Below are 144,179 nucleotides of genomic sequence, written 5' to 3' on the forward strand. Positions count from 1 at the left end.
TTTGATACTTCCATCATTGCTAGGGAGCTTCTTGTCCCTCCCTGATGGTTGATGTAAGCTACAGTCGTGATGTTGTCCGACTGAAACCTGATGAACCCCCGAGTTATTAACTGGGGCCAAGCCAGAAGGGCATTGAGAACTGCTCTCAATTCCAGAATGTTTATTGGAAGGAGACTCTCCTCCTGATTCCATAGTCCCTGAGCCTTCAGAGAATTCCAGACAGCGCCCCAACCTAGTAGGCTGGCGTCTGTTGTTACAATTGTCCAGTCTGGCCTGCTGAATGGCATTCCCCTGGACAGGTGTGGCCGATGAAGCCACCATAGAAGAGAATTTCTGGTCTCTTGATTCAGATTCAGAGTAGGGGACAAATCTGAGTAATCCCCATTCCACTGACTTAGCATGCATAGTTGCAGCGGTCTGAGGTGTAGGCGTGCAAAAGGTACTATGTCCATTGCCGCTACCATTAAGCCGATCACCTCCATGCATTGAGCTACTGACGGGTGTTGAATGGAATGAAGGACGCGGCATGCATTTTGAAGTTTTGTTAACCTGTCTTCTGTCAGGTAAATCTTCATTTCTACAGAATCTATAAGAGTCCCCAAGAATGGAACTCTTGTGAGAGGAAAGAGAGAACTCTTCTTTTCGTTCACTTTCCATCCATGCGACCTTAGAAATGCCAGAACTAACTCTGTATGAGACTTGGCAGTTTGAAAGCTTGAAGCTTGTATTAGAATGTCGTCTAGGTACGGAGCTACCGAAATCCCTCGCGGTCTTAGTACCGCTAGAAGGGCACCCAGAACCTTTGTGAAGATTCTTGGAGCCGTAGCCAATCCGAATGGAAGAGCTACAAACTGGTAGTGCCTGTCTAAGAAGGCAAACCTTAGATACCGGTGATGATCTTTGTGGATCGGTATGTGAAGGTAAGCATCCTTTAAATCCACTGTGGTCATGTACTGACCCTCTTGGATCATGGGTAAAATAGTCCGAATAGTTTCCATTTTGAACGATGGAACTCTTAGGAATTTGTTTAGAGTCTTTAAATCTAAGATTGGCCTGAAAGTTCCCTCTTTTTTGGGAACCACAAACAGGTTTGAGTAGAACCCTTGTCCTTGTTCCGACCACGGAACCGGATGGATCACTCCCATTGTTAACAGATCTTGTACGCAGCGTAGAAACGCTTCTTTCTTTATCTGGTTTGTTGACAACCTTGACAGATGAAATCTCCCTCTTGGGGGAGATAATTTGAAGTCTAGAAGGTATCCCTGAGATATGATCTCTAGTGCCCAGGGATCCTGAACATCTCTTGCCCAGGCCTGGGCGAAGAGAGAGAGTCTGCCCCCTACTAGATCCGGTCCCGGATCGGGGGCTCTCGGTTCATGCTGTCTTTGGGGCAGCAGCAGGTTTCCTGGCCTGCTTGCTTTTGTTCCAGGACTGGTTAGGCTTCCAGCCTTGCCTGTAACGAGCAACAGCTCCTTCCTGTTTTGGTGCAGTGGAGGTTGATGCTGCTCCTGTTTTGAAATTCCGAAAGGGACGAAAATTAGACTGTCTAGCCTTAGCTTTGGCCTTGTCTTGAGGTAGGGCGTGGCCCTTACCTCCCGTAATGTCAGCGATAATTTCTTTCAAACCGGGCCCGAATAAGGACTGCCCCTTGAAAGGTATATTAAGTAATTTGGACTTAGAAGTAACATCAGCTGACCAGGATTTTAGCCACAGTGCCCTGCGTGCCTGTATGGCGAATCCTGAGTTCTTAGCCGTAAGTTTGGTTAAATGTACTACGGCCTCCGAAATGAAAGAATTAGCTAGTTTAAGGACTCTAAGCCTGTCCGTAATGTCGTCTAGCGTAGAGGAACTAAGGTTCTCTTCAAGCGACTCAATCCAAAATGCTGCCGCAGCCGTAATCGGCGCGATACATGCAAGGGGTTGTAATATAAAACCTTGTTGAACAAACATTTTCTTAAGGTAACCCTCTAATTTTTTATCCATTGGATCTGAGAAAGCACAGCTATCCTCCACCGGGATAGTGGTACGCTTAGCTAAAGTAGAAACTGCTCCCTCCACCTTGGGGACCGTTTGCCATAAGTCCCGAGTGGTGGCGTCTATTGGAAACATCTTTCTAAATATTGGAGGGGGTGAGAACGGCACACCGGGTCTATCCCACTCCTTAGTAACAATTTCAGTTAGTCTCTTAGGTATAGGAAAAACGTCAGTACTCGCCGGTACCGCAAAGTATTTATCCAACCTACACAGTTTCTCTGGTATTGCAACAGTGTTACAATCGTTGAGAGCTGCTAAGACCTCCCCTAGTAGTACACGGAGGTTCTCCAATTTAAATTTAAAATTTGAAATATCTGAGTCCAATCTGTTTGGATCAGAACCGTCACCCACAGAATGAAGCTCTCCGTCCTCATGCTCTGCGAGCTGTGACGCAGTATCAGACATGGCCCTAGCATTGTCAGCGCACTCTGTTCTCACCCCAGAGTGATCACGCTTGCCTCTTAGTTCAGGTAATTTAGACAAAACTTCAGTCATAACAGTAGCCATATCTTGTAATGTTATCTGTAATGGCCGCCCAGATGTACTAGGCGCCAAAATATCACGCACCTCCCGGGCGGGAGATGCAGGTACTGTCGCGTGAGGCGAGTTAGTCGGCATAACTCTCCCCTCGCTGTTTGGTGAAATTTGTTCACATTGTACAGATTGACTTTTATTTAAAGTAGCATCAATACAGTTAGTACATAAATTTCTATTGGGCTCCACCTTGGCATTGGAACAAATGACACAGATATCTTCCTCTGAGTCAGACATGTTTAACACACTAGCAAAAAACTTACAACTTGGTTATAATCTTTTTTAGCAAAAAACGTACTGTGCCTCAAAGAGGTACTAACGATTAAATGACAGTTGAAATAATGAACTGAAAAACAGTTATTGCATCAAATTTTAAAACAACACAACTTTTAGCAAAGGTTTGTTCCCATTAGTAAAAAACAACACTAATTAAATTTGTACATAAGAAAACAAAACAACGTTTTTTATACACAGTCACTATAAGAATTCTCACAGCTCTGCTGAGAGAATTTACCTCCCTTCAAAGAAGTTTGAAGACCCCTGAGATCTGTCAGAAATGAACCGGATCATGCAGGACATATAAAAGTAGCTGACTGGAATTTTTTGATGCGTAGCAAAGAGCGCCAAAAACGGCCCCTCCCTCTCCCACACAGCAGTGAAGAGAAACGAAACTGTCACAATTAAAGCAAAAAACTGCCAAGTGGAAAATAATGCCCAAACATTTATTCACACAGTACCTCAGCAATGTAAACGATTCTACATTCCAGCAAAAACGTTTAACATGAGAATAGTTATTAAAAGGATTAGTGACCTTAACACAGTAGTTCCGGTGAAATACCATCCCCAGAATACTGAAGTGTATACATACATGTCATTTTAACGGTATGGCAGGCTTTTCTCATCAATTCCATTCAGAAAATAAAAACTGCCACATACCTCAATGCAGATTCATCTGCCCGCTGTCCCCTGATCTGAAGCCTTTACCTCCCTCAGATGGTCGAGAACAGCAATATGATCTTAACGACTCCGGTTAAAATCATAGTAAAAAATCTCTGTCAGATTCTTCCTCAAACTCTGCCAGAGAAGTAATAACACGCTCCGGTGCTATTTTAAAATAACAAACTTTTGATTGAAGTCATAAAAACTAAGTATAATCACCATAGTCCTCTCACACATCCTATCTAGTCGTTGGGTGCAAGAGAATGACTGGGACTGACGTAGAGGGGAGGAGCTATATGCAGCTCTGCTGGGTGAATCCTCTTGCATTTCCTGTTGGGGAGGAGTTATATCCCAGAAGTAATGATGACCCGTGGACTGATCACACATAACAGAAGAAAAAACTTTTCTTTTTGCCTCAGTGCTAACTAACCCGAAAGTGCAATAGGCCAACTGGGTTAAAGCCAAAGGTGCATTAAGAAAACTTCAAATAAATACCTATGTTATTCACTTAGGAAAAAAAAGTTCTTTTTATTTTTAAAAACATATTTCTATAATGTGTATATTTTTTGTAAAAGAGGAATTACATTTGCTTTAAAAAATGTGCTTAATACTCTTGGGATTCTTTTTTCAAGCAGCAGCAATGCACTACTGGGAGATCGGGGCATATATGTGCAGCTGATGTTGATATGTAAATATGCTTTGAGACAAAGAATACAGGAGTAAAAAGTAAATTTGATAAATAGTACATTTACAAGGGTCTTAAAATTACTTTATATGTTTCATCTCACATATGGTGTGTCTCTTGTATGAACAACATAAAACAACAATGAACAACACTAAAACATAAAAACAACACTAAAACAAATAAATATTTGTACCTGAAGAATTCTCATTATTCTTGGTAGCAAGAGTCTACGAAATCCTAATCTTACATATGGGAATACATCCCCTGGCCACCAGGAGAAGGCAGACACCACAAAGAGAGCATTCAACTATCCCTCCTACATACCCTTCCAGTAATTCAAAACCGAAGACAGGGAAAAGAAAGCAAGATAAAAAAGGGGTAAAGAGGTGCAAACTAGAACTGCCGCCACCAAACAAAAATAAGGGGAGGTTTGTGAACTCTCACTACTAAGAAAAATAATTTATCAGGAAAGAATAAATTTAATTTTCTTTCAAATGGTAGTGAGAGTCAACAAAATTCTATTCTTACACATATGGGAATCTATACCCAAGCTGTGGAGTCCACAAAGAATTTAGGGTGGGATTAATAGGTAAGGCAGTCACCTAGTTACTAGGCACCCCCGCCTGAGAACCTAGAATCTATCTCCCAAATGATGCCTCAGCCAAGGCAAAAACTGGTACAATTTTGGGAAAGTATGTAGAGAAGACCAGGTAGCAGACTTGCAGATCTGTTCAACTGAAGCCTCATACTTAAAAGCCCAAGACGATGACACTGAACGGGTGGAATGAGCCTTAATATGAGCAGGAAGCTGTTGACCTGCCTCCGTGTAAGCCATACATATAAGGCTTCTCAACCAAGAACATCAATGGCCTTTTGACACTTGTCAGAAAAAAAGCAAAAACAGGTATGACGACTAGCGAAAATCCTTTATAGCATGAAGGTGGAACTTTAATGCCCAAACTACATCCAGGTTGTGTAATAACCTCTCCTTAGAAGAACCAGGATTAGGACAAAAAGACAGTACAATATTTCCCGATTTATATTATTTGTTGACACCACCTTAAAGGGACATAATACTCATATGCTAAATCACTTGAAACTGATGCAGTGTAACTGTAAAAAGCTGACAGGAAAATATCACCTGAGCATCTCTATGTAAAAAAGGAAGATATTTTACCTCACAATTTCCTCAGCTCAGCAGAGTAAGTTCTATGTAAAAAGTTATACTCAGCTGTTCCCAGCTGCAGGTAAAAAAAATAATAAAAAAAAATGAAGAAATGAACAGCAGCCAATCAGCATCAGCAGTGCTGAGGTCATGAACTCTTACTGTGATCTCATGAGATTTGACTTTACTCTCATGAGATTTCATAGTAAGCTTCCTTTACCTGATTGGTGAAATAATATGAGAGTTCACAAGGCTCATCCTTTCAGCAGTCCCAGGACAGACATACTAATATGCTGCATAGAAATCCTTTACAATGGGAGGTGGCTACTGAGGAACTTTTGAGGTAAAATATCTTTCTTTTTTACATAGAGATGTTCAGGAGATATTTTCTAGTCAGCTTTTTACAGCTATGCTGCATCACTTTCAAGTGTTTAAACATTTGGGTATTATGGCCCTTTAAGTAGGAAAACCCAATTTAGTCAATACAACAGGCTTATCCTAATAATACCTTCCACTATAGTAACCTGATATCAAGAGAATGCATAGGCTGAAAAGGAGCATGCTGTAAAACTCTGAGAACAAAAATAAGACTCCAAGGAGGAGCATTAGGTTTGGAAGCTGGTCTGATTCTAACCAGGGCTGGAACAAAAAAAATGATCAGGCAAACGTGACAACTTCCTATGTAACAAAACCGAAAGACGATATCTGGCCCTTAATAGAACTAGCCGAAATACACCTTTCAAGTCCTTCTTGTAAAAACTGAATAATAAGTGGAATTTTCACTCTGTGCCAGGAAAAGCCACGTTCAGCACACCAAGATAAAAACATACTGGGTTTTTTTTACGCACCTGTATCAATCACAGAAAAACCTCTCTGAGACAAAATAATTCATTCTATCTCCATGAAGTCTTAAGAGAATCTAGATTTTGGTAAAAGAAAGGACAATGAGCAAGAAGGTCCAGACTCTGAGGAGGACACCATGGAGGAGCAGACGAGAATCTTATGAGATCTGCGTACCAAGTCCTGCGTGGCCATGCAGGGGCTATTGGTATCGCTGACACCCTTTTCTGTTTAAACTGTGCTATCACACATGGAAGGAGCACAATCAGAGGGAACAAACCAGTTAATAAGCCCAAGGTACTGCTAATGTGTCTATCAACTCCGCCTGAGGATCCCTTAATCCGTAACTTGGAAGTTTGAAATTGAGAAGTGACACCATGAGGTCTAGGGTCCAGGGACCCTCACCGAAGTGCGATCTCGTTGAAGACCTCCTGATTGAGAGACCGCTCTCTGGATTGAAGTGTTTGTTGGCTTAGATAATCCGCCTTCCAGTTCTCCTCTCCTAGGACGTGAATAGCTGATATCAGATATGGATGACGTTCCGCTTGGTCTAATATGCGTGTCACTTCCTGCATCGCTAATGACCTGTGAGTTCCCCCTTGATGTCGTGGCCAGACCGAAAAGTAGGGTCGTGAATTGGTAATATTTGTCCAGAAAAGGAAATCTGAGGTACTGATAATGAAGGCTATCATGTACCCCTGAGAAACAATGTCCTGAACTCAAGGGTCCTGAACAGACTGTGGCCAAACCCTGTGAAACTGGTTTAACCTGGCCCCTACCGGAGTTGACTCCAGATCGGGGAGCCTACCCTTTATGCGGTCTTCAGGTCCAGGTACTTCTCGTAATCTCAGGCTTATTTGAGCACTCTTTCCTCCCTTGACTGTTGAAATAATAGAATACGAACCAGTGTAAAACAAGGTTTTACCTTTAATAGCCAACAATATAGTTATCTTGATTTTGAAATCATATCCGCAGCCCATGACTTTAACCAGAAATCCCTTCTGACTAACATGCAAATCTGATATTTTTGGCATTAATAAGTACAATATTGGATTATTGCATCACAAATTAAAGAATTGGCTGTTTTGAGAGCCTGGTCATAATATCTAATCCAGGGAAGATTCAACTATGATCAACTCCGATAAGGAATCACTTACTGCCGGTTGAAAAGGCAGACAGCCTTGTAAGAACACATTCCTAAGGTATTTCCTGTCCTTTGGTGGTTTGCTAAGGTAGAAATAGTTCCGTCCACCTTAGGCACAGTGTTCCACAATTCTAAATGATTTTCAGGAACAGGAAAAAAAATTAAAATCAGGAGAAGGGGAGAATAGAACTCTAGGTTTCTCCCATTCCTTGGAAATCATATCAGCAACCAAAGAAGGAACGGGAAAAGACCTCAAGTGCGTGATTTAGGTTTAAAAACGTCTAATTTCTGTACCGATTTAGCTTCCATTACTACTAAAGTTCTCAAAAAAAATATTTTAGTAAATACCTAAAGGGACACTAAACCCAATTTTTTTTCTTTCATGATTCAGATGGAACATGCAATTTTAAGCAACTTTCTAATTTACTACTATCATCAATTTTTCTTTGTTCTCTTGCTATCTTTATTTAAAAAGCAGGAATGTGATGTATAGGAGCCGGCCAATTTTTGGTTGAGAACCTGGGTTATGCTTGCTTATTGGTGGGTAAATGTAAGCCTCCAATAAGCAAGCACTATCCATGGTGCTGAACCTAAAAATAGCCTGGCTGCTAAGATTTACATTCCTGCTTTTAAAATAAAGATAGTAAGAGAACAAAGAAAGATTGATAATAGGAGTAAATTAAAAAGTTGCTTAAAATTTAATGCTCTATCTGAATCATGAAAGAACAAAAATTGGGTTCAGTGTCCCTTAAGGTGTTCTATTTTAAACCTAAAGGTTAAGTCCTCAGTATCCTTTGCAGAGTCCTTAGAAGATTCAGAAGATGAAAGTTCACCTTCTGTACTACACAAGGATTCCAAGGGCCCACAAAATGAGACTAAAGTACAGATGCTAGACAAGAACTGCATAATTGTGCTGGAGGACAAACCATGAGTAATTTGCAAAGTATATATTTGTTTGTGTCAATAAGAATGTCAGGGGTGTTCCCCTCGGGGGAAATATCAGTCTGATTCAGTCCCTTGATCCATAATAATCCCCTGGACACACTTAATTTCCCACAGATTAATCATGTTTTATCACTATGAATAAAATATGGCAGGGTACTAATAGAAAAAAGGAGCCCAGAGATACACCAGTAGCTCTGTGACCCACTTATGGAAATTTTTCCCAATGAAAAAAAATAAAAAAATAAGGTGAATGGCCTAACCTTTATAACAAATCCTCTTACTCTGCTAAATGCTTCGTTTGGAGGTACCTCCCCACCACCTGTCTGCGACCGGAGCAATCGTGATGCATAGGCCAAGGCATACCAGGCAGGCACGCCGAAACAATCCTGTGGTGGGGAAATTTTTTTAACACTAAAGCTGCCACAGAACCACTAACAAATACCCCCCCCCCCCCTGTACTGCTGAAGCGCCCTTACAAATAACAGAGTCTAATATGAGGCGCTGCAGTATATTCTGTGACCGGAATTACAGTAGAACTGCTGTAGGTGAAATTTAAAAGGCCAGGGGATCCTAGTGAAAAACACCTTCCGTTGCCCAGAATAAAGTGTGCTTTCACACTCTAATGCCATATGTTCACACACAACCTCGCTGGACCAGGCACTAGCCATACTAGAAGGGGTATTTAAACTAAATGACTGTAGCGTGCACAAACTACATCACCCCCATATTAAGGCAACTATCCTGGATGAGGAATGCTGAATAAAAGTATAAGGACTTACCCATTTGTTGCTTCATGATGTTCTAACAGCAAGAGCACAAGTCCTGCAAAAATTAAATGAAACCAGTGTAACTAACACTTCAGGACTGTATGGGGGTATATCAGTAGTCCACAGGGGTTGGCCTGGGAACTTCCCTGCAACACCCATGACCTGATGAGTCCAATAATCTACTAAGAGGTTTAACATGTAAAATACTCTAACCCTTTTTTGAAGGAAACAATCCATTGCGGGTACTGTAAAATAAAAACCTTGCAGAGCATTTCTAATCTCTGCCTACCTCCCAGACTAGGCAAAGAACTACTGGGAGGGAAGGGGAAGTAGGAGGGATAGTTGAATGCTTTGCTTGGGGTGTCTGCCTCCTCCTGGTGGCCAGGTGATGTATTACTATATGCAAGAATAGGATTTTGTGGACTCTTGTGGTACCATTATAAAAGGAAACTGAATTATTTGTCTCTCCTGTAGCACAAGTTGTTTTTTTCCATATTTATCTCTTATCTCCCAGCAAAATGTTTACTATCGCCTCCCCTCCTGCAGTTGAGCGGCTTTGCAAGATGCGCAGTGGGCACAGGTCGCTCTATGGCCCCATCCAACCATGGCTGCCTGGTTTGCAGTGGAGTGGCCTTGCAAGATTCACTGTGCACACAGGTTTTTCCGTCGCCACCTCCCTGGCCTGCTGCAGATCGGTCTTGCAAAAACATAATTTATGCTTACCTGATAAATTCCTTTCTTCTGTAGTGTGATCAGTCCACGGGTCATCATTACTTCTGGGATATTACTCCTCCCCAACAGGAAGTGCAAGAGGATTCACCCAGCAGAGCTGCATATAGCTCCTCCCCTCTACGTCACTCCCAGTCATTCGACCAAGGACCAACGAGAAAGGAAAAGCCAAGGGTGAAGTGGTGACTGGAGTATAAATTAAAAAAATATTTACCTGCCTTAAAAACAGGGCGGGCCGTGGACTGATCACACTACAGAAGAAAGGAATTTATCAGGTAAGCATAAATTATGTTTTCTTCTGTTAAGTGTGATCAGTCCACGGGTCATCATTACTTCTGGGATACCAATACCAAAGCAAAAGTACACGGATGACGGGAGGGATAGGCAGGCTCTTTATACAGAAGGAACCACTGCCTGAAGAACCTTTCTCCCAAAAATAGCCTCCGATGAAGCAAAAGTGTCAAATTTGTAAAATTTGGAAAAAAATATGAAGCGAAGACCAAGTTGCAGCCTTGCAAATCTGTTCAACAGAGGCCTCATTCTTGAAGGCCCAAGTGGAAGCCACAGCTCTAGTAGAATGAGCTGTAATTCTTTCAGGAGGCTGCTGTCCAGCAGTCTCATAAGCTAAACGAATTATGCTACGAAGCCAAAAAGAAAGAGAGGTAGCGGAAGCTTTTTGACCTCTCCTCTGCCCAGAGTAAATGACAAACAGAGAAGACGTTTGTCGAAATTCCTTAGTTGCCTGTAAGTAAAATTTTAGAGCACGGACTACATCCAGGTTGTGCAGTAGACGTTCCTTCTTTGAAGAAGGATTTGGGCATAAAGAAGGAACAACAATCTCTTGATTGATATGCCTGTTAGTAACTACCTTAGGTAAGAACCCAGGTTTAGTACGCAGGACTACCTTATCCGAATGAAAAATCAAATAAGGAGAATCACAATTTAAGGCTGATAATTCAGAGACTCTTCGAGCCGAGGAAATAGCCATTAAAAATAGAACTTTCCAAGATAACAACTTTATATCAATGGAATGAAGGGGTTCAAACGGAACGCCCTGTAAAACATTAAGAACAAGGTTTAAACTCCATGGTGGAGCAACAGTTTTAAACACAGGCTTAATTCTGGCCAAAGCCTGACAAAAAGCCTGGACGTCAGGAACTTCTGACAGACGTTTGTGTAACAGAATGGACAGAGCTGAGATCTGTCCCTTTAATGAACTAGCAGATAAACCCTTTTCTAAACCTTCTTGTAGAAAAGACAATATCCTAGGAATCCTAACTTTACTCCAAGAGTAACCTTTGGATTCACACCAATATAGGTATTTACGCCATATCTTATGGTAAATCTTTCTGGTAACAGGTTTCCTAGCCTGTATTAAGGTATCAATAACTGACTCAGAAAATCCACGTCTTGATAAAATCAAGCGTTCAATTTCCAAGCAGTCAGCTTCAGAGAAGTTAGATTTTGATGTTTGAAGGGACCCTGTATCAGAAGGTCCTGTTTCAGAGGTAGAGACCAAGGTGGACAGGATGACATGTCCACCAGGTCTGCATACCAAGTCCTGCGTGGCCACGCAGGTGCTATTAGAATCACTGATGCTCTCTCTTGTTTGATTCTGGCAATCAATCGAGGAAGCAACGGGAAGGGTGGAAACACGTAAGCCATCCTGAAGTCCCAAGGTGCTGTCAGAGCATCTATCAGGACTGCTCCTGGATCCCTGGATCTGGACCCGTAACGAGGAAGCTTGGCGTTCTGTCGAGACGCCATGAGATCTATCTCTGGTTTGCCCCAACGTCGAAGTATTTGGGCAAAGACCTCCGGATGAAGTTCCCACTCCCCCGGATGAAAAGTCTGACGACTTAAGAAATCCGCCTCCCAGTTCTCCACTCCCGGGATGTGGATTGCTGACAGGTGGCAAGAGTGAGACTCTGCCCAGCAAATTATCTTTGATACTTCCATCATAGCTAGGGAGCTTCTTGTCCCTCCCTGATGGTTGATGTAAGCTACAGTCGTGATGTTGTCCGACTGAAACCTGATGAACCCCCGAGTTGTCAACTGGGGCCAAGCCAGGAGGGCATTGAGAACTGCTCTCAATTCCAGAATGTTTATTGGCAGGAGACTCTCCTCCTGACTCCATTGTCCCTGAGCCTTCAGAGAATTCCAGACGGCACCCCAACCTAGAAGGCTGGCGTCTGTTGTTACAATTGTCCAGTCTGGTCTGCTGAATGGCATCCCCCTGGACAGATGTGGCCGAGAAAGCCACCATAGAAGAGAATTTCTGGTCTCTTGATCCAGATTCAGAGAAGGGGATAAGTCTGAGTAATCCCCATTCCACTGACTTAGCATGCACAGTTGCAGTGGTCTGAGGTGTAAGCGTGCAAAGGGTACTATGTCCATTGCCGCTACCATTAAGCCGATTACCTCCATGCATTGAGCCACTGACGGGTGTTGAATGGAATGAAGGGTGCGGCAAGCACTTTGAAGTCTTGTTAGCCTGTCCTCTGTCAGGTAAATCTTCATTTCTACAGAATCTATAAGAGTCCCCAGGAAGGGAACTCTTGTGAGTGGAACGAGTGAACTTTTCTTTTCGTTCACCTTCCATCCATGTGACCTTAGAAATGCCAGCACTAACTCTGTATGAGACTTGGCAGTTTGAAAGCTTGAAGCTTGTATCAGAATGTCGTCTAGGTATGGAGCTACCGAGATTCCCCGCAGTCTTAGTACCGCCAGAAGAGCACCCAGAACCTTTGTGAAGATTCTTGGAGCTGTAGCCAATCCGAATGGAAGAGCCACAAACTGGTAATGCCTGTCTAGGAAGGCAAACCTTAGGTACCGATAATGATCTTTGTGAATCGGTATGTGAAGGTAAGCATCTTTTAAATCTACAGTGGTCATGTATTGACCCTCTTGGATCATAGGTAAAATTGTCCGAATAGTCTCCATCTTGAACGATGGAACTCTTAGGAATTTGTTTAGGATCTTTAAGTCCAGGATTGGTCTGAAAGTTCCCTCTTTTTTGGGAACCACAAACAGATTTGAGTAAAACCCCTGTCCCTGTTCCGATCGTGGAACTGGATGGATTACTCCCATTAACAAGAGCTCTTGTACGCAGCGTAGAAACGCCTCTTTCTTTGTCTGGATTGTTGACAATCTTGACAGATGAAATCTCTCTCTTGGAGGAGAGTATTTGAAGTCCAGAAGGTATCCCTGAGATATTATCTCTAGCGCCCAGGGATCCTGAACATCTCTTGCCCAAGCCTGGGCGAAGAGAGAAAGTCTGCCCCCCACTAGATCCGATCCCGGATCGGGGGCCCTCAATTCATGTTGTTTTAGGGGCAGCAGCAGGTTTCCTAGTCTGCTTGCCCTTGTTCCAGGACTGGTTAGGTTTCCAGCCTTGTCTGTAGCGAGCAACAGCTCCTTCCTGTTTTGGTGTAGAGGAAGTTGATGCTGCTCCTGCTTTGAAATTACGAAAGGAACGAAAATTAGACTGTCTAGTCTTGGCTTTGGCTTTGTCCTGAGGCAGGGCATGGCCTTTACCTCCTGTAATGTCAGCGATAATCTCTTTCAACCCGGGCCCGAATAAGGTCTGCCCTTTGAAAGGTATATTAAGCAATTTAGACTTAGAAGTAACATCAGCTGACCAGGATTTTAGCCACAGCGCCCTGCGTGCCTGAATGGCGAATCCAGAATTCTTCGCCGTAAGTTTAGTAAGATGTACTACGGCCTCCGAAATGAATGAATTAGCTAGTTTAAGGACTCTAAGCCTGTCCGTAATGTCGTCCAGAGTAGCTGAACCAATGTTCTCTTCCAGAGACTCAATCCAGAATGCCGCTGCAGCCGTGATCGGCGCAATGCATGCAAGGGGTTGCAATATAAAACCTTGTTGAACAAACATTTTCTTAAGGTAACCCTCTAACTTTTTATCCATTGGATCTGAAAAAGCACAGCTATCCTCCACCGGGATAGTGGTACGCTTAGCTAAGGTAGAAACTGCTCCCTCCACCTTAGGGACCGTTTGCCATAAGTCCCTTGTGGTGGCGTCTATTGGAAACATTTTTCTAAATATCGGAGGGGGTGAGAACGGCACACCGGGTCTATCCCACTCCTTAGTAACAATTTCAGTAAGTCTCTTAGGTATAGGAAAAACCTCAGTACTCGTCGGTACCGCAAAATATTTATCCAACCTACACATTTTCTCTGGTATTGCAACTGTGTTACAATCATTCAGAGCCGCTAACACCTCCCCTAGTAATACACGGAGGTTTTCCAGTTTAAATTTAAAATTTGAAATATCTGAATCCAGTCTGTTTGGATCAGAACCGTCACCCACAGAATGAAGTTCTCCGTCCTCATGTTCTGCCACCTGTGACGCAGTGTCTGACATGGCCCTAATATTATCAGCGCACTCTGTTCTCACCCCAGAGTGATCACGCTTACCTCTTAGTTCTGGTAATTTAGCCAAAACCTCAGTCATAACAGTAGCCATATCCTGTAATGTGATTTGTAATGGCCGCCCAGATGTACTCGGCGCTACAATATCACGCACCTCCCTCTGAGCGGGAGATGTAGGTACTGACACGTGAGGCGAGTTAGTCGGCATAACTCTCCCCTCGTTGTTTGGTGAAATTTGTTCAATTTGTACAGATTGACTTTTATTTAAAGTAGCATCAATACAGTTAGTACATAAATTTCTATTGGGCTCCACTTTGGCATTGCAACAAATGACACAGGTATCATCCTCTGAATCAGACATGTTTAACACACTAGCAAATAAACTTGCAACTTGGAAATACAATTCAATTAGAATAATATTAAAACGTACTGTGCCTTTAAGAAGCACAGAAGATCTATGACAGTTGAAAATTAATAAATTGAAACAGTTATAGCCTCAATCCTTGTAAACAACACAACTTTAGCAAAGGTTTAATCCCATTAGCAAAGATAACAAATTCTGAAAGCAGGAAACAAATTACAGAATAAACGTTTTTTATCTCAGTCAAACTATAATTCTCACAGCTCTGCTGAGAGAAATTACCTCCCTCAAAATAAGTTTTGAAGACCCCTGAGCTCTGTAGAGATGAACCGGATCATGCAGGGAATACAATGAGTTGCTGACTGAAATATTTGATGCATAGTAAAAGCGCCAAAAAACGGCCCCTCCCCCTCACACACAGCAGTGAGGGAGAACAGAAACTGTCAGAAAAACAGATTAAGCAACTGCCAAGTGGAAAAATAGTGCCCAAACATTTATTCACACAGTACCTCAGCAAATGAAAACGATTTTACATTCCAGCAAAAACGTTAAACATAATCTCTAGTTATTAAACAGCTTTATGTATTTCTTACAGTGTAATTCTAGTGAAGTACCATTCCCCAGAATACTGAAGTGTAAAGTATACATACATGACATTATATCGGTATGGCAGGATTTTCTCATCAATTCCATTGTCAGAAAATAAAAACTGCTACATACCTCTATGCAGATTCATCTGCCCGCTGTCCCCTGATCTGAAGTTTACCTCACTCCTCAGATGGCCGAGAACAGCAATATGATCTTAACTACTCCGGCTAAAATCATAGCAAAACTCTGGTAGATTCTTCTTCAAACTCTGCCAGAGAGGTAATAACACACTCCGGTGCTATTTTAAAATAACAAACTTTTGATTGAAGATATAAAACTAAGTATAATCACCATAGTCCTCTCACACATCCTATCTAGTCGTTGGGTGCAAGAGAATGACTGGGAGTGACGTAGAGGGGAGGAGCTATATGCAGCTCTGCTGGGTGAATCCTCTTGCACTTCCTGTTGGGGAGGAGTAATATCCCAGAAGTAATGATGACCCGTGGACTGATCACACTTAACAGAAGAAATAACTACCCCACAAGATTTGCTGCCAAAAGGCATCAGGGATGTGCAATTCCTATAGCCAGACGCCCAGGACATGCAGTTTTGTGTGCCGGACATGTGGTTTCTTATTACATTTAGTCCTGCTGCGGGCAAGCAGACAGCAGCAGGGCTAAAGCTTTTTTTTCTTTCTTTTTCATAGCATGCAGCCATTTCAGCGCGTGTCTCATGTCTCAGCTGTTACTATGGGAGGCTCAGCTTGGTCTCTGCTTTAGTGCGGTCTGCTTCCGTGAGCTCCTGTTAGTTGTTTATCTGTGAGCTGGAGGGGGTACATTTTGAAATATTTGTATGATCTTTCTTACATTTTTTTTTTTTTTACACAGCTGAACTTTGTGTGCTGTTTCACTGAGGTTTTCCAGCGTTTTCGATTATCAAAGTGAAACAGCACACAAAGTTCAGCTGTGTAAAAAAATGTAAGTAAGAAAGATCATACACATATTTATGTATTTCAATAATAAAATCAGCATTCTTAACTTGCTGATCATTCAAACTCAGAAATAGTATGTTGCATTCCACTTTGTGCTCTATGAAATCATTTTATAACAACTGCAAGTCGCTTCCTCCTCACAGTACATATATGATCTGATCGTAGTGGTTGCACTGCTTGCCTTTTAACACCCATGGCTAACAAAGGTCGCTGCAATGTATTTCTGTGCAATACACTACAGCTATTTTGGAAGCCATGGGGTTAACATTTGCTTTGTTTAGAATCTGTGGATGAAGGCTGCTCAGCGCGTGCTGTACTGCTGAGCCTTTTCAGTGCGGGAGGTAGTGTCAGAGTTCCTACAAGCCTGCCGAGGCTTGATTTATACAGCCCTCACTTCAAATAAACAGGAACCGTGGAATCGTGAGGCTCTTATTAAATAGATTTATGCTGAGCTTAGATGATATTGTTACCGTGAGTAGGGTGTTTTTTTTTTTGCTGTTATATCAGTGATTTAACCCTTTAAGGACACAGCTTTCAGTTTGCTCAATTGTTTTATGACGGAAAAATTCCGTCATATGTCCTTAAGAGGTTAAAAAGGCTACAAATGTTTTAAATGAGCATATTGAAAATGTGATGTATGTTTATTGACCAGTGTGTTTGACACGTCTTTTTGTATTACTTATACATTTGTCACATTGAAAGCAGTGGTTTTTAGTCCGGTCTTGCTTTGGAACATTTTTAAAATTCAGTTAAATATTTATTTATATATGTTATCATACCCAAAGATACCAGTTGTAATAGTACACAAATTATTAGGAACATTGCACAGCCATAATTTACATTATTACTTTAAATTACCTAAGCAGATAACACCTTTGGTGAGTATTACTGGTGTATATTAATAAAATAAGCCATAAACTAGAGGTTATTATTGTCCAAGACGATAGAAAGCCTTTTCCCTTTATTTGTAAACAAAACAAAACATTCCTGCAGACATTTGCCATACTTTTAATGACAACTAATGCAGCAAATGATGCAGGCACATAGCAACATGGCAATTTTAAGTAATACAATTATAAAGTTTGCTATGTCCCTGCATTCGTTACACACACACATATATCTAAAAAAATATATTTTTTTTATTTAACCTCGCCTCCTAGCCTATCAAGGTTTGCAAAGCTCTTACTCCTGAATTTAAGAAGTTAAAGGAACAGTCTACTCCAGAATTTTATTGTTTAAAAAGATAGATAATCCCTTTATTACCCATTCCCAAGATTTACATAACCAACACAGTTATATCATCTAGTCTAGTGTAACCAAGCATTTCAATGCATATAAATAGCTTCATGAGGTTGTCTCCGTTAAGTTTAGTTAATTTTTTTTTATAAAGTAAGCTACAATTCTCATTTGGAAATCTGTTCTGTTTAATCTCACTATCTACTTGCATTTGTTGATTGCATGAAAGTATTGTTAGGTCAGTCTCCTTATCAATAAAAACCTTATTTAAATACAGTTTTGATTTAAATTATTTAGCGAATCTGGACAAGCAGATTGTCACGAGGGACAAGTAGATTGGGCTCCCGCTTTAGTCCCTTGGACAAAGTATTTTTTTTTTTTTTTAAATTTCCACACCCATGGGTATATATACCTAGTTGGTGTAATCTAAATACACTTCTGTATTTATCCCTCTCCAGTCTTGTGTTATTAAAACTTATCAAGCTGTACTGAGCCAGGGGGACTGAAAAGCCTTAATGGCATTACTTTAGATTTAATTGTAGGTAATTTAATAGCAGCAGACATCATGAAATCCCACAGACTTCTAATAGTGTTTACTAAAAATGATAGGAAATATTAAACAGGGCGGTACACAAGAAGGCTTCACACTGTCAGTGGTTTCCTGCCATAAATGATAAGTTCTTTACTAGGAGGGTGTTTAATCATAAGACTATTCACATTACGCTCTTCTTTTTATAGAAACTCAAAAGGTACTGTTATATAAAGCGCCATTGTAGTGCAAAAAATACATGTGTTAGAGCATGTAATGCTTGCACTATTCAAAATAGAACTATACTGTTCTGCAAGGTAAATTCCTGCTTGTGAGCATCAAGCACAGCCAGTGATTGGCAGGGTTGTGTAACTGCCGCTTGGCTTATCAGCTGTTTCATGATTGTGACCAGAAGTTCCGTGCAGCCCTTGAGAAGGGCTCTCTCTAGTAGTTTATTGTCCCTTATAAAAGGAACATTGTAGTGCAGAAATAAAATGGACATTGTACACTAGATTTGTCTTTGCATAAATGTTTTGTAGTCCATCAGGTGTGCGAGTAAAAATGTGTAGTTGTGCTGATATTCAGACTCCTAACCAAGCCCCAAAGTGTCCGATATATACATGACATTTACAGACTCCTGCTGGATCCTGTTTATGTTATCTGTCTTTTCATATGCAAGGAAGAGGGGGGTTGTCTGCTCTTATTGTTTTCCCAGCCCCTTTCAGTGGATGTCCCAGAATTACCTCATTAATAGTGCTAAACTGGGAGCTTCTAAGTAAGATTTTAAAAGGTTTTATACTGGATGTTTAGATCAGTATCTGTGCACATTCTTCTTTATAGTAGTGTCTATTACATGCAGTTGTAAGAAATGTATACTGTCCCTTTAAACACTAAATAAAAGTAATAATGGGTGCTACCATTTTGGAGCCTAGGTTTCACTGCAGTTATCTGATGGACAGTTGCCGCACAGATGCAAAAATATCAGCACTGGAAAGCCAGATTTCAACATGGCTACACCTATGACTAGAGGGAGGCAGGGTTTAACCTTAATACTAAGTTTATAAAATGTATTTAGTGTTTAAATGTCCCTTTAAGCATGTTGATTTGTGACATTTATAGCACAGAAAGCATTTTTTACTTACGTAAAGTAAAATGATAACATTTTGAAAGCAGTGGTATTTCTTAAACAAGCCTTAAACATACCTCTTCACAGAAGTCACAGCTTTGTTTGTAATAAACTTGTCTTGTATCTACGATTGTGCATTGCTTGTAATAAATGTGTTTTGCAGCTCCGAATCTGTATTAAAACAAAAAAAAAAATTATTGTAAGCAAGACATATAAGATAAAAGATTCAAAACCAATACCACACACACAAGATTTAATTTAGAAGATAAATTTATGTTATATTTTAAGGTCAGTCATTGCAGTTTCTCAAAAGTCAGTCCTATTTCAAATTTGACAGCAACAAACAGTGTATATACAGTATGTGTGAAACGTCAGAAGAATTGTTTCCAGTGAGTGTGGGTCTTTTTTCTACAAATAAAAAAAGTATATATATTAGGGCTGGGCGATATGGGGGGAACGCAATTTAAAATAAAAAAATTAAAAAAAGCAATTGCGATTTAATCGTGATTTTCTTATAAATTACTATAACACCTTAATTTTTTATTAAAAATGTATTTAACACTACAGAATCTTTACACATACACAGCACAGCAAATCACAATAATAAATCTTTTAACATTAAAGGGACATATTCATGTATATCTGCAAATGTGGTATACATGATACATTGCACTGCATGTGAAATGGGATGCTATATTGGAGAAACAAGCCAAAAACTGCACCTTCGGATGAACTTACACAGACACTCAATCAAAAACCACTGTGAAATAAAATACTGCACCCCTGTTGGTCACCATTTCACCCAACCTGACCACTCCATCCAAAACCTCAAAATCAAAATTCTCAGAGGCAACTTCAAAAACACCATGGAAAGAAAAACCTTTGAAATGAAAATGATAATGCACTTCAACCTGTTTAATTCTGGACTAAATGTGGACTCTGGATTCTTAACACATTATCAAGTTTTTTTGTAATGTACTTTCATTTAGTCAATTACATTGTATATTCCACATTCTTTATACATAGGTACACAGGTAAGCCTATGTCCACACTTTTGTCTTTTTTTAACTTTTGTATTCCCCCTGTATATACAATTTCACATCTTTATAGATATTGATTCAATGTTTATATATAACTTTATGTCAGTATATGCTCTATTTAAAGCTATATATTTCCCGTCTGTTCTCCTACAAAGGACACTGTCTGCCTGTTACCTAAGCCCCCCTCATGATTTTTACGACACCTCCTCCTCTCCCTGCACTTTCTGTCTTCTTAGCTATTCTGTGTTTTAAGATATAATCTGTAAATTCCATTGAATTGGTCAGTATTGCTTTAGACTTGATAAAGGAAGGAACTCTTCCGAAAGCTTGTCAACTTATAAATGTATAGTTAGTCAAATAAAAAAGTATCATTGCTCAATGCAATACTCTTGTTATTTTGATCTCGCTATTTTGATTCTCTCTCTCTCTCTATATATATATATATATATATATATATATATATATATATATATATATATATATATATATATATATATATATATATATATATATATATATATATATATATATATATATATATATATATATATATATATATATATATATATATATATATATATATATATATCTAACTATATAATCTCTTTCCTATGACATGGAGAGTCCGCAACATCATTCTGATTACTAGTGGGATATTCAACGCCTGGCCAGCGGGATGAGGCAAAGAGCACCCCAGCAAAGCTGTTAAGTGTAACTGCCTTAACCCCCAGTCATTCTCTTTGCCTATGTCAATGGAGGATGTGTGAAGTTAGTGTCTGAAGATATTTAATCCTTTTATGGGTACTTTTCGCAGCAAGCAAGGATTGAAGGTCTAACTGTGTCCATGTCAATCTCTTGAGTAAGAGTAGTGGTGGCTTTTAACAGTTAAAAGGCAGCGAGGCAGTCTTTGCTTTACTTTTAACACTTTCCTACCCCTTTGTAGAAAGCCAGAGTTGGTTACTCTGTTCTTTCTTTTCCTATGGTCTATGAAAGGGAGTGAAGTGCCTGCCACACCTAAGGATCAGCATCTATTATGCATTTGGATCTAAAGGTAAGTGCCTTTGCCTTCTAGGTATAGAAGCCAGCAGCACTTAAAATGTTAAACCTCTCTTTCAGATACGTTTTTTTCTGAGACATAATAATCCTTATTTTTTAATAGAGAGGATTCATATGAGGACAATATAATTAGCACAAAACATGAAGGGCACTCAGAATGAGACATGATGGCTAAGGGATGTATGGGGTTAACAATAAAGGATACTCTTTATTAGGTTCCCTAGGTCTTATTATTATATCTTAGGCAGGAGCTTGCAGGACAGAAGTCATTGACTATTGAGGCTGATTTTTTTTTAAGCTTATAACGAGTGAGCCGCTTTTTATCTTCGTGCCCCTTTTTTACTCTAGTAAAAAGTATTGCACAGTTATTTGGTCCAGCTCACGTGACACCCGCACTTCCGGTTTAGCAGAGCGGTTGCGAGATTAATAGCTTTCATTACGGAGGGAGCTCCAGTGTCTACTTGTCTCTGGTGATGTACACAGGACAAGGATCGTTTAGGAGGAGAGAATTTCCTCTTACTAGTGGGATAGCTCTCTTGGCGGTAGGAGCCTCAGACAGACAATCTGAGGTTTTTTTCAGTTAAGCCTTTCTTGCTGTTTTTATTAAAATTTCATTTTAGGAGGCACAATTTTGCGCCTGTTGTTTAACTAAAACTTTAAAATTTAAAGACAAAATTACTCCCTTCTGAGCCTACTGTCTCTAAAGATAATGCTGTGCGTGAAATGCCTCAGCTTTCTCCTCAAACGTCCCATGCCTTAATTGTTTCTCATGATGTGCCTTTTGTGTCCTCTCATCCACCTGGGGGCATTTATTTACCTGGGGATTTTGCCGCTCAGACTTCATCTGCAGTAACTGCGGCTTTGTCAACTTTCTCTTCTTCGGGTAAGCGTAACAGAAAATCTAAACACCTGCTTGATAATAAGGTTTCTGACTCTAGGTCGGCATTAGCCAATCTTTCTCAGATATCCGAGGAGAATACTAGCTTCTGAGATCTCAGACTGACACTTTAGCAGAAAAATCTTCAGAATATGAAGAGGGTAATTTTAGATTTAAAGGACCAGTCAACACAGTAGATTTGCATAATCAACAAATGCAAGATAACAAGACAGTGCAAAAGCACTTAATCTGAACTTCAAATGAGTAGTAGATTTTTTTTCTGACAATTTTAAAAGTTATGTCTTTTCCACTCTCCCCTGTACCATGTGACAGCCATCAGCCAATCACAAATGCATACACGTACCATGTGACAGCCATCAGCCATTCACAAATGCATACACACTTATTCTTGCACATGCTCAGTAGGAGCTGGTGACTCAAAAAGTTTAAATATAAAAAAAGACTGTGCAAATTTAGTTAATCGAAGTAAATTGGAAAGTTGTTTAAAATAGCATGCTTTATCTGAATAATGAAAGTTTAATTTTGATTGAGTGTCCCTTTAAGCTAGAACACCTCCGGTTACTACTGAAGAAGGTTCTAGCTACTTTAGACAACTCTAAACCTTCAGTTGCTGTCAACCCCACAAAGTCTTCTAAACTGGATAGAGTTTATGATTCCCCATCTTCTGAGGAGGTTTTTCCTGTCCCTAGGAAGAGGTCTGAAATGATTGCTCAGGAATGGGATAAGCTAGGGATTCCTTTTTCCACTTGCCCTGTTTTTAAGAAGAGGTTTCCTGTTGCTGACTCTATTCGTGACTCATGGCGCACTGTTTCTAAAGTAGAAGGAGCTATTTCTACTCTTGCTAAGAAAACTACTATTCCTATAGAGGATAGTTGCTCTTTTAAAGGACCCAATGGACAAGAAGCTAGAGGCTTATTTAAAAAAAAGATGTACAACCATCAAGGGTTACAGTGGCAGCCTACATCAAGTATTGCTATGGTTGCGGGAGCAGCATCTAATTAGTGCGATTCATTGTCTGATCTTATTACAGTGGAAACTACAGTAGAGGAGATCCAAAATAGGATCAAAGCTCTCAAATTGGTCAATACCTTTATCTGTGATGCCAATATGCAGATAATTTGTCTGGGAGCTAAGTCTAGCTTCACAGTACTAGCCCTCTGGGCTCTATGGTTAAAATCTTGGTCAGCCGAAGTCTCTTCCAAGGCCAAGCTTTTGGCTTTACCTTACAAGGGAAAAACTTTTTGGACCTGGTCTGGCAGAGATCATTTGAGAGATTATAGGTGGAAAGGGATCCTCTAATGGATCAGAGCCTGTGGTCTAGGGAAGAGTCAACTCTTCCATAAACAGATTGTTGACTTGAGAGCTATCTTCAGCGTGGCCTCAACTGTCGTTGGTCCGGTTTATAAGATTCCAATCGGACAACATCACCTCAGTGGCTTACATCAACCACCAGGGAGGGACTCCGAGTTCCTTAGCCATGAAGGAGGTGACTCGCATTCTGCAGTGGACGGGAGCCCACGATTGTCTTCTATCTGCAATCCACATTCCAGGAGTGGACAACTGGGAAGCACATTTTCTGAGCAGACAGACCTTTCATCCCGGGGAGTGGGCTCTCCATCTGGAAGTGTTCTCCAAGATATCCCTCAAGTGGGGGTTCCAGAGTTGGCTCTGATGGCGTCCCGCCAAAACGCCAAGGTTCCAAAGCATGGTTCAAGGTCAAGAGATCCTCAGGACGTTCTGATAGATGCCCTAGCAGTTCCTTGGAGGTTTTCTCCGGCTTATTGGTTTTCTCCATTTGCTCTACTTCCACGAGTCATTGCTTGTATCAAACAGGAGAGAGCATCAGTGATACTAATAGCTCCTGCATGGCCTCGCAGGATCTGGTCCGTGGATCTAGTAAGGATATCATCTCTAACTCCTTGGAGGTTACCTCAGAGGAAAGACCTTCTACTTCAGGGTCCTTTCCACCATCCAAACCTAGATTCTGTCTAAACTTGTTTTATTCTGAAGCGGTCATTGAAACTATGTTTCAAGCTCGAAAAACGGTTACTTGCAAGATTTACCATAAGATATGGCGTAAATATCTTTATTGGTGTGACAGGGGTTCTCCTGGAGCCGGGTGAGGATTCCCCTTTTCTTCAGGATGGCCAGGATAACGGTTTATCGATCAATACCCTAAAGGGTTAGATTTCTGCATTATCTAACCTTTTGCACAAACGTCTGGCAGACCTACCAGATGTTCAAGCCTTTGTACAGGCCCGGGTTAGAATCAGGCCTGTGTTTAAATCTGTTGCTCCCCGTGGAGCCTTAATTTAGTTCTTAAAGTTTTGCAGCAGGCTCAGTTTGAGCCAATGCATTTTGTTGATATAAAATGGTTATCCTGGAAAGTTTTGTTTCTTGTTGCCATTTTTTCCGCTCGCAGAGTGTCTGAGCTTTCAGCTCTGCAGTGTGATTTCCCGTACCTTTTTTTTTCATGCTAAGGCGGTCCTTCATACTAAATTGAGGTTTCTCCCTAAGGTGGTATCGGATCGAAACAATCAGGAAATTGTTTTTCCTTCTTTTTGTCCTAATCCTTCTTCTCAAAAGGAACATCTTTTGCATAACTTGGATGTTGAGCGGGCTCTAAAATTCTACTTGCAAGCTACTAAAGATTTTCAGCAATCGTCTGCACTGTTTTTTGTTTTCTCTTTAAAACGTAAGGGTCAGAAGGCCACTTCTACTTCTCTGTCTCTCTGGTTAAGAAGTAAGATTCGTTTGGCTTATGAGACTGCTGGACAGCAGCCTCCTGAGAGAATTACGGCTCATTCCACTAGGGCCGTCGCCTCTTCTTGGGCTTTCAAAAATTAAGCTTCTGTGGATCAGATTTGCAAGGCGGCAACATAGTCCTCTCTACATACTTTTTCCAAATTCTACAAATTTGATACTTTTGCCTCGTCCGAGGCTTCTTTTGGGGGAAAGGTTCTTCGAACGGTGGTGCCTTCTGTTTAAGTTCTCCTGCCTTTTTTCTTCCTCCTTGTTCATTCCGTGTCCTCTAGCTTGGGTATTGGTTCCCACTAGTAATTGGAATGATGTCGTGGACTCTCCATGTCATAGGAAAGAAAACAAAATGTATGCTTACCTGATAAATTTATTTATTTCCGGACATGGAGAGTTCATGACCCCACCCTCTTTTTTTAATATAAGTCGGCAGTTTTTTTGAGTTAACCTTAGGCACCTTTTCACCCCTGTGTTTTTCTTCCTTTCCATTTCCTTTGACTGAATGACTGGGGGTTATGGGTAAGGCAGTTACACTTAACAGCTTTCCTGGGGTGCTCTTTGCCTCCTTCTGCTGGCCAGGAGTTGAATATCCCACTAGTAATTGGAATGATGTTGTGGACTCTCCATGTCCGGAAAGAAATTTATTAGGCAAGCATAGATTTTGTTATACAGGTTATATAATATATATAAATTAGTCAGCAATTACTGGACTTACAATGAAGTGAATCATTTATTTCAAAAGCAGTGATGTTTCGGGGTATTAAAACATATACTTATTCTGCTAACCTAGAGCTCTTACCTCCTCTTCTCTGTATGTATGCCTTGATGTGTTGTGGATCTAATCTGATAGAGTGGAGCACAGCTTTATACGTTTAAATATGATATGCAAATAGAAAACGGAAAGTGGAAACAATCTAAGTATTGAGCACGACATACTTATCACAGATTTTCCGTGGTAACGCTATGCAACAACATGGTTAGAAATGGAGTTTGTCATCTCTGTGGTTATTGAGTCCCACTGGTAGTATGTATAAGCAGTATGATATCCCCTTAAGAGTGATGCACAATTTATTTATTTATATATATAAGAAAGCACTCTCTGGTCTTTTTAGTGACTATTTAATAGATCAAGCGTGACGTTTCGGGGACACACTCCCCTTCCTCAGGGAGAGTGTGTCCCTGAAACGTCACGCTTGATCGATTAAATATTCACTAAAAAGACCAGAGAGTGCTTTCTTTTTCCTGAGGAAGGGGAGTGTGTCCCCGAAACGTCACGCTTGATCTATTAAATATTCACTAAAAAGACCAGAGAGTGCTTTTATATATATATATATATATATATATATATATATATATATATATATATATATATAAATATATATAAATCACACATTGTAAAGCACTTATCTGCTATTTTTTGAATGAATTGTTGTATACAATGGTCACCATAACATTTGGCACGTTTTTGCACAGTGGGTGGGGTTTAATGTATAAAAAGTTTGTAATTTTTGGTTCACAATTGTTGGTCTGATGAAGGGGTGAATACCCCGAAACGTCACTGCTTTTGGAATAAAAGATTCACTTCATTGTAAGTCCAGTGAGTGCTGACTAATTTATATATATTGGATTTTTACTTCAGCACCCAGGCCATTATTAAAACTGTTTGTGAGAGTGCACCTAGCCTACGTGTTTATATATATCACCTTCAAATTTGAAATTCAATATTCAGACTAGACATTTAAAACACTCCTGAGCTCAAACAAAACTTTTGTAAATTACAAATACAATTCAGAGCAGGCTTGACTTCTGCAAAACAGTCTGCTCTAAGTACTATCCTAAAGGAGTCATTTAATATACTGTCAGTGTACAAAGAATGAAGCAGTGAAACACTGAGCAGCAGCCTTTCCCATATAACCTTGGCAGTTAGGACTAAGAGCAGTTAACCCTGTGGTTGCCCGAAAAGTCTGCAATACATTGCACAGCAATACACGTGCAATTCTCTCTGGTAGCCAGTGTAATGAGCCTGCTGATTGTGCAGAGAAACAGCAGGTAGAAGAGGAGGAAGAAGTCACCGAAGACTTTCAGATTACACTTCTAGAGGAGACAGAGTTGTAGCTTTCTCTCTGGGTCTCTATGTGCGGACATTGTAGGAACCACAAAAACAGAAATAGCTATGACACAGAGATCCAGGTTCCCTTGTGCCCTGTCACTGCTAAAATCAGCACCTTATCCCCAGGTAGACTGACTATGCGAGGACTAGGAAAACTGCAAAGTGCAGCAATTCATTTACCCACAACTCTCCAGTAAAAGCAGGTCAGGAGATAAAGCCCACATGTGGGACAGTATACCCGAGGTCCCAGTCTTGGCCACCTTGCAACATCCAACCCATTCTGTGTGAAAGTGAAGAGCCATCACTGCAGATGAACAGACTTTTTCCCCCTAGGCCTTAGCACAATCTGTGGCTCATTGATGTCACTTCCCCATGGGTGCTGCTAAAACAGAAATTATAGTGGATGTGGTTTTATTTCTAGTCTTAAGATGACAAAGATAAATTGAGATAAATTGGAGTTGAAATGGAGGAAGTACTAAGCAGATTAAATTTGCATATATTAGGAATATGTTTTGTCTACTACTTAAATCCTGTTTAAAAAGGCAGTTCTAATACTTTTGAATTTTTTGTTCAAAAGGTTAAGCTGAGGCAAAAAAAGTTGAAAAACCTGTAATAAATTGTAGTCATTGCCTTGGCAACAGATAGAGCATCGTTTCTCGGTAAGGGCACAGCTTCAGTCCATTGTGTAAAGAAGTCTGTTACAGTTAATACATAAGTGTTCTGAAGAGAACTCGGAGGGTAAGGTCCTAAAAAAAATAAAAATAAAAAAAAGCAGAAAACATAGTAAGCCATTTTGACACCCAAAGTTCTATCTAAATGTTTGTAATAATCAGGGAAAGAGTAGACCTAAATAAAACACACACCACATCCAGAACAATTTAGCATCATCACACAGGACTAATAATGAATGGCAGGCACAATACATAGGACTACAGTTTTTACGCTGCTAATGTCCCTTGAAATAAGAAGGAATGTGGTCCATAATATAGAAAAAAAATCCAGAAAAAAAAAATATAATAGTAATAATATCTATTTTTTATTATCATCATCATTTGTATAACGTCGCAAAATTCCTCAGCTATACATTTAAACACATTTAAAGGGACAGTCTACACCTTAGTCATCTTAAAGTGAAGGTCAGGTTACTAATAGTGCCCCACAGCATTGCATAGACGTTTCAAAATTAACAAGAGTTTAATTCATGAAATGTTTCATATGTATACATTTTGTAGAATTGTTTCTATTTAACACTGCGACGATATGCGCAGCTCTCCCGCTCGTCATATTGTCAAAATGATTGACAGATGACGATTTGTAAATAATGAATCCTTGTTTCCCCCCTCAGGGCGTTCAGCCCCTTTGTATAAACGTCACGGCCCGGGGGGAAAACAAGGATTGGTTCTTTTACGAATCGTCATCTGTCAATCAATTTGACAAAATGGCGAACAGGAGAGCTGCACTTATTGTTGCAGCGGTAAATAGCTCAAAATTCTTCAATATATATATATATATATATATATATATATATATATATATATATATAAAACATTTAATGAATTAAACTCTTGTTAATTTTGAAACGTCTATGCAATGCCATGGGGCACTATTAGTAAACTGACCTTCACTTTAAAGTCATACCTCAGATTAAGCTGCAAATAGCCCCATGCACCCATATCATGCAGCAGGAAAAAAAAAAGTTATATTATTTCTGGACACTTTTAAATGGCTAAAACAAAGAAAGTGGGCGCTGAAACGCGTTGACGGATCCAATTTCTGTCCAGCGAGAGACACCATGTGCAAGGGAGCGGAGCTCGGTGGCTTTCTCCCAGTGCACAGTAGGATCCCAGAGCTGTTCTTTAGTGGTATATCCACTCGTTCAGGATACTTGAAACTCGAGCTACTGAGTCTTACCATCAGATCCTAATCACCGTTCTGCCTAGCGCATCAATAATTTGGGATTATAAATCTTTCATGCCGTGAACACTGTTCACTGATCATTGTTACAACGTGGGATTGCTCATTCATCTTGACAGGATATTAACTTGGGACCTTCATAACACTTTCACTTTTCTGTAGCAGAGTTCTTATAATAGCAGTTGGGCTTAACATTGCTCTGTTCTCTATATCTTTGTACCCCCTTATGCTGCTCATGAGATATTTCAACTTTTGTATATTGTGTGATTTTTTTAAAGTATATTTTCTATGTCTTTCTAATTTGTTTTAAATATTTAAATAAATACATTTTATCATATATTTTATATATATTCTTTCATCGTTATATATTATACACATTTATGCATATATAAAAGGTACTTTTTTTAGACTAGCCTTTTAGGTTCCCACTTTCTTTGTTTTATCTTATTGTGTTTTGTGAGGTTTTAGGGACCTTACAGATTGTGGTGCAGGAGATATATAAAAGTGTTGTTACTTTTGTATTCAAGTTTTACTTTGAAATAGCTGCATATGGTGTCCAATCAAAAAAGGCTAACAAGTTGGATTCAGACTGTCAATGCTATTCATCAGAGTGCCTAGATGAGACCAGATCCAAGATTTTATGACTAAGGTGTAGACTGCCCCTTTAAATATCCCTCTAAAAAGCTCTTTTAATCCAGCAACTGATATCAGAAAGCTGATAAACTTAAATCTAACGTAAGTGGTCTTCTCTGATTGCTTTTGTAATAACGGATATCTTGTCTAAACATTTTATAACCGAGTTCATGATTCTAAATCATAATTATCTTCCCCTTTTGTTTAGATACCTACAGCTAGGCTTTGCCACTCTTTACTACAACTGCATGTATTCCTAAGTACAATGTCCCTTTAAAGTAAATACAAATTTTAATGAATAAGTGCCTGGTTTTTAAAAAATACTCTTAAAAACAGGGGCACTTTCAATTCAATAAACTTTACATTGAAGCATTTTTTTTGTTTTTTTTTTAAATACTTACCTTTTTCTTTAGGAAAACCAGACCGGCGATCCTCCGCCTGCAATGACGGAACCGGATTCCTCCAATCGTTGCGAGCACCCAAGGCGTCCAGCTCAAGAGGGCATGCAACGATTGTAAAAAACATAATTTATGCTTACCTGATAAATTCCTTTCTTCTGTAGTGTGATCAGTCCACGGGTCATCATTACTTCTGGGATATTACTCCTCCCCAACAGGAAGTGCAAGAGGATTCACCCAGCAGAGCTGCATATAGCTCCTCCCCTCTACGTCACTCCCAGTCATTCGACCAAGGACCAACGAGAAAGGAAAAGCCAAGGGTGAAGTGGTGACTGGAGTATAAATTAAAAAATATTTACCTGCCTTAAAAACAGGGCGGGCCGTGGACTGATCACACTACAGAAGAAAGGAATTTATCAGGTAAGCATAAATTATGTTTTCTTCTAGTAAGTGTGATCAGTCCACGGGTCATCATTACTTCTGGGATACCAATACCAAAGCAAAAGTACACGGATGACGGGAGGGATAGGCAGGCTCTTTATACAGAAGGAACCACTGCCTGAAGAACCTTTCTCCCAAAAATAGCCTCCGATGAAGCAAAAGTGTCAAATTTGTAAAATTTGGAAAAAGTATGAAGCGAAGACCAAGTTGCAGCCTTGCAAATCTGCTCAACAGAGGCCTCATTCTTGAAGGCCCAAGTGGAAGCCACAGCTCTAGTAGAATGAGCTGTAATTCTTTCAGGAGGCTGCTGTCCAGCAGTCTCATAAGCTAAACGAATTATGCTACGAAGCCAAAAAGAAAGAGAGGTAGCAGAAGCTTTTTGACCTCTCCTCTGCCCAGAGTAAACGACAAACAGAGAAGACGTTTGTCGAAATTCCTTAGTTGCCTGTAAGTAAAATTTTAGAGCACGGACTACATCCAGGTTGTGCAGTAGACGTTCCTTCTTCGAAGAAGGATTTGGGCACAAAGAAGGAACAACAATCTCTTGATTGATATTCCTGTTAGTAACTACCTTAGGTAAGAACCCAGGTTTAGTACGCAGAACTACCTTATCCGAATGAAAAATCAAATAAGGAGAATCACAATGTAAGGCTGATAATTCAGAGACTCTTCGAGCCGAGGAAATAGCCATTAAAAATAGAACTTTCCAAGATAACAACTTTATATCAATGGAATGAAGGGGTTCAAACGGAACGCCCTGTAAAACATTAAGAACCAGGTTTAAACTCCATGGTGGAGCAACAGTTTTAAACACAGGCTTAATCCTGGCCAAAGCCTGACAAAAAGCCTGGACGTCAGGAACTTCTGACAGACATTTGTGTAACAGAATGGACAGAGCTGAGATCTGTCCCTTTAATGAACTAGCAGATAAACCCTTTTCTAAACCTTCTTGTAGAAAAGACAATATCCTAGGAATCCTAACCTTACTCCAAGAGTAACCTTTGGATTCACACCAATATAGGTATTTACGCCATATCTTATGGTAAATCTTTCTGGTAACAGGTTTCCTAGCCTGTATTAAGGTATCAATAACCGACTCAGAAAACCCACGTCTTGATAAAATCAAGCGTTCAATTTCCAAGCAGTCAGCTTCAGAGAAGTTAGATTTTGATGTTTGAAGGGACCCTGTATCAGAAGGTCCTGTTTCAGAGGTAGAGACCAAGGTGGACAGGATGACATGTCCACCAGGTCTGCATACCAAGTCCTGCGTGGCCACGCAGGTGCTATTAGAATCACTGATGCTCTCTCTTGTTTGATTCTGGCAATCAATCGAGGAAGCATCGGGAAGGGTGGAAACACGTAAGCCATCCTGAAGTCCCAAGGTGCTGTCAGGGCATCTATCAGGACTGCTCCTGGATCCCTGGATCTGGACCCGTAACGAGGAAGCTTGGCGTTCTGTCGAGACGCCATGAGATCTATCTCTGGTTTGCCCCAACGTCGAAGTATTTGGGCAAAGACCTCCGGATGGAGTTCCCACTCCCCCGGATGAAAAGTCTGACGACTTAAGAAATCCGCCTCCCAGTTCTCCACTCCCGGGATGTGGATTGCTGACAGGTGGCAAGAGTGAGACTCTGCCCAGCGAATTATCTTTGATACTTCCATCATAGCTAGGGAGCTTCTTGTCCCTCCCTGATGGTTGATGTAAGCTACAGTCGTGATGTTGTCCGACTGAAACCTGATGAACCCCCGAGTTGTCAACTGGGGCCAAGCCAGGAGGGCATTGAGAACTGCTCTCAATTCCAGAATGTTTATTGGCAGGAGACTCTCCTCCTGACTCCATTGTCCCTGAGCCTTCAGAGAATTCCAGACGGCACCCCAACCTAGAAGGCTGGCGTCTGTTGTTACAATTGTCCAGTCTGGTCTGCTGAATGGCATCCCCCTGGACAGATGTGGCCGAGAAAGCCACCATAGAAGAGAATTTCTGGTCTCTTGATCCAGATTCAGAGAAGGGGATAAGTCTGAGTAATCCCCATTCCACTGACTTAGCATGCACAGTTGCAGTGGTCTGAGGTGTAAGCGTGCAAAGGGTACTATGTCCATTGCCGCTACCATTAAGCCGATTACCTCCATGCATTGAGCCACTGACGGGTGTTGAATGGAATGAAGGGTGCGGCAAGCACTTTGAAGTCTTGTTAGCCTGTCCTCTGTCAGGTAAATCTTCATTTCTACAGAATCTATAAGAGTCCCCAGGAAGGGAACTCTTGTGAGTGGAACGAGTGAACTTTTCTTTTCGTTCACCTTCCATCCATGTGACCTTAGAAATGCCAGTACTAACTCTGTATGAGACTTGGCAGTTTGAAAGCTTGAAGCTTGTATCAGAATGTCGTCTAGGTATGGAGCTACCGAGATTCCCCACGGTCTTAGTACCGCCAGAAGAGCACCCAGAACCTTTGTGAAGATTCTTGGAGCTGTAGCCAATCCAAATGGAAGAGCCACAAACTGGTAATGCCTGTCTAGGAAGGCAAACCTTAGGTACCGGTAATGATCTTTGTGAATCGGTATGTGAAGGTAAGCATCTTTTAAATCTACAGTGGTCATGTACTGACCCTCTTGGATCATAGGTAAAATTGTCCGAATAGTCTCCATCTTGAACGATGGAACTCTTAGGAATTTGTTTAGGATCTTTAAGTCCAGGATTGGTCTGAAAGTTCCCTCTTTTTTGGGAACCACAAACAGATTTGAGTAAAACCCCTGTCCCTGTTCCGATCGTGGAACTGGATGGATTACTCCCATTAACAAGAGCTCTTGTACGCAGCGTAGAAACGCCTCTTTCTTTGTCTGGATTGTTGACAACCTTGACAGATGAAATCTCTCTCTTGGAGGAGAGTATTTGAAGTCCAGAAGGTATCCCTGAGATATTATCTCTAGCGCCCAGGGATCCTGGACATCTCTTGCCCAAGCCTGGGCGAAGAGAGAAAGTCTGCCCCCCACTAGATCCGATCCCGGATCGGGGGCCCTCAATTCATGCTGTTTTAGGGGCAGCAGCAGGTTTCCTGTCTGCTTGCCCTTGTTCCAGGACTGGTTAGGTTTCCAGCCTTGTCTGTAGCGAGCAACAGCTCCTTCCTGTTTTGGTGCAGAGGAAGTTGATGCTGCTCCTGCTTTGAAATTACGAAAGGAACGAAAATTAGACTGTCTAGCCTTAGCTTTGGCTTTGTCCTGAGGCAGGGCATGGCCTTTACCTCCTGTAATGTCAGCGATAATCTCTTTCAACCCGGGCCCGAATAAGGTCTGCCCTTTGAAAGGTATATTAAGCAATTTAGACTTAGAAGTAACATCAGCTGACCAGGATTTTAGCCACAGCGCCCTGCGTGCCTGAATGGCGAATCCTGAATTCTTCGCCGTAAGTTTAGTAAGATGTACTACGGCCTCCGAAATGAATGAATTAGCTAGTTTAAGGACTCTAAGCCTGTCCGTAATGTCGTCCAGAGTAGCTGAACTAATGTTCTCTTCCAGAGACTCAATCCAGAATGCCGCTGCAGCCGTGATCGGCGCAATGCATGCAAGGGGTTGCAATATAAAACCTTGTTGAACAAACATTTTCTTAAGGTAACCCTCTAATTTTTTATCCATTGGATCTGAAAAAGCACAGCTATCCTCCACCGGGATAGTGGTACGCTTAGCTAAAGTAGAAACTGCTCCCTCCACCTTAGGGACCGTTTGCCATAAGTCCCGTGTGGTGGCGTCTATTGGAAACATTTTTCTAAATATCGGAGGGGGTGAGAACGGCACACCGGGTCTATCCCATTCCTTAGTAACAATTTCAGTAAGTCTCTTAGGTATAGGAAAAACCTCAGTACTCGCCGGTACCGCAAAATATTTATCCAACCTACACATTTTCTCTGGTATTGCAACTGTGTTACAATCATTCAGAGCCGCTAACACCTCCCCTAGTAATACACGGAGGTTTTCCAGTTTAAATTTAAAATTTGAGATATCTGAATCCAGTCTGTTTGGATCAGAACCGTCACCCACAGAATGAAGTTCTCCGTCCTCATGTTCTGCCACCTGTGACGCAGTGTCTGACATGGCCCTAATATTATCAGCGCACTCTGTTCTCACCCCAGAGTGATCACGCTCACCTCTTAGTTCTGGTAATTTAGCCAAAACTTCAGTCATAACAGTAGCCATATCCTGTAATGTGATTTGTAATGGCCGCCCAGATGTACTCGGCGCTACAATATCACGCACCTCCCGAGCGGGAGATGCAGGTACTGACACGTGAGGCGAGTTAGTCGGCATAACTCTCCCCTCGTTGTTTGGTGAAATTTGTTCAATTTGTACAGATTGACTTTTATTTAAAGTAGCATCAATACAGTTAGTACATAAATTTCTATTGGGCTCCACTTTGGCATTGCAACAAATGACACAGGTATCATCCTCTGAATCAGACATGTTTAACACACTAGCAAATAAACTTGCAACTTGGAAATACAATTCAATTAGAATAATATTAAAACGTACTGTGCCTTAAAGAAGCACAGAAGATCTATGACAGTTGAAAATTAATAAATTGAAACAGTTATAGCCTCAATCCTTGTAAACAACACAACTTTAGCAAAGGTTTAATCCCATTAGCAAAGATAACAAATTCTGAAAGCAGGAAACAAATTACAGAATAAACGTTTTTTATCTCAGTCAAACTATAATTCTCACAGCTCTGCTGAGAGAAATTACCTCCCTCAAAATAAGTTTTGAAGACCCCTGAGCTCTGTAGAGATGAACCGGATCATGCAGGGAATACAATGAGTTGCTGACTGAAATATTTGATGCAGTAAAAGCGCCAAAAAAAAAAACGGCCCTTCCCCCTCACACACAGCAGTGAGGGAGAAACAGAAACTATCAGAAAAACAGATTAAGCAACTGCCAAGTGGAAAAATAGTGCCCAAACATTTATTCACTCAGTACCTCAGTAAATGAAAACGATTTTACATTCCAGCAAAAACGTTAAACATAATCTCTAGTTATTAAACAGCTTTATGTATTTCTTACAGTGTAATTCTAGTGAAGTACCATTCCCCAGAATACTGAAGTGTAAAGTATACATACATGACATTATATCGGTATGGCAGGATTTTCTCATCAATTCCATTGTCAGAAAATAAAAACTGCTACATACCTCTATGCAGATTCATCTGCCCGCTGTCCCCTGATCTGAAGTTTACCTCTCCTCAGATGGCCGAGAAACAGCAATATGATCTTAACTACTCCGGCTAAAATCATAACAAAAACTCTGGTAGATTCTTCTTCAAACTCTGCCAGAGAGGTAATAACACACTCCGGTGCTATTTTAAAATAACAAACTTTTGATTGAAGATATAAAACTAAGTATAATCACCATAGTCCTCTCACACATCCTATCTAGTCGTTGGGTGCAAGAGAATGACTGGGAGTGACGTAGAGGGGAGGAGCTATATGCAGCTCTGCTGGGTGAATCCTCTTGCACTTCCTGTTGGGGAGGAGTAATATCCCAGAAGTAATGATGACCCGTGGACTGATCACACTTAACAGAAGAAAGCCGGTTTAGTCATCAATATGCTAAGTACAGCATGAGAAGCGGGTGGAGGAATGCCGGTCTAGTTTTCCTGAAGAAAAACGTATTCTTAAAAAAAACAAAACACTTCAATGTAAATTATAATGAATGAAAGTGTCCCTGTTTTTAATAGTATTTTAAAAAACCGGGCACTTATTCATTCAAATTTACATTCACTTTAAGTCAATTATAAAAACAAAGCTTTTAAAAACACATGGACATTTGTGTGTGGAATAAATCTACTCTATGCCTGTGAAGGTTTGTGGCAATCGGCAACATTAATGCTCTATGAGTTGTGCAGAAATAGAATTCTATTTCAATACATGTTTAAACAGGAAATTCAGGTCAAAATTAAACTTTCATGATTCAGACAGAGCATGTAGTTTTTTTTAAAAGAGTTTACAGTATATGATTGGTTGATAGCCGACGCATAATACAGGGGATGGGAACATAAAAAATAAAATCTACTGCTCATTTTAAAAGAACAGTAAAGTCATAATTAGACATTCATGATTCAGATAGAAAATACAACTTTCCAATTTACTTCTACTATTTAATTGCGTCCTCTTGTTATTTACTGAAAGCTTTATCTAGGTAAGCTTAAGAGCAGCAAAGAACCTAGGTTCTAGCTGCTGATTGGTGGCTGCATATATATACCAATTGTCATTGGCTCACCCATGTGTTCAGTTAGAAACCAGTAGTGCATTGCTTCTCCAACAAATAATACCAAGAGAATGAAGCAAATTTGATAATAGAAGTAAACTGGGAAGTTGTTTAAAATTGTATGTTCTACCTAAACCATGAAAGAAAATTTGTGGTTTTCATGTCCCTTTAAGTTCCAACTGTTATTACTATTTTATTGTGCATTTTATGATTTATTCTACTGTATTTAATGGTCCTTTAACTTCTTTACACATTTATAACATGTTTAATGTTCCCTTTAATGAACCATTATAGTAATTCTTTAGCACAAGTCATTTTAAATGAATGACACAGCTGTGCAACAACCGTTGTCGATTGGGTCTAACAGCAGTTTTCATTCTGGACCAGCAGAGCACTAAGGCTCCTAAATGGCAATTTAACTGTGTGCTTAACTCCTTTGTTGGGGATACACACAGAGGTGCAGGGTTACTAGTTTTAAAATGACGATCTCTAAAGAATTAGAGCATGTCATTTTTCCCCATTATAATAATCCTTTAAATCAAGAGTTATATACAAAGTAGTCAGATTGACAAATTTAATGTATATGGGGACTGCCTCTGATCTCAAAGAAAGTTGATTTATTAACCCTTTCATTGTCACAGGAAACCTCTTAAATGACAGCCTTAACACTCACCATGCAGGGCCATGCTCAAAACCTGCCAAGGATTGTCTGCTTTGATAGGTTTGCATTTTTTTAATTGGCTCCTGTGTAACTCTGCATTTTGGCATATTTCACATATTTTAATCTGCATAGATAAAGAAAAAGAAGAAATTCAAAAAGATGTTCTGTTATACAATTGAAATTCTGTAATACAAAAGTGCTATAAAAACACGAGCTGCAAGATATTTATGGAGCATACGTGTGTGGTTTACAAGAACACTGAAAAACAGTTAAGTACCACTACCTACAAATAAATTGAAAAAATTATATATATATATTACAGTAGTTTGTGCGTTCCTAGACAAAAGAGGTGTTAAACCACTCCACTGTGTTTCTGGCACCAAAAGGGGTAAACTATTATTCAATGAGGGTTAAACAACAAAGGCTTAGCACACTATGTATCTTACTGGCAGAATAATGGTTAAATCACGGCAGAGTTCTCAAGAGAAAATGTTGCAAACCAGGTGGTATTATGAAGTAGTGGGTTGGGGCAGTGCAATATTTTGAAATATAATAACATGGTCTGTTGTATAAATGCCACTTAAATGGACAGTCTAGTCAAAATGAAAAACTCTCCGATATACTTTTATTATGAAATTTGCTTTGCACTCTTGGTATTCTTTGTGGAAAGCTAAGCCTAGGTGGTCTCATATGCTAATTTCTATGCCTTTGAAATGCCTCTTATCTCAGTGCATTTTAACAGGGTTTTTTTTTTACAGTCAGACACTGCTAGTCCATGTGTGCCATATAGATAATTATGATCACTCCTGTGTAGTTATTTATGAGTCAGCACTGATTGGCTAAAATGCAAGTCTGTCAAAAGAACTGAAATAATGGGCAGTCTGCAGATGCTTAGAAACAAGGTAATCACAGAGGTAAAAGGTGTAAAAAAATTATTAATATAACAGTACTGGTGGTGCAAAACTGGGGAATGGGTAATAAAGGAATTATCGATCTTTTTAAACAATAAAAATTCTGGTGTAGACTGTCCCTTTAAGCTATAGATGCAAGGGCATAGCGACTAGGTGGTGGAGACGTCCAAAAAAGAATGCTTCTATGCACTGATTACGTTATAAGTTTTGTGGTGAGAAAAAAAATAACTTATTATTGATTAATTAAAAGCCAGCAGGTATTAATGAGTATCTTGCTGCCAACTCGCAAAAATTAAAAACACTTCTCCTGTGTATAGGAAACAATACGTTTGTATACAACGACACTTGGGAGGATATTTAGATATCAGTAATAACTATGGTGGCTTACTGATCCTTATACATCATAAATGTACACTAGCCTAGGATTAGCTGGTATTATATAGATAAGCATCTATTTTAACCATATATCAGGGATCAGTATAAGTAAGTTCAATTATTTAAAAACGGATAAAAAAAAGTCCTATAATGATAAAGAGTACTTCTATACGACCAGATTCCACAAATTAGAATCATAATTTATTAAGTGAAATCTACTAAGGTCATTAAAAAAAAAAAAAAAAAAAAAAAGAGTATATGTTCAGATTAATAGTTAAATTGTATATAATGGGAAGTAACAGCTTTGCTGCTAGCAGTGATAGGAATGGTATAATGACAAAAGAGTGAGCAAACCATGAAGTATTTTGTGCTTAGACTGTGATATATATATTACATATCAAAACAGGATATTGACAAAGCAGATATTATCACTATGTTCTGCAGAATACCGTGTGACATGAGATTGCTATAACAGATATATATCATACCACTTAGATATTATCTCAGATAGCAGACGTTATTACGTCTATATGTAATATAGCAGCTGGTAACGTCACTACTAGTGTTCAGATCATACCCCTTTACTCAATGTATATTGGACTATATCCTGTGTATGTAACACTGCGTAATCGTGAAAGCAGTATGACAGCTAGTAGTGGTGTCTTTCAAAGAACTATGGCTATATCACCGCTGCTTATATAAACATCAAACTTATTACTTGCCTGCTAGGAATAACTTAACAAGTATGTCAGGTATCATACAAATCTCTGTATTGACTAAACTGTTATGATGGTGTCACAGATATTACTATTCCTTAGGTGTCACCCCACTGCTTAGTGTTTATGATGCCTGTTTGCAAAAGAGAGTAAAACAGTTCTATGTTGCCTGACACAACCAACAGTCATCTCACAACTCTATAGTGCTGACTTTGTTTCTGTCCCTTTAAGCTATCCACAACACACTAATTTCATAATTTAACATAAATTGATAATTATATCAATTTTATTATATTGGCTTAAAGGGAAAGGAAACCCCAACATTTTTGTTCATGATTTGGATAGAACATACAATTTTAATCAACTTAACAATTTACTTCTATTATCAAATTTACTTAATTCTCTTGCTTTCCTTTGCTGAAGGTACAGCACTGCACTACTGGCAGTAAGATGAACTAGTGTAGGATATGTGCGTATTATTTTTTAACAAGGGATACTAAGAGAACGAAGCACATTTGAAAATACAAGTGAATTTAAAAGCGTCTTAAAAGGACCTGCTCTATCTGAATCACGCAAGTTTAATTTTGACTTTCCTATCCCTTAAAGGGATTCTAAACTAGTGTATACATCTACAGCATCATGGTTACCCATCAAGCTATTGCTTTTCCTCCAAAACCTGCAGCCCTCTTTAAAGCTGTTCTCTTATTTACAGAAGCCAATTAGTAAAGCACTGCATCAACTTACTTGGCACCGCCATCTTGGTTGCATCCTTTAACATAAGCTGTGCACTTTCAGCTGCTTTTTGACAGCTGTACTTTACACTTTGAATTAGCTTGCACAATAGAAAGCAGAAGAGTTACAAAATTGCAGTTTGTTAAAGTTTAAAAATGACATATTAAATATAAAAACACACGTATGAATAATAAAGAGAAACACAGATCTGCCACTCTGTATTGCATACACTAAACTGTTAGTGTGTGATATATATTATAAAGAACAATACCACTGATCTGTGAATGTGCACCACTTGTGTCACAAGGTAAAAGCAATGTCAGCGCCCAATGTGAAGATGCAAAACTTCACTAACCAGCACTTGTAAATAGTCAAAATAAGAGAATGGCTTTGAAGAGAGCTGCGGACATAGGAGAAAAAAATAATATTACGGCGAGTAGTAACCCTGCTACTGTAGTAGTACTGAGCAGTTTAATATCCCTTTAAATTTTAGCCAGGTGGTCAGGAAAATCAACTGACTGGTGTGCCCATTAAATAGGCCCGGTGGGAAATACTACACTACATAGTTACTCTGTGAGCAACAGTTGATATAGGGATTTAGAGTTCAGTAAAGTTGCTATTTTTGCACCTGCACTCTGGCTGAGCTTTTTGATGCTTTGGCTGCTGGAATAAAATGTGAAAATGTTATGTGGCATTTGCCAGGTTAATATTTGTGGGGCAGTATTCTATCATTTTTCTTTGTAATATACTGGGAACAATTGTAATTGATTGCTAATCTTAATCTGTGTTCAGAGGATGAGTATGCAGTGTTCAGTATATAAAAGAGGAAGTTAAAAGTATGAGTGACAGTTGCATTCAGTGCACATATTTATACACTACATGAACAGCCACTCAGGGGTTTATGCCTCTATAGAATGTGTAACCATACTCCTTCTCTAGAAGCGCGTATCAGCATACTAGAGGAACTAATTGCAACGCCACATGATATTCATATTCATGAAAGGGAAATTGTTATTACAAAGCACATTCTACAATGAGAGGGGATGTACTAGGAATGCCTATGAAGTGCTTTGGATTTGGATAGTGTTAAATTGTTGGTGGGATAGATCCAGGAGATGGAGTGAGTCTTCAAAATGTATTTAGTGGGTTAGAAAACAAGCCTAAAATACTAACAGTGCCATGCGCTATCCCAGGAAGACAGGAGCTTAGGGAAGTTAATGCATAGCTTAAAAAGTGTACAAATAATTACAAAGAAAATATTACATTGCCCCACCCACCTATTTCATAATGCCACTTGCTGGCAACATTTTCTGTGGAGAACACCAATAGAGATGAGCCGCTTGGTCCTCTAATTGAGCCGAACGCACACATGACCCAGCCGCCAACGTCACCAAACCATTCACGTGATGCTATCTCAGAAAGGAGGCCATATCTTTACACTAAACAGAGTGATGGATGATCAAGCGGCTCACGTGACCCAGCCAGTCACGTGACCATATTTCTTATAGTTACATTCCCCTAGATTACGAGTTTTGTGCGCTATAGGGAATTTAACGACCCCAACAAAAGTTGCGTTATTTAACCCCCTATAGCGCAGCCATTACAAGTTTTGAAAGACCCGGCTTGTGCGGGCGATATGGTTGCGTTGAGCTCCATACCGCACCAAAAACAAGCGCTGTTTTGACGTGCTTGTGCACGCTTTCCCCATAGACATCAATGGGGAGAGCGGGTCAGAAAAAAACCTAACACCTTCGATCGCGGAATAAAAAGCTCTGTAACGCAGCCCCATTGATGTCTATGGGGAAAAGAAAAGTTACATTTAAACCTAACACCCTCACATAAACCCATGTCTAAACACCGCTAATCTGCCGCCCCCAACATCGTCGCCACCTACATAATGTTATTAACCCCTAATCTGCCGCTCCCGATATCGCCACTACCTAAATAAAACTATTAACCCCTAATCTGTCGCTCCCGATGTCGCAGCCACTATACTAAAGTTATTAAACCCTATCTCCTCGCACCCCAACACTATAATAAGTATATTAACCCCTATTCCGCCGCAACTAAATTAAGTTATTAACCCCTAAACTTCTGGCCTCCCACATCACTACCACTAAATAAACCTATTAACCCCTAAACCGCCAGCCCCCACATCGCAACAATCTAAATTAAACTATTAACCCCTAAACCTAACCCTAAATCCTCAGTGTTTTCAAGCGCTGGAAGCAATCGTGATCACTTCCAGATGCTTTCAGGATATTGCAGCGATGCCTCAATATACCCGTTTTTTTTTTTTTATTATGATTATTTTTTTTTTTTTTAAGCACACCGATGCAGAGAGGGCCAATCTGTGGCCCTCTCTGCATCAGCCAGTGATGGTGCCGATTGTTGGTGGGTGGGAGGGATACGAGAGAGGGGGGTGGGCAGCCCATCGCTGGAGCAGTTCCTCTGATCGTGGATCCTATTCCCGTAGTGCGGCAAGGGCGTCAGGAGCACATGCGTGCGCTACTTCGAACACTAAGACAGTACATAAAGGGAGGGTGGGATAAGTGGGTACAAGGATAACCGTACAATGGAGAAACAATACGACACAATTTTACAGACAAATACAGGGGGAATTGAGGGCCCTATTCCTGTGGGAACTTACTATCTACACTAAAGAAAAATGACAGTACCTAAGAAGGCGGCAAATAGGTAGAGGGGGGAGGGTTAGATAGCTGTTGGGGGATCCAGTACTGAAGTGTGTGTGTGTGTGTGTGTGTATAGACTTTCTGCCAGTACTTAAGATGGCGGTGACAATTGTGGGGGAGGGAAGAGAGCTGTTTTAGAGGGGTCAGGGATCGATCAGGGGGTGGGATGTGTCAGTTGGGAGGCTGATCTCTACACTAAAGCTAAAATTAACCCTACAAGCTACCTCATTAACCCCTTCACTGCTGGGCATAATACAAGTGTGGTGCACAGCAGCATTTAGCGGCCTTCTAATTACCAAAAAGCAATGCCAAAGCCATATATGTCTGCTATTTCTGAGCAAAGGGGATCCCAGAGAAGCATTTACAACCATGTATGCCATCATTTAACAAGCTGTTTGTAAACAATTTCAGTAAGAAACCTAAAGTTAGTAAAAAAGCTAACAATTTTTTTGATTTGATCGCATTTGGCGGTGAAATGGTGGCATGAAATATACCAAAATGGGCCTAGATCAATACTTTGGGTTGTCTACTAAAAATATATATATATATATATATATATATATATATATATATATATATATATATATATATATATATATATATATACACACATACTCTGTGACAGAAAGCAAGGCCTGGTTATAAATGGAAGATATTTAAGACCAAGCATTGTACATGCTATTTCTCCTTTCAGTTAAAACCCCAGGGAGAAAGAGTGTGTATTTGATTATCCCAGACAGCTGTGAAGCTGTCCAGCAGCTAATCACAGGTGTGGCTAATTAGAAGTTGTGAGGGTTTAAATAGCAGCCTCACTTAGGCCTTGAGAGAGTGTTACACAGCTACAGAGGCTGGTGTGTGTGTTTGTTACACTGTGTAAAAGACTTTTGTTCCTGTGAACTGTAAAAGGACATTATTTTTACAAAGTACTTGTGGAATGCTGTGAAGTGCTGGGACACATTTAAAAGTACTTAACTTTGCTGCAGAGGAAGGATTTCCCTCTTTTGAAAATGAACTGCCTGTTTGTTATTGCTGTGAAAAATAAAGCCTTTTAAACTACAGTGGATTGTCCTGTGCTGCATTTGTGCCCTAGAAGACCGTGGTTAAAAGTGTTTCCTGTTACACTTGGTGGAGAATACGGGCAACCACGTTGTATGTCTGTGGGCATAATAATCTGCAAGCAACATGGAGGAAGTCATTAAAGCTTTGATCCATTCTAATGCTATACAGCAGGAGACTAACAGAAAAGCTGCTGAAAATAGTTCAGCACTGCAACAGTTGGTCTTGGCCCAGTCAGAGAGTGCTATGCTGCTGGCTAAATCACAGAAGGAGAACACTGAATTGTTGATACAACAGATGGCTGCTGTGCAAGCTGAGACATTCAGGAAGACCCGGGAGGAGCAGCAAAGTGCTACACAGACTCTGCAACGAGAGGTTCAAGCCAAATCAGAAAAATTGAACTCTGAATATGTTGGTGGCAGCCAAGGTTCCAGAGTAATAAGGGCTAGTCATTATCTTCAAAAAATGACAGCAGCTGATGATGTTGAGGCGTATCTTTTGGCATTTGAACGCACAGCAGAAAGAGAAAAATGGCCGACAGTTGAGTGGGCGAGTATACTTGTGCCATTTCTTAGTGGTGAACCTCAGAAGGCCTACTTTGATTTAGAGCCAGCACAAGCCAGTGACTATGAGAAATTGAAAGCAGAAATCCTTGCACGCCTGGGGGTGAATTCGGCTACCAAAATAGTGGAACTACTTGTGATGGACCGGTTTCAGCGTGGATTACCTGCTTCCCTGCGGCGGTGGGTTAATCAAGGTGATCCTCAAACAGCGGATCAGTTGATTGTATTGGTCGAAAGATTTATAGCTTCAGGAGAAGTTTTGCAACAATCTTCAATGGATCAGCCCCACAATCCCAAGTCCCAGAGCTCTACAAGAACTGGTAAGACTGTTCAGGGGATAAGAGAGCAACAGGTGTATAGGCAAAACACCAGAGACATTTCCCCAGGAATTAAGGAAACATTTAAATATAACCAACCTGTAAGATGTTTTAAATGTAATGAGGTTGGGCATATTGCTAGAGACTGTGATAAAGATGAATTTATGGACTGTAATGTTGCACATTCACTATTGTCTAATAGCAACAGCTCTGTTAATAATGATTCCCATTGGTGTACTGTGACGGTTAATGGTAAAGTGTCTAGGGCTTTGCTTGATTCAGGAAGTATGGTCACACTAGTGGCTAAATCTTTAGTACCAGATGCAGTATTAGATTATGGGAAAAAAAATGGGAATTATCTGTGTTCATGGAGATAAACGGGAATATCCTACAGCTGAGGTGGAGATTGAGACTCAGTGTGGTAAATTAAAATAGTGTTGGTGTAGTACCAAATTTAGCCCATGAGGTGGTGATAGGGAGAGATTTTCCAAAATTTCTGGAGTTATGGGAATCTCCAGAAATATGTCAAACTTCTGATATTTATGTATTTCCTTTCTCTGAAACTGATTTTGAAGGGGGTTCCATTGAAAAGGAGAAAAATAAGATTTATTGCCCTATGCCTGTATTAGTAGGTGATCAACCTTCTCAGAGTAATGAAGTACCAAGTACTAGCTCGGAAAATATTGATGATTTGATAGATCTGGTTGGTGGCCCTGGTAATTTTAAAAAAGCCCAATGGGAGGATCCAAAATTGGTAGAGGCAAGAAATAATATCAGGGTTATAAATGATGTTGTGACACAGCCAGGAAATGTATTACCCTATCCTTATTTTGAAGCAATTAATGATTTGGTATATCGTGTAGAGAAGAAAGGAACAGACATTGTTAAACAACTTTTGGTGCCCCAGACTTTTAGGAAAACTGTATTAAATCTTGCACATAACCATATTCTAGGGGGGCATTTGGGAGTTGAGAAAACCAAAGAGAGAGTTCTTAGAAGGTTTTATTGACCAGGGATATTTGTAGCCATCAAGGATTATTGTGCTTCATGCCCTAAGTGTCAACTTACAGCTCCTGCTAAAGATTTTCGTAACCCTTTAGTGCCCTTGCCTATAATTGATGTGCCTTTTGAAAGAATTGCTATGGACTTGGTGGGTCCGCTGGTTAAATCTGCTAGAGGACATCAGTATATACTGGTAATCCTTGATTATGCTACACGCTATCCTGAGGCAGTTCCCCTTCGTAACAGCTCTGCAAAGTCCATAGCAAAAGAACTCATGCTAATGTTTAGCAGGGTCGGGATACCTAAGGAAATTTTGACAGACCAAGGAACTCCATTTATGTCCAGGGTTACAAAAGAATTGTGCAAGTTGTTTGGTATAAAACAACTAAGGACCTTAGTATATCACCCTCAGACTGATGGTTTAGTAGAAAGGTTTAACAAAACTCTCAAAAGTATGCTAAGAAAGGTAATTGACACAGATGGGAGAAATTGGGACCTTCTGTTACCCTATTTAATGTTCACTATCAGGGAGGTTCCCCAGGCTTCTACAGGTTTTTCCCCATTTGAACTGTTATATGGGCGGCATCCCAGGGGATTACTAGATATAGTTAAAGAAACTTGGGAGCAAGAGACAACACCTTATCGAAGTATTATTGAACATATTTCCCAAATGCAGGATCGTATGGAAGCTGTCATGCCCATTGTAAGGGAACATATGGGAAAAGCACAGGAAGCACAAAAGTACAGCTACAACCGTAATGCTAGAGCCAGGGTGTTTCAACCTAGGGATAGGGTGTTAGTTCTGGTCCCTACAGTTGAAAATAAATTCTTGGCTACTTGGCAGGGCCCATATGAGATAATTGAGAAAGTGGGTGATGTTAATTACAAAGTAAGTCAGCCAGGGAGAAGGAAACCTGAGCAAATATATCATATAAATCTGTTAAAACCTTGGAAAGATAGGGAAGTTTTAGTTGCCTTAAAACCTACAGAACTCCCTGTCACTGAACCAGAGGTAAATATATCGGAAACCTTATCTGTACATCAGAAGCGAGAGGTCAAGGATTTTATTAGAATAAACAAAAAGGTATTTTCTGTGGTACCGGGAAAAACTAATGTTATTAAGCATGACATCATAACAGAACCAGGGAAGAAGGTCTGCCTTAAACCCTATAGGGTCCCTGAGGCTCGTAGAAAGGCTATTAAACTGGAGGTAGAAAAAAATGTTAAAGCTTGGGGTAATTGAGGAATCACAAAGTGAGTGGAACAGTCCAATCGTGCTTGTTCCAAAGCCGGATGGTTCATTAAGGTTCTGTAATGACTTTCATAAGCTTAATTGTGTTTCCAAATTTGACACCTACCCAATGCCTAGAGTAGATGAGTTAATAGAAAGGCTAGGAAAAGCACGTTATCTCACTACAATTGATTTAACGAAAGGGTATTGGCAGGTGCCTCTCACTAGTCAAGCAAAGGAAAAGACAGCTTTTTCAACCCCAGAGGGCTTATTTCAGTATACGGTGTTGCCATTTGGTTTACATGGGGCCCCGGCAACATTCCAGAGGATGATGGATAGAATTCTGAAACCCCATGTTGGTTATGCAGCAGCATATTTGGATGATGTTTTAATTTATAGTACAGATTGGGAATCCCATCTTCCAAAAGTTCAAGCAGTACTTGATGCAATACGGTCCGCTGGGTTAACTGCCAATCCTGCAAAATGTACTGTTGGTTTACAGGAAGCTAAGTACTTGGGTTATACTATTGGTAGAGGATTAGTTAAACCTCAGACAACAAAAGTAGAGGCCATACAGAACTGGCCACAGCCTCTAACTAAAAAACAAGTAAGAGCATTTATTGGGATAACTAGTTATTATAGAAGGTTTATCCCGAATTTCGCTACAATTGCGGCACCCTTGACAGATCTCACAAAAGCAAGGGCCCCAATTATGATAAAATGGTCCCCAGAAGCAGAACAAGCTTTTAAGCATTTGAAAGATGCCCTTTGTGCCCATCCAGTTTTGGTAACCCCCAATTTCGCTAAAGATTTTATTGTACAGACAGATGCCTCTGTTAGTTTAGGAGCAGTTCTCTCGCAGGAGTGTCAGGGAGAAGAGCATCCTGTCCTTTTCCTAAGCAGAAAACTTATTTCACAGGAAAATAACTATTCTATAGTGGAGAAAGAATGCCTTGCCATTAAGTGGGCTTTAGAAACCCTTAGGTACTATCTGTTGGGAAGAAAATTTAAATTAATAACAGATCATGCTCCTCTCACATGGATGAGTCAGAATAAGGAAACAAATTCAAGGGTTACTAGGTGGTTTCTTAGCTTGCAACCCTTCAATTTTACTGTTGAGCACAGGGCTGGTCTTTTGCAGGGCAATGCTGATGGTTTGTCTCGGGTACATTCATTGATGTCCATGGTCGCTCAACCCACTGGGTGTGAGCTGGGGGGGAGGATATGTGACAGAAAGCAAGGCCTGGTTATAAATGGAAGATATTTAAGACCAAGCATTGTACATGCTATTTCTCCTTTCAGTTAAAACCCCAGGGAGAAAGAGTGTGTATTTGATTATCCCAGACAGCTGTGAAGCTGTCCAGCAGCTAATCACAGGTGTGGCTAATTAGAAGTTGTGAGGGTTTAAATAGCAGCCTCACTTAGGCCTTGAGAGAGAGATATACAGCTACAGAGGCTGGTGTGTGTGTTTGTTACACTGTGTAAAAGACTTTTGTTCCTGTGAACTGTAAAAGGACATTATTTTTACAAAGCACTTGTGGAATGCTGTGAAGTGCTGGGACACATTTAAAAGTACTTAACTTTGCTGCAGAGGAAGGATTTCCCTCTTTTGAAAATTAACTGCCTGTTTGTTATTGCTGTGAAAAATAAAGCCTTTTAAACTACAGTGTATTGTCCTGTGCTGCATTTGTGCCCTAGAAGACCGTGGTTAAAAGTGTTTCCTGTTACAATACACACACACACATACATACACAAACAAAGGGTTATTCAGGGATTCCTGACAGATATCAGTGTTACAATGTAACTATCGCTAATTTCGAAAAAAAAAGAAGAAAAAGAAAAAAAAAAAAAAAAAAAAAAGGTTTGGAAATAGCAAAGTGCTACTTTTTAATGAAAATAATGGTATCTTTAGAAAGTCTATTTAATGGCGAGAAAAACGTTATATAATGTGTGTGGGTACAGTAAAATGAGTAAGAGGAAAATTACAGCAAAACTCAAACACCGCAAAAATGTAAAAATAGCCTTGGTCCTTAAAAGGGACACTGAACCCAATACAGATAGAGCATGCAATTTTAAGCAACTTTCTAATTTACTCCTATTATCAATTTTTCTTCATTCTCTTGCTATCTCTATTTTAAAAGCAAGAATGTAAGTTTAGAAGCCGGCCCATTTTTGGTTCACAACCTGGGTTGTCCTTGCTGATTGGACAGCACCAATAAACAAGTGCTGTCTATTGTTCTGAACCAAAAATTGGCTAGCTCCTTAGCTTAGATGCTTTCTTTTTCAAATAAAGATAGCAAGAGAATGAAGACAAATTGATAATAGGAGTAATTAGAAAGTTGCTTAAAATTGCATGCTCTATCTGAATCATGAAAGAAAAAATATTGGGTTCAGTGTCCCTTTAAGCGTAAGAAAATTAAAAAATGGTTTGGTCACTAAGGGGTTAACATTATTATGCTGTTTTTTTTGGCCCTCAAAAAGTAAATCAAAGCCCATCCAGAAAGCCATACATCAGTAAGTGTGACATCAATGTTGGAGAAACTACTAGGGTGGATTGTTAGCAAATTGTATTCAAGAGTAAATTCCCAAAAACAAAATCTTGAGAGATAAATGGCATGTTTTTTTCAACAAATAAAAATAAATCATGCCAAAGAAATCTGGTTTCTCATAGATAAAGGAGATTCTTTGATTTAATATACTTGGAATTTGCAACATTTTTTTTTTTAAATAGTTTCAGATGAGAAATTGTAGTTAAAAAAAAAATAAAAGGGACTGAGAATAGGCATAAACACGCGGATCATACTGAATTTGGATAAAAGTAATATGTGAAGTCCTAACGAATGATCTTTATGAATGCAGGTGATTGTCAGGATAGGATAGAACTGCTCTGAATGTAAAAACTGAAAGAATGGGCTACTTCATAATGCCACCTAACTGGCAAATGTTTCTGGAGAACACAGCTTCTTATTTGCTGGAAACAACTGGAAGGCCCTCAAGGTTAAAATCCAGACTTTATTTGAAAACGTTTAAAGGAACCATCACATTTGTGCTTACATTTGAGCTTTTGTCAAATGGAACAACGTAACAAACATAATTTAAAGTGAAGGTCAATTTCGATGAATTAGTGCCTGGTTTTTAATAATCCTATTAAAAACAAGGGCACTTTAAATTCATCAAAATTTACATTTTTCACTCGTTTTCTTTAAAAACTTACCTATTAATCCTGACAGTCGCTGCAGCGCTTCCTCTGCCCGTTGCAAGCACTCTTCACGGGTCCAAAATGACGAATCCGGCTTCCTCCAATCACGGCGTTGCATCAGGCCATGATTCCACCATGATTGGAGGAAGCTGGATTCGTAATTTCTGACGTATGAAGAGGCTTCAGACGGCCGGGGGAATCGCTGGAGCGGCTGTTAGGATTAAAAGATGAAAATGACAATTTTGATTAATTAAAGTGCCCTTGTTTTTAATAGGATTATTAAAAACCGGGCACTAATTCATCAAAATTGACCTTCACTTTAACTTACTAACATTTCTATTGCTTCTTATAAGAAGCTTTACTCAAGTTTCGATGGAGATTGTACTGTTATCGCAAAAATGAGGTCACTTTCAAGGTCATTTGCACATTAGATGTGCCAGTGGTACACAGCTGTTACTGTTTATTTTAATCATGCATGATATAAATATTGGTAAGCTGTATTATGTTTGTTATGTTGGTCCATTTGACAAAGGTTCAAATGTGAGTTGAAATGTTATGGTTTCTTTTGAATTTTGTATCAAATAAAGGCTGGATTTAAGCCCCGAGTGCCTGACAGATTTTTTTCTAGCTAAAAAGGAGTAAAGCTGTTCAAAAATAATGATATAGCTGCACCACCAACTGTATTAAAACATCATGATTTTTTTTCATTGACACACGAGTATAACCATAGTGATTAGAAATGGCCATGAAACGTTAATTTATTAATTTTTGCTAATAATTCCTTTACTCGTGTGGTATATTTATGTATAAAAAAAAAGAAAAGAAAACAGGGGTTTGTTTTTGGACTATCTTGTAATAATGGAGTTGGGAAAAAAAAATGTCCACTGTACAAAGAGATCCCAGGTGAAAAAAAGTTTAAGCACTATTCCAGACTAAATCTGAACAAAACATGCACTTACCCAATCTACAACATCTTTCACTACCCCCAGCCAGTAGTATTTGCTTTGAATCCTATTCACAGTTTTCTTCTGTCCTAAGTGATGCCCAGACTCTGTAAGATGGCTCTGCAGAAAAATAGACTTTTTCTTCTCAAGATCAATCACCACTTCTCTTTTCTCTTCTTTGTTTGGGCCAACATAATATAAACAGCCAGCTGAAACAGCCACACAGAAAAATTACAATTAAAAAAAAAAAAGGGACATTAAACACTTTCAGATGGTAATATAAAATGACAAATAATATTAAAGGGACAATGAACCCAATTGTTTTCTTTCATGATTCAGATAGAGCATGCAATTTTAAGCCACTTTCTAATTTACTACTATTATCAAATTTTCTTCATTCTCTTGGTATGTTTATATGAAAAGCAAGAATGTAAGTTTAGATGCCGGCCCATGTTTGGTGAACAACCTGGGTTGTCCTTGCTGATTGGACAGCACCAATAAGCAAGTGCTGCCCATGGAACTGAACCAAAAATGTACTGGCTCCTTAGCTTAGATGCCTTCTTTTGCAAATAAAGATAGCAAGAGAATGAAGAAAAAGTTATAATAGGAGTAAATTAGAAAATTGCTTAAAAGTGCATGCTCTATCTGAATCATGAAAGAAAAAAAAATTTGGGTTCAGTGTCCCTTTAATTAAGAGTCTGCAATATACTTTCATTATTAATTTTGTCCCCTTTTCCAGTAATTCCATTCTGATATTGTGAGTTTTTCAGTTCCTGTTAGAAATGGAAGTGCAAAACACTGATATATTCCACACAGCCATTGGTTGCACACTCTAGTGACCTATTTATAACTTTCCCTAATTGGCCACAGCAGAAATGGTAACCCAAGTTACAACATGGTAGTTCCCATTGTTTTATAGACACTACGGGGTCGATTTATTTAGCGATGGCGGACAGGGGCGTACATATGCGCTCCTGTCCGCCACAGCTTGCCTCTGGTGGGCTGAATTCCGCTGCTGGAATTCAGCATTACACCAGAGCGCTATTTTGCGCTCTTGTGCAACGCCGCCCTCTGCCTGCGCACAGCAAATCACGCGCGTGCAGGAGCTGTCAATCTCCCCGGTCGGACGAGAACGGGGAGATTGAAATTCTCCACCTAAGGGGTGATGAAGAGGTAAGGGAAGCAGTGGTCTGATGACTGCTGCTTGATAAATACGGACTGCAGGTTTTTTCTTGCGAGAACCTGCAGTCGTAGGGGTGCAAAGGCAGGCGAAGCCTCTGATAAAACGACCCCTAAAACTTTACACTTATTTTGTTGATATTTAAACAGCTAATGAAACTTTAAAAAAATGCATCTACATATTCTCAGACTAATCTTTTTGTTGAATGCATCATTTTATCTAGCATTTGTTTAGAAAGCATCAGTTATGTCTCATGTATGTCCTTGTGGACATCAATGAAGCCTCACAATGCATTTTACCCAGCACTCTACTTATCCTAGTTCAATATTATGTCTGAACCAGGAAGAAATTTTGCAGTACTTGGTTTTTATAATGGGAAAATAATCCCCAAGTCGCAAATGTCAACAGAAGAAGATGTAAGAAATAGAATATTGGGAGAGATTCTGTGTATGCACTATATAGACCTTGGCAATTGTGTAGCCAAACGCCACAATAAATATTGCACTTTTGCCAATTTGGTCGGAGAAAAAAAATCAATCCATTGTGTCCACCATTGAGGAAATATTAGACACCCCTGATATATAGTTATCATAGTAATACCCACCACTCCCCCTTTTGAGCTGTTCCAAGATTGTTCATTGTGATTATTAATAAACTGCATTTTGTAACCGCAAACTTAACAGTAGAAAGCTGCTAGACATAATGATGTATTCTGTGCATAGATCCGCCAGAGAATATGATGAAGATGTGTCTTGGTGTATTTTTTATTATTATGTTATTTATATATTCAAGTGTAAAGTTTTAGTTTATATAAGTAATGAGCACTGCCTTGTTGTTACCAAGTTATCCTAGGCAAAAAAGCCAGTTCTTATCAAATGTCCAAGGCACAGGCCAATTAGAGACAATTATAAATTTACTGTAAAGTAACACAAACTAGGAGGAAGATTTAGTGTCCTTTGACATGACAGTAGAGATTTATACAGCATCCACTTTAGACATGTTCCAGTTTACTAACACAGCTGTAGGAGTAATCTGTATTAGGCAGTGTGTAATAAAAGTAGGTATGCAACTTGTATTTACTAGTGATGCACCGAAATGGAAATCCGGGATGCACTTGGCCGAAAACCGAAACTGATACCGAAAATGTATTTTTTCAAATTAATTTTTTTTAGTTTTTTTTTTTTTGCATAATTAAAAAAAAAATCCCACACTTTTATTGAAAGTAACACACTAAAATTGGACAAAAAAAATCTTAAAACAATAATATGATACACAATAATTTTACCAAGAAAAAAAACAAAAAAACAGGCAAACAATAATGCCATTTTCGGCCAAAATGTTTCTGCGACCAAAATTTTGGTGCATCCCTACTTAAAACAATTATAAATATCAATATACTGTATTATTCTTTATTTAGTTTTATGTAACAGAATCATATTTAACAGTTTTTTTTTTTTTTTTTACTAATTATCCAAATAAAGTATAGTCCTAGAAAACTCATTATATGCAGAACAGTAAGTCAAGTAATAAACTTAAACAGCAGCTCTAGGCTAGCATCAAATTTGAAACATGCTACACAATAATTTTACCGAAAATAACAGGCTAAAAAAACGAAAACCGAAATAGCCAAAAATGCCATTTTCGGCCGAAACTTTCTGCGGCCGAATTTCGGTGCATCCCAAGTATTTACTGCTATTTTTAATTTAACTTTTCATTAAATAAATATTGTTTACTTAAATAACGGTTGTTTTTACATATAAATGATGTTTGTTTGCCATGGTTTAAATTAAAGGACCATTATAGTAAAAAATTATGTGTTCTAATCCATTAGAACTTTACATTTTAAAGATCATCGACCATGCACTTCTGTGTCTTTAAAGTGATGGTAAATCCTAGCGTTTCTGAAACGCTAGGATTTACCATTGGAACAAATAAAGGGGACCTTTGTTCATGAAGTATAAAAAAACTTCATGATGTAAGCTCCCTTATTTGTTCCAAGCGATTGCCGCACTGAGCTGCTAAAGGCAGAACACTACTTCAGCTATTTGGCTAAGAGGTGACGTTTCATATATATATATATATATATATATATATATATATATATATATATATATATATATATATATATATATATATACACACATCCGTATGCAAAAGTTTAGGCATCCCTGACGATTTTCATTTATAAATAATTGGGTGTTTCAATCAGCAATTTCATTTTGATCTATTAAATAACTGAAGAAGGACACAGTAATATTTCAGTAGTGAAATGAGGTTTATTGGATTAACAGAAAATGTGCAACATGCATCAAAACGAAATTAGACAGGTGCATAAATTTGGGCACCCCAACAGAAATATTGCATCAATATTTAGTAGAGCCTCCTTTAGCAGAAATAACAACCTCTAGACGCTTCCTACAGCCTGTAATGAGTGTCTAGATTCTGGATGAAGGTATTTTGGACCATTCCTCCTTGCAAAACATCTCCAGTTCAGATAGGTTTGATGGTTGCCGAGCATGGACAGCCCGCTTTAAATTACCCCACAGATTTTCAATGATATTCTGGTCTGGGGACTGGGATGGCCATTCCAGAACATTGTACTTGTTCCTCTGCATAAATGCCAGAGTAGATTTTGAGCAGTGTTTTGGGTTGTTGTCTTGTTGAAATATCCAGCCCTGGCGTAACTTCAACTTTGTGACTGATTCCTCAACATTATTCTCAAGTATCTGCTGATATTGAGTGGAATCCATGGGACCCTCAACTTTAACAAGATTCCCAGTACCGGCACTGGCCACACAGCTCCACAGCATGATGGAACATCCACCAAACTTTTACTGTGGGTAGCAAGTGTTTGTCTTGGAACGCTGTGTTCTTTTGCCGCCATGCATAATGCCCCTTGTTATGACCAAAAAACTAAATCTTTGTTTCATCAGTCCACAGCACCTCCTTCCAAAATGAAGCTGGCTTGTCCAAATGTGCATTTGCATACCTCAATCGACTCTGTTTGTGGCGTGTGTGCAGAAAAGGCTTCTTCCGTATAACTTTCCCATACAGCTTCTCCTTGTGCTAAGTGCGCTGAATTTTTGAACGATGCACAGCGACACCATCAGCAGCAAGATGATGTTGTAGGTCTTTGGAGGTGGTCTGTGGGCTGTTTCTGATCGTTCTGTCCATCCTTTGCCTCTCCAATATTTTACTTGGCCTGCCACCAAGAACTGTGCCTGTGGTCTTCCATTTCCTCACTATGTTCAGCACAGTAGACACTGACAGCTTAGATCTCTGTGATAGCTTTTTGTAACCTTCCCCTAAACCATAATGTTGAACAATCTTTGTTTTCAGGTCATTTGAGAGTTGTTTTGAGGCCCCCCATGTTGCCACTCTTCAGAGGAGAGTCAAAGAGAACAACAACAACAACAACTTGCAATTGACCACCTTAAATAACTTTTCTCATGATTGGATGCACCTGTCTATGAAGTTCAAGGCTTAATGGGATCACCAAACAAATTGTGTGTTCCAATTAATCAGTGTTAGGTAGTTACAGGTATTCAAATCAACAAAATGACAAGAGTGCCTAAACTTATGCACCTGTCTAATTTCGTTTTGATGCATATTGCACATTTTCTGTTAATCCAATAAACCTCATTTCACTACTGAAATAGTACTGTGTCCTTCAGTTATTTGATAGATCAAAATGATATTGCTGATCCAAACACCCAGTTATTTATAAATAAAAATCATGGAAATTGTCAGGGGTGCCTAAACTTTTGCATACAATTATTATTATCGGTTATTTGTAGAGCACCAACAGATTCTGCAGCGCTACAAGTGTGTGTGTATATATATATATATATATATGTGTGTGTGTATATATATTAAAAAACACTGAGATTTTATTTGAAGTTCATCTACATACAAACTCTCTTGCACAGGCATTTCTATTCTCATTGCAATGAATATGCTTTCACCAGGGTTACATTTAGATTTTGTGCTGTCCTGTGTACTGGGAACCCTGATCCCTCCTCCCAACCTCAAGCATTTGGGTTTGTATATGCCTCATATTTCGAGTCACAACCGGAGGCCAGGGATACAGGAAGGAGTCATACACTCCCACTAGACAGATAGTGATCAATGATTTGCAATAAAATAAAAATGCTCTAATGTGTTAAAAAGCATTTTATTATTGTACACTTGCTTACATGCAGAAGCCTTAGGTAAGGGGTTAAATACATGAGTAATGTCAGCTCCAGAAGAGAAATACACTACTGGGAGCTGGCTGAGCACATCTGGTTGGTCTATGACAGGGATCATGTGTATGTAGCATATTTGAATAATTGAAGTTTAATGTTAACTCTCATGTCTATTTCACAAATAAAATAATTTGAGAACATAGGCGTAGGGGGCATTTTCATGTTGCACTTCCCCCTAAATCTTGCAGCCGTTGGCACAGGCCTTACTGGCCTAGTCCACAACACAAGCCTGATTTACTGGGATTATAAAGGATAAAGTATAAACAGCACTAATCTATCTGCAAATCAGTTAATAGGTTTTACTGTCGTCCCTTTATACGTGTGCACGCAAAACCAACAATAGCGCTAATCAGCAGAGATATGGGGAAATGACGCCGCAGCCATCTCACACTTACAAATTGCCCCCTTTACCTTCCATTATAAACTTGCGGGAGAATCGTTTTAGATTCTTTTTCTTGATCGGGCAGACCGAGTCCGGCAAGGTGCCCTCAGCCAGCAGTGTGTATATGTGCCCCAGCTTATTGGGGATGGACTCCACCACCTCCTCCTCTGCCACCTGCAGCGGGTCCATTTTCACCATAAGGAGGGGGTGGTTGCCCGCAGAAACTCGAGGGATTCTTCACCTTCAACCCAGTAAGCAAAAAATACAGACGGTGCCCGTGATTTTTGTGGCCACACGGTAGTGTTCGGAACGACCGTGATGTCGCTGACTAGCATACGGCGGGAACTTGGGGACTACATTTACTGTAACACAAAAACAACATTAAGGGATCGTGGCTAATTTGTAAGTGAATAGAACACTGTTGCATGAAATCCAGTCACTGTGTGTCACACAAAAGGTACATAAACAACAAACTGCTGATGGTATTTTAATGCTATATCAGAGATTCTCTACATCAAGAATACTTAGGAAACAGGAGAAAGTCTCTCAAGATTACACACACAACGGTCCCTCTGTTTTTCTAACATTCAATAAAGCAGACAAATACAATGGTGGCAACAATATTTTATTTTAACTATTCGAAAAATAATATTAAAAAAAACAAAACATTTTGGACTTGATACCCTATGGCTACCAGACTGAAGTGCTGCTGAAGATCGGTAGCCACACTGTGCAACATAGATGCTAACGCGAGGTTTTACAGTAATGCAAGGGATTTATATTTAGTAAATAACGTATATTCAGTCTGACGGTAATACTTGCTAAGAGTTTGTAATATGTTGACGACCCCTTACTTAAAAACGCGGAAGTCAGCCTTTTTGTTGCACCCGAGAAGAATTGTTTGATGTACCTGTGTCTGCGCATGCGTACAGCGGGTTGTTAGTATCAGCTGACTATAGTGACCCCTTCAGCCCTGCAGTGTGTGATATGGCAACCAGACCCTCCTACAGCTGTGCTTGCTTCTTTACTGATAACATTTTCATTGAACAATACCAAGTGCACGTGAGGTTCACAGATGAGCCGCAATTCAGGAGAGACTATGAGAGGGTATATAATGTTCCAAACAAGTTCATATAAACCAAAGGCTGTATTGTAACTTTAACAGCGATCAAACATAAATCTTAAAGGGATACTGAACACAATTTTTTTTCTTTCATGAGTAAGATAGAGGATGCCAATTTAAGCAACTTTCTAATTTACATATATTATCACTTTTTCTTCGTTCTCTTGGTATCTTTATTTGAAAAGAGCAGGAATGTAAAAACTTACAAGCTGACCCATCTTTGGTTAAGCACCTGGGTAGCACTTGCTGATTGGGGGCTAAATGTAGCCACCAATCAGCAAGCTCTATCCAGTGTTCTGAACCAAAAATGGGCCAGTTCCTAGGCTTGCATTCCTGCTTTTTCACATAAAGATATCAGAGAACGAATTTTTTTTATAATAGAAGTAAATTAGAAAGTTGTTAAATATAACATGCTCTATCCTGAATCATGAACGAAAACAATTGGGTTCAGTATCCCTTTAATAAATCATTTGACATTTAGGACTGACTATAAATAAAAAAAAAAACATTGAAAAACCATGCACAATTCAAGTAAAATTTTAATACATTATTTTACTATGAGTATTACAATTTATCACCAACAATAGAATTTCACTAAAAAATAATAAAATGTATAAACACCCACAACAGTTTATATTCGACATACACATTTTTTTTTTAATATCTTCTAAGTCTCTTCAATTTTTATTCTGTATCTATTTGTAGGAGTTACAGCATCAGGGATGTAGAACTTCTGATCAGTTTAAGCATGTTTTGGAAAGGGTATGTTTACAATTTGTATTATATGAATAAGATCATCTTTTTTTCTTTTAAAATGTTATTTAGTTAATAGCAATTATTAAAGTCTGTATACATCAAAGTGATGGTAAACTCTCCCTGTTAACATTTCATTTTAAAACACTTAAATTAACTTTTATTTTCAAATGTACTTTGTTCTCTCGGTATCTGTTGTTGAAAAATAATATGTACATAGCCTACACTAGTGAGATTTAGTTGGTGATCGATGCCTGTGTTCTGTCAGAAGAGCAAATTCATCAGAGTAGCGAACGGAAGTGACGTCTGATAACAAATCCATACCATGTCCCTTTAAAATTCATCTAAAATATCACTAACATTCTTATACTTTTAATGCCAGGGTTTAAACATCCGTTCAGTTATAGACCTTTCACTGTGAGTTTTCCCACGCATTTTTTTTTTAAGCAAACCAAATACTTATAGAAAATAATTTTAATTTGTAGGAATACCCATAGTGCTATAGTGCTCTATTTAGCCTATTTTATACGAATGTGTAATTTATTAATAAGCTTTCTCTATAGATGTTTCTCGCTAGAGGTCTCTTTAAAATATTAGAACCCCACAAATTGGTATGCCAATTCTCAAATTTTCATATGTATTTTAAATTAACTAGTTTTTCTCATCCATGGGTTCTGTAAGCACATTGTCTTGCTTTTAATATATTTTAAAACTGGGGTTTTCAGCCAATCAAACATGTTATTCTGTACAATGTATTAACTCAAAAAATATTGAACAAATGCCTTTCACATTTTTGAGGTATATTGTTATTACCCACCTGATATAATTAACAAATGTCAGCAACATTTATTGAGCTATTCATAAATATATAAATAATATTAAATAAATACGTACCTGTATTTGAATATCACCATTTAAAACACTAGATGATCATTCAAAATGTAAAGGGACTTGATCCACTTTGAAATTGTACTATAACATTCTTATTTATGTGTAATAAAAACTTTGCAATATACTTTTAATTTGCCCCCTTTTCCTGAAATTACAAGCCTACTCCTGCTACCTATCTGTACTTAACTGTCCTCAACAGGGTCATTAGATAACATACTATAAAACAATGCACATTTTACTAACAAAATGGTGTCAAGCCTGGTCTACTTCACATAACCAGTTTGGAGTTGTGTATCTGTAACAACAAATGGTGGGGAAGTTTGGTCAGTGTAAATCAATTGCAGCAAACAAGGTATTATTCTATAATGAAATATTTTACACTCAACCAATATTCTAATTTATTGCAACACTTCACAGGAATCTGGTAATTACAAAGTGTTTTATGGCCCTTTAATTTATACATGCTTATACAGAAGTGCAACACTCACACGACATGTGATGTTTAAAACAGTGCTCAGCAAATTGGTTTAAAAATTAGGAACCAGTAATATTTTTTAAGGAGCCAGACAGTGCTATTTCTATAATATAGATATATGGAGAATCTCCCAAAAAGCTAGGAGCCAGTGGCTCCCTGGCTCCTGCATTTGTCAAGCCCTGGTTTAAAACATCAATAAGTATTCATAGACAATTCCTGATTCCTTTACACCATATTTATAATTAGATTGTGTCTGCCAAGGCAGATGTTGATCTTTCCATAAAAGTTGGGTTGTAATCTACTTTAGCCACTTAGCATTCTCTCAACCTTATTTATGTGGTAGGCCACCTGTAATGCTTTTACAACAATCTTGAGTGTTTCCATGAATGCTGGGCACTATACCAGGCTTCCTTTCTTTACTTCTCTGGTCCAACTCAACCCAAACTATCTCTGTTGGGCAGTGGAGGCCAGGTCTTCTGATGTAGCACTCTCCTTCTTTATCAGATAGCTGTTATACAGCCTGTAGGTGCGTTTTGGGTCATTATTGTGTTGAAAACAAATGACAGCCCAACTGAGAACAAAACATATGGGATGTTGCTGCAGACTGTTGTGGTAGCTAGTCTGGTAAAGAAAAGTGCATCTAATGATTTTTCTACAAAACTCACTATTGAAGTTTATGGGGATGTTTGTAGATAAATTATTTGATATCCCATAAATTGCAAACAGTTTCACTGGCACAGTACTCCCTTACCATAACACATCCTCCTCCATGCTTCATTGTAGGACCGACACAGCCAGATATTGGTCTTTCCCCTCATATCCTGAATGTATGGCAATTGGAAATTTTATATATATATATATATATATATATATATATATACATACATACATATATACATACACACTGTGTATAAAAATAAACACAAGTGATTTTCATTTTGTAGGTTCAGAAAGAAGTGCTGCGAAGAAAGAATTTAGGTAAGGAATCACTTTGGAGGAGAGCAGAGATCTCAAGACTTTACAACCCGATGTACCCTAAGATCTATGTATTAAAGGTAATTAAATCTGTTCATTGTAATGGTGCCATTCATTATATTAGAAAGGATAAAGTATGAAGCAATGTTAGCACTTCCCTTCAGGTGCTCGCTGCCAGCCCCGGTTCTCCCAAACCGTGTACAGAAGCAGAAAGTGTTGAAAGTGGCGGCGCTGTGTCACCTCCAGGGAACCAAGCTGCCCACGTCCTCTGAGTCAACCTTGTTGCTTTTACCTCCAAAATAAAAGAGCTCACAATAGTGTATCAGATTTCAGACAATGTGGTAGGCGCACAAACTGGTTATACTCACGAGATTGCAGTTAAAATAAGCCTTTTATTAAAATCATCACAAAGGTGTCTTCGGGGCAGCATTAGGTTTTATTTAAAATACAGCTCAACATGGTTTGTTCCAGAAATTGTTTTAACTTTATGCTCTCGATAAAGGCTTCTTTTAGCCGAAACGCGTTGAGCTGTATTTTAAATAAAACCTGAATCTGCCCCTGAAGACACCTTTGTGATGATTTTAATAAAAGGCTTATTTTAACTGAAATCTCGTGAGTATAACCAGTTTGTGCGCCTACCACATTGTCTGAAATCTGCTACTCTATTGTGAGTGCTTTTATTTTGGAGGTAAAAGCAACAAGGTTGACTCAGAGGACGTGGGCAGCTTGGTTCTAGAAATTTTTCATGTTCTCCAAATTTCTTTAATTCTAATTCAATTTCATTAATGCTATCTTTTAGGTTGATTCTCTGTTTATGCTTACACTTAATTAGGATGCCCATCAATTTAATGGAGCATTCGGTTAAAGCTTCATTCCACTCTGAGATAATTTCCTAATCATCCACTTCAAAGGTGGGGTACTTGTTAAGTCTTAAACCCCTGGGCACTCGACTTAAATCAATATAGTGCTCAAAAGCTTCTATATCCCATATTAACCTTAGATCTGTAATTAATAACTTCTCAAATGTTTTGAATAGAGGTTCCATTTTGGGTATGAAGCCCTCCTGTCTCCCAGTGGAAAAGAAGGGTGACGTCATCAATCCCAGACACCGCTTGTTTCTAGGTCTCCGCAGGCTGTTGCGGCTGTATTCTTACCTTACTAGCTTTCATAGTTCTGACTAATTAGTATGTTGCATTAAGTTACAAGTTATTTGGAGGGTGGGGAGGAAAGAAAGGATTCCCTATGCTACAGAAAAGTGTTTTGACAGGGGGGCCCTATAGATGATTGTTTGGAGGATAAAGTGGGGTAGGGCTAGTGGGAATCACTCTACTACAGAAAACTTTTTTATTGATAATTATAATAAAAAAACACAAACACATTTCTATGAACTGGGTACTGGCAGACAGCTGCCAGTACCTAATATGGCTGCAACTAGTGAGGGGGTAGGGTTAGAGACCTGTTTGGGAGGGATCAGTGATGTGGGACTTTTCCCTACAGTGGAAAAAATAAAATCACTAAAACTGCATACTGGCAGACTGTCTGCCAGTACCTAAGATGGTGGTGACTAATGGGGAGGCAGAGGGAAGAGAGCTCTTTGGGAGGGATCAGGTAGGGATCAGTTTGGTGGGAGGGTAATAACTACACTGCAATATTGCCCTTGATAGTTATTTAACCCCTTTACTCAGAAAGGGAGGGCACTCTCATGATTTGTGTAAATTGCATATCAGCAAATAGAAATTCATTTATTGTTCATAGTAACAACATAGTACAGTCGACGTTTCGGCTTACATAGAAGCCTTCATCAGGACAAGCAGAAAACTGTTGAAGAAAAGAAAACACATCCAATATTTGCCAGTACACTATTAAAAATAATACATACTCCCATCACCAAAATGCATAGTATGAAAATAAATAAAATCAAGGCAACCCAGCAAATCAAACAAGGAAATTCAGCAAAACTGAAACAGCAATACCCCCAGATCATCGTGGATATGGCCTGGCGTGATAAATCTTAGTTGTTCAATAAGAGGGACCGCCAACACGTTAAGGTATGCAAAGCTAAGTATTTGTAAAGGCTCCACCTTGTGTACACCTTAAATACTGTGCACGGCTGGTTTGAGATTTCCAATCTCAATGGACTTAACCCCCGCGGTCTGCACCCAGTAGGGCATATTGCTGCTAAATGCCACAAATCAAATTGCATACCACCACTTATACCCCTTCATATTAGCCTATTACAGATCACTGTATCAAAGATGGCTATTACAGCCCACACCCGGATTGGTCACTCTAGTATGGGTTACTCAATTAGTTCTAGAGACCGTTATAACCAGGTCATAACCAAAAATGTACCCAATATCCATGTGGTACATATTAACATCACTACCCTCAAGCGTTAATTGAAAATATACAAATCACACAAATCTAAGCTAATATCATGTAAACCACAAAGGATAGAGTTTAGAGAACATCCCTAATGATGAGCAGCCTAATTACAGAACCTGAAAATACACTGTTAGTGAACTGAGATCACTATCCCATACATGTTGTACACATATATGGTCCAACGCCAACCAATAACCATTATTAGCCCGGATGTCCATAAGTAATCAAACTTGATGCTTACAGAAATCACAAATACTGAGCCTATACACTGAGACAGCTCAGAGCTTATCTACAAGCGGAGCAATGTAGCAAAAACAAAGGAAAACTTAAATACTCAGCTAGCTCTTTAATGAGACCGCAGCAATATTAACAGTATGACCCAAACCAAAATCCATACGCTAGTGTAAGTGGAGCGCATACTACGCTACGTACTGCAGCAAGACAATAGGGGTAGAATCAAAACCGATATAGCATCACACGCTTAGTTTACAACACCCTGACCTGATATTGGCATCATCAGCCCTGTTATATACAGAAAATAAAATCCTCCGCTACCTCTGCTATATGTTCACAGTAACATTAACTGTATGACTGAAAGAATATTTATACATGAGACAAAGTGAGCAGCAAGCAAACTAGCTCTACGAAATGCAACCCCTGAAATGAGGGTAAAATTACAACCGGTTATAACTCCATACCAAAAATTTCATACACACTTACCTCAAATCGGCATACTGAGCCGTGTTCAACACACCGGGGAAAACAGATGCCCGGGTCCAAAACCGTAAGCCTTATAAACCCACGCCTCCTGTATCTGATAGGTCAGTTACAGAGGTGTGTCAGACCGTCATCTTCTCACAACTGATTTGAATCGCAACTTGCGATGCGTATCGGAGAGCTTCAAATAAGCCACAGATAATTGCATAGACACATGGCCCGTTTATATATAAAAGGCAACCCATAACCCATTCATGTCTAACTACTCTCACCATTCATTGTAAAAGTAGCCCAGTGCCCCATAACAAACCATATTCGAATAACAGCAAACAACCCTCACAAGCATGCTAATACCACAAGTTAGTGCCATCGCAGTGTGCTGGGGTTTAACGATAGCCCATAATGTGCAGTTCCAGAGGCATTCCTGTAATACCATCATCATATGGATAAACACATAGTTAAACACCCTCACCTGGTGTGTAAACCCACCTAAATTGCAAGTACCTAGAAATAAAGTAAACACAAAGTTAGAGTCACGCCAAGTACCAGACCCAGGAGATGAGGAGAATACAGCGAATACTGAAGAGCATATATAAGTGGACAGGGAAATTAGGAGGAGATCATAATTTACACGTTACATCGCAGATATAACCCAATTTAATAGAACACAGAAAAATCAAGGTGAGCATTCAGTCCTTGTGGGCTAAGGGTGTTGAGCCTATAGATGCAGCGGCTCTCACAACATAGTAGTTCCTTATGTCTATTACCACCCCTTCTGGATGGGATCACAGTGTCAATGAGCATTGCTTTCAATGACGACACTGAATGCTTATGTTCCAAAAAGTGGCGTGCCACTGGCTGATCAGAGCTACCATCCTTCAATGCAGCTCTGATGGCACTCTTGTGATTAACTAACCTCTCTCGGAAGGTGGTGGTGGTCTTCCCCACATAGTACCTGCCACATGGGCATGTTAAGAAATAGACCACGAACTGGGAGGTGCACGTAAGACGGTGCCTAATCACGTAGGTTTTATTGGAATGAGGGTGGTGGAACGTGGGTCCAACCAACAAGGAGTTTCAAGTTACACAATTCCCACATCGAAAACATCCAGGCTTGGTACTAGCTAACCAGGTTAGGGGTCTCTTCCATGGGTCGGTTTTCATCAGCATAGATCTTAAGTTCTGGTTACTCCTGTGTACAATTCTTGGCGGTGGTGTTTCCGCAAACGGCAGAGTGTGGTCATCTCTTACCAAGTGCCAATTTTGGCGGACTATGTCCCCTATCTTATCAGATACCGGGCTGTATGAGGTCACAAAGTTTAATTGCCTGTCATCTTCATCGACTTTTGGTTTTCTCTGAATTAGTGTCGTTTGATTATAGTGTACAACCTCTTTCAGGGTCTTCTGCACTAATCCAGGGCTATACCCTCTTTCCAGGAATTTCTTCTTCATCTCCTGGAGTTGTGTAGCTTGTTTGGTGGAGTCAGAATTTTTGCGTATGACCCTTAGCAGTTGGGACTTGATGATGCCCGCTTTCAACTGGCGGGGGTGGAAACTGTCACTTTGTAAGAGGGTATTCCGGTCTGTAGGTTTGGAGTAAAGTATAGTGTTTAACTTGCATCCAGCCTCAGTAAGTGTTTTATAGATACAGAGATCCAAGAAGTGGATTTGTTCCTCACTGTATTCATTTTTAAACGAAATTGAAGCTTCCGCCTCATTGAGGTATTGTATCCATAGATGTAATTCTGTCTCGGTGCCCCCCCCCATATAACAAGAAAGTCATCAATGTACCGTTTATACAGTAGGACATTGGGGTTACGGTCAAGAAAGAAGAATTTGTCCTCAAACCAAGCCATAAAGAGGTTTGCGTACGATGGCGCCATGCTTGATCCCATTGCCGTCCCAACCAATTGCAGGTAATATGTATCCTCAAAGCGGAAGTAATTGTGCGTTAAACACATAAGGAGCCAATCCAGGAATACTTCTATTGGTGGGCCATCATAGATGGTGCTGGATACCAGAAAACTTCTAACAGCCTCTATTCCCAATTCATGTGGGATGACAGTGTATAGGCTGTTGACGTCCATCGTCACCAGGATACAATCAGCGGGGAATGTTACATTCTGTATCATGCGGATCAATTGGATGGAGTCTAGTAGAAAGGCCTCCGTGTTTCTAACTAGACCCTGAAGATGAAAATCAATGAAGACGGATAAATTCTGGAACAAAGATCCTACTGCGGAGACTATTGGTCTTCCAGGTGGTCTTTCCAAGTCTTTGTGGATCTTTGGAATGGTGTATATGATCGGATACCTAGGATGGTCAACGGATAGAAAATCTAGTGTTACCTGATCAATATATCCATTGTTGGATGCCATAAGCAAACTAGTGTCCACCATCTTCTTGTAGGCCTTTGTAGGGTTAAAGGGCAGAAGCTGATAGGTGTTGGTGTCATTTAGCTGACTTAACAGTTCCAACCTGTAGTAATTGTAGTCCATGACCACTACTGCCCCACCCTTATCCGCAGGGCGTATGATTATAGTGTCATCCTCTTTAAGCCTTTCAAGTGCACTGAGCTCCGATTTGTTCAGGTTCCTACGAATAGGTTTCTCATTCCTATGAGCGTGCTCAATGTCACGAATGCAGATATTAGTGAAAGTTCGAATAGTAGGATGGGTGGTCTTAGGCTCAAAGTCCGAGGGTCTTGACAGAGCAGGTCTAGGTCCTATACACTGTCATCCCACATGAATTGGGAATAGAGGCTGTTAGAAGTTTTCTGGTATCCAGCACCATCTATGATGGCCCACCAATAGAAGTATTCCTGGATTGGCTCCTTATGTGTTTAATGCACAATTACTTCCACTTTGAGGATACATATTACCTGCAATTGGTTGGGACGGCAATGGGATCAAGCATGGCGCCATCGTACGCAAACCTCTTTATGGCTTGGTTTGAGGACAAATTCATCTTTCTTGACCGTAACCCCAATGTCCTACTGTATAAACGGTACATTGATGACTTGTTTGTTATATGGGGGGGGGCACCGAGACAGGACTTACATCTATGGATACAATACCTCAATGAGGCGGAAGCTTCAATTTCGTTTAAAAATGAATACAGTGAGGAACAAATCCACTTCTTGGATCTCTGTATCTATAAAACACTTACTGAGGCTGGATGCAAGTTAAACACTACACTTTACTCCAAACCTACAGACCGGAATACCCTCTTACAAAGTGACAGTTTCCACCCCCACCAGTTGAAAACGGTCATCATCAAGTCCCAACTGCTAAGGGTCATACGCAACAATTCTGACTCCACCAAGCAAGCTACACAACTCCAGGAGATGAAGAAGAAATTCCTGGAGAGAGGATATAGCCCTGGATTAGTGCAGAAGACCCTGAAAGAGGTTGCACACTATAATCAAACAACACTAATTCAGAGAAAACCACACTCTGCCGTTTGCGGAAATACCACCGCCAAGAATTGTACACAGGAGTAACCAGAACTTAAGATCTATGCTGATGAAAACCGACCCATGGAAGAGACCCCTAACCTGGTTAGCTAGTACCAAGCCTGGATGTTTTCAATGTGGGAATTGTGTAACTTGCAACTTCTTGTTGGTTGGACCCACGTTCCACCACCCTCATTCCAATAAAACCTATGTGATTAGGCACCGTCTTACGTGCACCTCCCAGTTCGTGGTCTATTTCTTAACATGCCCATGTGGCAGGTACTATGTGGGGAAGACCACCACCACCTTCCGAGAGAGGTTAGTTAATCACAAGAGTGCCATCAGAGCTGCATTGAAGGATGGTAGCTCTGATCAGCCAGTGGCACGCCACTTTTTGGAACATAAGCATTCAGTGTCGTCATTGAAAGCAATGCTCATTGACACTGTGATCCCATCCAGAAGGGGTGGTAATAGACATAAGGAACTACTATGTTGTGAGAGCCGCTGGATCTATAGGCTCAACACCCTTAGCCCACAAGGACTGAATGCTCACCTTGATTTTTCTGTGTTCTATTAAATTGGGTTATATCTGCGATGTAACGTGTAAATTATGATCTCCTCCTATTTTCCCTGTCCACTTATATATGCTCTTCAGTATTCGCTGTATTCTCCTCATCTCCTGGGTCTGGTACTTGGCGTGACTCTAACTTTGTGTTTACTTTATTTCTAGGTACTTGCAATTTAGGTGGGTTTACACACCAGGTGAGGGTGTTTAACTATGTGTTTATCCATATGATGATGGTATTACAGGAATGCCTCTGGAACTGCACATTATGGGCTATCGTTAAACCCCAGCACACTGCGATGGCACTAACTTGTGGTATTAGCATGCTTGTGAGGGTTGTTTGCTGTTATTCGAATATGGTTTGTTATGGGGCACTGGGCTACTTTTACAATGAATGGTGAGAGTAGTTAGACATGAATGGGTTATGGGTTGCCTTTTATATATAAACGGGCCATGTGTCTATGCAAATGGGTTCACTAATTATCTGTGGCTTATTTGAAGCTCTCCGATACGCATCGCAAGTTGCGATTCAAATCAGTTGTGAGAAGATGACGGTCTGACACACCTCTGTAACTGACCTATCAGATACAGGAGGCGTGGGTTTATAAGGCTTACGGTTTTGGACCCGGGCATCTGTTTTCCCCGGTGTGTTGAACACGGCTCAGTATGCCGATTTGAGGTATGTGTGTATGAAACTTTTGGTATGGAGTTATACCGGTTGTAATTTTACCCTCATTTCAGGGGTCGCATTTCGTAGAGCTAGTTTGCTTGCTGCTCACTTTGTCTCATGTATAAATATTCTTTCAGTCATACAGTTAATGTTACTGTGAACATATAGCAGAGGTAGCGGAGGATTTTATTTTCTGTATTTAACACGGCTGATGATGCCAATATCAGGTCAGGGTGTTGTAAACTAAGGGTGTGATGCTATATCGGTTTTGATTCTACCCCCATTGTCTTGCTGCAGTACGTAGCGCTAGTATGCACTCCACTTACACTAGCGTATGGATTTTGGTTTGGGTCATACTGTTAATATTGCTGCGGTCTCATTAAAGACCTAGCTGAGTATTTAAGTTTTCCTTTGTTTTCGCTACATTGCTCCGCTTGTAGATAAGCTCTGAGATGTCTCAGTGTATAGGCTCAGTATTTGTGATTTCTGTAAGCATCAAGTTTGGTTACTTATGGACATCCGGGCTAATAATGGTTATTGGTTGGCGTTGGACCATATATGTGTACAACGGGTATGGGATAGTGATCTCAGTTCACTAACAGTGTATTTTCAGGCTCTGTAATTAGGCTGCTCATCATTAGGTTTGTTCTCTAAACACTATCCTTTGTGGTTTACATGATATTAGCTTAGATTTGTGTGATTTGTATATTTTCAATTAACGCTTGAGGGTAGTGATGTTAATATGTACCACATGGATATTGGGTACATTTTTGGTTATGACCTGGTTATAACGGTCTCTAAAACTAATTGAGTAACCCATACTAGAGTGACCAATCCGGGTGTGGGATGTAATATCCATCTTTGATACAGTGATCTGTAATAGGCTAATATGAAGGGGTATAAGTGGTGGTATGCAATTTGATTTGTGGCATTTAGCAGCAATATGCCCTACTGGGTGCAGACCGTGGGGGTTAAGTCCATTGAGATTGGAAATCTTAAACCAGCCGTGCACAGTATTTAAGGTGTACACAAGTTGGAGCCTTTACAAATACAGTACTTAGCTTTGCATACCTTAACGTGTTGGCGGTCCCTCTTATTGAACAACTAAGATTTATCACGCCAGGCCATATCCACGATGATCTGGGGGTATTGCTGTTTCAGTTTTGCTGAATTTCCTTTGATTTGCTGGGTTGCCTTGATTTTATTTATTTTCATACTATGCATTTTGGTGATGGGAGTATGTATTATTTTTAATAGTGTACTGGCAAATATTGGATGTGTTTTCTTTTCTTCAACAGTTTTCTGCTTGTCCTGATGAAGGCTTCTATGTAAGCCGAAACGTCGACTGTACTATGTTTTTACTATGAACAATAAATTAATTTCTATTTGCTGATATGCAATTTACACAAATCCTGAGAGTGCCCTCCCTTTCTGAGTTCTTATCTACATTATTATTTAGGATTGCACCCAGGTCCTGTATTAACTACCGAAGTTGGAGTGCTGGAACACGTGCTATATACACACACACACACACACACACACACACAGTTTTTATAGGTAAATAAAAAGAAAATACAAGGCTCCATTTCTATTTTATATAGAGTGATATATTAAAAGTTCTCTAGTAATTTGGGCAAGTTTTTCCTGTATACACAAGGGAGAGATATTAGTCTATTTAGCATAATTGTTAGCATATTTTGTAAGCATTGTAATTGTAAGCATATTTATTGATGGAAGTGTTGAGTACCTGTTCTGTGTGTTCAATAATTACCTTCCAAAATGTTTAATAAGTGAGCATTGTTTATATGAAGTTTGCAAATAAAGAAATAAATATTTGCTTTTATTATTACATCTCTAAGATTTTTTATACTGCTTCATGTGAATGAGAAAAAAACATCTATTGTGGCCCCTCATGTGAAAAGGTTAGACAAACCTTGTCACTTTATATATGGCTTTTAAACATTTCAATGTGTCCATTTAATAGGATGGTGTGTGGTTTTATAACTTGGGTTTTCTTTTTGCTTATTTCAAGGAGGAATTTTTGGCAGCTGAATTGTTAGAAACTGTCCGATTTTGTAAGTCTTCCCATGCTGATCTGGAAGGGTTGTTAAAACAACTGCAACCAGTATTAGGTAATGTGACTCTAAGTACAACATAAATTCAGTAAATGTGAACAATAAGTATTCCCACCATAAAGAATACAGTAGTGTACTGTAGTGATTTTCAGACCTCTGTGAAATGCAAATTTGGGCTAAAGAGGCTGCTGCCAGGTAGTGACTCACCAAAGAGCTTTTATTTGTCCCTGGTTCTCTTTATTTGTTCCTAAGTAAATAGTTACTAAAGATTTAACAACTGACTGGTTCATCTTCAGGTTATGTGCTTTCACTGCTTGCATTTGGTACTAATATACAGTAGCTGTAAGTTAAAAAACAAATCTATACTTGTGTTTGCCCAAGGTTATTCTGCTCTAAAGGTTACGGAGGGCTGGACGATATGGGCAAAAATGAAAATCGCGATTTTGTACGCTAAAATCTGCGATTGCGATTTTCTTAAAAATTACTAAAACACCTTCATTTTCTAAACAAGCTCCGGGGAGAGGGGAGGGGGAGAGAGGGAGGTGGAAACAGGTTAAAGGAAGTGAAAGCAGTCTGAATAACTTGCTGCATATACTTATTCCTGGAGATTTATTCAATAAAATAATTGTATTTATTTTCAAACGCCTACATTATATATATACTGTAAGTATGTAAAGCATTAGCCATTAAACGTTTTTTACTTACTGTGTAGATGTATGAAAATAAAAACAAATATTTTATTAGATAAATCACCAGGTATAAGTATATGCCAGGGCAGTGCCACATCTGTTATTCAGACTGCTTTCACTTCCACAGAGCCTCCCTCCCACTCCCTGGAGCTTGTTTACTTTAGATTTTATAACCCTGCAGACAGTGGCAGTGCAGTCAGATCGCTGCTTTATCCTGCCCGTAGTGCAAGTTTCTTACTTGCTTGCCTCCAGCTTCCAGTCGCCTCAGTGAGCAACCCACCCCACCTTGACCACGTGTCTCCACTCTTCTATGCCCCGCAGTGCCGCATCTTCTAACTGCTGTGTGTGCACGGCTCCTCTGTCTAGCTATATGCTAGGCTAGAACATGTCACTCAGTTACCGGTGGTCCGGGACCAGCTCCTTCCATTGTATTCACACGGCACGATCGTCGTGACATGATGTCCCCCCAGGCCCCGCACCCCCATAAAAACCGCGCACTCTCTCTGTTTTGAAATAGTGGTGGTTAATCGTGGTTTAAAACCGCATATGCGGTTAATCGCCCATCCCTATTACAGACATGACTAGAAACTACACAAACAAGTACATCCTTTTTCACTACTGTCTGAGTAGCCCAGTGTAGGAACAATGTAGCTACCACTGAAACAAATGAGCATCAGTGTACCTGGTAGCATGGAACCCACGCAGGGTGAGTAAACAATTCTCTGTGGGGATGGAGGGTTTATTGGAGCTACACTGACAAATAAATAAATACAAAATATATGAATAGCTACAAAATGTTCATGAGTGTGTAAATTTAATCCAGTTTAAAATATTCTTTTCTCTAAAAGGGACACAGATATTAATCAGAATTAGTTTGTACGCCAAATCAAAGCACCACAAATTTAGCACCAAAATGACTGATTGGCAGTTCTAGACTCTTCTCTTCCCAGGGACCTCGCGGCTACTATCCTAAAATGCAGTGGCCCACCTTTGAAATACAACTTGCCTAAACAATATGCGTCAGCCTTTAATGGCGAATTCCATTAAATTTCACCTTTTTTTTTAAATAGAATTTTACTGCATATCAAATCTTACCTAATTTATCTGAAGCTCTTAAGGGGTGACATTTTTATGAATATTAAACAAGATGACAGTTCCAGGTAAAGATATGGTAACAGGGTAAATTAGAGAGTAACATGTAATAGTCACGCTGTCTGTGCACTATAGGGGCCCGATCCGATATGCAGCGTCGCCCGCAAAAGCCGGCGACGCCGAAATTTACGCTGGTTTGGTATCACATATACGGCGTAACCTAGTAGTTACGCTCGTATAGTTCTGCCTTCGCCCGTAGTTTTTTGGGCCATAGGCAGGTATACCAAACCAGCGCAGTTTGGTATCCAATATACAGCGTAAGGACTTACGTGGCGAAAATGGAGAAATCTTACTCCATTTTTACCTCGCCACAAAATGCAGCCGTAGTAAGCCTTACGCTGTCTATTGGAGCCCCGTAACTCTCTAAACTACCTGCCAAATAAAACCTAACACCTAACGCATGCGCAATGTCTATCTACCTGTCAACCGCGATCCCCCGCCGCAATCCCTAATAAAGTATTTAACCCCTAAGCCGCTGCTCCCGGACCCTGCCGCCACCTACAATAAAAGTATAACCCCCTAATGTGATCCCCCTACACCGTCGCCAGCTACCTTACCTACCCCCTAAAGTGAGCCCCTACCCCGCCGCCATCTACCTTACCTACCCCCTAAAGTGAGCTCCTACCCCGCCGTCATCTACCTTACCTACCCCCTAAAGTGAGCCCCTTACACTGCCGCCATCTATTTTAGAAATATTAACCCCTAATTTAATCCCCCTACACCGCCGCCAGCTATATTAACTATATTAACCCATATTGCAGGGAAATTGCTGTTGAGAATGTTTAATTGAAAAAAAGATGGATTGCCTAAATGGGTAGACCAATTGTTTTTGTGACCCTACTGGCATTATTTGGATAACCCTGCTCCATTTGGCAAAGAAAGATTCTATCTGTTTTTCGTTACAAACCGGTACATTATATTGTACTATTATTATCTGTGTCTATTCGTTTAGAAAACTCAGCAATACTCGGAGCTGAACTGGCTTTCCATTTTTCTAATATCAGAATGCGTCCAATCATAATTACAGTGTTAATTAATGGAATGTTCCTAAACTTTTTATCAGGTCTGACAAGGATAACAATCTGTTGACTTTTTAATAATAACTGCAGATCCAAAACTCTATTAAGCCAAAAATTAATTTTTGACCAAAACTGTCTTATTTTTGGACACCACCAAAAACAGTGCAGCAGATCCACCTTGTCAGAGCTACATCTAGCACACAAATTCCCCTCTAAATACCAGCCTGCCATTTTTTTGGCGTAATGTAAATCATATTAATTAATTTAAATTGTGATTCTTTACATGCATTAGAAGTTTTTGTTTTCTTAGCTAATAGAAAGCTTAATTGGATATCCTCCAAAGTTACCTCTGGAAACAATTTATTCCATTTAATTAATAAAACATTAATATATTGGTGTCCCATATAACGGACCAGGATGGCATAAAACTTTGAAGTTGAAAAATTTCCTTTCAGATAAACTTTAATGGTATCTGCTAAATTTCCGAGTGTCCAATCTGCACCATATTTTTTTTTTAATCATTTTGACATAATGTCGCAACTGAAGGTATGCAAAAAAGTCAGATCTCAAAATTCCATACTCCGTACTAATCTGATAGAAATATTTCATATGCCCAGTTAAAGGTTCAAGCACCTGGGAAAGATATACCAGCCCTTGATTATTCCACTCTGAGAAAATTGATCGCCCTAATCCGGCTGAAAATTCTGGATTGCCAGTAATTGTTCAGTAATTCGATATATATGGTATAATATTTACTTCTAAACATATTCTATACCAAGCTCTTATAATATTGCCAAATTATATCATATTACTAATATTAGACGATAGTTTTGATGGGGAACAATGTCAAATCGCATTTAGAGAAAATGGAAAGACTATTTCCAAAAAAGTGACGTATTCTTTTTTAGTGATCCAGTCTACCGCATATTTAAACAGAGACCCAATTATAGTATCGGATATTTGGAAACACCATCACAGCCACACTTTTGTCCATAGATAATCTCAGCATAGATACATAGCATAGATAGGAAATAGAACTGCTTTAATTAATATCTCGTGCTGAGAAGGAGAGAGGTAAGTTCATACACTGTTCTATTTTTTTTTTTTAAAAGTATTCAATGAAGCCAGGAAAGTTAAGCGCGTACCACTGCGATGGGTCCGCACTAAGAATTATACCTAAATATTTAAAGACTTTTACTTCCTTTAAAGGATGGCTTTCTATACTACAGGGAGTTCTCAGGATCCAAAGTAATTCCGATTTTAAGATATTCATTTTATATCCTGAGATGGAGCTATAGATGTTAATAATATGAATTAATTGGGGGATACTCTGAGCCTTATTACTGAGAAAAATAAGTAAATTGTCTGCATAAAGTAAGAGTCAGAATATTTTTCCCCAAATATATCCCTTTCAATTACTGTCTTAGAAATATCGCTAATGGTTCTAATGATAAATTAAAAAGAAGTGGCGAGAGAGGGCATCCTTGCCTAGTGCCTCTGTTTAACCTAAATCTGTCAGATATTTTGCCATTAATAAGGAAGAAAAAGGATTCTTATAAATAATATGGATAAAGTGTTGAAATTTTCCTGTAAACCCAAATTTATCTAAGGAAGTAAACAGGTGGTCCCAAATGATCGAATCGAATGCCTTCTCGGTGTAAGAATTGCTAAATAATTTCTTTGATATGATTTCTTGGTATTAAGTTTATTCCAGAACCAATCGAGCAGTACTGTAATTTTGCGTAAGTTTTTCATCAAACTACCTGGTCATGATGGATTAGTGAATCGAGACATTTTTGCAATCTCTTAGATAAGATAAATGTTACCAATTTATGATCTACATTGAGTAGTGATATTGGCCTATAGAAGGCAGGATTTTCTGTGTCTTTGCCCTTTTTTAAGATCAGGGCAATATTTGAATCTGCAAAATTAATAGAACATTCTTTTTTATGCTGGTAGTATTCATTAAACAATTTATACAAGACCGGACTTATTTGATCTTGAAGCATTTTGTAAAATTTTGCGGGGGAAAAATCAGGACCTGGGGCTTTGTTTAATTTAGAAGTATTAATGCTTTCTTTAATTTCCTCGATAGAAATAGGTTGATTGAGTTCAGCTAATTGATCCAGAGGTATCTTTGGAGTTTTAATATTTTGCCAGAATAAGTTTTTGTTTTCAGAGTGAACCTCTCTTGCTGTGTATAATTCCTGATAAAACTGAAAAAAAAACTTTTTTGATGTCTGAATTATTAGTGAATCTCTGAGATCCTGATTTAACCACCAAAATCCTGTTATTTGATCTTTTCTTAGTGAGCCGAGCTAAGTATTTAGCTGAATGTCCTGTATAGCCCCCATACAATGCTTTCTGTCTCATTTCACCAATAGCTGTTTGTTGTTTTAAAAATATATTACCATATCTTTACCTGGAACTGTTACCTTTACTATTCCTATTATAGGGTTTTTTGAGCCAGCCCCTCTGGGTAGGAAGTAGTGATGGGGCCAAAGGGACTGCACATTTCTGAAGTTCATATTGACATACATTAATTAATTAATTAGTACTGGATGTTAACAATGAAACAGGGAACTTGTATGCACTACAGACGGCCCAACAATGAGCAAACAGTACAAAGGACTGTCTGGATGTATTTACAACAGATAAATCTAAGTACACACTAAGCAGGCTATTTGAGGACCTGAAGTATCTACTGTTGAAAGAAGATAAAATTAAATGGGATATAAAATTCTTGGAGGAATATCACAGACTGGGTATTATACCCAGAGGACTCAGACTTAATACATTTCCCATCTTTGACACAGACGATAAGGACTTTGTAGGAGTCTGGAATGACACGTTAACTGAATGCTCTTTAAAACTCACGTTACTTATCATAGACTATAAAAAAGGTTTGCTGGTAAATCTCTCTGAACAGATAAGTACCATTCAAGTAGAGTGTCTGAGGAGAGAGCAACCCAAATATGTGGTCTTTGATAACATTCTATCAGAAATCCTGGCAAAGGCTAAAAAGCTGTTGTTAGAAAATAAACAAACATACTAAGTACCTCAGGGATCAGGGGGACTATGATAGAAACCAGGTATACATTTAGAACAAGAAGCAATGTTTCCAAGCTAGAAAATAGGGTAATAGGGGTAGGTCCCTAGCTGGGGCAGGAATCAGGGATTTAGAAGAAATGCACCCTCCAAGAAAGTTACCTTCTCAAATAGTGAGGGGGAGTCAATGGAGGACCCTAATTCAGGGGGAGAAGAGGGAACATACTATGGTAATACCACAACAGTGGAGTATAGATCTGTGATGGATACCTCGGCTACCCCGATTGGGTAGCTCCGCCAAAGGGGTCTTGCTTCCTCCCTGCCGACTGCAGCTATGTAGCTGGCAAGTGACCACAGCCTGTAGCCACCCCTGATGCCCGACAGCATCAGTACCCAGGGTCCCACCCTGTGGAAGACTCCAGCTACCCAGACTGGGTAGCTCTGCCTGATGATTTTTTCTCTGCCTGGAACAGTCTGCTATGTAGCCCAGGAAAGTGATTTTAGCTGAAACCCACCCAAATAACTAGACAGACCAGCATTCAGGTTAAACAAGAACTGACTTTATTGTAAAACATACACTCCTTTTATACACACAGCTCATCTTGATAACACAAAGGACAATCCCACAATTTTCCCGCCCCTCCAGACTGACCGGCGCCTCCATAGGAGCCACAGTCCCACATAATCTCAATACCTAGGGGTGGCGGTTTCGGGGCGGCACTTCCATTTTAAAGCTCTCGGTCCCCAGATTTCGCAGTCCAAAAATCAGCATGATTCGTTACTGGGGACCGGAGTTACAGACCGTTGAAGTTATGGGGTTAGGGGTGTCCAAAACCCCCGGTTTCCAAAGGAGAGCTCCCCTCCGGTAATTACCCCACATCTTGTCCACCCTAGGGGTTACTAATCCCCAAAAGAGCGGAGCTCTGGGGCACATGGTTGCTGGAGCGACCAGGGGTAAACTTAGCGGGTGTCCTGCTGTCCTGTGGCCGACCGGGAGTTCCAGGAGCCTGGACAGCCTGAGAGGGGTTAGGCTGGTGTCCGTTGTGAGGCGGCCGACCGGGAGTTCCAGGAGCCCGGCCAGCCTAGGAGGGTTTTCCTGGTCTTACACCAGCTCTTTTCTAAACAAGTTTGGAACACAAAACCATGCAACCAAAAGCTTCCAGAGATTGTGGTTGCTCTGAGGAGCCCAAAACCACTGAGAAACAACAGGGGTGAGGTTGTAGGGGTGGGTGGGTGTAGCCTTAGCTGTCTGGTATCCGTGACAAGATCCTATCCCAACCCGCTACCCCTCCCCCATTCTACATACAAGAGAATACCAGTCAGTAAGGCCCAAAACCCAGATGCAGCAAAAATGTTTACAATCAATCAAATAGGAGGGAATATGTCCCTAGAACACAGTCCAGGTACAAATCCCAAGCACAAAGAACAGGGGAAGGACAAAGACAACCTGGCAGTGTAGTGAATTCAGAATTGGAACAGGTTTTTCACAAGGCACATGAAAACCCAGAAGGGGGGGAGGAAAAACAAGGAGAGAAGAAGAGGGACGTTACCCAATACGTCAGACACGACAGAACAAGAAATACAACTAAATTCTGTAATTAATCTCTCAGATACTCCCCTAACGAACACAGAGATCGAGTTATTAATTTTAGGATTGGGATTTGTACCAGAAGCTAAGTTTAACTTTAAAACATTGATTGATGTTAACAAACGCATTCATAATCTCACCCTCAGAAAACACTAGAGAGAATATCCAGAAAGACCTATAGAGCAGGAGGGAGAACATCATTCTGTTACACAGCATGACATTTTGACCTTTAGCGATACTTGTGACATTATGAGTATGGGGGGACTGTACAGGGAAGGTATGGGGACTGGAGTTGAGGAAGGGGAGACAACCCATACCTAACTTTCAAGAGCCCATCTACTTTTTACCCTGTACAGAGCAGGGGCCGTATTTTAGAAACCTTTCAGAAAAGGGTGGAGCAGGATCTTAAGAGATTGCATTTTGAGTCAGGGGTTTCCAAAGGTAACCTGAGTAAGCAAGAGAAAGTAGCTCTAAAATACTTGAGTGAGAACAAAGCATTAATAGTTCACTCAGTGGACACAGGAGGATCAGTGGTGGTCCTAAGTAAAAACTACTTTGTTTCAGAAGCTTTACAGAAGTTAACCAATACTACCAACTATACAGAATTGAGTACAGATCACACCTTTAGATACCGACATAACCTAGGGCAGCTGATTGATGAGGGACTCTATAAAGGTTATTTTGATACAAATACAGGGGAATATCCAATGGTTAAGTCCCCAGGGATCCCGATAGTCAACCACCTGCCAAAGGTCCACTAGAGTCTGAACAACGTGGAGGGTTGACCCATTGTGAGCAGTATTGGCTCATTATTAGAGCACCTCTCCCAGTGGGTCAATGCAGTCCTTCAACCCATTGTACCAACATTACCCATCTTTTTACTGGATACGAAGCATGTTCTAAACCTCATGAAAGAACAGGGGACAACAATGGCTTACCGTGGATGTTAAATCTCTCTATTCCACCATCCCCCACAATCAAGGTCTGAAAGCCATTAGATTCTTTCTGGACAGGGAACAGGTTTTTGAAGAGGATTTTTGTGTCTTTTTGGTAGATTGTGTAAAGTTCCTATTGACACATAATTATTTTCATTTTGAGGACAAATTTTATCTCCAGAGACGTGGGATAGCGATGGGGGCCAAATTTTCCCCCTCATACGCCAACCTTTTTATGGGTTGGTGGGAGCTGTCCCACATCTATGGAGATGAAAACCCATTTAGAGACTGTGTAGCGTTTTATACACGCTACATAGATGATTTGCTGTTTATTTGGCAGGGTAGTGATGAACAATTGGAAGATTTCATAAGAGTACTGAATGTGAATTAGGTAGGCCTTACATTTACACATGAGAGCAAATAGGGTTAACATTAATTATTTAGATGTCACAATGTGTAGCCAACCAGATGGAAGAATCACCACAGAGGTGTACAAAAAAACAATCAGTGGTAACACATTGTTGCACGCAACTAGCAGCCACCCTAAAAGGGTATTCTCACCAGCGGCCAAGGGCAAGTTCACCAGGCTCAAAAGGAACTGCACTGACAGTGCATCCTATGAGAAGAGAGCTGATAATCTAAGCAGACAATTAAGGGAGAGGGCATACCTTAATAGAGTAATAAATAGAGAAAGGAGTGCAGTGGCAGAAATAGACAGGCAGGATCTTTTGTCAGGAAAACCCAAAAAGGCTACTAATTAGGAAAGTGTTAAATTCATAACAAAGTACAGTGCTCAATACGATCAAATTTGTAGCATCAAAACCTACTTCCCTCTATTGTCAGCTGCTGATAGTTTGGCGGACACTGTGAAAAAATGTTGTTGCTTTGCATATAGGAGAGGTCTTGCCCTGGAAATAGATTGGAACCCACCCAAATAAAGAAACAGAATGAACAAAGAAAAACCTGGCTTACACGCAAAGGGGTGTTCAAATGTAGCAACAGCACTTGTAAGGCATGTGAGCTCCTGGCCATGGGGGATGGCTTTAGATGTGAAAACACTGGAGAAGATTTCAAACATGACACTAGACTCACTTGTAGGGCCAAATATACAATTTACATACTAGCATGTTCTCAGTGCAAAATTCAGTATGTGGGTCTCACTACACATGAGACCAGAGTACGTATAAGGAAACCGCTTAATAATATCAAGGAGGGAACCTGGAGTTCACCACTCATACAGCATTTTAAAAATCTACACCAAAGATCAAGATGGATTTGAGATGCAATTCAGAATTCTAGCCCCATATCTACAGTAGCCACTTGTCACCCGGACATTTACCCTTAATATGTATCCCTATGACATCTGGTAATAAATACGTGTCCGTATTAGCATGTATTCTTATAGATCAATTATTTCATATATACATGCTAACCTTGGAAATTACAGGTTAGTAGACTATTAAATACAATGGAGGACTACCAGACAGTAATTACAAATATAAATATGATTAAAAAGAATCAATACCTTTGGAGTAGTGTATATAATGTATATAATCCATATTGAGATTCTTCATATATATAAGAGTTAGAATCCTGAAACCAGCACAAGCTACCATTTAACTATGTCTGTAGTACAAAATAAGGCATCAAAATAAGTGAATAGGAGATTTATGTTCATATACTTGTACTAATATTTTGTACTATTTGATGATATGTTTTAGCTTACTAATTATCAATGAGAAGTATAGTACCACCTGAACAAGTCCCCTTCCCTTTACCTTTGATTTTAACGAATCAGAGTGAATTAGCCACTATAAAGGAAGTAAACTTATATGTTTAGGAACAGCTAAGACTACTGCCTATGCCGAAACGTGTCAGCTGATCACAGGAGTATAGTGGATCACTTATCAAGTTACCCTTTCGTTTTTCAAACTGGTTATTTTAACATTTTTGAAGAAATAAAGATGTATTATTTTACCTAATCCAAGTGCTCCTCTACATTGTCCTTTAATGATGTGACAATTTTATGGTCATCCTTTTCTGCCCACTTTTCTAAACCATTACCATCACTCTTCTTACCCTACAAATGGTTAGATTACAAGTGGAGCGCTGTTTTGCGCGCCTGCTCGTGCATTAACTACATTAGACAGAGGCTTTTTATGCGCATTGGGTTGCGCTCTTATTACAAGTTAAAAGTAAATAGATAGCATGCGAGTGAAAAACCGAAGCACACAAAAAGTTGAATTACGAATATCTTGACCGTGTTAATATATTGGTTCATAGACTTCAGTGGAGTGCAAAGGATAAACCTGACATAAATTATGAATACTTCACATTCCTATGTTCTTCACATGTTCTATTTATTATTATTATTTTTTACAGCACTCTTTTTGGGTATGAGTTTTTCAGCATGGCACATCTTGACTTGGCACGATTTGCCCACTCTTCTTTGCAAAAACACTCTAAAACTGTCAGAATGCGAGGGCATCTCCTGTGCACAGCCCTCTTCAGATCATCTCACAGATTTTGAATTGGATTCAGGTCTGGGCTCTGGCTGGGCCATCCCAAAACTTTAATCTTCTTCTGGTGAAGCCATTCCTGTTGATTTGGATGTATGCTTTGGGCTGTTGTCATGCTGAAAGATTAAGTTTCTCTTCATGTTCAGCTTTCTAGCAGAAGCCTGAAGGTTTAGTGCCAATATTGTCTGGTATTTGGAACTGTTCATTATTCCCTCTACATGCTTCACTGTGGGTATGGTGTTCTTTTGGTGATATGCAGTGTTGTTTTTGCGCCAAACATATCTTATGGAATTATGGCCAAAAAGTTCAACTTTGGTTTCATCAGACCAGAACACCTTTTGCAACATGCTTTTGGGAAACTTCAGATGTGTTTTTGCAAAATTTAGCCGGGCTTGGATGTTTTTTTTGTAAGAAAAGGCTTCCGTCTTGCCACTCTACCCCATAGCCCAGACATATGAAGAATACGGGCGATTGTTGTCACATGTACCACACAGCCAGTACTTGCCAGATATTCCTGCATCTCCTTTAATGTTGCTGTAGGCCTCTTGGCAGCCTCCCAAACCAGTTTTCTTCTCGTCTTTTAATCAATTTTGAGGGACATCCAGTTCTTGGTAATGTCACTGTTGCACCATATTTTCTTCACTTGATGATGACTGTCTTCACTGTGTTCCATGGTATATCTAATGCCTTGGAAATTCCTTTGTACCCTTCTCCTGACTGATACCTTTTAACAATGAGATCCCTCTGATGCTTTAGAAGCTCTCTGCGGACCATGGCTTTTGCTGTAGGTTGCGACTAAGAAAATGTCAGGAAAGACCTACTAGAACAGCTGAACTTTATTTTGGGTTAATCAGAGGCACTTTAAATGATGATAGGTGTGTACTGACTCCTATTTAACATGATTTTAAATGTGATTGCTGAATTCTGAACACAGCTACAACCCCAGTTATAAAAGGGTGTTCACACTTATGCAACCATATTATTTTATATTTTTATTTCCCTTTACCTTAAAGATTTCAGTTTGTTTTTCAATTGAGTTGTACAGTTTATAGGTCACATTAAATGTGGAAAAAGTTCTGAAATGATTTATCTTTGTCTCATTTTTGTACATCACAGAAACCTGACATTTTAACAGGGGTGTGTAGACTTTTTATATCCACTGTGTATATATATATATATATATATATACACACACACAGCTATATATAGGAATATCTATATAAAAATACTAAGAACATATTCCCCTATGTGAAGAACTTTGGAATGTGAAATATTTACAGTAAATACGTAGTTAAAACCATTATTAAATATTAATATTGAATAAAAATGTTTTTTTCATGTTTTCAGGTATTTGATTGCAAAGGGCTCCAATGCGCGTGCGCACACACGTATATATACACACGTATATATATTTATGCGTGTGTGTGTATACATATTTATTTATAGGTGTAGATATGTATTCAATTACATATATAAACACATAAAAATACATCTTTACATACACATATACATATTTATTCACACACACACACACATTTAGACATGTGTGTATGTTTATATGTATATATATACAGTATACATACACGTGTGTGTATGTATACATATACAGTAGTGAAATACCACAAACACCAGCAGATTCCGGGTGCGCAACTACCCATCATTGTAACCATCAACCTATCAAAATCTGTAATTTTATAAACATTAGAAGAAAAAAAATAGATACTAAATAGAATTACTAAAAACAGAATTTATGTTTACCTGATAATTTCTTTCTCCTACGGTGTGTCCGGTCCACGGCTTCATCCTTACTTGTGGGATATTCTCTTCCCCTACAGGAAATGGCAAAGAGAGCACACAGCAAAAGCTGTCCATATAGCCCCCCCTCCGGCTCCGCCCCCCAGTCATTCGACCGACGGTTAGGAGAAAAAGGAGAAACTATAGGGTGCCGTGGTGACTGTAGTGTACAGAAATAAAAAAAATTTAAACCTGACTAAAAGCCAGGGCGGGCCGTGGACCGGACACACTGTAGGAGAAAGTCAGGTAAACATAAATTCTGTTTTCTCCTACATTGGTGTGTCCGGTCCACGGCTTCATCCTTACTTGTGGGAACCAATACCAAAGCTTTAGGACACGGATGAAGGGAGGGAACAAGTCAGGTTACCTAAACGGAAGGCACCACAGCTTGCAAAACCTTTCTCCCAAAAACAGCCTCCGAAGAAGCATAAGTATCAAATTTGTAAAATTTGGCAAAAGTATGCAGAGAAGACCAAGTCGCTGCCTTACAGATCTGATCAACAGAAGCCTCGTTCTTGAAGGCCCATGTGGAAGCCACAGCTCTAGTAGAGTGAGCTGTAATTCGTTCAGGAGGCTGCCGTCCGGCAGTCTCATAAGCCAATCGGATGATGCTTTTCAGCCAAAAGGAAAGAGAGGTAGCAGTAGCCTTCTGCCCTCTCCTCTTACCAGAATAAACGACAAACAAGGATGATGTCTGTCTGAAATCCTTTGTTGCTTCTAAATAGAATTTTAAAGCACGGACCACATCTAGGTTGTGTAACAAACGTTCCTTCTTCGAAACTGGATTCGGACACAGAGAAGGAACAACTATTTCCTGGTTAATATTCCTGTTGGAAACCACTTTTGGAAGAAAACCAGGTTTGGTACGTAAAACAACCTTATCTGTATGGAATACCAGATAGGGTGAAGTACACTGCAAAGCAGACAATTCAGAAACTCTTCTAGCAGAAGAAATAGCAACCAAAAACAGAACTTTCCAAGATAGTAACTTAATATCTATGGAATGTAAAGGTTCAAACGGAACCCCTTGAAGAACTGAAAGAACTAAGTTTAGACTCCATGGAGGAGTCATGGATCTGTAGACAGGCTTGATTCTGACTAAGGCCTGTACAAATGCCTGTACATCTGGCACTGCTGCCAGACGTTTGTGCAACAAAACAGACAGAGCAGATATCTGTCCTTTTAGAGAACTCGCTGACAAACCTTTATCCAAACCCTCTTGGAGAAAGGAAAGTATCCTAGGAATTTTAATTTTACTCCAAGAGAATCCCTTGGATTCACACCAACGGATATATTTTTGCCATATCTTATGGTAAATTTTTCTAGTCACAGGTTTTCTGGCTTGGACCAGAGTATCTATAACTGAATCTGAAAACCCACGCTTAGATAAAATCAAGCGTTCAATTTCCAAGCAGTCAGTTGCAGAGAGACTAGATTTGGATGTTCAAATGGACCTTGTACTAGAAGATCCTGTCTCAAAGGTAGCTTCCATGGTGGAGCCGATGACATATTCACCAGGTCTGCATACCAAGTCCTGCGTGGCCATGCAGGAGCTATTAGAATCACCTTCTCCTGTTTGATCCTGGCTACAAGCCTGGGAAGGAGAGGGAACAGTGGAAACACATAAGCTAGATTGAACGACCAAGGCGCCAACAAGGCATCCACTAGTGTCGCCTTGGGATCCCTGGATCTGAACCCGTAGCGAGGAACCTTGGAGTTTTGACGAGACGCCATCAGATCCATATCTGGAATGCCCCAGAGTTGAGTTAACTGGGCAAAGACCTCCGGGTGGAGTTCCCACTCCCCCGGATGGAAAGTCTGACGACTCAAATAATCCGCCTCCCAGTTGTCTACTCCTGGGATGTGAATTGCAGATAGATGGCAGGAGTGATCCTCCGCCCATTTGATGATCTTGGATACCTCTCTCATCGCCAAGGAACTCTTTGTTCCCCCCTGATGATTGATGTACGCTACAGTCGTCATGTTGTCCGACTGAAATCTTATGAATCTGGCCTTCGCTAGTTGAGGCCAAGCCAGGAGCGCATTGAATATCGCTCTCAGTTCCAAAATGTTTATCGGGAGAAGAGACTCTTCCCGAGACCATAGACCCTGAGCTTTCAGGGAGTCCCAGACCGCGCCCCAGCCTAAGAGACTGGCGTTGGTCGTGACAATGACCCACTCTGGTCTGCGGAAACTCATTCCCTGACAGGTGATCCTGAGTCAACCACCAGCGGAGTGAGTCTCTGGTTACCTGGTCTACTTGAATCTGGGGAGACAAGTCTGCATAATCCCCATTCCACTGTTTGAGCATGCACAGTTGCAATGGTCTTAGATGAATTCGAGCAAAAGGAACCACGTCCATTGCTGCAACCATTAATCCTATTACCTCCATGCACTGAACTATGGAAGGCTGAGGAATAGATTGAAGAACTTGACAAGCGTTTAGAATCTTTAACTTTCTGACCTCTGTCAGAAAAATCTTCATTTCTACAGAATCTATTATTGTTCCTAGAAAAGGAACCCTTGTGGACGGGGACAGGGAACTCTTTTCTATGTTCACCTTCCACCCGTGAGACCTGAGAAAGGCTTAAACAATGTCTGTATGAGCCCTTGCTTTGGAAAGGGACGACGCTTGGATTAGAATGTCGTCTAGGTAAGGTGCTACAGCAATGCCCCTCAGCCTTAGAACCGCTAGAAGGGACCCCAGCACCTTTGTGAAAATTCTGGGAGCAGTGGCTAAACCGAATGGAAGAGCCACGAACTGGTAATGTTTGTCCAGAAAGGCGAACCTCAGGAACTGATGATGATCTTTGTGGATAGGAATATGCAGGTACGCATCCTTTAAGTCCACGGTAGTCATATATTGACCCTCCTGGATTGTTGGTAAAATCGTCCGAATGGTTTCCATTTTGAATGATGGAACTCTTAGGAATTTGTTTAGAATTTTTAAATCCAGAATTGGCCTGAAAGTTCCCTCTTTTTTGGGAACTACAAACAGGTTTGAGTAAAAACGCAGACCTTGTTCCGCTGTTGGAACTGGGTGTATCACTCCCATCTTTAATAGGTCTCCTACGCAATGTAAGAATGCCTGTCTCTTTATCTGGTCTGAAGATAAGAGAGACATGTGGAACCTTCCCCTTGGAGGGAGTTCCTTGAACTCTAGAAGATACCCCTGAGAGACTATTTCTAGTGCCCAGGGATCCGGAACATCTCTTGCCTGAGCAAAGAGAGAAAGTCTGCCCCCTACTAGATCCGGTCCCGGATCGGGGGCTACCCCTTCATGCTGTCTTGGTAGCAGCAGCAGGCTTCTTGGCCTGTTTACCCTTGTTCCAGCCTTGCAATGGTTTCCATGCTGGTTTAGGCTGGGAAGCGTTACCCTCTTGTCTAGAGGCTGCAGAGTTAGGAGCCGGTCCGTTCCTGAAATTGCGAAAGGAACGAAAATTAGATTTGTTCTTAGCTTTGAAAGGCCTATCCTGTGGGAGGGCATGGCCCTTTCCCCCAGTGATGTCTGAAATAATCTCTTTCAATTCTGGCCCAAAAAGGGTCTTACCTTTGAAAGGAATATTAAGCAATTTTGTTTTGGACGACACATCCGCCGACCAAGATTTTAGCCAAAGCGCCCTGCGCGCCACTATTGCAGAACCTGAATTTTTCGCCGCTAATTTTGCCAATTGAAAAGCGGTATCCAAAATAAAGGAATTAGCCAACTTTAGTGCGTGAATTCTGTCCATGACTTCATCATATGGAGTCTCCTTTTGGAGCGAATTTTCTAGTTCCTCGAACCAAAAAGACGCCGCCGTGGTGACAGGAATAATGCACGAAATCGCCTGAAGAAGGAAACCTTGCTGAACAAATATCTTTTTAAGCAATCCTTCCAATTTTTTATCCATAGGATCTTTGAAAGTACAACTGTCCTCAATAGGAATAGTTGTGCGCTTGGCTAACGTTGAAACTGCCCCCTCTACCTTAGGGACCGTTTGCCATGCGTCCCTTCTGGGGTCGACAATGGGGAACATTTTCTTAAATATAGGAGGGGGAACAAAAGGTACACCTGGCTTCTCCCACTCCTTAGTCACTATGTCCGCCACCCTCTTGGGTATCGGAAAAGCATCAGCGTGCACTGGGACCTCTAAGAATTTGTCCATTTTGCACAACTTCTCTGGAATTACCAAAGAATCACAATCATCAACAGTAGCTTGCACCTCCTTAAGCAGGGCGCGGAGATGTTCTAGCTTAAATTTAAATGCCACGATATCAGGTTCTGCCTGCTGAGAAATTTTTCCTGAATCAGAAATTTCTCCCTCAGACAGACCCTCCCTCACTGCCAACTCAGATTGATGTGAGGGTATAACAGATAAATTATCGTCAGCGCCAACTTGCTCATCCTTTGTATTTAAAACTGAGTAATCACGCTTTCTGGGAAATGCTGGCAGTTTGGATAAAAGATTTGCTATAGAATTATACATTACTGCTGTTAATTGCTGCATAGTAACAAGCATTGGCGCGCTAGATGTACTAGGTATCGGCTGCGCGGGCAAAACTGGTGTTGACACAGAAGGAGAGGATGATGAGCTATCCCCACTACCTTCATTTGAAGAATCATCTTGGGCAACCTTATTAAATGTGACAGTATTGTCCTTACTTTGTTTGGACGCCATGGCACAATTTGCACATACATTTAAAGGGGGAACCACCTTGGCTTCCATACACACAGAACATATGCTATCTGAAGGTACAGACATGTTAGGCAGATTTAGGCAGGCTATTAATGCAATAAAAAACGATTTTAAACAAAACCGTTACTGTCTCTTTAAATAATAAAAGGAACACACTTTATTTCTGAATGTTCAAAAAACTATGAAGGAAATATCCGATCTTTATAAAATTTACACCCCAGTGTCTTAATGCTTTGAAAGTATTGCACACCAAATTTCAAGTCTCTAAACCCTTAAATGAGCAAACCGGAGCTAATAGTTCAATTAACCGGTTCAAACACACTACAGTCCCTGCCACAGACTTTGCTGCGGCTTTTACCTTCCTTAGGGGTTATTCACCACAGAAATAAGCCTTCCTGAGTCCGTTTCTCAGCCACAGGACCCTCTCACATGAAGCTGCATGCACTGCCTTTAGAAGTAACTGCGCAACTGAGGCGCGAAAATGAGGCCTCCTCCCTCTGCATACCAGAGTGAAGGGGCCTTTCTGACTAGATTAGGCGTCTAAACAACTGCCAGGCGTAATTAAAACGTTCCCAAAAGTGTTTCAAAGTTCACAAAACACTCCCAATGTCATAAAAATATGATATAAGCAAATCGATTTAGCCCACAATAGTGTCAACCAGCATAGAGCCCAATTTATAATCCTTTAATCTGTTACTGAGTCTAAGAAAATGGCTTACCGATCCCATAAGGGAAAACTGACAGTCTTCTAGCATTACTATGTGTTGTTAGAAAAGAGACTGGTCATACCTGAAGCAGATAAGTCTGCAAACTGTTCCCCCCAACTGAAGTTCTCTGGTTTCAACAGTCCTGCGTGGGAACAGCAATGGATTTTAGTTACTGGTGCTAAAAGCATACTCCTCTTTTAACAGAACTCTTCATCACTTTCTGTTGTAGAGTAAATAGTACAAACCGGCACTATTTTAAAATAACCAACTCTTGATAGAAGAAATAAAACTACAACTAACACCACATACTCTTTACCATCCCCGTGGAGATGCTACTTGTTCAGAGCGGCAAAGAGAATGACTGGGGGGCGGAGCCGGAGGGGGGGCTATATGGACAGCTTTTGCTGTGTGCTCTCTTTGCCATTTCCTGTAGGGGAAGAGAATATCCCACAAGTAAGGATGAAGCCGTGGACCGGACACACCAATGTAGGAGAAATAGGACTATAACATTGGTATACACTTATATCATTGTGATCTCTCTCTATCTGGTGGAGTATGGTAGATTAGAGATCCAACTGAGGTATCCGTGGATTTCTTCATGTTTTAGGTGCATTAAACAGATATACATTGCACATATATTCAATAGTCTAACAAGTTAGGTATGGGCAGATTTCACAATGTCCACAGGGGATCAAAAAAGACTCAAGGTTTGCTGAAGAAGGGGCTGAAATCCAGTATTGTATTCAGGCTGTTGGGTGTCACAGTGTCCAATAGATATATCCACTTTGATTCCATACGTAGTAGCTTCTGTACCCTATTACCTCCCCTCCGTAGAGGGGGTATATGATCAATCAACATTGTTCCCAGGCTCGCTACACTGTGTTTATGCTGAACAGAATGGTGTGCCACAGGCTGGTCTGAATCACCATCCTTTATAGCTTCCCTAATTGCAAATTTATGATTTGCCATACGTTCCCGGAAGGTAGTTGTCGTTTTTCCAACGTATATCAGAGAACAAGGACAAATGAGCAGATATATGACAGAGTCGCTGGTACATGTTAATCTATGATTGATTTTATAGTGCTTTTCCCAATGTGGATGCTGAAACGTTGGTCCAGTCAACATGCTATGGCAGGTTGTGCAGTCTCCACACTTCATGCATCCCAATTTTGTTGGTTTCAGCCAATTTTTCTTTTCATAACATTTGATGGGATCCGTTTCAACCAGTATATAGCTCAGGATGGGAGCTCGGCGATAAGCCGTTCTCGGATGTTGTAATTGTTGGAATGGGAGACTACTATCCCTTTTAAGTATTTCCCAACAATTCTTCATGGCAGTATTCATCAATCTATGGGACATGTCAAAAGTTGTCACAAAATTTAACTTCTCGTCCTTGCTTTTAGGTTCTGGATTACAAATCAACAGTTCGTCTTGAGTCTTTTTCATGATGTTTCCTCTAATTTCCTGTATCAGTTTAGGTTCATTGCCACGTTGGATCAATTTTGCTTCCATCTCATCCATTTGAGTAAGCATAATGGATGCCTCAGTGTTATTCCTTACCACCTGAGTGAGTTGAGAGGCTATAACACCACTTTTCTGGTGTGAGGGATGGCAGCTGTGGGATTCAAGTAATGAATTTCTATGTTATTTTTGAAAAAAGTGATGTACCAAATTTACATTCAGTGTCTGACTCAATCTTGAATATATTAAGATCCAGGAAATGTATTTCCCTTTCTGAACATTCCATTTAGAATCTAATGGGAAGTTTAAATTGGTTTAATACGTTTACCCAGGTTTGCAGTTATGGTACAGTACCCCGCCACACGAAGAACACATCATCGATGTAGCTGGTATATTATGCTATTCTAACAAGTATTTGTGGCTGCATGATATAAAGCTTGTACCATGCCATATATAGGTTAGCATATGCCAGGGCCATGTTAGAGCCCATGGCAGTTCCAGAGGTCTATAAGTTGAAGTCTGATTCAAATCTAAAATAATTGTTACTTAAACAGAAATTTATAAGTTTTAGAATAAACTGAATTGGCGGACCCTCATAGGAGTCTGAATTTATTAACATTATCTTAGTTGCTTGTATGCCTGCCACATGTGGGATACAGGTATAAAGACTCTTTACGTTCATGGTGACAAGTATGTCACCTTGTTGTAGCCAATCTGATGCTTTCAACATCTTTATCAGAGTTGTAGAGTCTTTGAAATATGCAAAAGTGTTTTAACAGTTGATTGGAGATAGTAATCTACATATATCGCTATATTAGTAAATAGGGGCTTCCGTGCCGACACAATTGGTCTCCCGGGTGGGTTGACCAAGGTCTTGTGCACTTTCGGCAATAGATAAAAAAACAAAAGATTTTTGGATAAGGAGTTGTCAAAAAAGCATATTCAGATTAGTCTAGATGACCAGCTTCCAATGCAGACCTCAGGAACCTATCCAGTTTCTCTTTAAATTTCTTAGTTGGATTACTCCTAAGTTTAAAGTGAATGTAAATTTTGATGCTAAAGTGCCTGGTTTTTAAAAATTCGATTAAAAACAGGGGCACTTTAATTCATCAAAATTTACATTTCACTCGTTGTGAAGAAATACTTACCTTTTAAACTTGACAGCAGCTCCAGCTTCCTCCGATCGTCTGATGTCAGAAATGATGGATAGGTCATCCTCCAATCACGGCTTCCCCCCTGGGGGAATCAGTGTCTGATTCAATGCCATGATTGGAGGAAGCTGGATTCATCATTTTAGACGCAGGAAGAGGCTTTGTGACGGGTGGAGGAAGCTGGAGCTGCTGTCAAGATTAAAAGCTAAGGTTTTTTTTTTTTTTAATTCAATAATTTTTATTAGTTAAATAGCATAATGAACAAGATGCAAAATGACAGATAAAGTAGTTCTCATCCAAATTAGTTCAGTATGTAAATAACAAACTATTAGAATTAACAACATAACATTGGGCTATGCATAACCATGTGGAATCCAATAATATTCAGAGTATATTACCCAGAACATACAGTATGATAAAACAGAAGGGGGGTACAGAGAGGAAAAGAAGAGTGGGGGGGTAGATTTGGGGAAGGGGGGGTTTCTTCTACGATAGTACCTTCTTATGGGTTTTTATTATTAAAAATTTTAGTGAAGGAATATAGAAGTCAGTTTGATTGCCAGAGCAAAAGTATATTGAGAAAGTGTTCCTTTTTGGAATAATAGATATGATACATCTCCTCTAAAGAGAGAACATGGTGTACCTCGTCTAACCATTGCTGAAAAGTTGGGACCATGCTTTTTTTCCACAAGCGCGGTATTAACCTTTTCGCACTATTTAATAGGATTTGGAGTAATGAATTCTTGTATTGACATTTAAGATTAGGTAGGTAGTTTAGTAGTATCATCTGGGGATCTAGAGTGATATTATGATTCAGTTTTTTAGATATGTGCTGTTCTACTTGTTCCCAAAATGGTCTAATCAGAGGACAGTGCCACCATATGTGCGATAACGTGGCATGTTCATCACACAGTCTCCAACATTTAGGGGATACTGAGGGGTAAATTCTATGTAGGCGTGTTGGTGTTAAGTACCACCTAGATATTAGTTTATAGTTGGTTTCTACGATATTGGCTGATATAGAGGATTTCTTAATGGCATTGAAGCATTTCTCCCAGTCTTTGTCGTTAAAATTTATGTTTAGTTCTTTCTCCCAAAGTGCCCTAAATGATGGTGGTTTATGGGCTTCTAATGTAAGTAGCATTCGGTATGTTAATGAGATGAGGTGTCTTGGTGTTTGAGGGATAAGGCAGAATGTCTCAAAGGCCGTGAGATGTCTTTTGATATTTGCGTTCTGTGGGTGTGTCTGTATAAAATGTCTGATTTGGAAATAGGAGAACCAAGTATCTAATGGAGGGCCTATGTCATTCTTTATGTCGTTGTAGTTTTTTATGTGTCCTTCTGTCATTATTTGATAAAACGGGATATATGAAGATAATCCTTCTTTAATGGCAGGTTTTGTGATCTGAAGTCCTGGGAAGAGTTTACTGTTTAAAATGGGAGTGAGTGGAGATAAGGGGGTCGAAATCTGTTTATATGTGCTTAGGAGGTTATCCCAGACATGGAGTGATTCTGTAAGAAAGATATTTTGACAGGTTTCCTTTGGGCGGAATTTGGAGGGGATCCAGCAAATGTCACGTATATTGGTGTCTAATAATTGTTGAGCATACATTGATACCCAAATCTTAGGGTCAATTGATTGATTCCATGTAATAATGCGCGATAAATGTACTGCTTTATAATAGTTCAATAAATGTGGTATGCCCAGACCTCCTTGTTGTTTAGAAAGGTACAGAGTATGCGAAGAAATCCTCGGTTTTGAGTAGGACCAGATAAAGTTAATGATCTGCTTTTGGAGATTTATTAAGTATGAGGTAGAAGGTATAAGTATCAATGTTTGTAGTATATATAATATCTTTGGAAGTGTTGTCATCTTAATTGCGTTGACCCTGCCTAACAGTGTTAAGTGCCCTTTCTTATGCCATGTGTTTAATTCAATTTCTATCTTCTGTTTTAAGGTTTTATAATTGGTATCAATAGTGTCAATAATGGTAGGTTTGATAACTAGTCCTAAATATGTGATCTGATTTGTTGTGGGAAATAATGACTGTGATTTGATAAATTGGTCGTCGTCTGAATTTAACCTCAGGGGCATAATCATAGATTTCCCCATATTTATTGAAAAGTTAGATAGTTTTTTGTATTCCGCCAGGATTCCCACAAGCTCGTGAAGGGAGTTGCTGGGGTCTGTTAAAGTAAATAGTATGTCGTCTGCGTATAGTAGACACTTGGTGTTAATATGACCTATATCTACGCCTTTAACTTCTGAGGAAGTCCTGACATGTGCTGCTAAGACTTCTACTGAAAGCGCAAAGAGCAGGGGAGAGAGGGGACATCCCTGGCGCGTGCCATTACGTATTTGGAAACTTTGCGAAACTGTGTTATTAACTACGACTCTTGCATTAGGGTCAGTGTATATTGCCTGAATTTTTTCTATAAAATGTGTTGGAAGACCGAATTTGTACAGGGTAGACCACAAGAATTGCCAGTCCACCCTGTCAAAAGCCTTCTCGGCGTCTGTTGATAGTAAGATGAGGGGTGTTTGTTCTGTCGAGGAATGATGTATAATATGTAACAGTCTGGTGGTGTTGTCTTTAGCTTCACGTGAGGGTATAAAACCCACCTGGTCGGCATGCACTAATCTTGGAAGAAAACGCTTTAACCTGTTGGCCAGTATTTTCGCATATAATTTGATATCAACATTTAGCAATGATATTGGTCTGTAATTTGTTGTGTGGGTGGGGTCTTTTCCTGGTTTGGGGATTACTGTTATATTTGCTTCTAGCATGGGATTTGAGAAGGGGGATCTTTTATCAATGGTGTTAAAGAGTTGAACTAAATGTGGGCAAATTTGTGGCGAAAGCATTTTGTAAAATTTCGGGGTGAAACCATCCGGGCCTGGTGCTTTCTCGGGAGCAAGTTGTTTAATAGTGTCTTGTAGTTCTTGGGTCGTTATGGGGGTGTCTAGTTCTGATTTATCCATCTCTGATAAAGCTAAGGTTTTTTTTCACAGCATGAGTGAAATGTACATTTTGATTAATTAAAGTACCCCTGTTTTTAATCGAATTTTTAAAAACCGGGCACTTTAGCATCAAAATTTACATTCACTTTAATGTTTACATTTGTGTCACTTAACTGTCTCATGGGGCCTCTGCCCTATAATTAAATTTACAATAATCCATAACGACAACACTACCGCCCCTGTCAGTCGGACGAATGATGATGGTGTTGTCATCTTTAAGGTTATTCAGAGCCTGCTTTTCTCGTTTAGATAAATTTGAAAATGACTTAAAGGGACAGTCAAGTCCAAAAAAAACTTTCATGATTTAAATAGGGCATGCAGGAGGCGGAGCTAACCGCCATAGTGAAAGGAAGCAAAAAAGAGGAGCTCCGCACATCAAGAACGGCAAAATTGTTTTAAAACAGATCTGAGCTGTCTAAACAGGACATATTGGAGTGTGGTTGCCCCTCTGGACATTGGGCTTAATTTGAGGTCCGGGACACATCGGTCGCCACACTCTTGCAGCTATACAGCGGCGGGGATAGGCCGACACTTTACTGCTGAGCCAGACCTGAACAGGGCCATCCGGAGGGTCGGGGCTCCGCTCCGGAGGCTGGCTGCTTTGGACCCGCCCACCTAAGCCCTTTAGGTACTCGAGCTGACAGAAGCCCAGCGCAGCCTACCCACTGGCGAGCTGGATCAGTGGAGGTCAGTTATCGCTCTGCTCGTTGCGCACAACTCCGGAGGGTCGGGGCTCCGCTCCGGAGTGCTGTGCGTTGAAAACGCAGGATCCACCGGCCTGTCAATCCCTATCCCAGCCACTGAGAACATCTGAGGGACAAAAGGTAAATTGGGGTGTTGGGCGAAGAGGTCACCCTGGAAAGAAAGTGGCGCGAAAGGAAGACATCTTTGTTTTGGGGCCAAAACTAAGAAGAGAACAAGCCGTTACAGACATTATCAACGACGGTCTGCAGAATACAAGTCTAGCGGCAACACCACATATACAGCCGCTGGGTTATCGTGCAGGGCCTGACGAACCTAGTAAGAAATTATTTTTATCACTTATTAGCCTGTCAGAAGCAGGCTAATAAGAAAATGATTTAAATATGATGACAGGTTTCCTAAAAAGGGGAAAGAAAAAAAAAATTTGTTTTCTCTTTATTTGTTTTCTTGTTTTCTTAAAAAATTTTTAAGAGGTTAGGCAAACAGTTTAAAACTTTGAAGTTGCTCTGATAATAATATTCTGTTTTCCATTACGTTCATGGCCTCTGTTAGATGTAACATTTGTACACCTTGTACCCAATAAGTTTACTATTCAGGAATTTTAAGTATCTCATACTGATACTGCTGTTGATGTTTGTCATTATGTTAATTATTTCTATTTCTATGTCTCTAACTTTTTTCTATTTTTCTCTGAGCTCTCGTGGGACTTTAACAGAGGAAAGATGGTGGCGGACCTTAGAAATCTGGAGCAAGATGACCCAAACATATAAGGACTTCAGATATCGTGTGGTGTGGGGTTGGTACGACATTGTTGTGACATTTACCTGCTTAACAAAAAATACTCAATATGTCGTTTAAAATAATTACACATAATGTCAGAGGGCTCCATTCACATATCAAGCGGAAAAAAGCTATTGCAGATTACAAGAGTAAACAAGCACATATCATAATGCTACAGGAGACCCATTTCACATCTACACAACACCCAAAATACTGGGACTCTGCTTTTCCAATCCAGTATCACTCTTTTGGCCACAAAAAAAGAGAGAGGGGTTTCTATTATTTTACACGCATCACTGAACTTCCAAGAAGAGGAGGTAATTAGGGACTCTGAAGGCAGGTTTATAATACTAAGGGGAAAAATACATGGTAATTCAATTGTATTTGGGAACATATATGCCCCAAATGAAAATCAGGGACACTTTATGGCCAAAATCAGCAAGATATTGACGACCTGGAAAAAATATAAAATTGTTTTAGGAGGAGATTTTAATCAGACGCTTAATGATAAAATTGATAGATCCCCCCCAGCGAATATACCCCCCAAAAAAATTCTAAGCGACTTTATACTGGATCACAACTTGTTAGATATTTGGCGACTGCACAATAAGGGAGTTAAAAATTATACATATTACTCGGCAGCTCACAATTCTTTTTCTAGGATAGATTATCTTTTTGCTAGCCAAATCTTATGTCCGCTAACCACACACGCCAACATAGCACAAACCAGCTGGTCCGACCACTCTATTGTGGAAATCTCGATAAAGGGATTTTTTGACCCTTCTAGAGACAGACCCTGGTCCTTAGACACCTCACTCTTAAGAGATGACATAATATGTCAGAAATTAACTCAGCAAATTCAGCACTTCTGGTTAGATAATAAAAACTCAACTTCCAATCCCTTATTTGCCTGGGGAGCGTTTAAGGCTTTCCTGAGGGGATTCCTAATTCAAGAAAAAGCAAACCTAAACAAACAAAAGAAAAAGATCATAGAGGATAAAAAGCAAGAGATTGAAAATCTCAATAGACGGATAATAATGACTAGAAGCTCCAATCTACCTAGGCTATTAGCAGCAAAAAAGAAAGAATTAGATAAATTACTCGATGAAGAAGCGTTAGCTTCTCTAAGGATTATTGATGCACAATACTTTGTTTATGCCAATAAGCCCGACCGCATGCTAGCCAGGAAGATAAGGAATATTACTAGGTCATCTTCTATTCCCCAGATTCAGACTGCAACAGGGTCTACTACGAATGACCCCTTACAGATTGCTAATTCTTTTGCTGATTTTTATCAGTCTCTATATGGCTTGCGAAGAAATCATACAGACGCTAGAAAGAGTAAATTACAAGAGTTTTTAAGAGAATGTCGTCTCCCTAAAATAGAACAATCCAAGTTGGACCAGCTAAATGCCCCCATTACAGCTCAGGAACTTATCATTGCAATTAAGCGGCTTAAGAGCAATAAAGCTCCTGGACCTGATGGGTATTCAGGTACCTTTTACAAAAAATTCTCGGTGGAGTTGGTTCCCCATTTATTGGAGTCATTTAACTATATAATGGAGCGGGGGAGTATCCCTACTGAATTATTAATGGCCCGAATATGCGTGGTCCCTAAACCAGGTAGAGAAAATTTCATTGTAAAAACTATAGGCCAATATCACTCATAAATTTGGATCTTAAGCTCCTTACTAAAATAATGGCCACCAGACTAAACATACATATATCTAAACTAATCTCAAATGACCAGGTGGGGTTTATTACTGGGAGGGAGGCTCCCGATAACATACGTAGGGTTATTGATTTGATTGACTATGCATCAAAGGAAGAAGTGCCTTCTCTGTTCCTATCTCTGGACACAGAGAAGGCATTTGACCGCATTCATTGGGATTATATGTTTGAAACCCTGGACCAGTTTGGGATCTCAGGCTCTTTTATTAAAGCAATACAAGCCATTTACAGTACTCCATCAGCCTATCTTAGAGTAGCAGGGTATCAATCCAAAAGAATATCTATCCATAATGGGACCAGACAGGGGTGCCCACTGTCGCCCCTCTTATTCGCTATATGCATTGAGCCCTTAGCCGCTAGCATAAGAAACCAAAGAGACATCACTGGTATAAAAGTGGGTAAAACGGAACACAAACTTTCCCTATTTGCCGATGATATCATACTCACGATTTGAAACCATTATTGTCGTTACCGGTTTTATATGAGCTTCTGTCACAGTTTAGCACCCTTTCAGGATATAAAATTAATAATGACAAATGTGAGGCGATTGAGGTCCATCTCCCTAGTCATACCAAAAAATTGTTAGAAATTAATTTTAATTTTAAGTGGGCCACTCCAGCGATTAAATACCTCGGAGTTCTAATCCCATATAACTTGAAAGAGCTATATAAACTCAATTACCCCCCCGATATATAAACGCCTACAGAACGAAATGAAAACCTGGAGCACATATAAAATCTCATTTTATGGGAAAATGGTTGTCAGTAAGATGGTTATACTCCCAAAACTGCTATACTTATTTAGATCATTACCCATTGATATTCCTCCCAGAGATCTTAAAATGGTCCAAAAGCATATCTTCGAATTTATCTGGGCTAATAAAAAAGCGAGAATAAATAGAAGTACCCTCTTGAAACCCAAATCAGTGGGCGGATTGGGAGTCCCTGACCTCCAAGTTTATTTTAATGCTGCTAGATTAGCCCAGATGGCGCTCCTACATAATTTAGAAAGCGAACTAGCATGGGTTCACTTAGAGAGAGATATATTAAATCTTAACCCAGTTTATCAGATTTTTTGGACACGTAAAAAGGACAGACCAGGTCTTTGGACAAAATACACTTCATTAACACACACTTTAGGAATCTGGGATAAACTACAAAACAGATATAATTTAATCCCGGAGGGATTACTTCTTACACCATTATGGATAGCCTCAAGTAGTCGCAGTAACCAAGCTAATGTAATCTGGGCCAATAAAGGTCTATACAGAATTGCTGACACCTTACAAAATTCTGAGGTCATCACGTTCCAGCAATATAATGATATCTTGCCATCCACACCACACTCCTGGTTCCATTATCTCCAACTAAAATCTAAGATAGATGAAGTCCGCAGAACAAGAGTTTCTAATAGTCCTACACTATTTGAGAAAGTCTGTAACTCCACCTCCAGAATTAGGGGAACTATCTCTAGCCTATATAAATTCCTGTTCATGAAGCAAAGCTCAGAGAAACTACACTTTATTAAAAAATAGGAAAATGAGATTAACCTCTCTAGAGATACAGAAGAATGGCGAACATAATCCAAAAGGGCCTGGCTTGCTCTATTAGCGCAAACCTAAAAGAAAATGATATTAAAGCAACATATAGGTGGTATAACTATCCAAGTAGATTCAAATATTAGTCAGATACACCCATAGATAGACCAACACAATGTTCTCGAGGATGTCAAGCAGAAGGTACCTATGCTCATAGGTGGTGGGAGTGCCACGAAAGTACTAAAATTTGGGACACCACCTCTGAGCTACTTAGTAAGATCTTTAACAGACGAATTACATTAACCATTGAACAAGCTCTTTTGCATTTCCCGATTGAGGGGCTCAATAGGCACTCACTAAAATTAGTAGGTATAATATGCACTGCTGTCAGAACAGTAATTGCAAAATTCTGGAAAACTACAGTTCCCCACTATGATATTATAATAAACAAAATTAGATACTATTACCAAATGGAAACTATAGCATCTTCTTTGTTAGACAAAAGACAGGAATTCCTTAAAGTATGGGAAGAATGGATAGTTTGGGAAGACTATACGAGGATGCAAACGAGAAGAGCTGTAGGAGGTGAGGAAAGCTAGGAGAGCGGAATTGATAGTTGGAAACTCCCACGAGTGCTCTATTTCACACTTCTTTTTCTCTTGTTTCTTCTCTTCCTTTTTTCTCTCTTCTTTTATTTCTCCCATTTTCGCTCTTCTATTATTTCTCTTTTCTTTCTTTTCTGATTAAGATTTCTACTCGAAAAGATGGAAAGATTCCTTTATTTTCACCTATGGGAACTGTATGACAAGCTTGTATAGTTTTTTTTTCATATGAAGGCGCAATATGCCATAGTACTGTTTGATATATTTTGAAACCTTGAATAATATTATTCTTTGCACTGTACTATAATGCAAGTTTTGTTGTCATTTATCTGTTGATTTGGAAGATTTCAATAAAAAAATATTTTCACTTAAATAGGGCATGCAATTTTAAACAACTTCCCAATTTACTTTTATCACCAATTTTGCTTTGTTCTCTTGGTATTCTTAGTTGAAAGCTAAAACTAGGAGGTTCATATGCTAATTTCTTAGACCTTGAAGACTGCCTCTAATCTGAATACATTTTGACCACTAGAGGGCATTAGTTCACATGTTTCATATAGATAACATTGAGCTCATGCACGTAAAGTGACCTAAGAGTGAGCACTGATTGGCTAAACTGCATGTCTGTCAAAAGAACTGAAATAAGGGGGCAGTCAGCAGAAGCTTAGGTACAAGATAATTACAGAGGTAAAAAGTATATTAATATAACTGTGATGGTTGTGCAAAACTGAGGAATGGGTAATAAAGGGATTATCTTTCTTTTTAAACAACAAAAATTCTGGTGTTGACTGTCCCTTTTAAAATTCTCAGTGGTACAATCATTACTCAGTAAATTACACTTGATGGAGTGATTGGTAGTTGGAGGCTCAAAGGATGATGGTACCATAAATTTAGCAGGTATACCCTGTGGTTTATTCCTAAAGAAATCCTTTAATTATAGCGGTCAGCTTTTGCAGATCTACAATCTTTTCAAAGGTATTATCTTTAGGAGTAGGCACAAAGAAAAGGCTGCGATTAAGTAACCTAATCTCAGTTTCATTGTGTTCTACTACTCAAATTGAATACAATATTCATTTTTTTTGTATTGTCTCTTTTTTTCTATAGCCCCCCTCTCCTAGTCTGCCTTCTTCTCTGTCTTTTCCTATGGGTGGTTTGGATGCAGCCCTTGTAGCCACCCCGGAAAAAGAAGGCACTGATGTAGAGCTAGGTCTATCTCCATTTAATGTGTTCTCTCTCTATGATGGAGTTATCCCTCTCAGAAGAATCACCCCCACTGCTATCTATAGATTCCAATACATTTTTGGGATGCAGTGTTTTACAGCGGCGTGTGGTGGATGCAACTTCTTTGCTGTATAACCATCTATATATGTATTTCTCTGTAATCAGTGTCTACAGCATAAACACAGTCTAGCGAACCTGAGAACAATGTTGACTGATCATTTACCCCCCTCTACGGAGGGGAGGTAATAGGGCACAGAAGCTTCTACGAATGGAATCTAAGTGGATATATCTATTGGACACTGTGACACCCAGAGGCCTAAATACAATACTGGATTTCAGCCCCTTCTTCGGCAAACCTTGAGTCTTTTTTGATCACCTGTGGACATTGTGAAAACTGCCCATACTTAACTTGTTGGACTATTGAATATATGTGCAATGTATATCTGTTTATGCACCTAAAACATGAAGAAATCCACAGATACCTCAGTTGGATCTCTAATCTACCATACTCCACTAGATACTGGAGAGATCATAATGATATAAGTGTATACCAATGTTATAGTCCTATTTTAGTAATTCTATTTAGTATTTATATTTTTTCTTTTAATGTTTATAAAGTTACAGATTTTAATAGGTTGATGGTTACAAATTCAATGATGGGTAGTTGTGCACCTGGAATCTGCTGGTGTTTGTGGTATTTTCGCTACTATATGGTTTTGTCTTACACAGCCAGGTAGAGGGTAGGATGCGAGTATGACAGCTGTCAAATACAGCTGATCGTAATTCATATGGTACGGAGCCAACTGGCAACACATGATGGGTCATCAGTGTGACACCCATCACTGATCCTCACACACATTGTGTTTAGTATTCACATCACACAAGTGTGCAGATTGTTAGTGAAATTTGCTGTTTATAATAAGGGGTGTAAGAGGGAAGCTCTTTAGGTAAGATTTTTGTATTTGCATTGATAAAGAGGCCAGTTAGGCTTTGAAACATTTGATGTTTTTAAATATGGCTATTAAATGCAAAGTTTTATTACACAAGACCAATGAGTGCTGACTTACTATTTGCCTATTGATTGTAAAGCACCGTGGCATTTGTTATCTAGTTGAATGGAGTGCGTCCTTTTGAACTGACTATATATAAATATATATATATATATATCTTTGTTTTGTCAAACACCTTTTATTATTTATTTATTTTTAAATAATCTTTATCAGCGTTTATATGAGTGTAACTGTACTTTTACATGTATTTATGTTGTGTTTTGTGCAACTTTTTTCTCTTCCCCGACCTTTTACGCAAGCTTTTAAGTCACCCTAACCTGACAAACATAAATTGCGATTACACGCTCACGTTTACCTTCAACTTGTTATACGTCCGCTATTTTTGACACACACTAAAAGCCGATATCGCTTGTGTGCTACAATTAGTGCTCCACTCGTAAGCCAGCTCAAAATGCTGTTACCAGTGCCTTATGCTTTGTATTTCCTCTGCTTATATGTACTTCCCTATGCCTCTGAATTCTAAGATATATGTTACATAAAACTGCACACTTTACTTGTGGTATTCTAAATGTGTTTCTTTATTCTTAGGTAAAAGGATATTCAGGCTTCCAGTATTTTGTCCACAGTTTTGTAGAAAACTTGTAGAAGAACTAGAACATTTTGAAAAATCTGATTTGCCAAAGGGACGTCCAAACACAATGAATAACTATGGGGTACTTCACAACTGACTTTAGAATGGCAAAGCAGAAATTATTGTTTGGAACTTTTTCGTTACAGCTCTGTTTCTTCTTTGTGTCAGACTGAGACCTTATTCTCAATTTCTACAAATGTTTTAGTGATAACATACAGGTCCTAGGATGTAGCATATAGTGCATCCTATTTTTATTTTATTTTTTCATTTCATCTGACTGCTATAATTGTATTTGTTATTTTTATATGTGACTTTAATACTTGTTAGTAAAGAAATGTGTATAATATTCCCAAATCCTAGTTTTTATTAGGGCTGCAACAACTAATCGGTAAGTTTGATCATAAAAATAGTTGTCAACAAATCTCATTATCAATTAGGTGGTCAGCGATTAAAGCAGCTGGTGCTGTGCAACTGAACAACTAATCTGATGATCTACTGCAACTAAGATTGTGCAAAAAAAAATTGAATTTATTTATTTTTTTGATCTTTCTTCTATCCGATTAATCGGATAGAAAAAAATAAATGAATAAAAATGTTTGCACAATACCATGTGCAGGAGTTCATCAGATTGAAGCAGCTGGTGCTGTGCAATTAACCAACTAATCGCTGACCACCTAATTGATAATGAGATTCTTTGATAACTATTTTTATGATAAATCTTACCGATTAGTTGTTGCAGCCCTAGTTTTTATAAAACTAGGTTAATGAGATTCACTGTAGCTGTGATCTCTTTACTGTATCCTACCTTTCAAATTTGTTTTCCTTTTTTTATTTTTGTTTCATGTACCAAGGGGTTAGTTCAGTTTTTTTTATGCTTGTTTAAGTTTATATCCTTTTTTTTCTTCAGGTCCTTTTAAATGAGCTTGGATTTGATGACACATTCATTAGGCCCCTACGTGAGCGGTACCTTCAACCACTTTCTGCTCTTCTGTACCCTGACTGGGGAGGAGGAGCCCTGGACAGCCACAAAGCTTTTGTAGTAAAATACTCTACGCAAGAGGACTTAGACTTGTCCAGCCATTATGACAATGCAGAGGTCACCTTAAATATTTCTCTTGGAAAAGATTTTACAGAGGGAAACTTGTACTTTTCAGATATGAGACAGGTAAAGTGTGTTTGTGTGCGCATGTATGTACACACATATATATATATATTGTATATATATTGTATATATATTATATATAGTAAAATCATTATTGTGAAAGGAATTACTATGGTTTGGGGGGGCAGAATGTTTGCTTGTTTAGGAAGCAACAAAGTTAAGTGTTCTAAAACATTGATAGCAAACAAGATATTTCAGATGAAAAACGAACAGAACACACACACTAGCATGTAAAAAGGCCCCATCATGCTTTTGTGCTAGATGTATAACATTATGTGAAGATATGCATTGTTTGTATGAACAATTGAAGAATAATAGTTGACATTGACAAGTAGAATTGTTCTATATATAGTTGTGATTACTGTACAGCAGATTATGTAAAATGTAAAAGCAAATTCTACAATAGCAGTTTCTACTTAATGGCCACATAAGTAAAAGTTTCCAGCTGGTATGTGTATTTGCATTTTAGCTGCAGCAAGCTATGATTAAAGGGACAATAAAGTAAAAATTACAATTTCACCATTCAGATAGAGCATGTAATTTTAAACAACTTTCCAATTTACTTATATTATCACATTTGCTTAGTTCTCTTGGTATCCTTTGTTCAAGAGCAATCTTCGGTGAGCTCAGGAGCATGCTCGTAATTAATATTGTAATGTCAGACAGAGTCTGAAGCACGTCTAGCATTTGTGCTTTTATTTTAAACTAACCCAATCCTTTCTGCTCTTATACGTCTCATTTGTCAAAGTGATTGTCACAGTAGACTATTTAAAATGTAAAATGCAATCTACCATTTCTAATGTAGTTTTCCTGGTCTGTGTTCACTGGCATTATATTCAGGGAGGCATATGAACAAAGTGTTCTGCCTGAAGGACAGCTCTTTACATATGAAGTGTGTGCTATGTTTCTCTGCTGTCATGGGGCTTGGGGTCAGAATAGTGAAATTACCACATGTATACATATTTAGCAGCCTTTGTAAATTTTGCAACTGGAAAATGTCAGAATTCTAATTTATGCTATGTGGATATAAGCTAAAATGAGATCATGAGCATAGGAGTGTAACATTTCTAGTTTAAAAAAAGTACTTCTCTCACGGTCCCATTTTATGTGTGTGTACGTCTGTATTGATTGTATAGTGTTGTTTTTTTTATATATTGGTCATTAGACAAATAGAATTAGGTGGACTAGAGAACTATGCCTGAAAAGAAAAAAAAAAATTTACACGCTGAAAAAAAAGATAAAGATAAAAAGAAAAAACACATTTATAATAAAATAAGACATTTCAGGTGCACTGCCAGAAAGGCAAGGGAATCCCTCTTTAGTTGATGATCGGAAAAATAATCAGAGCAGTATTTCAAAACACAAAAATAATGGTCAGTTAAATTTGACAACAAACTCTGGTATGGTGTAAAATATTAGTAGGGGGCGCCCTTGCTAGACCAAGGATTATGATCAAGAACTGTGTTTGGTACTTGACAAATTAGTAGGTATGACCCTATAAGTAATTAGCAGTATAAGAAAAAATAAGAAAAATATTTTTCTATATAAACACTAATGAACTGTATTTGGTAGTGGGATAAAACATTTTTTTTGTAAATATGACCCTAAAAGGTAATCGCAAATAAATTGAAAGTAAATATAAATGTTAATTCTATAACCACACTAATAGTATTGAACCACATAGTAAATATGATGTGTAATTAGATGTATAATAAATGGTATATAATTATACCATATCAGTTAGTGGTTCTTAGTTTCTAACTATAATAAAGTCTCTTTGGAGATAATGGTGTCAAATATAGATGAATGATTGAGTCAGTCGAGGCAGCTATCTGTAGAGGATCAAGGCCACGATCCAGGATCAGTGATCTGCAGACAACATAAAAAGACAGATGCGCCACATGGCTCAATATTGTTGGATACAATTGGAGTAGTAATATATGTATCAAGTGCACTCACATGTGGTGTAACACCCCTAATGGTGCAGAAGGAGCAGTCTGGGATCAGTAGCAGCCACCCAGAAGACTGGCCTCCGGAGGATATTTGGTAGTCTGTGGACGATAATGTAAAACATATATGGCCTAGTACTGTTTGCACAAGCAAGGTATAGTATAGTATAAAATGCACTCACATTTAGTGGAGCACCTCCCTTGATGCAATAGAAGCAAGCTGGGATCAATGTAGTCACCCAGTAGACTTATTCTCAGGTAGTCAGGAACTTCCAACAATCCAGTGATAAGATGTAAAAATTCAGGAACAATATGGTACGGCAACAAGTGGTAAGTATAGAAGACTTACTTTATTCAAAATATTAAAATTCTTAGCAACACGTTTCTCAGCCAACCAGTGGCTGTTGAAGCCTGATGAAACAGCCACTGGTTGGCTGAGAAACGTGCTGCTAAGAATTTTAATATCACTGGAAGTTTCTGACTACCTGAGAATAAGTCTACTGGGTGACTACATTGATCCCAGCTTGCTTCTATTGCATCAAGAAAGGTGCTCCACTAAATGTGAGTGCATTTTATATTATACTATACCTCGCTTGTGCAAACAGTACTAGGCCATATAGGCACCCCTGTGTTTTACATTATCGTCCACAGACTACCAAATATCCTCCGGAGGCCAGTCTTCTGGGTGGCTGCTACTGATCCCAGACTGCTCCTTCTGCACCATTAGGGGTGTTACACCACATGTGAGTGCACTTGATACATATATTACTACTCCAATTGTATCCAACAATATGGGGCCATGTGGCGCATCTGTCTTTTTATGTTCTCTGGTATGGTGGTGTGACATTACATTTTTTATTGAAGTTTTGAATGGATGAACTAAAAAATTTACACAGCAAACTGCAAACACCAGAACCAATAAAGGTATAAGACAAATTCTGTTTATCAGTGATGAAAAGGTGTGGTTTAAATGGCTGTATGAGTGAGGAATATGTACAGACGTGGTGACCGAAAGTATTGGTACCCTTCTACTTTTTTTTTAGGAAAACACGCAAATTTTCTCTAAACTTAGTAAAAATTAACATAAGTATTTAGTAGCTACCATTCTTTATTTCAAATGTGATAGAACAGAAACTTCACTTATGATTTTTTACTTTACATATTACTTTAAATAGTAAAACAAATAGGAATGGCAAGGACAAAAATATTGGTACTCATCATAATATTTTGAAGCACAGCCTTTTGGAGATAACTGCAATTGAGCGCTTTTTGTAGCTCTGAATAAGATTTCTACACTTTTCGACTGGGATTTTAGCCCTCTTCTTGTACAAACTGCTCCAGTTCTCTCAGGTTTGATGAGTGCTTTTTACAACTGTGTGTTTCAGCTCTTTCCACAGATGTTCAATGGGATTCTGATCTGGACTCACAGAAGGTCACTTTGGAACAGTCCAATGTTTTCTTCTCATCCATTCTTGGGTGCTTTTTGAGGTATGTTCCGGGTCATTATCCTGCTGGAGGGGCCATGACCTGCAACTGAGACACAACTTTCTGACACTGGGCAGTATGTTTTGCTCCAGAATGCCTTGGTAGTCTTCTGGTTTCATTGTGCCCTGCACATATTCTAGGCACCTTCTGCCAGAGGCAACACAGCAACCCTAAAACATCACTGAGCCGCCTCCACATTTCACGGTAGAAAGGTGTTCTCTTGTTTAAAATATTATTTTTTACTTCCACAAACATGGAATTGTTGTGATTTGCCAAAAAGCTCTACTTTTGTTTCGTCTGTCCAAAAGGACATTCTTCCAAAACGTTGAGAATATGAGAATGTCTTTCTTAAAATGCAAGGGTACCAATACTTTAAAATAAAGGGTACCAATACTTAAAAATGCAAGGGTACCAATACTTTAAAATAAAGGGTACCAATACTTTAAAATGCAAGGGTACCAATACTTTAAAATGCAAGGGTACCAATACTTTAAAATGCAAGGGTACCGATACTTTAAAATAAAGGGTACCAATACTTTAAAATGCAAGGGTACCAATACTTTAAAATGCAAGGGTACCAATACTTTAAAATAAAGGGTACCAATACTTTAAAATAAAGGGTACCAATACTTTAAAATGCAAGGGTACCAATACTTTAAAATGCAAGGGTACCGATACTTTAAAATAAAGGGTACCAATACTTTAAAATGCAAGGGTACCAATACTTTAAAATGCAAGGGTACCAATACTTTAAAATAAAGGGTACCAATACTTTAAAATAAAGGGTACCAATACTTTAAAATAAAGGGTACCAATACTTTAAAATGCAAGGGTACCAATACTTTAAAATGCAAGGGTACCGATACTTTGAAATGCAAGGGTGCCAATACTTTCAAATGCAAGGGTACCAATACTTTCTGCCACGTCTGTAGGTGCCTATAAAGAAATCAGAATGATGGGAGCACAACTACTTAGGAACAGCTTGTCTGCTTTTGTATGAAGTGCAGCATCCGGCCTCATTGGGCTATGTTTGCCATGATGCAATCTTATGTACTAAAACACACTAGCAGTGCAATTATAGCATATTATACTAATAATTTGGATATAGTAAACATAATGTAGCAGGTATATTTTGCATAAGCTGCTCTAACACTCTTTTTTATTGGTTTAGGTACCAGCCAATGAGAGGAGATACATAGAGGTTGAGCATATGATCGGTCAGGGGATATTTCACCGGGGGCAACACGTTCATGGAGCTCTTCCAGTTGCATCTGGAGAAAGATGGAATCTTATCATATGGATGAGAGCATCTGCAGTGCGTAATGAACTGTGCCCTATGTGTGACAGGGAGCCACAACTGGTTAAGATTTTAGGGGACGGTGATGGGTTTACAAAACCAGAACAACATAGAGTAGAAACTGTAGACGTCTGTTCTGTAATTTAACTGTACAGCAGCAGAAAAGCACGTTTCATATTAAAGGGAAATTAAAAACTGTTTTTTCCCTTTCATTATTCAGATAGAACATACATTTTTTTATATCTCTTTATCAATCCTCAAGTGGAATTACAAAAGAGAAGTAATACAATACATGATGCAATATCAGCGTGGGTACAGTTCTAAAGAAAGATAATTATGCAAATGTCATCTCAAAAGCATATAAATGGTTTAGTTCCCACTTGAGACTTTATTTTTCATTTTATAAATAGAAACTAAAAATCTGAGAAAATAAATCAACAAAAACTAACAAGAACGCTCAGCTGTCAAAACATAAGTCTACTCATACTCACCAAGTGACTCCTATGAGACAGCGCCGGGAGGAAACATGAGGCCGCCCAGAGATTCCAACATACATCTCAAATAATCTATGGAACTGTTCTTGAAATTGTCTGTATATTTCTGGGGTGTAAGAAATAGTCATGTGTCTTGGGTTACAACGCTCCAGCAGCATATTTTGAGTTGTTCTGTCATTAAATAAGTGCTTGGGTTTAGTATCCCTTTAAAGGGACATGAAACCCAAATGTTTTCTTTCATGATTCAGATAGAGAATACAATTTGTTTCATTCTCTTGGCATCATTTGTTGAAGGAGCAGCAATGCACTAATGGTTTCTAACTGAACACATTAGTGAGCCAATCACAATCAATATAAATATACAGACACCAATTAACAGCTAGAACCTAGGTTTTCTGCTGCTTCTGAGCTTGCCTAGATAAACCTTTCAACAAATGATAACAAGAGAAGGAAGCAAAGTGTATTCTCTATCTGAATCATGAAAGAAAAATTTTGGGTTTCATGTCCCTTTAAGGAAGGGGGAAAGCAGTTAATTGCAAACTACAATAAGGAAGTGCATTAGATAAGACTCCCATTTGGTTAGGAAGGACTTGATTCTATGTTTAATGTCTCCTTTCACATTTGCTTGTTCTATGAGAATCTGAGTGGGAGATATCCAGTGTTTGAGTATCAGTTTCCTGGCTATTAATATAGAGAGATTAAAGAAGCGGTCATGTAGAGAAGGTTGAGTGTTACCAACTAGGAAAAACACACATTGCATCAATAAGAGTATTTGTGTGCGGCAGAATTTAGTCAGCTAATACTTAATTTTACCCCAAAATTGACTTATCTTGGGGTAGCTCCAAAAGAGATGTACCACATCCAGGTTAGTTGCTGAGCATTTAAAGTACTCATTTAACACATCTGGGACCCAATTTGATCTCAATTTAGGTGCAATGTAGCTGAGATGAGGGAATTTAGTGTGCGTTTCTCTATAGTCAATTGTAAGTGTGGCTCTACGTACCAGTTCAATCCTGGTGCTGAACGTACCCTCAGTGACCTCTACACCAGTAATGCTTTTCAGTTTCTCACATTAATCCAGCATGACAGTGGGTATCAATTTAGCCTCAAATTGTAGATGTGAGAAATTGAATGAATGCTCTGCCTAGCTAGCGAGCATAGACTGTCAACATTGGTTGTTTTTTTTGCAGTCTAGTCCTGCTGGGAGTTTGTGTAATTAGTGTGTGCTTTGTAGGTATGCAAAAGAACTAGTGTGTGGGAGATCAGTGAAATCAGTTGGTTAATGTTAGCATCTAATAGCTATGCCAATGTGGTCATGCCAAAATTAGCCCATAATCTAAACATTTCAGTGGTTATTACTGATAGAAAAGTGGGATTGCCTCATAAAGGTAATACGCAGGAAGTAAAAATAGCCTTTGTTTAAAGCAATATCTAGATTAAAGTACGTCAGTCTAAAAACCAGTTACTATATTTACTTTAGAATCACGGGTATGTATAGTATGAAACAAACCCAGAGAGTAAAAATATCTCTCTAAAACCTTTGTAATAATTACGATAAGAATATACTAACAAATATTTAATGAGCATAAGAACAATAAGTAAAACATCAAAGAATCATAAGACTATCTGATAGCTAAGATCTTCTAGGACTCAGAGGAAATAAAACGGACGTAATTTTTATAAGGTTTGTAACTAGATTTAAAGAGGTAGCCCAACAGTAAAAAATAAATGTTTATCCTAATGAGCGTGGGTCAAAACTAGGAGGTGAGACATAGCGTAGAGGGAAAAAGAGAGAAGTCTCAGCATCATAATATACAGTGAGGAAGAAGAGGAAAAATAAAGGGTGAAACCATCTCCCTCTCTACCTCCGCCCCCACAAGCCTCTCCAGATTGCATCATCTTAAGTTAACTAGCCAATTAGCCCAAGAGACCCAAATTGTGCCATGAAGCGCATCTTTGCCATACACTCTTAGACAATACTCTTCCATCTTCCTGAGATAAAGGCTAATGTCCATAACCTCTCCCCAGGATGAAGCAGTCTGTTTCAGCCATAGACGCGCTATTGCCAATTTAACCGCAAGAAGAATGTAGATAAAGAATTTAGCCTATTTAGAGGGCCTCCTCAAACCCATATGAAAGGATACAATAGAAAACAAAGCAAGTTAGATAACAGGTAAATTGGAAAGTTGTTTAAAATTGCATGTTCTATCTGAATCATGAAAGTTTAATTTTGACTTTAGTGTCCCTTTAATTTTATGTAGTAAAAAATATCTTTGAAACATATTTTTATTATTTATTGTGTGCCCCCTTTCCTGTAATGTCAGTTTTTAAATTGTGTGCTTTTTAATTCCTTCTAGAAAGGAACATGTAGACTCCAGATTTAACACAGCTATATTCTATGCAGTCATTGGTTGCACATTCTGGTGACTCATTTATAGCTATCCCTGATTGGCCTCACAAGAGTGAAACAGGTTGCAACAAGGCTGTGGTCATTGCTTTATACAGGCTAAAAACATACTAATTCTTTCTAAAAATACGTCTGGATATTAGTCTCAAGCTATTGTTTGCTTTGAATACATAATTCTGTCTAACATTTATTCAGTGTTTTATGTCCCTTTAATTAAATTTCTGCTTGCCATTATAACACTCATTTTTTTTTAATTTTAACTGCTCCCTAAGATAAAAGGGTCAAAGGGCGCAGCAATCATTCATTTCCCTGAAATGTGGACATATGTGCAATAACCTGCATATGAAGGTATAATTCACTAAATAGCTATTGTTAGCATCTAAACAGTTTACAAGTTCATAAAATGATTACTAATTGTCACTGTTGCTTTTTAGTGAACAACCTAAATGTGCTTATATTTTTCTTTTCCTTTTAGAGAGTCTGTTCAGAAGTTTTCTTACTGTGGTGTTTATTCCTATTTTTCTCATTATTACATATAATCAAATGGTCCAGAGGTGGTCCCTACTTTCATGTTATTTTTATGTTCTATCAGAGTTTAACTATATATTTTAAAAACAAATGTAGAGCTATAATTAGCAAAAAGGTCCATGAGTGTCCGTTACTTTAATAAACCCCTTAGATTATAAAAATCTTCTTGATATAGAGAACCGAGAGCTCCCTCTATTGCTGTAGTGAATTGAGAAAAGGGGGTTGCTTTCTTATTGTATATTTAATTTTGTCCTACAGGTATATTTTGTAATACATATACTTTTTCTATTGCTTTTCTTTTATGCCTGTATGTTTTTCATCATTTCTTGCATCCTCAATAAATAAAAAATAAATAAAAAAAGGGGGTCAACTGACTTTCTTGTAGCTAATTCACTTTGTTTCAAATTAAAGATTTTAACTGCACAGATATTATATATTGTTTTATTCAGCAGATTCAAACTATACTATTACTTTATGTATTTATCATGAGGTGAGAACTCTACAACAAAATGTGTTCAAAAATGTATATTTTTCCTAAAATTTTGATAAGACAGGCCTGTACCCAAACAAATGCACATTCATATACGCCAGGTGATCAACATTACCACAGTGATCACCTGGCTTTAAAACCCTATATAGGGAATCTATTTCAAAGAGGTGCTTGTGGGCTTTAAAACAAAAAGGTCATGGAGGTATCTAGGCCTATTTGTAATGGCAAAGTTAAATGATAATAATATTTGTAATAAAAAAGGAAATGATGGGAACTTTCATTCATCAAAATCATTGTAAACGCTAAATTATATAAATAAATTACCCTCTCATGTTGTTTTACATTGCGCAGTTCCTCCGCCCACATAGTATATGTCTGTGTTCAATGATGAATCATGCTGTAGCCAATCGTATCACATCCCCTTTGGTGTCAAAACCAGGGGAGTTATTAACTTGCTGGACGCCAAAGGGGCATAGAAAAAAGCATTGAAACTAGTGTATAAATGCATTGGGTGAATATATTTAGTCAGCTGTAGCACAGGGGTATGGAAAGACTTGGCAATAAAAGGGTTAAATACGTTAATTATCTATTTTAGGGCTTGACAAATCTGATCAAAATCTAACATCCAACCAAAAAATGAGTTTCTGTTTTCTTAAACAAATTTGGTTCTTGCTAAAAATGTAAATTTTACAAGTGCGTTTTTAGTTTTCATAGTGTTTTTACATACCTCTCAACATTTCAAAATTCAAAAGAGGGACAGCCCCCGCGTGGCAAAAGTGTAATATGTGGTGGGCAGGAGCAGGGATGGGGCATAAAAAAAATCATAAGACCAAATAAATAAAATTCTAATTAAAGTCATATCTTTTAATACTCTAAGGCAGCAAATCAATCACAAACTCAAACCACTGGTATAGCTATGTGAGCTCTGTATTTAATTAGCCTTTGCAGATACAGTGCTAAATATTTTAATCTTAATTGGACATTTAATAATAGATTCTTTAAAACTACGCTCTGCATTCCCCATTCATATTCTAGATTCTGGCCTTTAAAGTCAGCAAAAATGTACAGTAACACAATCTACAGATATACATGTACACTTATACATGCAGATACACACACACACTACATAGCATACACTTATACATGCAGATACACACACACTACATAGCATACACTTATACATGCAGACACACACACACTTATACATACAAATACGCACACACACTACATAGCTTACACTTATACATGCAGATACACACACTACATAGCATACACTTATACATGCAGATACACACACACTACATAGCATACACTTATACATGCAGATACACACACACACTACATAGCATACACTTATACATGCAGATACACACACACACTACATAGCATACACTTATACATGCAGATACACACACACTACATAGCATACACTTATACATGCAGATACACACACTACATAGCATACACTTATACATGCAGATACACACACTACATAGCATACACTTATACATGCAGATACACACACTACATAGCATACACTTATACATGCAGATACACACACTACATAGCATACACTTATACATGCAGATACACACACTACATAGCATACACTTATACATGCAGATACACACACACACACACTACATAGCATACACTTATACATGCAGATACACACACACACACACTACATAGCATACACTTATACATGCAGATACACACACTACATAGCATACACTTACACATGCAGATACACACACTACATAGCATACACTTATACATGCAGATACACACACTACATAGCATACACTTATACATGCAGATACACACACACACTACATAGCATACACTTATACATGCAGATACACACACACACACACTACATAGCATACACTTATACATGCAGATACACACACTACATAGCATACACTTATACATGCAGATACACACACACACTACATAGCATACACTTATACATGCAGATACACACACACACACACACTACATAGCATACACTTATACATGCAGATACACACACTACATAGCATACACTTATACATGCAGATATACACACACACACACACACTACATAGCTTACACTTATACATGCAGATACACACACACTACATAGCATACACTTATACATGCAGATACACACACACTACATAGCATACACTTATACATGCAGATATACACACACACACACACTACATAGCTTACACTTATACATGCAGATACACACACACACTACATAGCTTACACTTATACATACAGATATACACACACACTACATAGCTTACACTTATACATGCAGATACACACACACACTACATAGCATACACTTATACATGCAGATACACACACACACTACATAGCATACACTTATACATGCAGATACACACACAATACATAGCATACACTTATACATGCAGATACACACACACTACATAGCATACACTTATACATGCAGATACACACACACACTACATAGCATACACTTACACATGCAGATACACACACACTACATAGCATACACTTATACATACAGATATACACACACACTACATAGCATACACTTATACATACAGATATACACACACACTACATAGCATACACTTATACATGCAGATACACACACACTACATAGCATACACTTATACATGCAGATACACACACACTACATAGCATACACTTATACATGCAGATACACACACACACTACATAGCATACACTTACACATGCAGATACACACACACTACATAGCATACACTTATACATACAGATATACACACACACTACATAGCATACACTTATACATGCAGATACACACACACACACACACACTACATAGCTTACACTTATACATGCAGATACACACACACTACATAGCATACACTTATACATGCAGATACACACACACACACACACTACATAGCATACACTTACACATGCAGATACACACACACTACATAGCATACACTTATACATACAGATATACACACACACTACATAGCATACACTTATACATACAGATATACACACACACTACATAGCATACACTTATACATGCAGATACACACACACACACACACACACACTACATAGCTTACACTTATACATGCAGATACACACACACTACATAGCATACACTTATACATACAGATATACACACACACTACATAGCATACACTTATACATGCAGATACACACACACACACACACACACTACATAGCTTACACTTATACATGCAGATACACACACACTACATAGCATACACTTATACATGCAGATACACACACACTACATAGCATACACTTATACATGCAGATATACACACACTACATAGCATACACTTATACATGCAGATACACACACTACATAGCATACACTTATACATGCAGATATACACACACACTACATAGCTTACACTTATACATGCAGATACACACACACTACATAGCATACACTTATACATGCAGATACACACACACTACATAGCATACACTTATACATGCAGATATACACACACTACATAGCATACACTTACACATGCAGATACACACACTACATAGCATACACTTATACATGCAGATACACGCACACACTACATAGCATACACTTATACATGCAGATACACGCACACACTACATAGCATACACTTATACATGCAGATACACGCACACACTACATAGCATACACTTATACATGCAGATACACACACACGCACACACTACATAGCATACACTTATACATGCAGATACACACACACACACACACTACATAGCATACACTTATACATGCAGATACACGCACACACTACATAGCATACACTTATACATGCAGATACACGCACACACTTCATAGCATACACTTATACATGCAGATACACACACACACTACATAGCATACACTTATACATGCAGATACACACACACTACATACTATACACTTATATATGCAGATACACACTACATAGCATACACTTATACATGCAGATACACACACACACTACATAGCATACACTTATACATGCAGATACACACACACTACATACTATACACTTATATATGCAGATATACACACACACTACATAGCATACACTTCTACATTCAGACACAAACACACACTACATACAGCTTCTCCTTGTGCAAAGTGCGCTAATTTGTTGAACGATGAACAGGGACACCATCTGCAGCAAGGTCTTTGGAGGTGGTCTGTGGGCTGTTTTTGACAATTCTTACCATCCTATGCCTCTCAGATATTTTACTTGGCTTGCCACTTCTGTCCTTAACAAGAAATGTGCGTGTGGTCTTCCATTTCCTCACTATGTTCCTCACAGTGGACACTGACAGCAAATCTCTGTGATAGCTTTTTGTAACCTTCCCCTAAACCATAATGTTGAACAATCTTTGTTTTCAGGTCATTTGAGAGTTATTTTGAGGCCCCCATATTTCCACTCTTCAGAGGAGAGTCAAAGTGAACAACTTGCAATTGGCCACCTTAAATACCTTTTCTCATGATTGGATGCACCTGTCTATGAAGTTCAAGGCTTAATGGGCTCACCAAACCATTTGTGTGTTCCAATTAATCAGTGCTAGGTAGTTACAGGTATTAAAATCAACAAAATGACAAGGGTGCCCAAATGTATGCACCTGTCTAATTTCGTTTTGATGCATATTGCACATTTTCTGTTAATCCAATAAACCTCATTTCACTACTGAAATATTACTGTGTCCTTCAGTTATTTGATAGATCAAAATGAAATTGCTGATCCAAACACCCTGTTATTTATAAATAAAAATCATGGAAATTGTCAGGGGTGCCTAAACTTTTGCATACGACTATACATACAGATACACACACTACATCATATATGGGTATCTGTAATTCATTGTATGGGGTCCTGGGGTTAGCAAGCATATTAGCTGGCAGTTTGCGGCTGCCACTGTTCGTTACCATGGTGTTAGTACTGCTCATCGTATAAAACTGAAGGCATGCTAGTATTATCACCAGGGGTTAGACGTCATCACTACCAGAGGTTAGAGGTCACCATTACCTGAGGTCAGACGGTATACAGTCTTCTCACTCCTGCTTAACCCACACACACTATTCCTAACAGGTATCTAACCCTGGGAGAGAAAAGCCAGCTGCTTCTGAGTATGGGCCCAATATAAAAAAAATGTTTTAAAATGTATGGGGCAATGCGGGACACATGGCAAGCAACCCAGGACAGGCCCCTAAAATCGGTACTGTCCCGAGAAAATCGGGACAGTTGGGGGGTACATATAATAAACAGAAACTGTTTAAGAAGAGAGAGCTTAAGTTTAGCCCTATGCATTTTAAATTAAGTTGAAAAACAAAAGCAGACCAGCTCATAACTAGGTCCCAGCTCTACAGCTGGTGTTTCACTGGTGCACAGTGTGGGTCATATTGCTGCAATCTTTCAAAGGAGTGGAGAAGCAGAGCAGGCTAGCTGTCAACCTCAGGATGGATCTAGTGACAACTGGGTGTCACAGTGGGGGAGGAAGTACAGAAGCATTGCTGACCAACTTTACAAACTGCATGTCAAATGTGTGCATGCTTCAAAGGGAGGGGTAGCAGTAATGAAGGCAGGTGTTCTAACAGAATAGCAAACATATCAGAACAGCAAACGGAAGTGAAGTTCTGTTAGCTGTCTGATCAAAAATACACACAGCACATGTGCTCCTTTCGAAGCCTGCACGTCACAACCCATCAGATTCTATGTTAGTACCGCCGCACGCACTAACAACATAGCCATCAGATTGTTGAACATTTGTTAGAGCGCATGCGTCTACAAACCCCTTTATATATATATTTTAATTAAACATGCCACAAACTGCAGCTATTGCGCATGTTTTTTTTTATAAATTATATATACATATGGGCATTTATTCCAAAAAATTAAAAGTGTCCAACAATCTGATGGTTATGTTCATAGTACACTTTTACACTTAGGACACTTTTTATTTTTTTTAATAAATGCCCATGTATATATAATTTATAAAAAAAAATATGCCAAGTAGCTGCAGTTTGTGGCAGGCAGGTGTCCAACAATGTGATGGCTATGTTGTAAGTGTATGCAGCCGCACTAACAACATAGAATCTGATGGGTTGTGACGTGCGGGCATTGGAGGAGCGCATGCGCGGTGTGTATTTTTGATCAGACATCTGACGGAACGTCACTTCCGTTTGCTGATCTGATATGTTTGCTATTCTGTTAGAACACAGGCTCTGACCTCTCACCCATTCTCAGGTTGCAATAAATTATTGTGGGCGTTTCACCAATGTCTGATGCTGTTTATGCACCTGAGTGCTACATCTGCTATTACTCATGTTGATGTGTACTGGCATATCGCTGTAACCAGTTGGAGGGAAGGTGGCACAGCTGCTGAAAAAAATGTCTGTATCCTCATTTTTACCAATCAGATAGTAGCAACTTACTAGTAAAAACATCAGTGACCTTATTTGCATTAATTAGGAGACAATTTACTTGGGCCATTAGCCAGGCATCAGACCCCAGTTGTTAGTTGCCACTTATTTCTCAAATCTTAAACATTGTGTGTACATTGTGAACCAGTGTAACATATCTTATTAAATGGTACTAAACTATAGCATGCACCATCTCTTTTTCTGTTTTGTAACACATACTGATGGGATCTTGTGGCATGAATGTTGACTGTCATTCTATGTATATTATTTTTTGGATTCATTTGTCAACACTATTACATATTGCACCATAAATTGTGTAATCTTTACCTGAGGTAGTATTTAAGAGGGTAGTTGGGGGGGGGGCAAAGATTTTATTTAAAGTGCTGTTTTTGTTAATGTATCTAGTTTTGCGTTCTGCAGATGAGAAAATCTGATTAGGTGTAAAGGGTAATACAGTCTGGGAGAGCAACATTTTTCAATAAATGAAACAGCAGCTGTTACACACTGAAACTATCAGGTATCTATTGCTCACTTGCTGACAGGGAAACAGTTCATTCAGCAGAGAAATAGCTATAATACATTTTTAAATACTCTCTTTTAGATGGAACAAAAATGTTTTTTTGAGTATTGTGTCCTTAAAGGGACACTAAACCCAATGTTTTCTTTCATGTAGATTTTTCAGATAGAGCATGCAATTTTAAGCAACTTTCTAATTTACTCCTATTATCAAATTTTCTTCATTCTCTTGCTATCTTTAAATGAAAAGCAAGAATGTGAGTTTAGAAGCCGGACCATTTTTGGTTCACAACCTGGATTGTCCTTGCTGATTGGACAGCACCAATAAACTGCTGTCCAGGGTCTGAACCAAAAATTGGCTGGCTCCTTAGCTTAGATGCCTTCTTTTTCAAATATAGAAAGCAAGAAAATGAAGGAAATTTGATAATAGGAGTAAATTAGAAAGTTGCTTAAAATTGCATGCTCTATCTGAATCATGAAAGAAAAAAATTGGGTTTAGTGACCCTTTAAGCATAGTCACATATAGGAGAACTTCAATATATTGGTAGGTCACTGGTATCTTTCCCATAGGTACCAATGTTCTAACGTGTAGGTATTTTTAAAACATTGTAATGAGGCAGATATACAGCCTACCTTAGTTAGAGCATGTGATTTTAAAACTAAGACCCTGCACTACTATGTTTAACCTCCACAAAGGGGTTAAACACACGGTAGATGCACCCTCGGAACCAGCAGAACACTACTGCCACTGATCCAATCAGCAGGGCAGGTTACCCATCTGAGTTGTGCAAGTAGCGATGCTGATTAATTCTATTTTGGTTCAGAACCCTGGATAACGCTTGCGGATTCATCGCTACATTAAGCCACCAATCAGCAAGCGCAACCCTAGTGCTGAACGAAAAAAATGGTCCGGCTCCTAAGCTTAGATCCCTGCTTTTTAAAATAAAGATAGCAAGAGAATGAAGAAAATTTGATTAAAAAATTGATAATAGGAGTTGTGATGAATGGAGGTGACGTCAGCAGATGGGGGCGTGGCTTATAGCCGTTATTGTCTATGTCGCAGTTACCAAGTTAGATGTGTTTTACAAGCTGTAAACTTCTATGCTCTGCAATAAAATAGTGTTGCACCTTCCATGCTGTGTCCTGCATCCCATGACATGGTGTTAGAAGTACTTGCCTGCGCTTATTTTCTGTTTGTAATGACGATGTTGAAGCTTACCCCACCTGAGCCTTTTGATTTCTCTCAGCCTGCAGCTTGGCCCACATGGCGTCAGCGGCTTCAACGCTTCAGGATTGCTTCCAAGCTGGACAATGAGAGTGGTGAAGTACAAGTTAATTCTGTGAGTTTGGTGTTGCTAAAGAAGAGCAAATCAGAGACAGAATAGTCATAGGAATTACAGATGCTGAGGTCTCACTGAAGCTACAGTTGGAGGCTGAATTAACGTTAGATGGGGCTATTAGGATGACCCGCCAGAGTAAACTGGTGAAAAAGCAAAGTGCTGATCTGAGGTCTGAGAGTATTGTGGATGAAGTGCAGAAGTTCAGGAGAGCTGCAGGTGAAAGGCACAGTGTGAGCGGTACACCAAGGTCAACAGATAGGCCCAGAAGCGGATGGGCGCAGCCTGGCTCGCTGCACGCAGTGTAACCGTACCCATGATCAGAATGTTGTATGCCCCACTAAAGATAAAAGATAGGGTTGCACCGATACCATTTTTTTATGACTGAGTACAAGTACCGATACTTGTTTTCAAATACTCGCCGATACCAATTACCGATACTTTTTCTTTAATTTCATGTGACAGTTTACTAAGCACAATACAGACTAATTATTTAAGATTCATTCTTTAGAATTATAAAGGACTGTAATTCAAAAGACATTATGAAATAATAAAAAAGTTCACTAAATATGTTTATAAATAAAAAATATTACAATAAAATATTACATTTAAAGGGGTGTGCAATTGGGTTGTAGGGCTGTTATATAACATCAATCTGACATTTGTATGGAGGTTCAACTCTAAGTTGAACAGTCTTTCACTTTCCACACTACTGCATGGGGCAGAAAGATATTTTTGGGCCATTTTAGCCAGAGCTGGAAATCTGTTTAATAACTGCCCAGTACTTCAGGGGTTTGTCTGAACGAGGTACAGTGATGTCTCCTACAATAATACAAATAACAATTTGTATTGGCAGAACAGTAGTAAACAATTTTTAGTTTAGTCTCCACTCCAGTTTAAAATGAAATGGGAACATGCAGTTTGAAAAGACGCCACAAGATAGCATATGGGTAGTAAGTGGAGGTATCGGTTTAAGTATTGGTGCATTTCAACAAGTACAAGTACTCATGCAAATACTTGGTATCGGTACCGATACCGATACTAGTATCGGTATCGGTGCATCCCTAATAAAAGATGTAGAAAGTGTAACCGAATGGGTCATTTTGATGTGGTGTGTAAAACTGAATACATTAAGGAGATGCAGGTGGATAGTGACCAGGATGGTCAAGAATAGTGTTCCCTCTAAGGTCAGTTTTGTGAGCAGCTCAGCAGTGAAACAATTAATTAGAGCACTTAGCAAACACTACATAATGAAGACTGCAAGGTGTGGTTCCTTTATTAACTGTTTCACTGCTGGGCTGCTAAAAAAAACTGGCCTTAGAGGGAACACTGGTCAAGAAGTGTCCTTTGTAGGGTCTGTTGTTGAACGGTCTGGTTCAGACGAAGATTGGTCGGGTTACCCTTACTGTAATGGGAGCCAAGGTTGCCTTCAAGATTGACACGGGAGCAGACATCCCTGTTATGTCCCTTGCAGCATTCATAAAACTGCCTTGACAGGCTCAGCTGGCGAAAGTTACAATGAAAGATCATAGTTCTGGTGGCCGTATTGATTGTGCGGGGAAATTTCTTGCCAGCTGTGAGTACAAGCAGAGGAAATTCACCATATGGGTACATGTAATTAGAGATCAGTGTGTTAACAACCTATTGAGCAGGAAAGCAGCCTGTGGTGTGGGCCTTGTCGCCAGAGTGAATGAGATTTCGGACGACATGTTTGGCGAATTGGGCCTACTGAATTGTAACCCAGTCCGTATATCACTTAAAAGTGATGCAGTCCCATACAGCATTACCACTCTTCGTAGAATTCTGTTCCCGCTCATGCCTCAAGTGGAGAAGGAACTTCTGTGTATGAAGAATATGGGCGTTATTAAAGAGGTGATAAAGCAACTGACTGGTGTGCCCCCCATTGTGCCTGTTGTGAAGAAAAATGGGAAGGTACGCATCTGCGTAGACTTGAAAAGGTCAAATGAGGCGGTGAAGAGAGATATGAGTGCCTGGTTGCAGTTTGGGCCTGTGAGCGCTTCCAGCGTTACTTAGTGGGTTTAGAGAAATTTAGTCTGGAGACTGACCATAAACTGCTAGTCCCTCTAATCAACTCCTATGATATTGACACATCACCCCTAAGATGCCAAAGACTTCTGATGAGGCTGCTCAGGTTCAACGTTCAGGCAGTGTATGTGCCAGGGAAACAACTGGTAGTGGCAGATACACTTTCCAGGCTCCCGCTGGCTGCTGCTAAAGAATCTTCAACTTAATCAGATGTGAAAGTGTATGTGGATTCAGTTCTGGCATCCAAATCCATTTAGTCAGGGAAGCTAGAGCAAATAAGAAAAGAGACACATTTAGATACAGACCTTCAAGAAGTTATTAGGTAGATAAAAGAAGGTTGGCCTAAGAGCCGGGCAGCCTGGATATCTTTAAGTTCTTACCAGTCAGAGAGGTCGCAGCTCACAGAGCTGGATAGATTGGTGCTGTTCCAGGACCGCATTGTTATTCCTGTTAGCATGTGGCAGGAGATGTTAAGCAGGATTCATGATGGCCACTTGGGCATAACAAAGTGCAGAGAAAGGGCAGCTACGGCAGTATGGTGGCCTGGGATCAGTTCCAACATTGCAAGCCACGTGTGAAAATGTGCCTTTTGCCGGCCTACTCAGAGAAGGGAGCACTTGATTTCTACTCTGCTGCCTGCAGGCCTATGGCAGAAAATAGCTGCTGATTTGTGTGAACTGTACGGGAAAAAGTACCTAGTTGTGATTGACTACTATTCCAGGTATTTGGAGATTGCACCCTTGAATGAGATCACCAGTCAAGCCGTTATCACTCATCTCAAGAGCTTGTTCGCCCGGTGGGGCATACCAATGGAGTTAGTGAGTGATAACGGAGTGCAGTTTGCTTCCATGGAGTTCAGTTCTTTCAGCAGTGAATATGATTTTGTCCATTCTACGTCAAGTCCACATTACCCACAGGCCAATGGAATGGCTGAAAGGGCAGTTCAAACAACAAAGTTCATTTTGAAGCAATCTGAGCCGTACGTAGCTCTCTTGGCCTATAGGGTGACTCCCATCCAAGCCATGAATTTAGCCCGGCACAGCTGATGCTAGGACGGCAGATTCACACCACTTTACTCTCTGTGGGTGACTTCCAGCCAACCAGCTCTGTTCCTCGGGATGAGGTCCTTAGGAGGGATAAAGAGGCTAAAAGGGGTTATCGATTCTTCTACGACAGAAAACACAACGTGAGGCCCTTACAGGAACTGAATGTGGGGCAAAGTGTCAGCGTTAAACTGGATGATGAGAAGAAATGGAAGACACCTGCTACGGTAATTGGACGCTCTTCAGAACCAAAGGTCTTATGTAGTCCTTACTGATGGAGGGACAGTCACACGTCAAAATAGAAGACATCTTTAGACAGTCAAAGAGAAATACACAAAGTTGCAGGCACTATTCGTTTAGGGTAAAAATAAAATTTTCATTTCTTATAAACATTAAAAGAGGTGTATACCCAGACAATACACAAACACAAGAGGACTGTCTTACGCGTTTTACACCCCCTGGTGGCGCTTAATCATAGACCGATCATAGTGGTCTATGATTAAGCGCCACCAGGGGGCGCGAAACGTGTAAGACAGTCCTCTTGTGTATTGTCTGGGTATACACCTCTTTTAACGTTTTGAATAAATGAAAATGTTATTTTTACCCTAACCGAGTAGAGCCTGCAACTTTGTGTATTTCTCCTTGGCTGTTTCTGGTCTGATCCGCTGCCTGCTATGGCACTCCAGGTGCATTTTGGGAAGCAGTTGCTTTAAATTTGTTCTTCTCTGATACGACCAGCAGTTTTGACCGTGTTCCGGATTACCCCTCTCGCTTGCTGCATCTTTAGACAGTACCTGAGAGTTTGGGACTGGATGCCTCAGAGCCACCACCAGTGGGATCCCCTGTTTTAAGAGGGGTGCCTTCCCCTCAGCAAGATCACAGCGGGGATACTTCTTTGCTTCCAGCAGACTCTCAATCACCTTCTTCTGTATCAGAGGGCAGTTTATGTAAAATGACGTCAAGTGGAAGAGTGGTGAAACTTTCAGCCTGATATCGGGATTAGCACTAGTTAGAGCAGTGACCAGAAGAATGGGCAAAATAATCCCAATGTTCAAATCAGGATTGTATTTCTTGCTGTTCATATATATTCTCTTTAACTTGTTATTTGTTATACACTAAACAAAACTATTTTTGTATGCTTCTTGTATACCTTATTTTATGTATGCTTTGTCCTTTGAAAAAGTGGAAGATGTGATGAGAGTGGGAGGTGATGTCACTGGATGGGGGCGTGGCTTATAGCGTTATTGTCTATGTCGCAGTTACCAAGTTAGATGTGTTGTAAAAGCTGTATACTTCTATGCTGTGTCCTGCATAGGGTTGCCACCTTTCTTGGAAGAAAATACCGGCCATGCTAATTAACATAAATTTGCATAAATAATTAAACAGCATAACTCAAAAACTAAAGCTGATAGGACTGATTTTAAATGCTCATCTCATGACAGGAGTAAATTAGAAAGTTGCTTAAAATTGCATGCTATATCTGAATCATGAAAGAAAAAAACATGGGTTTAGTCATTGTTGCCAACATTTCAAAAAAAATTCCAGGGACACTTTGCAGCAGAGCAAGCAAGCGGGTTACTGGAGTATTGACGACCTACTGTTCAACTGCTCCGCCCACTCAGCTCTGCAATCAAAACACACCCATTTGAAAGTAATAGTATAATTTAGATTTATCCATAGTTTATTATACAGATTACAGCAACAAGTTCTTACACCTACCCAGTCTCTGGAACACATTCTGGGCATATGGTTATTTTTACAACACAGCATCAAAATTAGAAAGACAAATAATATAATATGTGAACCCATTCAATAATAATAACAATATTCCATTAGGAATAAATTATATTTAAATAATACACTATATCTATGTATCATCTATCTCCAGGGACATACAACAAAATCCAGGGACTGTCCCTGGAAATCAGGGACTGTTGGCAACTATGGTAGTTACCTGCTACTTCTTTCATATACATGTTGGAACACGTTTGAGTATCTATTCCCTTTGACAAATTTGTCAAGCTGAATACGTGTTACCTACTGTATACAGTTAATACAATCTAAACAAAGCAATACGTATTTTAAGCGGTATATTTTAGCCAAGTAATTAATTAAATTGGCTATTTTTCAGTTAACTTCTCGGAACTATAAGACAAGTCACTTGAGTCAGGGGCCAGTCCTAGCTGCTGTACGCGCTAACAGGAAGTTTATATACAAGGTGTTTCTTGTTGAATAAGCAGTAGCACCGTGCTCAGTTGTTAACCCACTAAATGTGCTCGCCGACATTTCTTCAGCTGCCCGTGATCACATACATATAATACTGTTCTCTGTCTAATCAGCAGAGTAAAGTGTTTCTGTTTGCCCGCGCATTTTGTGTAATTTTTGTACCATCACTCGCGGTAGTTTACTTTGTTGTTTTATTTGTTTCCAACGGATATTTCCGGTGAGAGTACAAAGGGGGTGGGGCGAGAATGCTTAAACTGGTTGCAGTGCGCACGCGCGTCAACTCAACTGGTTTAGCATTGTATTACTTTTGTATTCATTGTGTATCTGTCTAAAAGGCTATCGTTTTTTAATGCAATACATGCAGCTTAACCCTTCTTCGTTAAGTTATCAGGAACATAGTATAGAACACTCAGAAGAGTATTCACATGTCAAAGCAACTCGCTCTACAATCACTGAACAGGACCTTCTATGTTCCATTTCCTGATCTAATTTGGCCAGTAATTGTGAAATACATTCTTGTCACATTGTCAGTCTAACATAGATTTGATATTACAATTTGAATATAATTTAGCTTGCAATACTAATATATCTGTAATATTTCAGCCGAAATTATTAACCTAGAAATGAGCATATGTTTTATGTTTTCTTTTACAAATATGTTAGCAGGGCTGCATATCTGCTGTTTCATTAAAAAAACACATAGGAAACATAAATGTGGTACAGTCGTACTGCAGCAAAAGACACACAATATAACTACAAATTTAGGTTATTTATTTTGGAGATGTTGAGAGATTAATTGAAATAGCACTGCAGTGAAATTACTAATACATTCAGCTCCTTTTCATGAGATCATAACTTTTTATACAGTGCTCAAGACGTGCAGGAGCTATGTTTAATCAAAGGAAATCTAGAGACATAGGTACAATCATAATAAAATAGATACAATCATATTAATATGTGGGGGGGGGCATTGTGATCTACAAATTTTATTAATTAAAATTTATCCCTCAGATGCAGTAAAGATTAAACCATACTGCGTCCTTTAATGTTTAAGATGCCATGGCCTTTTTTGTATTGTTTCCACTAAGTTTGTTATTCAGATATTATATTCTACATTTGCATTTGTAATTACAAACTATATTTACATCAGTTTGTGATGAACGGACAGTATACACCAATTTTTATATAACTGCATGTAATAGACACTACTTTAAACAATAGAATATGCACAGATACTGATATAAAAAATCCAGTATAAAACCTTTCAAAAACTCACTTAGAAGCTCCAGGTTTAGCACTATTGATGAGGTTAAGCTGGGACACCCAGTGAAAAGGGTAAGTAGCAGACACCCAGTGAAAAGGGTTGGTAGCAGACACCCCCTCTTCCCTGCATATAAAATGACAGATTAGACAAACAGGAGCCAGCTGGAATCAGTATACATCTGACACTTTGGGGCTTGGTTAGGAGTCTGAAAATTAGCACAATGTTTTTTTAAAAAAAATATGCAAAACTAAACATTGTTACAAAAACACTACCAGGTGGGCTATATAAATTGATCATCTACAAAAACATTTATGCAAAGAATAATCTGGTGTACAATGGCCCTTTAAATAGGAATTGTTTGTAAATAATTTTAATTAATTTGGTATTTTAGTATTCCATACCGGAAAGCCTCAATGGATAGCAGAAAGTCCAAAAAGAGATCCCGAAGCAGGAGCTTAAATGTTTCTCCGAGCAAGCATGCAAAGAAGAAGAAATCCCATTCCAGGTGTAGTGATCCGAGCAGCAGTCCTTCTCCTGTTAGGAAGCGCTCATCTCTTGCCAAATACAATGCTGACATCTCAGAGTGCCTCCAAAAAGGTGTGTAACAATATTTATGTTTAATTATGTAAATACGTTGCATAATAAGCCCAAGCAGCATTAAAGGGAAGCAAAAGTCAAATTAAACTTTTATGGCTCACATGGGATTTTAAGATACTTTTCAGTTTCTATCATATGTTATCTTAGTGCGCTTTGTTGAAGCAGCAATACACGACTGAGAGCTAACTGATGATTGGTGGCTACACACAAATATCTCATGTTTTTAAATCACTAGATCCCAGTAGTGCATTGCTGTTTTGATGCTGACTTTAACTATGTGTTAAATTTCTTTGCACTTAAACTAATAGATATACGTGAGCAATAGTGCAATAATAAAATGCTCTGGCATGTTAGAGCATTTCCATTTTGCACTTTTAAGGCATTTTAAACACAGAAATAAAGTGATGGAAAATCGAAGTGTTTAAAAAACACTAGGATTTTACCATCACTAAAAATAAAGGCCACCCTTATTCATCAGTTTTAAAAAAAATGGATGAAAAGGTGTCTTTATTTAGTTGCGGCTTCACTGCGAAGCCTAGTGGCTCTGGCGGCCCGCAGCACTGTTCATTTTTTCATAGCACTGACGTTTCCACCTCTTAGCCAATAGCCGTGTGCTACTACAGCATAATGCCGATCGGACTGCATGACTATTGGCTAAGTGGTGGAAACAGAGCCACTTGGCTAAGCAGTGAAGCTGCAGCCAAATAATGGCACCTTTTCTTCAGGTGGACTTTATTTTTAGTGATGGTAAATCCAAGCATTTTTTAAATGCTAGAATTTACCATCACTTTAAGTCCTCAATAAAATAATGAATTAAGCATTGTAAAAAAGTTGCAGATTACAATTATTATTTTATTGCTTTTTTATTTAAGAATTCTATCTTGGCAAATTTTCTCCCCAGTGTGCATAGGGCAATGCTGAACCATTAGTTCACAAGCTTATTGATGTGTGTACTCTAATTAGGTCTTTATTCCTGGAGGACTGTGAAACAGCAAGACATTGTATATAATAATATGATAATGACATGATATAAATCACATACTTTCCTACACACACATTTAGCCAGCATGGCTGGAAGCTTTTCTTCTTTTTTTTTTTTTTTTCTTTTTTTTTCTTAATTTGTTTGAAAATTATATGTGTGATTTCTTGAATATCAGAATGAAAATGCACCTTCTAAAAATGGGTACCAGACATTCTTCTGAACTATTTTTGTAAGCAAAACTGCATTGCAAAAATGTGTTTATTTCAGATTTCACTTTTATACATTGTTAAAGGAACATGAAAGTCAAAATTTAACTTTCATGATTCAGATAATGCATTCAGTTTAAAAAAAACAACAGCAAAAAATTACCTTTTACTTATATTCTCAAATTTACTTAATTCTGTTGGTGTCATTTAAAAAAAAAAAAAAAAAAATTCGAAATATTTGTATTTATTGAAACCAACCATGACATAACTTACAGCTTGCAATGATCAATGATACAAGTTTTCCATGAGAGAACAATTATATATAAATTACTTACTGCATGACTATTGGCTAAGTGGTGGAAACAGAGCCACCTTTAAATGACTTTCATTACATTATCTATATAGGTTCCTCTCTTATTCTCTAAGCACTTTTTCAGTCAGCAATATAACAATAAAAACCAGTCATGTTCGGGAGGAATCCCAGTTGATTTAAAAACAAACAAAGTTTTTTCTAAAGATATCTTAAGAAGAAGGAAAGGTACAGAAAAGCAAGAAAAGAAGATAGGAATCAGAGTAAGATAGGGTTATTGGTCAATATTAGTTAAGATCTAATAAGATAGTGTATGAGTCACCCCTGGTCAGGATTAGTGTTCCCCACTCGCATCAAGCCCCTGTCTTCCTCCAGACGTAAACTCTTTCTGTTTTGCATCCTTAGTTTATCTTGCCAAACTATCCAATCTTCCCATATCCGCACAAACTCCACTCTGGCATTAAGCAAGGTAGAAGAGGCTTCAGCCATTTGATTAGAGTATCAAACTTTATTTAAAATTAAATTATAACTTGGAACTGAGGTTTTCCAGTATCTTGCTATAGTGGTTTTAACCGCTGTACAAACAATTCCTACAAATTTTAACCTTGCTTTAGAGAGATCCTCAATTGGGAAGTGCAGTAACGCCTGTGATTTGTCTATCTAAAATATCACTCAATAGTTTACTGGTTTGTGTCCAGAGATCGGGCAAGAGAACATCTCAGGGATATTAAAAATTACAATAAGGACTCGGCAGTTGCCAAACATTTTAATCTATTTCATCTTACAAACATACCAAAAGTAAAAATCAAGGTCATAGATGTAGCGAGAACCCCTTACCGGGGGGGTGATATATGTTAGATCCTAGATAAAAAAGAGTTATACTGGATCTACAAGCTAAAGACCAGGTCACCTTTAGGTATGAACTTAGAGTGGGATATGAGATACTTTGTGGACTAGACCCATTAGTTGTCATAAGTTGTTTTTTGGTTAATGGATGTCAGTACATATATTTTCATATTAGTATAAATTCCCATATCCATTAACACACATTCTCAAAATCCCATTTCCATTTTTTCTTGCTTATGCCATTAATTTCAATAATAATTTTGTGTATATATTACATATTATTACAGAGTATCGTATCTCTTTGAATTATGTAATAGCTGCAGGTGACTAATTTCTTTTGTATTTGAATTTGTCTTGAATTTCTTTGAATTCTGAATTCTGTAGAATTATTCCAAGTGTTTGGCAGCATTTTTTTCTCTAAATTATCAAGAAATTATTGAGAAACTATTCAGAGATTTTTTTCAAATCACGGAGAGACATTCTCATGTTTTATCTTTGTTCTCTATTCTCCTTTTTTGAAAAATCATATGATAAATTATGTTATATTTTGTTGCCAAATCTAGTTTTGTTTTATCAATAATTAGCTATCACTGTATATGGTGCTTTTTTTAGAATTTGCACATATGTGTGAAACATCACATTTATGTACAGAATATACTGTTATTTAGCTTTAAATATACTGGTGTTTTTTTGTTGGATTGCACATCTTCACAAGTATTGCCATTATATTATGTTTTTATTCTTATCTGATCTGTGGCTCTCTCAGTGGACATATATTTTGAAACAATACATTTATGCTACACCTGTTTTGTTCTAATTTAGATATAAGGTGTTTTGATTGGTGCATTGTCCCTTTAAGAGCCACAGCAGGTTTCACTTGCCTAACAGCTTCTATGATTAAGCGCTAGCCAGCGCGAAACATGTAAGTCTGCTGTTTCCCTCCCTGGTTTGTTGTGTCATATTAATCTTTTTTGCTTTTTGTTAACTTTTTACATGGATTAAAAGTACCTTTTTTCAGTATCTCAGTAGCCGCCTGCTTTTTTCTGTACCTTTTTGTGTCCAGATTTTCTCAACTTTTGGACAAGTTCACCACATATGTGTATAGAATCCTATTTCCATGCATCCCCTGTAGCAATTCTTATGTGCTACATCTCCCCACTTCACTCTACTGGGGTGTAAATACCATCTATACGCTACCTTGAGATAATTTTCTTTCAGGTTCGCACTGATAGAGCATGCCTGTCCTTTCTTTAAGATGTCGGACCACTCTTCAGGTTCTCTAGAAATTTGGCCCTCTTCCTCCCATCTCTCAATAAAGTGTAGTTTAGTGTTTGATCCAAGCACATTTAAATAATTATATAGGATTGTGATAGTTCCTCTAGTTCTAGTTGCTGTGAGACAAAGTTTTTCAAAGGGAGTATGATCCGAGTATTTAGGCGGTAATCCTAATTCCCTTACACGGGAGATCAGTTGCAGATAGTGGAACCAGGAGTTCGGAAGAGTTGGCAGCAGTGTGTTATATTGCTCAAAGGAGATATATTTTTAGTTAACCCATACATCCGCAATGCGATATAAACCCTTATTAGCCCATATGTTGGTGTCATTTTTTGAAGGGCATACCTAGGTAGATTTAGGGATGTGCACAGGTCTTGAGGACTATATATCAGTAGTGTTTGCAACAATGTCTAACTTTCTAACAAAAAATGTGCACACACTTCTGCCTTATAGTGATTGTTACATTGTTACAAATACTGCTGCCATATAGTGACACAAGCAAGCTGCTGAGCCTACCTAGGTGTACTCTTCAAAGGATACAAGAGAAGTAAACTGGAAGTAAGTAAATGTAATTTTGACTTTCATGTTCTTTTAATTTATTACTTGATTCAGGTATTGAAATGACACTAACATTTTGAGAATATAATATAAAATGATGAAATATGCATAGTAAAACAACTTTTCCATACCAAACAAGTCATACTAAAACTTATTATAAAAAAATAAGGGGTGGGGTTCTACCCTTTATAAAATAAGCAAACTACATTTAAAAAATATTATTCCAGATGAGTAGATAAAGTTTTATAATTTTTTTAGTTTTTTAAAATTGTTCTGGGAACAACTAATAGCAAGCAACCTATAAAGATTGATAGATTGCCTCTACTTTGAAAGACCCCCTAACTAACCCCCTGTCAGGATCCTTACCGTCGCCCTAAACCACGGCAAACACGGAGGTTGTGAGATCAATCTGTCTAGCAGCTACGGCGGCAACTCTCTGTGTATACCTATCTTGTTCCTGAAGCTAAGTATCCCTGCTGTGATACCTGTGTATGCTACTTGCTCCTGAAGCCAAGCATCTCTGCTGTGATACCTGTGTATGCTACTTGCTCCTAAAGCCAAGCATCTCCTCTGTGATACCTGTGTATGCTACTTGCTCCTGAAGCCAAGCATCTCTGCTGTGATACCTGTGTATGCTACTTGCTCCTAAAGCCAAGCATCTCCTCTGTGATACCTGTGTATGCTACTTGCTCCTAAAGCCAAGCATCTCTGCTGTAATACCTGTGTATGCTTACGTTGCATCTGAAGCCAAGCATTTTTTTTTTTTAGGTTTTTTTTTTATTTTTATTTATTTTTTTATTAAGGGTTAAAAGGTGCATACACACAAAAGCATATTCAATACATAACTCTTGCAAGCATCTAACTTGTTTACAATAAAATGGCAAATGTATAAGTAATTACAGACATTATGACAGATGTATAAAACACATAAATAGTATCTGTAGTCTAAACAATTGCTTAAATGTGTCACAGATGGTAACAAATTGAAACCCTGATTTTATCTCCTCCTTAAAACGGATGAGGCCACTTTTGGACCTCCAATGTAGTTAGTATTATAGTAAGGGAGGATTATCTTAAAGTAGGCCTCTTTTGGACCTTAAAGGGACATGAAACCCAAAAATTTTCCCCCATGATTCAAATAGAGAACACAACTTCAAACAACCCTCCAGTCCACTTCCACTATCTACCTTGCCTCCCTCTCTTGTTATCCCTTGCTGAAATGTTTTTTTTTCTAGGCAAGCTCAGGAGCAGCAAAGATCCTAGGTTCCAGCTTCTGATTGGTGGCTGAATATATATATACCGATTGTCATTGGCTCACTCATGTGCTCAGTTAGAAACCAGTAGTGCATTGCTGTTACTTCAGCAAATGAAACCAGGAGAATGAAACAAACTAGACAACAGAAGCAAACTAGAAAGCTGTCCAAAATCGCACCCTCCATCCGAATCATGAAAAAAAAAACCTGGAGTTTCATGTCCCTTTAAGTAAGGAAAATATGCATATGTTGGGAGCCAACCAGCGTAAGAAAAAAAAGGATTATTTGGGGAGTATTGTATATAGAACCCGATCACTTGCTGGAGTGATCTAGAGAGAGTATACAGCATTTCCTAGGAGGGTTAACAGGGATATATCAGCTAAACTGATCAAGTCGGGATATCTAGTCCCAGGGGCTATAAGAGAGGATACATTAGGGTCCCAGGGTGCACTATAATCATTGAGCTGTACCTCTGAATAGAAGTGGTATGCTACAGGACTTAACAGTAATATAGATAAACAAGTTTTCATGAACATTACAACATATACACTAAACATATCTAAATATAAAAACTTAACTTTTTCTCATACATGAGGGATAGCTAACATAGTTATACAATATCCTGGTATGTTATGATAAGTGGTATCTATGACATTCTTGTGGTAAATAGTCTACATCTGGTAATTGATATCTACATTAAATACCATCTACCGGAATGGAAGACAGAATATTACAATCTCAGGAAATTTGCTGGGGAAGAACACATGAAAACTGGACCCTTACAGGGAAGTTCAAGGGCGTTTGTATTATACCCCCTGTCCCCTTAGGAGGTTTGTCAAGCAGCCTAGGGCATTGTTCATAGGGATAGAAGGTAATACACAAGGGCCCTAAAAGTCACTATAAGAAAGCAAACCACATTGCTGAACTTATGTTTGTCTCTTGCATCGGATATAGCTAGGTTAGATGTTCATTACCGCAGGGAGATATGTTAGTCTAGGACTGTCATACCCATTATAATGAGGAGCCCTCCTCTATTATAGAACAGAATGTCTCATGTAGTCAAGTCTTACTGGGAGACTAGTTCAGTCAGACTAAGATATTTTAGATATAAGGGGATAGTTTATTGCTCATTAGGTAAATAACCGATAAGCAGTTATCCCCTAACTAGTAGTTAGGAAGTGAGAGGCCGGAAGGAGTTATATTACTCACATCATAGTGGGGAGCTATATACCACAGCCGTGTAGAGGTACTAATATTAAAGCAAGTTGCTCTGCAAAGGAGATACTGTAGGGAGATAGAGACAACGTTTGCTGGTAAACATATCTAGTACAGAAGACCTATGTCTAATGGATTACAACTAAGCATTGTGGTTCTATGGTTTTCATTGTATTTCTGGTGGCTAAGAACCCAAGGTTACACTAGTTAGAACCAAATCAGTGGGCGTATATATTACCTATCTCTGTGTTAACTGATATGCTGTGCCTCCTCGCCCCGGCCGCTGGCAACACAGCAACAGCACATTGAACAAGTTGAAAAGTAATGTTAGCCACTAAACTTATTACCTCCTAGGGGAAGAAACAAAGCATACTATAAAGCAATAGCTGTAAACAGTAGTTAACAAGAACTGTGTGTATATAGTCATTGAGCAGTCATTTGCAATCTTAATCTACCCCACAAAGCATGTTGTAACAAAGTCAGCTTCCATGTTTATTTTCACACAGGATCACAGCTGGGGTGTATAATTCTAACATGGCTATGTTTCTCTTTAATGTCGGACATATCAAGGAGCTGGGAAACAGAACCTTGCCTCCTGGGTCAAAAAGCCTTCGTTTATGTACAGATATTGTTACGGAGAAGATTGGACAAAATAGTCTGCCGTTCCACATGACACAGTCTACTGAGTCAAAATCCGGTGTCAAACTGTCTGACACTAAGCCCCTATTACTGTGGGCAAAATACCTCTTACTCCTGTTCGAGTCTCCATTCTTTACCTTAGGTTGGAGTATATGAGGAACACTGGTCCCTCCGTTTAGATTAGGGGATTTTGGAGTTGCATCTCCTATGAGGATCTCTCTCTGTTTCCTGGGCATTTCTGCTCTCATCGTTCGGGTGTCACATGGAGGGTCTTTTGCTTCTGTTAAAACTACAACGAACACCGTCTTTGTCTCAGGCTCTGGTCCACTCTGCCAACGGCTAGATGCAAGCCTCAAGCTGCTCGCCGGGTCCTCCTCATCAGCACACCTCCTCTGGCTGCACTCCCGGATAAGTAAGGGCTCCACATGCATATAATAGGGATTACCTATTTGACTGTAGTGGTTAGGAGACTTTGTGTCGGTCAAGTCTAATCGTGGAGATAGAGGATCGCAGTTATCTTCCCTCTGTGTGTCTGTAATTCCGGGTCTGAAGAGTAGTTTGGATAGGTCTTCCTCCAGGCTCCGGTAGTGATCCCGTATAAACTGCATCATCTTGCTTTCCCACATGTCTAGGGCCTCCATTTGTAGAGTAATATTTGTACAGTTTCCCTTAGCATACAAATATTTGGATTGTTTGGAAGACTGGCTCCCTTCTGTAGTAAAATAAGCAGTCTATAAAAGACTGTTGTACTCCAGTTACGGGGGAGAGTTGGGATCTTGTGTGGAGGCCGCCGCCTATGTTTACTAGTTTACTAAGTGCAGATGCAGCAAATCTTTGGAAATATTTAAGCTTCCACAAAAAAAGATGCGCCTGCACAGCAACCCATCTTCAATACCTCTAACGTTATAAGTCTAATCATCGAAAGCCCATACAGTTTTTTCAGCCAAGCATTTTTTATGTGATACCTGTGTATGCTTACCTTGCTTCTGAAGCCAATCATCCCTGCTGTGATTCCTGTGTATGCTTACATTGCTCCTAAGACCGAGCATCTCTAATGTGATACCTGTGTATACTTACCCTGCTCCTGGGACCAAGCATCTCTGCTGTGATACCTGTGTATGCTACTTGCTCCTAAAGCCAAGCATCTCTGCTGTGATACCTGTGTATGCTTACCTTGCTTCTGAAGCCAAGCATTTTTGCTGTGATACCTGTGTATGCTTACCTTGCTTCTGAAGCCAAGCATCCCTGCTGTGATTCCTGTGTATGCTTACCTTGCTTCTGAAGCCAATCATCCCTGCTGTGATTCCTGTGTATGCTTACATTGCTCCTAAGACCTAGCATCTCTAATGTGATACCTGTGTACGCTTACCCTGTTCCTGGGACCAAGCATCTCTGCTGTGATACCTGTGTATGCTTACCTTGCTTCTGAAGCAAAGCATTTTTGCTGTGATACCTGTGTATGCTTACCTTGCTTCTGAAGCAAAGCATTTTTGCTGTGATACCTGTGTATGCTTACCTTGCTTCTGAGACCAAACATCTCTGCTGTGATACCTGTGTATGCTTAACTTTCTCCTGAGACTAAGCATCTTTGCTGTTATACCTGTGTAAGTTTACCGTGTTCCTGAGACCAAGCATCTCAGCTGTGATACCTATGTATGCTTACTTTGCTCCTGAGACCATGCATCTCTGCTGTAACACCTGTATATGTTTACCTTGCTTCTGAAACCAAGCATATTGTCGACTATACTTTTTGCAAAAGACTTTTATTTGATTATCATCAGGTTGGATTATGATCTCAAATTTTTTTTACCTGTTGTGTCTTTGCATTACTTCAGTAAAGTGTTTCAAGAAAAGACTTTCTTTGTTCTGTGTTTCCATTGCTGCATACCCAGTTCAACACATCTTCCCTCACCCTCACATCCCCCTTTAATAGTTAATAGACAAAAGAGTTCCCAACCCTTTGGTTTAGATCAGGGGTCATCAATCTTGGCTCTCCAGTGGTTTTGGAACTACATTTCACATGATGCTCAGACACTTTAAGCTGGCTGAGTATCATCGGAAATGTAGTTTTAAAATGTCTGGAGAGCCAAGGCTGATGACCCCTGGCTTAGATAATAACCAAAAACCTGCAAAATAACTATAGTCTTGAGAGTTACAAATTAACCTGAATTTCTCACTTCACAAATTGGAGCTTATGTTTAATATAACTTGTCTTTGTTGTTGTTCTTCTATTGTTTTAATTATTTGATTCCTCTTTTCACTTATTTTGTTGTTTTTCTGTTTTTTGTACAAATGCAATGATTATATCTGTCCAACGAGATGTAGTGAAAATTAGAAGAATACATGTACAAGTGTCACTGTAATCTACTTCTGTATATCTGTCTGTACAACTTTGCAATTTCTCAAATAAAGTAAGAAAGTTCTAAAAAGACAATTCCACAAGGCTTTTCAATAGTTTTATCCCATAACTGCTCTTGATTTTCAAAACCTTATACACTGCTCTAACAAAATTATATTACAGCAAATAAGAAAAGTCCAGCGAGCAATCTTCATAAAACTTAGCTTTTATTCAAGCAAATATGTTAAAAATATATAACCGGAGGGTACGTGCAAAAAGTGCTTGTCATGATGAAAGCCTACGCGTTTCAGCATTCAGCCATAGTCATGGCTTGTAAATACTATGTTCATCTCACATTTAAAAAAAAGGTTAAAACATTGCTAATTGGACAATAAAACATGACATCACGGGGGGCGGAGCCAACCGCTGAACAGAACGGTCGCAAACATCATGAGCTCTGTTCAAAATAGCATTAAAAAGGCATTTTAAAAGAGATATATATTAGAGTTAATACTCAGAACTGACCCTGGTAACCAGCAAACTTGAGGTATCTAAATATCACGGACATTGATGCTCAGACTGAGATGGGAGCGGTGGAATGCAGCACAGTCACGATCTGAACACTGAGGCCCAACACAGCGCGCCATGACACATCGCATAGCATTGCAGCCGAAGAACAACCAAAGTTGCTCGACAATTGTGCTTGCCGCTGCCCTGATCCCAGACAAGCCGCAACCACTACCTAGCAGCTGGTAATAAACCCACAGCCCACTAACCTCCTCTCAACAGGATCTTACTTGCAATTTAAAGTTTGCAACAGACCGTCCTTCCACTAAGATGGCGAACACCACTCAGCTCTGCCTAAGCAACATGGAAGACATTCTGAACCGCCACTTTCACCAGCTACGCAAGCTGATTGAAACAGAGTGGGGGAGCCTGAGGAATGCTATTGATCCAAGGCGGGTGGCTGGAGGTCTACAATTGAACCAGCAGGAATCGGCTTCTGATGCGTCATGGGATGCGGCTGACTTAGTAGCTTCCTCTGGGTGCTCCTTCGAAGGAGAACAAGCGACTGAGCAGAGACTTACTGAGGGGCCACACCTGAGAGCTGAGACACGCTTGGCACCAGTCAAAACGGCATCGGAGTGGCAGGCTCCAACTTATCTGAAGAGCCGGTTACCAGAAACACATTCTGTACGTCGGAACAGACCACAGACATCCATGCCCTTAAGATAACGGGGCTGGATATCAGCTCCTACTCCTTGGTGCACAGGGGTCTAGCCAGCAATGGATACATGATACCGCGCTGAGTAACATATCACTTACCGTTCACCACGCAAAACCAGGCCTACAGTCTGGCCCTTTGAGATTATACCCTTTTACTGATACAGGATTCTGCTCTCGCCCTTCCTATAGCTTTCTCTCAAACGAAGTATGCTCCCCACTCAGGCCTAAGTACAGACCACAGGTCGCAATAAGAACCAGGACTGGAGTGGGTTAAGCTTTATTAGTACAGAGGTAGGGGGTTGCCCTGAGGCCTAGATGTTGTCACCTCAACACTGTTTTTGAAACGAACAAATCAACCTCCTTCTCAATGATGCACCCTACAAGGTATTCTATTGGAACTTTCCACACATTCCCCAGAGCAAACTGAACTTCGCACTGCTAGGGCATTCCTATGCTGAATGGAACGCTTCTATCACCAATCTATCCTTCTAGGGACCTTAGATATAAAGACATTGTGTGAAAGGCTGTGGACATCCCTTGGTCATCCAAGTTATATGATTGCTTGCTATTTGTCAGATTAGCCCTTATTTAGTTAACCCAATAATTTACCTTCGGAAACATGTGTTTAGAGAGGTCTAAGCTTCACACTCTAGCTACGCTCTCACCCTATATTCGTCGGGGCATATTCCTGTCTGTGCATATACTAGCGGCATAATAGCCATATCGAAAATTAACATAGGGCCCATTGAAGACATTTAGAGGGGTTTAAGACAGAGTAATGTAGAGTACCCATATACCGCTAATACACTTGCTGCTATTATTTTTTGTTAACCTGTGTATAGTATACTCCATACCTACAATGAGTGTTCTTATGTATTACTCTACAATGTATATAAGCCAATGTGTACATTTTTATATGTTACGGTATGCCAATATCAAGCACCCAAAATCAGGCATACCACATTTCTAATTTTATAGTCTAGGTCATGCTACTACCTTAATGTTTGTAGTTCCAATGAGTCTGCTATAAGAGATGTTTAAAGATAATCTTATTAACAATGTTGGGGGTCCTTAATACTATTTTAGCTTGCTATTTGCTCTTATCATGTGGTCGGCGGATGGCTTTTCTATTAGCAGCTGCGGACATTTAGTCTTTATACCTCGCCTGCGGGTTGGTGGGGAGCCCCGGGAGGGATACTTATATAAGTGTAAGTGCAACAAATTCCGCAGCAGCTACACAACAACCGTGTTGTACTTGTGTTACTGACACAATACCTTAATGATACTGATAAACCCTGTATATGCGTTTGTCCAGTCTGGGGGTTTGAGGGGGCCCTTGATAGGGACAAGTATATATCGCCACTGTATTGTTATGTATCATTATCCTTTCACTCATAATATGTGTTCCTCCTTCTGGACCAGTGGCCAGGGTCTGGAGGGAGACCACATAAAGGAAGTTTAGTCCACGAACATGCCAACCTAGGATCAACTAATATAAACCCTTATATACAGCAAGGAGAAGGGCTACGTAGGAGAGTTGGTCTCACTAACATGAGAAGTCTATATTGTAGATGAGGGCTGTAATGCCCAAGGGATAATCCATTCCCATAAGATAGATGCAAGCTCAGACCATTTAATCTAATGTTGTTAAACGGCACGACCCCATAGCATGGTAGATGGGTCCTAGACTCCGTAAGATGTCCAGCACTATGTCACCTATAATTCGCTAGGTCATGTTATACCTGAAGGTAAGCTAAGGAAAGAACATTATATTTAGAACAAGTAACACTTATTTTTAACTCTTATACTATGCTATACCTACTCACCTTTTATGTTCAGTTACATTGGTTATTCTGTACTAGTTCACCTCCCCCCCCCAGTTATAGAGTCCACACCAGGGTTCAAACTAGGCGGACTATTTTCGCCACAAACCCTCTTACGAGAGGGTATTTTTGATTCTGTATATGGGTATACCTATTTGTGTTGAATCTATGTTCATTATTCTTTGGCATGTGTACTTTAATCTCACGTTTGTGTCTTTCAGATCAGGGGTCCTGCGTGTCCCCAATTGTTACTTATAACCTTTAAACCGAATAAAAAATTATTACAAAAAAGAAAAAAAAAAACATGACATCACAATAGTTATTAAAGAGACACCGTACCACTAATATATGTCTATTACAGAGTAGATAAATACTACAAACTGGATACATGTTGATAGTAGTAATACATGGTGAAACAAAGCAGAACAACTTGGTAACATCATTATTATGCTAATATCACCTCAGTAGATATATATATGGCCATTAAAGTGAACATCCACCTCCATTTAAAATTTAATTTAAATTTGACTTCAAACAAGAAAAGGGGAAAACACTAATGGATAGATTACTCAAAAATTATGATACTTATAAATCATTAACTGGGCTAAAGTTTTCTGTGTTGTACCATGGGAGTGGTAAAGGTGCCAATGCTGATGGAGGAAAGGTGTTCCCTAATGTGGGACTTGACATCACGGTTTGTAACATTAGTAACAGGGGGATATTATGGACTAGGCCAACAAGGCAAGTGCCTAGGGCAGCAGATTTGGGAGGGGCAGCACCTCTGCCCTATCCTCTCTCTAAAAGCCAGCACACAGTGCAGTGAACGATAAAGTGCAGGCTTTTACAGAGCAGACAAGGCACATGCGCTGATTAAGGTTGCTCTTCACAGGCAGTGCTACTTTAAACCGTTGCTTCATTTAGAAATAATAGTGGTTACAGTTATATATTTTCCTAGAAGTATTTTTGCTAATGGAAGTATATTGCAAAAATGCTTCTATTTAAAACCTTTTATTTGACCTTTCTATCTCATTAAAGTGCTGATTTATACCATGTATAAGAAAGACTTTTACTTTAATATCCCTTTAACTGTACACTTCAAATTTGGCAGATTATGTGGTATGTTCTGCCATAAAGAAAATATTTTGCATATGTATGCTGAAATGGGAGATAGCCTTTCTGATGCTGTATATAGCACTGCCAGTCTCGTAACACTTTCAGGGATGGATGAGGTAAAACTGATTTGTCATTGAAGGTGTTAGAAGTTTCTATACATGTGTATACTGTATAGTGACATCACATAAATACAAACCCTGCAATATTTCTAGTTGAACATTTGTATATAATTATGAAACTGTTTAAGATTTAATAAGATACATTTTGAAATGAGAGACAGACAGTCCTTGATTATTTTCTAACATAACAGAATGTAGTATACTGTGCTGTTCCCCTTTGTTACTTTAAAGTCGTACTTATACCAAAGTGGAGCATCCTCTAATGAGGGTGAGTTAGGGTGACCACCCTTACTTTATTTCCAGGATCTCCCTTGTTTGCCAAATACTTCTTTTTAACAGTCTCCCAGTCTGCTTAGTACATTTTTTTTCTACCTTATTTTTTTACAACATGTAAAATATTAACTTCAAACATTTAATATTGTACTCTTATTTAGTTAAAAATGTTAACATATCTGTCAACTGAATGTTGGAGCATTGTTCTAGCTTTATCTATTCTCCATATAAAATAGCAGAATTATAAAATGTTGATATTTTGTTTTGTCCTAAAAAATGTACGTACATGCTGAAACTGATTCCTGCTAATGTTCATTAACGGAAAAGATAGATGCTTATTATGAATGTTCATTGGCTGATAGACACTTCCTGCAAACGCCCATTGGCTGATGGTCTAATGAGCAGTGGCAGGATATAGACAACTTATATAGCTATATGAGTTTCAGTTTAACCCCTTAATGACCGCAGCACTTTTCCATTTTCTGTCCGTTTGGGACCAAGGCTATTTTTACATTTTTGCGGTGTTTGTGTTTAGCTGTAATTTTCCTCTTACTCATTTACTGTACCCACACATATTATATACCGTTTTTCTCGCCATTAAATGGGCTTTCTAAAGATACCATTATTTTTATCATATCTTATAATTTACTCTAATTTTTTTTATAAAATATGAGGAAAAAATGGAAGAAAACACACTTTTTCTAACTTTGACCCCCAAAATCTGTTACACATCTACAACCACCAAAAAAATCCCATGCTAAATAGTTTCTAAATTTTGTTCTGAGTTTAGAAATACCCAATGTTTACATGTTCTTTGCTTTTTTTGCAAGTTATAGGTCCATAAATACAAGTAGCACTTTGCTATTTCCAAACCACTTTTTTTCAAAATGAGTGCTAGTTACATTGGGACACTGATATCTTTCAGGAATCCCTGAATATCCATTGACATGTATATATTTTTTTTTAGAAGACATCCCAAAGTATTGATCTAGGCCCATTTTGGTATATTTCATGCCACCATTTCACCGCCAAATGCGATCAAATAAAAAAAATTGTTCACTTTTTCACAAATTTTTTCACAAACTTTAGGTTTCTCACTGAAATTATTTACAAACAACTTGTGCAATTATGGCATAAATGGTTGTAAATTCTTCTCTGGGATCCCCTTTGTTCATAAATAGCAGACATATATGGCTTTGGTGTTGCTTTTTGGTAATTAGAAGGCTGCTAAATGCCACTGCGCACCACACGTGTTTTATGCCCAGCAGTGAAGGGGTTAATTAGGGAGCATGTAGGGAGCTTGTATGGTTAATTTTAGCTTTAGTGTAGTGTAGTAGACAACCCCAAGTATTGATCTAGGCCCATTTTGGTATATTTCATGCCACCATTTCACCACCATATGCGATCAAATTTAAAAAAAACTTTAAATTTTTCAAAATTTTAGGTTTCTCACTGAAATTATTTACAAACAGCTTATGCAATTATGGCACAAATGGTTGTAAATGCTTTTCTGGGATCCCCTTTGTTCAGAAATAGCAGACATATATGACTTCGGCGTTGCTTTTTGGTAATTAGAAGGCCGCTAAATGCTGCTGCGCATCACACGTATATTATGGCTAGCAGTGAAGGGGTTAATTAGGTAGTTTGTAGGGAGCTTGCAGGGTTAATTTTAGCTTTAGTGTAGAGATCAGCCTCCCACCTGACACATCAGACCCCCTGATCCCTCCCAAACAGCTCCCTTCCCTCCCCCACCCCACAATTGTCCCCGCCATCTTAAGTACTGGCAGAAACTCTGCCAGTACTAAAATAAAAGGTTTTTTTAATTTGTTCTTTTTTTTTTTTTAGCATATTTACATATGCTACTTTGTAGAATCCCCCCTTAGCCCCCAACCTCCCTGATCCACCCCCAAAACAGCTCTCTTACCCTCCCCCTCTGCATTA

The 144,179-nt window shown here is 39.1% G+C and overlaps 2 protein-coding genes across 5 annotated transcripts in view; both read left to right on the plus strand.

Annotated features, from left to right (window-relative positions):
• The first annotated feature begins 57,663 nt into the window (after positions 1–57,663).
• Positions 57,664–112,455, plus strand: OGFOD2 (2-oxoglutarate and iron dependent oxygenase domain containing 2). Of its 3 annotated transcripts, XM_053701781.1 has the most exons (8): positions 57,664–57,821; positions 58,543–58,599; positions 60,901–61,011; positions 70,755–70,854; positions 102,730–102,854; positions 103,680–103,937; positions 107,269–107,371; positions 108,540–108,650. In XM_053701781.1, the coding sequence occupies exons 1-7, from the start codon at positions 57,702–57,704 to the stop codon at positions 107,368–107,370; spliced, it is 873 nt and encodes a 290-aa protein (XP_053557756.1). In that variant the 5' UTR covers positions 57,664–57,701; the 3' UTR covers position 107,371; positions 108,540–108,650. The 3 variants fall into 3 exon arrangements, with proteins under 3 accessions (XP_053557756.1, XP_053557754.1, XP_053557755.1); XM_053701779.1 differs by lacking the exon at positions 107,269–107,371 and having other exon boundaries at positions 57,670–57,821; positions 108,540–112,455; XM_053701780.1 differs by lacking the exons at positions 58,543–58,599; positions 107,269–107,371 and having other exon boundaries at positions 57,670–57,821; positions 108,540–112,455.
• A 13,768-nt stretch (positions 112,456–126,223) lies between these two features.
• The window catches only part of ARL6IP4 (ADP ribosylation factor like GTPase 6 interacting protein 4), a 43,630-nt gene continuing 25,674 nt past the window's right edge, over positions 126,224–144,179 (plus strand). The window contains exons 1-2 of one of the 2 annotated variants that reach the window (XM_053701782.1): positions 126,224–126,417; positions 127,856–128,061. In XM_053701782.1, the coding sequence (XP_053557757.1) occupies positions 127,878–128,061 (184 nt within the window). In that variant the 5' untranslated portion in view covers positions 126,224–126,417; positions 127,856–127,877. Of the gene's footprint in view, positions 126,418–126,486; positions 126,698–127,855; positions 128,062–144,179 lie in introns of those variants that run through there. The other variant, XM_053701784.1, reaches the window with a different exon arrangement.

The sequence above is a fragment of the Bombina bombina genome, chromosome 2 (genome assembly GCF_027579735.1).
Source record: "Bombina bombina isolate aBomBom1 chromosome 2, aBomBom1.pri, whole genome shotgun sequence".
NCBI classification, from domain to species: domain Eukaryota; kingdom Metazoa; phylum Chordata; class Amphibia; order Anura; family Bombinatoridae; genus Bombina; species Bombina bombina.

Excerpts from the sequence above, each read along its gene's own strand:
- OGFOD2 (XM_053701779.1), top strand. The coding sequence starts at position 57,702 with ATGGCAACCAGACCCTCCTACAGCTGTGCTTGCTTCTTTACTGATAAC. Across the intron at positions 57,822-58,542 it reads TCAGGAGAGACTATGAGAGG|GAGTTACAGCATCAGGGATG; the intron begins GTATATAATGTT and ends ATCTATTTGTAG. Across the intron at positions 102,855-103,679 it reads ACACAATGAATAACTATGGG|GTCCTTTTAAATGAGCTTGG; the intron begins GTACTTCACAAC and ends TTTTTTCTTCAG.